At 32.6% G+C, this 104,294-nt stretch overlaps 3 protein-coding genes across 6 annotated transcripts; 1 reads left to right on the top strand and 2 right to left on the bottom strand.

Annotated features, from left to right (window-relative positions):
- Window positions 1-12,161: 12,161 nt before the first annotated feature.
- On the top strand, window positions 12,162-48,047 carry LOC148276249 (high affinity cationic amino acid transporter 1). Of its 4 annotated transcripts, XM_088234532.1 has the most exons (15): window positions 12,162-12,409; window positions 17,409-17,673; window positions 21,501-21,629; window positions 21,856-22,011; window positions 24,094-24,198; window positions 26,980-27,260; window positions 28,129-28,226; window positions 30,000-30,139; window positions 31,428-31,530; window positions 33,245-33,409; window positions 34,791-34,969; window positions 36,471-36,637; window positions 38,760-38,868; window positions 40,329-45,073; window positions 46,100-48,047. In XM_088234532.1, the coding sequence occupies exons 2-14, from the start codon at window positions 17,439-17,441 to the stop codon at window positions 42,023-42,025; spliced, it is 3,564 nt and encodes a 1,187-aa protein (XP_088090658.1). In that variant the 5' UTR covers window positions 12,162-12,409; window positions 17,409-17,438; the 3' UTR covers window positions 42,026-45,073; window positions 46,100-48,047. The 4 variants fall into 4 exon arrangements, with proteins under 4 accessions (XP_088090658.1, XP_088090659.1, XP_088090661.1 ...); XM_088234533.1 differs by lacking the exon at window positions 33,245-33,409; XM_088234535.1 differs by lacking the exons at window positions 12,162-12,409; window positions 40,329-45,073 and having other exon boundaries at window positions 17,201-17,673.
- Window positions 48,048-49,006: 959 nt separating this feature from the next.
- Window positions 49,007-55,028, bottom strand: LOC148276248 (uncharacterized). Its single transcript, XM_088234537.1, has 5 exons — window positions 54,807-55,028; window positions 54,511-54,634; window positions 53,429-53,528; window positions 50,758-50,953; window positions 49,007-49,485 (listed from the first exon to the last, which is right to left on the bottom strand). Exons 1-5 carry the CDS (start codon window positions 54,852-54,854, stop codon window positions 49,441-49,443), a joined length of 513 nt encoding a protein of 170 aa, XP_088090663.1. The 5' UTR covers window positions 54,855-55,028; the 3' UTR covers window positions 49,007-49,440.
- Window positions 55,029-56,242: 1,214 nt separating this feature from the next.
- On the bottom strand, window positions 56,243-59,697 carry LOC148276247 (uncharacterized; the record flags this gene model as incomplete). The annotated part of the gene is made up of 2 exons (XM_088234531.1): window positions 56,243-58,469; window positions 59,284-59,697. Coding segments are annotated over 2 exons (538 nt in total), but the record flags the coding sequence as incomplete, so codon positions are not given.
- Between the last annotated feature and the right edge of the window lie 44,597 nt (window positions 59,698-104,294).

Raw genomic sequence — 104,294 nt, 5'->3', positions numbered from 1 at the left:
CTCTATGCATCATAACGTGTGGAAATGGATATATGATGATACTTCGGAATTTTTATTGTGTTTTAATTTGGCATGTGCGCATTTAAATTCCTAAAATTTTAATTATGAGGTCTATTTTCGAAGAGGTAATTAAATACTTCACTCATGCACGGAAGTTTGCGGGTTCGATTCCAGGCGAGAACACAAAAAAATAACGTGATTTTTCTCAAGCCTGGTTGTTCTGTGCTGTAATTCACCCCTGTAATTGGCCCCCCTGGGCTGTTGTGGTGCAAAAAAATAAGAAAATCCACCTCGTGGCCAAGCAGTTAGCGCTTTTGCCTGCGATGTAAGTGGTTTCGAGTTCGATTGCCGACATGGTTGACACGAAACATAAATTTAAAAATGTGTTTTTACTCTAATATTTCAAAGTCACTGGACTGGCACTTGAAGCGTCAGTCTGATCATTTTACCTTTACGTAACAAAAATGATTAGATACGCTGCAGTTAGTGTGCTTATACATTGCCCTATGCACCATTAGTGCGGAAGGGGAACGATGATGGTCATTAATGATATTTTTGGGTAACATTTATTTTTTACTTGTATGTTACAGAAACAAATATTTTTTTTGAAATGTAGTTTGTCAATTTGTTTGTACCTAATAAATCATATTTCTTACCCTTGAGGTAATTTTCACAAAAACGTATAAATTATCCAAATATATATATATATATATATATATATATATATATATATATATATATATGTATATATCCATACTAATATTACACTCGTAAATGCGAAACTGTGTTGGTCTGTTTGTTTGTGTTTATTTTCACGTCGCAACAGAGCGACCGATCAAGGGGATGGGGATAGCTGAAGAGCTGACAAGTTTAGTGTCGTATGCTACTGTTCATCCCGAAGAAACTTCTCACTCCTTCGGGGGAATTCTTGGTGGAAAAATGAATGAACGGATCGTCGTATTCGTTTTTTTTGTGTTTGCGCAGCATTATTTTGTGTGACAGATTATTCTTTATTACATTTCGATTTTTCCGAACAACCAAAATTAAATTGTGAGGCCTTAAGGGCCGATAATTCTAGGTATCCGAGAACTAAATCAACTGATGCCCGTAGGGCCGATGAATCGAGGACAGGAGGGCCGATTTAAAAATATTTTAAAAATGTAAATCGGAAAACTTTTAATTACTTTGGATAGTTTAAAAAAATGTAGGCTCTTACTTTGGGACGAAAGTAGGTAGGTACCTATCCAATAATAGATTATTTTTGTCATCCACTCACAAACTTATTTTTAAAATGTCACAAATCACATCACATTTATTTACACACACGTCACATGAATTAAAATACAAATAACCAACTATAATTTCACGTAAATTTATCTCTAGTCACAAAACGAAGGCCGCACCATCTCACGTTCAGTTATGTTTTTAAAAAGAAATTTCGAGATGACGGGTGCAGACAACATGGCGGCGTTCCCGCGCGTTCGGAAGCAAGTCTCGTACTAACTAAATTTGAATTCTGTGTAAATTGATGGCGCTCTTCGCTTTCGTTGCTAACTAACCGCGTTACAAAAATACTGCGAACACACAGCGATTCATTGACTCGGAATATTAATAACTTATTTACGATTTACGTATGTTTACTTCATTATTCTTATCACACACAACTGCAGTGTTCAGTCGCGTGTTTCGCCGATTACTTTTTTGTCACCCCGATGATATTGTAAGAATTTCTTTGACTTGTAAACAAAGCCGCTGGCAAACTGAATCCGACACTAACGAAAATAACTAATCTGGCTAACGTAGGACTTGTTGGCCTATTACAAATACCTCGTGCATAAATCTACTACTAGTTACGCACTTACAAAAAAAGGTTTTCAACTGGGATTAATTAACCGATGTTTAAAGATGAATAATAGATAGTATTTTTCTTCATGTTCCTAATAACTACCTTAGACATAGACAGCTTAATCTGTTTTATCTTCCTGATTGCAGAACCAACCTGCCGATGGTAATGCCAGTAGGAAGAGCATATCGGATATCGACATCTTTCGTGTTACCAAAAGAAAGTCCAGAGAGGACAGCTTCCTTTTACTATAATTACTTAGGTAAATTAAGTAATTGTATCGCTGTTTTTTTTCCTCATTATGTACGCCTGATATATATTTTTGTAATGTACATAAACGTATTAAATAAATAAATAAGTTGAAAAATTCAAATCGAATTTTCTTTTCCCATAACTCGAATATTTATGTTTTTTTATGTTTTCTTCGTGGGTGACATTAGCAATAATCGTAATAATCTGATAATACATTAAATTGTACAATTTTCTCGCGTAAAATCCAAATTCAAATTCAATTTCTTTATTACATTTTTTTTCTTCTGTAGATATGAATTGAAATTTTCGATTTATTTTGTTTTGATTACATTTCTGAGCACACACTATTTATAGGCGTGTTTATATTTTTTTCCTATATTTAAAATATATTTAAGTATATATTTATTTACTAACTATTTGGCTTTTTTAAAATTTTAACTGTATTATTTTACTATATTTTCTTACTTAAAAAAAAAATATTTCTTTAAACTATTCTTATTTGGTTTTTTTGAGTTTTTTCTTAATAATATTTTTCCAATAATTAAAAATAAAATAATGCATGTTCATTATTTTATACGTATACAGTATCATGTATGTACTCTTTTATTTGATTATTAATTAAAACTAATGTCTGAGCACCCGATGACAAACTATTATAGAATATTTAAATTTATTTCAACAGAGTGGGAAAACATTTTTCAGAAGGGAATATGTAAGTCTAGGCATTTACAGGGCTTATGACCTATCATTGGCTGGTTTGAGTGGCCACTTTACACACTTATAAACCAGCCAATCCAGCCAGTCTGCAAGCATTTGGACATACTCAAACATTGTTGAATTACTACCTGGTAAAAGAAGAAGTATAAAAATTGGAAAATTGTTTTCAGGCCTTGCTTAGTAGGTGATTTGGTTCAGCCGGATAAATCTCACCCACGTGATAAAGGTTTCAGCTCTTTTACTTCTCGAAAGTTAACAAATGGAAGAGTTGGGGAACTGTGGATGTTCAAACATGGGCGGAATGGTGAATGTTACACAGTGTGTAAAGTGGCCACTTAAACCAGCCAATGACAGGTAATAAGCCCTGTAAATGCCTAGATTTACATATTCCCTTCTGAAAAATGTTTTCCCTCTCTGTTGAAATAAATTTAAATATGAATAACTCCCTAGGAAGGAAATCCAGCCAGTCTGCAAGCATTTGGATATACTCAAATATTATTGTTTTAATGCTTTGTTTGTGTGTATATTTGATTGAATAAAGACTATAAAAAAATTAAACATCATTCTTCTTTTTCTTTGCGTCTTTCCAGTTCACTTAGAGTCGGCCCATCTGGTTTGCATTCTCCGAGTCTTCCTGTCCCGTGTCATCTCATTGGTCAGCTGCTCCTTTCTCAGGACCCTCTCAATATTTGTCCACCAGGTGGCTTATGGACGACCTCGCTAGTGGGGGGCAAATCCATCTAGTACAAAGGCCTGAAGGCGTGATCATCATTTCGCCTATTAACGTGTTGTTAATCAGTCAATTGTATTAAAAATATCAATAATCTTTTGTTCTGATAAATAACGAAACTATAAAGTACTGTCTCTCTGTGGCCAGGCGGATAAATAATACCGTTCTGGGTATGATATAGAACCAGAACCCTGGATGAGTATTTTCGACTCGATGGGTACTCTCAAGTAAAAATCCCGAATAAGGAAATCGAGTGCAGATAAGTCTGCCTCGTTGTGTAGTATTTGATGCGTTCGTCTACCATTCATTATTAAAGTCCTGGGTTCGACTCCTGGTATAAACTGCAATATTTAATTGTTCTTGGTCTAGTTACCCTACCTTCACGAAACAGATCATCGCAAGACGCTGCATTTTTTTATTTTTCTATTTATTATTTTCTTTTTTTTAAATATATATTATAAAGTAATGCCTTGTAGGAGATTACCCGTGCTAAGGCAGCTAACAAATATGTTTGTTTATATATATTCATATACACACACACACACACGTGTGCACCCTTAAAACATTCATACACATACACACATACACGTACATACACACATATACATGCATATATACGTACACCTACACATACCCACATGATTATTCATACATATATACACACACATATACATAAACACCCTGACATACACATACATCATATATATATGTTTAAATATATTTATACATTTTATCCTTCTTGTTATCGTATTGTTTAGTGTTTAAATTGTCGTGGATAATATTAATATAACTTACCTTGCAATGAAGTTTAATAATCTTTCAGTTTCTTTTCTTCCTAACTCAATAAGCCACTTGGTTATTTTATTTTTTTGCATAGTAGTTACATCGTGTTGGGCGAAAAAAATATATTTAACCTTATTATAAATTCTAGGATTTCTAATTTGGTTTACTAATGCAGTGCCCTTTGCACCACCGGGTGCGGAAAGAGGAATAACAATGATAAATTACCGTATAAAACAAGCTGTTTTAATTCTGTATTTTTTTATTTATTTACGCCGCATGGGCATTTTTTCCAACACATATTTAAAGATTTTTTTAAAAGTATCCATTATACCATATATTCATTGAGATAATATCATCTTTTTAGTATTTTGGCACGAAAAATTAGAATTAACTATTCGTTTTTGTAGTATGTAGTGCTGGAAACCATGTTGAGTTTAATTTGAGCCCATCGTCTTTGTTTATGTTATTTGGGTGTCTGTGTATTTTAATTGCCTCTTTTATTATTCGTGCACTGTAATTACTGGGTTTATGTAAAAAAAAATGTTGTACAACTGGCAACCATAAATCAAAAATTTCAATAACCCATTTTTCAATTTTTAAGTTTCCACAGAGAATGTAAAAAACTATTTTTGTTTATTTTTTTTATAAGTGAGCAGCGTTACAGCATTGAGAGAAATACATAATAAAATAGATGCTGAGTTGCTGCGACTTTCACTAGGCCTCTTCCGTAAACCGATCTCAATGTGAATAACATTACGTACTTGTAAATGAGAGTGGAGTCCAATCAATGTCATGTAGGTATAGACAATATCATACCACACGATTTTTAAAAAGAGGGGCGAAAGAGCTAAAAAGGAAAATGAAAAATGATATGCAAAAGCATTGTTGATTCAACAATGTTTGAGTGTGTCCAAATGCTTGCAGACTGGCTGAATTTCCTTTCTAGGGAGTTATTCATATTTGAATTTATTTCAACAGAGAGGGAAAACATTTCTGAGAACGGAATATGGACGTCGATGCATTTACAGGGCTTATGACCTGTCATTGGCTGGTAAGTTTATAAATGGGGTCTAGAATTCCAATCGTCTATTCGCTTAGTAGCTGCAAGACGTGTTGTAATCTTACTCCTTTTTATTATTCATATTATTTTTATATTTTTTAGTATCATTAATACACTAAATTTATTTGTCAATTTTTAAAATGTGTAAATGGGGGCTAAATTTCTAACTGTCTATGCGCTCTGTAGCTGCAAGACGTCCTGTAATCTAGCTCCTATCTGTTATAATTTTTTATTGATCTTAATTGAAAACGAGGAACTAGAATCCCAACCGTCCATGCGCTCTGTAGCTGCAAGACGTACTGGGATATTTATTAATTGTACAGCGCCCTTGAGGTGATTTTCACAAAAATGGCGCTACATAAATTATCCAACTATATATATATATTAAGTGGCCACTTACACACGGTGTAACATTCACCATTGTGCCCATGTTTGAACATCCACATTTCCTCAACCAATGAACCAGTGACGTCATTTAAGGTAGTGCGCTTTTACCAAAAAAAAAATTTTTTTTCGTACATTTTTAAGAAATTTTACCTTACAATTTAATGCTCTGATTTTTACCGCGCGCAAGAAAACATTTTTTGTATCCAATTTCCCGTAGGGCTGAAGTTCCTTATTGTGATTTACCGATTTTACTCAAAATAAAATCACAAAGTTAGGGCTTCAAATATTACTGTCCATAAACATGTTTACTACATTACTTTCTTTACATTTTTTAAATTTTACATCACTAGTAAGTAAGTATATTTATTTTTGTATTGCTGTGTACAATAAAAGGCGGTAAGCCGTGTAAAATTAAAAATTGTGTATCCATTTTCACACTACTAACATGAATTACATACATCGATAAATTGTATTTTTTTCCTCACAGTGTCATGACTAGTCGAGTTCGATACAAAGCAACCGATAAAAGAGAAATTTAATGAACCAGTCAGAAAAAGAAAGATAAAAACAATTAATGATATTAATGTTCGGAGCGGTATTACCTCCAGTAACACTTCAAAAGTGCATGTAAGGAAAAATGCCATATAAAATATAACAAAAAAAAATGTGATTAGGAAATATCGCTTTTTTTTATTTACATTTTAAAAGAAATAAAGGTATATGAAATACTGTCCATTAAAAAAATGCTCATTTTTAATAACATAAAATACATTTTAAAATTTGTAATTTTGAATTCCCGCAAAAACGGGTCATTCCTTCGGCCACGCTCCTAATACGTCACGGTTCATGTTTATTTGTTCCTTTCATCGAATTTTGGTCAGAACGTCATTGCGAATCTTAACGTCACAACAACCAAGGCCAAACACGTCCCGTTTTTCTACGAACGTATTTTTATTGAATTTCTTCAAATATGAAATCTATTTTATTCTTTGGTTGGAAAAAAATGCCATTTGGATTGCTTATTGAAGCCTGCAAATGTAGGTACAAATAAGTAATTCCTACTTCTTACTGTGAGATTCAGAGAGATCTTTTAATTAACATTTGATTATTTGAATTATGTGGGTATTGAATTATGTCTAGATTTCCAGATTAACCTCAGCAGTAAAAAGTATGAGAACACAGTCAACCCAGACTCACTTTGTGTCTCGCACAAACAATGCGATTTCTACTAACAGTATCACATTATCAGGACAATAAAAAATTATGGAAGAAGAGTGTTGCGTACTTTATTTTATCGACGGAAAGGCGAAAAGGCCATAAGATACGCCAGAAAGTAAATTATTATTCAGGAAAATGAGAAATGAGCGTAAATTCTTTTCATTTGCATCAATTCCAAAACAAAGCAAGTAAGACATGTATTATGAATTTTTTTAAGGGGTATATAGGATAAATAGGTACCGAAAACGGATTTTTATGTAAACCTAAACGACAATTCGTAAAAACATGTCCAATTTTGTGTGACATTTGTACATCAGTGTTATTCAACCTTTTGGAATACGCGACCCCTTTACGAGTAAAATATCTGGTGGCCCCCTCGGACCGTTATTTTATCATATTACTAATATCGTATGCCAGTGATGTCATCGACATATGAATTTTCTTTCTTTTGAGACCATCTTATAATTAATCGAGAGATTAAGTAAAGAGGAGGAGTGGGCGCAGCGGCCGTCAAGATACGTTTGACATTTCCTGGGTGGAAAAAATAGTAAAAAACATCCCAAACTGGAAAGGAAAGCTTCGTAAATTATAAGAACCATTCGCTACCTATGCGGAGTAACGTTTTTTTCAATGATGGACATAAATAACTAGAAAAAGAAATATATTCCAGAAATATATTCCTGAAATTATTGTAATTTTACTGTAGAGTAAGGCATAAAACCGTTGATTTTTATCTTAGCCTCGATTTTCGCCGCGACTTCCCTTTGGCGTAAGGCTTTGCGACCCCCTGGGGGTCGCGACCCACATGTTGAAAAACACTGATATACATAAATTCGAACGTCGCGCGTCGTACGAGAGGGATTTTGATGGAAATGGAAATTTCAAACTCTATTTGTAAGCATTTAAATTTAAATAGAACGTCGTCACGAATCTTGACGTCACAATTATCAAGGCCAAACATGTGACGTTTTTGTACGAACTACTTTTTTTATAATTTCTTTTTCGAATTTATATATTTTATTTATATTTTATTTTTTATTTGGGAAATCAACAGTTCTACATACATATTTTTAGTAAACAAACAGATATAGTGTATAAACTCAGAGCTAATTACAGATTTCCACATAGTATACAAAGTTAGTAAAGAAAATATATTACATATCAAATAAATACATACAATTTATACATATAAAAATGTTATTTTCATGTACTCAATAATCAAAGATTTTTAAATATTTATTTTAAGAACATTAAATTACTGTAAATTGGGCGGGATAAGGACAAGAATGCTTGAAGAGAGGATAAGGAGGGGAGGGGAGATGTACATATTTATTATTATAATGTCTACTAAGTTACATAATACATTTTTAGTGTAAATTTTAAATCTGACAATCTGAAATTTGTAATGTATATTTTTAAATTTTGTATTATACATTGAAAAAGTCCTACGAAAAAAAGCATTTTTATCATACGATGTTTTACTTATTGGTACATGAAACGGGTGGTACCGTCTACAAATCCTGGCTGGCACATGTATTGTTATTAAACCAAGCAGCTCAGTACAGTCAACCATTCCTGTCATAATTTTGTAAAGCAGTAGTTGGTCCGCACACACTCTGCGGTATTGTAGAGAAATGATTCCATGGAAGGTGGAGGCAGTGAGAGTAGATACATAAGAAATACCGGTTTTGTATTTAAGGTACTTTATAAAACAAAAGCATTTCTCCACAATATCCATATTGATTTCAAAAACACAATTAATTTTTCTAAATCCGTTTTTATTTATTTTTATCACTATTCGTATTACGTGATATTTCCCTATTGCGTCACAGAGCACTAAGACTCGAGGAAATTCACATTTAATTTTTGTGCTCTCACCGGGAATCGAACCCGGAACCTTCCGTGTGTGATGTCGGGATGTGCGATATATATACAGACGATCATTAGCAAATTACCAACTTGTATTTTTGTTGTATAATGAATGGAATAACATAATGTTTCAATAAAAATTATTGAGTTCTCAACACGAGGAAATCTGTTAATTTATGCATTTTGCAACACGCGATGATACTTCAAAATTATTAATAAAAAATCAAATTTATTAAATAGGTATCTAATTTGCAATGGCAACTTTCACTATGCAATTAATAATTGCATGTCACGTCACAATTACCGATGTATGATTTAATAAACGAATAAAATAAACAAATGCTTTGTGAATGTCAGAAATCAAACTCGTCTTGTACCACCTACTAACGTAATATATTTATTTAAAAATGAATAATGAAAGAGCAAATAAATAATATTGTAAATAGAATGAGAAAACTTAAATATACATTTATTAGATCAAGAAACATACTCGTATTAACAATAGATAAATTGAATTTGGTAACGTATCTAAAATAAAAGACGTTTATTGGATTTTAATTCTAATTTATTTTTTTAAATATACAAAAGCGTATATTGTGACGCATTTTGTCTTGTTGGAACATTTTCAAATTAATTGTAATTCATATTAGTACTGTTATATAAGTAAATACGTGCAAGCCTTATCTCCTCATTAAAAAACAGCTATTAATTTGAATAAATTATGTGTTTTTAATGTATGTATCTTTTGATATACATTTTTGTTTTAAAGTATAAATTTTTGACTAACTCTTCTTTTGACTAGTCTGTTTATTAGTTAACTGGTAAATGGTATTGATTTAAGATAATTTATACACAAATACATTTATTCCTATTTTTACATATCTTCAGTTTTTTTATTTATTTTCTATTCAATATGTTTTGTAACTTCAAAAAATGCCTCTTAGTCCAAGAGATTTTCTCTGAGAAAAAAATCCTTAGTCCTAGTCCTGACTTTAGGCTTAAGTCCATTTTTTTACGAGCAATAATTTTGTAACTAAACATGTAATTTTTTTTTATCTTTACATTTTTAAGAAGAAGAAAAACTTTACAATACGTATTTTTAATTTTCCGAAGTTCTGTCATTTATAATTTCAGGAACAAAATAAACACTCAAACTTAAAATATCTCAAAACTAGAAAAAAAGACATAGGCATTTTTTGAAATTGGGCATCCAATTATAAAAACAAAACTTAAAAAAACTCGATAAGCCCGTAAATTTAAAATTAACATTATGTACAAAAGTTAAATAAATAAATAAGATAGTCCACCAAAGTACTTATTATTTGTATTTGTAGATTTAAATAAATAAATATTTTTATGCCACTACACTACCACTATGTTTAAGGTGGAAAGTTGGATTGGTTTGTTAGTGTATTTGTGTCTTGACGAAGAGACGGGCACGTTTATAAACCGATGGATGTAGAAAAGTAGGTAAGCGGCTCTAAAGTTATTTTAATCTAAAAAAATATATAAAACCAAAATATGACAATATTCAACAATCCAATCAATGACAGGTCATAAGCCCTGTAAATTCCTAAACTTCCATATTCCCTTCTTAAAAATGGATCCCCTTTCTGTTGCAACAAATTTAGATTTAAAAAAAAAACTTCTTTACACTTTTTTGTTTATAGATTAATTAATTTATTTGAAATATTAATTAATCTTAAATAAAAAGAATATGTCTACATTTCAAAAATAATGTTGTTTCAATCACGATTATTAATTATTTACAGTTATTTTAGATTAATTGGAGAAAATACGTACGGGAAAACATTTTGAGTAAGGAATATATAAGTCTAGGCATTTACAGTGCTTATGACCTGTCATTCGCTGGTTTAAATGGCCACTTTACACACTGTGTAACATTCACCATTCTGCCTATGTTTTCCTCGCCTCGCTTTATCGGCCCTGCGGTCTAAATTATTTTAATTTAATTAATTAATTGAAATCTCGGACACTATGAAATTTCACCCTTTTGAGCGTCACATTTTTTTGCTGTTAGGAGCAATCTAAATAATATAATAATAAACCGGGGTGTGGTCCCGTGGCTAGTGTCGCAGACTCAGGGATTAGAGCTTCGCACCCGCTCTACCACAACTTGGTTCTCATTTTCTAATCAATAAATAGTTTGGGCAAATCATAAGAACTCAATTTTTTTTTCTTCAGCCCTACGGGAAATTGGATACAAAAAATGTTTTCTTGCGCGCGGTAAAAATTAGAGCATTAAATCGTAACGGAAAGTTTCTTGAAAATGTACGAAAAAAATAATAAAAACTATTTTAATAAAAACACACTACTTTGATTGACGTCACTGGTTCATATTATCCAACCAATGATGTGACAGCTGTGAAGGATATCCGGCTTGCTTACCGTAAACGGACCGATGGGAAGAACTAACAGTGAACAACCTCTGACGTCACACGCGGAGTTATTTTAGAAATACAAGACTTTAAAAAATCATAGCGCAGATAATGTGATATGATTTTTTTAATATTTTTTTTGGCTTAGTTTAATAGTCTATTGACAAATGAAAAAAATTAAAATAAGACACTGAACTTCCTCATTGAAAAATAACTGTTTTACCAGAATTTATATAAAAATTTTATCTGCCATTTGAAACATAAAAACATTTTTTTAAATTTAGAGGTGGGAGGATCCGATTGGCCCGCGTTTAATATACAATATTTTTGTCGCCCTTGTCGAGTGGAAGCGTGGCAGTATTATATCTTTAGTCTGTGAATCGTGGAGCCTTCTGTGATCCGGCTACTCGGTAATCAGGTGAGATGGGAGTGGTCTGAGGTCGGGGGTCTTGCCTACGCTGACCAATTGTCCAACGGGCAAAATGTTAATCATTTCTAAAGTAATAATATACAGATTATAATATTACGATTATTATGACATAATATTTCGTTTCAATGTCAACGTCAAACGTCATCGTTATAAACGTTAGTTATATTTTATTTTAAAATCTCATATTTTACTTTTGCAATCAAACAAAATTTATCAAAAACTGTCTATTGGATTTTTATAATCACTCTTTAATAGCATAATAAATTATAAATATTATCTGCTCAAAAAAATTTACGCCTGTATAATCATTTTTTTTAAATTATTGAGCGTTTTTTAGATTTACTTCTAATTATTTTAGAAATTAGTTTTCCCGCTCAAACCGTTAATTTAAAAAATCTATGGTCAGTAGGTGGAGTGGTAGCCATAAAAATGACTAAAATATTGTTTATGGTTTAGTCACAGATAAATCAAACAACGTAAACAAAATATTAAGAACTGTCATCTCGTCATCTGACATTTGACATTTCTTGAAACTGTCACTAAAACAAGTAATTATTTTGTTGTTATTTTATTTAACTGAATGTAAATACCTCGATTTGTTAAAAAAACAAAGTCAAATTTATGATTAGTGTTATAAAAGTTGCGCTGTTATTGGGGTGGTGTTATATTTTAAGTTTAAAATAAATTATTTATAAAACATAGCAGTTTTAAGCATATGGAGGTGAGTCTTTTACACGTGTAATTAGTGTTTTCATAGTTAATATTGTACAGTATTCACTTGTTTTTAAAGTATGTTTTATGTGAATCCATCTGCTAACTGCTGTACCTATTCACGTTTGACCTAAAACTATTTATACCACAATACTTCATTATTATGAATTAATATTTTAGAAAGCTGATTTTAATTACATGTACTTATATCTAAATCACGTTTTAATGACTTAAGATAAGAAATTGACTGTTGTATTTTAACACAAAATAGCCAAAGAGCGTCATGTTTATTCCTATAATTGATTTATTATTTTGACCAATATTCAATTACAATTAATTTTAATTCCCTTCTCCCGAAACACGGTTTCAGTCTTCCAAATAGTACATTAGTTACACATTCCAATGATTTGCTTTGTCAGTCAAATATTTGCTGTTTTTAGTTCAGTTTCAGAAAAAAATTACAAATCTTATAATCTTTATACTAACCGTGATTTACCTTTTTGATGTTAAACTATCTTTATTACGTTTATTGACTGTGTTTTCCTTTACTATATTCTACTATATCTTTTAACTATGTTATACTTTCTGTAAAAATTGGGTAAGTTAGCCGTTAATAATAAATAAATAATAAATGTGCAAACAGTTTAGTTTTATTGTGTATGCCATATTATTGCATATTTCCTATTGAAAACTTAAAATACTAATATAATATTATTTTATAAATATGTTCCTAAATTATTTATAAATCTTCTAACAATCACATCGTTCAAAGTGTTTTTTAAATTACTAATGTAAAGACTTGTTAATTTTACTATTACAGTCTTATTTTATCTTTTAAAAAATAAATTAAAATTGATTTGTTTATAAAAATTACGGATTACATTAACAAAATAATTTTTCTTTTTCATAATTCATGTTCTATTGTTAATGCTTGTATTTTGAACATCTTTTGAAAAGGTTGTCTTAGTCTTTTGTTTAGTTTTGTCTGGTAGTTTATTGTATAATTTCAGTCCCTGGTTTATTAGTCTCAACTGTCCTTGTCTCGTTTTAGAATTTTGGATATGATATTGTTCTGATATTCTTGTATTGTGTCCATGTTTACTGCAATTTTTTTAAGTCTATTTATTACTATCGTTAAGTACTTTGATATTTTTTTAAATTTCAATATCTTACCTATGTGTAATAAAAATGATCAAGATAAGCTGCAGTTGATGTACCGATGCAGTGCCCTATGCACCATTAGGTGCGGAAAGAAAATGATGATGAATAAATGGATAGAATGTCCCAACTTCATAGGACTTTTTATTGTTAGGATTTAAACATTTATAAAAAATTAAAACCCTACATAAAATGTCATTTATCAACATCTACAGCTAAACCAAACATTCGTGGAAAAAAACTCTAGTTGTGTATTTGGTGGGATCAGCTTGGTGTCGTGTATTGTGAGTTGCTCAAACCGAACGAAACCATTACTGGAGCTGCCTACCGAACACAATTTATGAGATTGAGTCGAGCACTCGAGGAAAAGCCCGCCCACTACTACTACAGACACAACGAAGTTATTCTCCTGCATGATAATGCTTGTCTGCATGTTAAGGCGCCGGTCAAAACCTTTTTGGAAACACTCAGTTGGGAAGTTTTACTCCACTCGCCGTATTCACCAGACATTGCCCCTTCGGACTATTACTTGTTCTAATTGATGGCACATGGTCTGGCTGAGCAGCACTTCACATCATACAATGATATCAAAAATTGGGTCGATTCATGGATAACCTGAAGAAATATGAAATATTCTTCCGACGCGGTATCCGTATGTTGCCAGAAAGATGAGAAACAGTAGTGCAAGCGATGGACAATATTTTGAATAAAACATAAGGTTCCATTCTTTCACAATAAATAAAAAAAAAAAAACGGTGGAAACTTTTATACATTTTTCTATTATTTTTTTGTTGTTGTATAATTGAAATTAATAAACGAATAGGACACGAATAGGACTATAAACATCTACTTAATTTAAGAAAAGCATTAAAAAGGTAAATTTGTAAAATATGTATAGATACTGCCATCTGTTTTTTTTTTGTTACAACAAAGCCAGACAACAGATAACATTGCATACATTTGAGTCAAATACATATCAAACCGATAGCTTTGGTAGGTACTGAGAGAGAAGATTAACCCAAATATTTATTGTTTTCATTTCTATGTACATTTTCAATTTGTATTATAAATAAAAACCAACTTTATTTGATTTAAGAATTAAACATTGACTGAAGGAAAATTTAGCTTCACATAGATTTGATAATGATATATCAAACTGCACATCATATTCAAATGAATTAAAACATAATTTTGTAAAATTAATAGACATGAAAAATTTACATGTCAAACATGAAGTTCCAAAGTTAGATAGATTAGAAATTTTAGAAATAAATTGGGCCAAAAATAATAGTGATAGAATTTTAATCAGCATCAATTAAAATTAATCAGCAGATATAATTTAAAAACTCACCCTTTTTAGCCCCCTTAGTTTGACCCTCTACGTTACAATAAAACAATAAATATTTTATAGAATAGAATCCTCCCTTACAATGAAATTATTAACAGTTTTTTATCAATAGGTATTGTTAATGAATTTGGATATTGTTGTTGATATAACTGTTCTGACATCACTGACTAATAATGTTTATTATGCATTGACTTAAGAACATAAAAAAACTGAGAAACATTGTAAAAACCCCCGAAACAAGGATGTCAATTGTAATATGGTGCCGAGCCGAGCTGGTTCTTACTGAGTTCACACAATTTCAACCATAGTGTGATATTTTTTCACTGTTGTCGGCAGAAAAACAAATTAGGTACATATACACCACTTGCATAGTGTAATAAACTGAATCCGATTTCGACGCCCAGCGGCATCGGTCTTAAGTTAGCCGCCCGTTTGGGTTTTATTGCTTTGGTTCTTATTGCGAAAATTATGTTTTTAAACAACTTTGCTGATGACAATATTTTTGTTCGGTATGTCAGAAATAACTCATTGTAAAAGAGAATAAATATATGGAGAAAACCACTAACTAAAATGTCAACGAATGTTTCCTCATTACATCCGAGATTTCCGTATTTCTGTGATTGTTACAACCAAGTTCGAACGTAGATTCTTTTTTTTTTCCTTCTTTATTTGGGAAACTCATAACCTACCGTAGGTTCAGTTTGCCCAAAGAACCAGTCATTAGCTTACAAGGGAGGGGAGAATAATATCATCATCATCATTATCAAACCCCTGTCCGCACCAGATGGTGCATAGAGCACTGCATTGGCACACGAAATGCAGCATATATTAAACATCTGTTACATGAAGGTAAGGTGATCAATCTCATGCTTCAGGTGCCAGTCCAGAAACATGAAACATTGCCGTGTAGAACCACCTTTTGTTTTTTTATAATTTCATGAACTATTAAAAATAATCCACATTACCTAGAATATGCAAGAAATATAAACATAGATTTACCGAGGCTGATATTTTTCATAACAATGTAAACAAATTTTAATCAGAGGTCATAGAAATATTGAGAGAAGCAGATATTCAACTAACTTTATTATTATATACATCTTTTTCATTTCTTATTTATTTATATATATGCCCAATGGGCATTTTTAAGGACATATTTATGCAAAGAAAATTATTATAAAGGAAAGTAGGAAGACACAATGGTATTTAGTAGACTTAGTGGGAGTGGAAGCGGGAGAAAGGTGTTTATAATTGAATTAGATTCAGTGATCGTATGAAAGAAGACAACTTGTTATCAAAGAAATCAAGACTGGTATGTTTGTTGGCAGACCTAAGAATCCTGGGCATAGGGGAATGGAAACCATAGTTAGTTCTATGGTTATCGGTATGAAAGAGTAAGTTTTGTCTGAGGTTTCTATTTGGGATATTTAATTTTATTGAGCTCAGTAGTTCAGGCGCAACAAAAAGTGAGTTGAGAATTTAAATTTTTCTTATCTTTTACATTTGTTATATTTAACATAATTTATATTATTGTCTTAAGTCAAAACATTTTTTTGGTATGTGCATAGGTGTCCTACACTAATATACAAAGAAATTTTGAATATGTGTTGGACGTACTGTTTTTTTACCCAATAAAATAAAATGAAATGTGCACCTTTAGGTGCCACAAGCGAAATATCTTGCGCATGGTACTCTGTACCAAACATTTACATGAAAATATCTAGAATACGTTTTACCGCCAATTTAACACATTATCTAAAATGAATATAGAGATTTTTCCACTTTTAATTCAACATGATATCCTTTAATAAAACTTATCCTCATTGACAGTATTTTTCTTATCCAAAATTCTGCTGAATTTGTCTGGCATTTAAATAGTTAATCTTAAAAAAATCTAATTATTTTTAATTTTTCCTCGCATTTAAATTTGATATGATTTCAACATGATTTTCACAAGCAGTCAATATTATTTCAATTACAAAATCAATTCGTTTGGTTTGCAATGACATGTAAATGAAATGAAACATGCAAATATATTTGCATGTATGAAATACCTAAATTCATGGTTGTATACAGCAATATGCGGCATTACAAATTATAATATATTTTCCAGTCATGGAAAGACTGATATGATTAACATTCTTGTTTCCCGTATCAACGTACAGCATTCATGTAAAATGGTGCAAAGTATGAATAATAGAGTATTCTATTAAAAGCAATCAACTTTATCTTATCTTTGTTTTACCTGCATGCGTACAATTTGTTGCTCCTATCTGCCGACTATCCATTGTACATACAGCGCGAGATGGTCCCCTATCTTTGTTTATATGACTCACAAGGCATTTGCTTTAAATTTTTTATGAGGCAAAGAGCAATAAAGAATTTTTCACCCATTCAGTAAACGTCCGTTAGTTTAGCTGTCAGTTGTATGAAATAGTTCCAGAATATAATAGAGATTTTTAACTAGTGAAAGTTATTTGTTGTGATTGTGTTTTTTCATTAGGTTTTATAGTAATTTCGACTCGGCGACGAGATGGGTGGAGTCTGGCACGTCCTTACTCGACGAAAGGTTTTGGACGAGTCCTCTGAGATCCTTAAACACAATCGGCTTTCGCGGCAGTTGGGAACTGGAGATCTGATCGCTCTCGGAGTCGGAAGTACCCTAGGACTCGGAGTATACGTTTTGGCAGGACACGTAGCCAGGGACTCTGCCGGACCTTCCGTTATTCTGTCTTTTCTGATAGCTGCGCTGGCTTCGCTCTTTGCAGGTTTGTATTATCTTACTTAAATAAACAGGGAGATTACATTATTTGTAGAATGTTACAAGCTACATTTGATCACTGTCATTTAAAAGAACAAACATTTTTTCAAACACAACAGAATGAAACTTTAATGTCGTGAAGTAACATTATTTCTTTATTTATTTTACAATTCTCATACATTGTTTATCAAATACATCATATCGTCGGTGATACTGCAATACTGCATAACTTGTTGTTTTTACCAAAATGTTTTATAATAAATTAGTTAAAGGGACTAAGAGCTGTTAGTTTTAAATTGTTGCCATTTTTTACTCTGAATAATGATAGTTTTTCTAATACTTAATGATATTTTTGGTTGATTAAAATCATAAGTAATATATTAAAATAATGTTTTTTCAGATCCCCTGCCAAAATAATCAATTGATAGTTGCGCGATATTGCAGCATCACTGACGATCCAACAATGAATATAAATAACATAATTTGAAAAATATTATGTTTTTTTACTTTGACTGCCTAACTAGGGTTGTTACCCTGTTCTAAGACAGTCTTCTTCTTCTTCCTCTTCTTATAGATCTGGCAGAAAGCTGCTACTCTTAGGACGTTAAGATGCAACTGTAAATAAATTTTAATTAATTTAATTTAAATGTCTTCTAGGCGGTCTTCCAGGAAGACGATGATCAGGTGGCATTTCATTAGCTGCAATGGATTCTGGAGATGTCTCTTCTGTTTATATGATCTCTCCAGAATCTTCATCTTGTTCTGGCCGCAGGCCCGTCTTATTTATTCATATATCAAATAAAAATATTTGTAGCCCATCCATCAGCTGTCTTCACCTTTTTAGACTTCCCACAACCGATAATATGAAGGAATATAGTCTTAGACATATTCTATGTTTCATATTGGTTTTCATCAAACTAGATGTAAATATTATTATGAATATCATCATATTAAGACTGAGTAAAAGACCTGTAACTTTGTGTGGTAAATTTTTGGACACTTGTGACCAGTAGGCAGGTAAAAGATACAGGCGAGATCTAACTCGGACAGCATTTGTAAATTATGCCACATCCATAGAATTAAGAATAGTCCAAAAGGAGCGTAGAATCATATTTGAATACATCGGACTGTGTCCACAAATCCCCCCACTAGGCCCCACTTTCGCCGCGCGCATTCGTGATGTCGCCGCGTGATATTGCACGATGGGAAAAAATATAATTATAACACAAATGTAAGGTTAAAAAAAAGCAATCTGTTAATTTCTCTAAAATTTTATTGCGCACGCGGAAATATTGATTGACATAACAGAGTAGATAAGTAAAGGGTCATTTAATAAGATTCATTGAATTAATGAACTTTAAACATATAAAACAAATTTTATTTTACATAAAACGGATATTTTTATATCATGTTAAATAATATTTGATGTTTTAGAGATAATGTCGGTCAAATGTCCACCACAGAGTTTTTTAATCCGATGTTCAATTTTCATTAGTTCTCTCATTAGATGAGCAAAGTAGGGTAAAAAAAATTAATACCCTGGCATCACTAACAAAATGTTCATTTTGTTTCTTCGCAATCTGACAGATGGAAAAACAATTCAATTTTTAAGTAATGCATTTGCTACATACACATTCATTTGCTAATTACACATAAAAAGTGATTCCATCCTGTTTTTTAAGATCCTAGGAGTATTTCTACCTTTTGAAAAGACACAACATGGCATAGTTGAATTCAAATCAGGAGTTGCGTACTGAGCAACGTCACAAAGAAACTAATGGGTCAAAACGTAAACCTACTCATTCATGAGTAGTTGAGTCGCCTTCTGTTTGATGTGCGTATGCAGTTTCTGGACTATTCTTAATTCTATGGACACATCAATTTTGTAACCGTATTTTTCACATCTGTTCTTTAAAAATGAACCTTTCAGTATTTGTAGTGTGCAGTATAAAATATATCTATGTGTTCAAAAAGTTAATCTAGCTACTCTACAATGTATATACGCCTTCTATTATCTGTTGTTCATTGGTTATAAATGTCAATTGTATGTCATTGTTAGACATAAAACACTTAAAATGTGACACAAATTAGATGAGTCAGGTGAATAATCACAACATAGTCTCCTATCACTTGATACTTTTATTTTTACACAATTTTCTTCTCCATTTAATGATGGGTGGCGATGCATTAAAATGTTTTGGTGTAATCATGAATGAATAGTTAGTTAATCTGATGTAAAAGCAATATTGTATTGCATTTATGATTGATGTAAACCAAAAGTCAAATCTAAAATATTAATTTGTTGGAATCTCCATAGCACAGAAGTTCCAAGTAGAAAAGCCTTAAAAAAAAAATTAAAACATTTTATTCCAGAAGGAAACAAGGGGAGGGCTATTATATGCTTTAAAAAATGTTGTAAACGATTCACCATTCTTTGAGGTGCCCGTTTAGGCGAAAACATTTGATAGTCAATAAATAATTAGTAAAACTGAGAAGTTTTTTTTTAAGTATGTGTCAGACTTCCATTTAGGAAAAAGGCAAAGTCACAAAATTCTATTTTATTTAAAGCAATTAAAAAGTATTACGAAATGGAAAAAATATTTATGAAGAAAAAAACATATCAAAATTTAAAATAATGGTCAAGACATATGTGATAAACAATTTATAAATTAAATATATTTGAAATGTTATTATGAGAACACACATAACAATATGTATGATATGTGTGCCCTACTTTAAGATTTAAATAAAAAAAATAAAAAAAAATAATGTGAAAGGACACCTGCTTTGACTAGATTCTTTTGAGGTGGGCGTTTAGTGTTGAATTCAAAAGTACGCCCATGCGCAAATTGAGATCTTTGGAAGCTCTGAAGAAGCAGTTCTAACAAACCAATCCATATGTATTTTTCATATTTTGTTACGTTTAGCAATGAAATCGGTTAACACAATTTTATTTTAATTTTAAACTTTGAAATATAACTCTTTTATGCTGAAATTCTGGCATAAAATCACTTGTTGGTTTATTTTAAAGTACTAAATCAGAATTATTGTGTTAGTAATACGTACATATTTGACCTGTGTGCATAGTATCAAGTTAATGTTTCCCTAATTGATAACTTCACCGCACCCTCCTGCTGGGCAGTCACAGTTATTTACTTGACCTGTGAGACTATTTACTATTAATGCCTACTATTTGTTTTAACCCTCCCTCCCTGGTTTAGGTGATGTGTAGCCTGTACACATTGCGTCTAATAACTATAATATCTTTATAAATATAATAAATATTGGATTGAGATTTTCAGTATTCCTCCATTGCACATTTACGTATCGACTGAAATAATTTGTTATTAAATAATAAGTTCTTATTAGGAACAAATAAAGCATTTTATCGGAAATCGGGAATAAATTACAAATATCCACAAAAGTATACTCACGGCATACCAATAACACCCGGCGTTGCACGTCCACTACATCTACATCTCCAGTCACGTAGTCCAGTACTAGCTCCTTAGTAGCCTCGGGAAGTTGGCGCGGGAGCACGTTTCGGCTGAGCCATCAGCGATACCCAATGGTTTTTTCATGTTTTCAGCAGTTAGATTTGAAATATTATCATCTTTGAATTAAATTATGGTTAATTAAAGCCATTCCCTATAAACATTCCATTTTTCCCTTTTTAAATCTCTTATTTTTTAAATGTGTATTGAGTACACAGCACCGTAACGCGCGGGTATTTTTAGAACAGTAAGGGAAAGGTTAATGTTATTATTAATATATTTAAATCTATAAGAAAGCATAAAAGTGCATGCATAAATATGTAATTTTATTGGTTTACAGGTGTATGCTATGCTGAATTTGGAGCTAGAGTTCCTCGAGCTGGCTCTGCCTATATTTACAGCTATGTTTGCGTTGGAGAGTTCATAGCATTTATAATTGGTTGGAATCTAATTCTCGAGTATGTCATTGGTAAGGTAGTTTCTAGAAAATATTTTTTGTTCAACTTGTTTCATCAACAATAATTTGTCCAAAATTATTTCATTCTCACTTCAATTCTTAGATTACATTGACTCGGTAATGAATACAAAGTTTAAATTTACACTCGTTTTATTTAAAATATTGCATTTAATAATGGCACTATTGAAAATAGACCTAATTAATTCACATGTAAGAATTTAATGAATTTTGTTTTCAGGGTCTGCCAGCGTTTCCCGTGGAATCAGTTTGTATTTAGACACATTACTAAATGATACTCTGAAAACAACCTTCAAAGAAATAGCTCCCATCAATGTGTTCTTCCTGTCAAGTTATTTTGATCTGTTAGCGTTTGGATTGGCAGTGTTTTTTGGAGGTAATTATCAATTATGCTTTTGATTTTATCTGAAGTAAGTGTATATTTATATGTAATTATCTATAATGACAACACAACACCTGACAAATGAACATCATTTCTTGATTAATTTAGTTTTTACATTTCAATACCATCTCTTGGCATCATACTGACTCTTGATCAAATATACTGGCAGTGAATTTTTAAACATTTTGTAAACGTTTACTATGCATAATAATATTAAAATATAATAAATAATTACTCTAGCATTGTTTTCTAAACGAGCGATATATGCAATAACAGCCCACACATCGTAACACAAAATCTGCCAGTCTGCCATTGCTTTTATTTAGGCACACGCACACTAACATTATGCGTAGCTAAATCACAGAAATTCCTACCAATATTCTGTCAATAGTTTGTTCAAAGTTAGGTTACAAACATTCTATCTGCGCATGTCCACTGCACGGTTTGTGTATAAGGTATTTTCCCTCTAACGCATGGTTTACTGCTATGGAGAGTAGTGTATCTTCTCAAGCTTCGTTTTCACCCTATTTGGTATTTTGTATTTTTCATTTTGAGTTAAAGCTCGTGCAAACAAAATATGCACAGTGATGATTGGCGCGTGCGTGAGCTGCAAGATCAGAAGGTCGTCCGCTAGAGATGACCTCGCTAGATTTTTTGGCACTGGTATTGAAAAAAGAGTATAATTATGAGTATAATGTTGCAGTAAATCCGTTTTTCTTTATATTCCATATTTTTACTATTGATTATTATTTATATTTTTACTTGGCAGTGCACTGCATCTATGCTTAAACTAAAAAACCACCTTTGCTTGAGATCTTCATTTATTCAGAGAGTTTTTATTTGTAATCATTTCATAATTTGTACCCAATAGTGCATAGAATACTCCATTAGTGCATCAATCACAGCCCAGATTATCACTCTTACTTTTGAGTGCCATTTTAAGGGCTAAGATGAACTACAATTTGTATCTAGGTAAAATCTTAATTTACCGTCCACAACATTATGCTGAAAAATTGTGAAATCAAATATTTGACAAGATCTTTATTTGTTTGTCAACTTCTGGGTTATCACTATAAAAATGAATCGGAGAACTCCCATCCATGATAGTGGCTATTGTAGATAATATTCTGTCGTCAATTTTACTATCATTTATCATGTTCTTTTAATAACAAAATTTAATGTAGTTCATAGTTTATGTTATCATTCATCAAATAGATTTGACTTTAAAAGTAGCTTCATTCAACGGAGGGAAAATAGTCACACCTGTCTCATCATTTTATGGCCCAGTGTTTCTAAAAAATGATTAATTTCATTATATAACTAAAATGCATGGTTTGTATGATGACATTTTTATTTCACTGAAGAATGTTTGTTGTTGAATTTCCATGAAATGTGCTGTCATTTTTGATATCTCTTATTCTAACTACTGAAGAGGTTCTCCCTAATGTAATTAAACTGGAACCAAGTGAGTAATTACTAGAGCTCTTTCTTACAGGGCACTGCAAATTGAACAAACTCCTTGAAATAACAAATCTCTCTGAAATTTGTAGATGTAGGTTTCGTAGTGCAGATGATGAAATACCTATACGCATTTTATGTCAGTGTTATGTTTTATATCGCAAAAGAAGCCACATCTTCGGGGGACCATTGGTTAAACCTGAGGATGTGAGAGCGATCGCTCCCTATCTAATAGACTGATACTTTAAGGACTTGGGCTTGGAGGTACTTGGGAAGAAATTTAGCGATATACATGTATATAAAAGCACTCGCACACCACTCAGTAGTCCGGCTCTTTAAAGATCTAGGCTTGGAGTGTAAGAATTTATTTACAGGGTCCCGTCACAATAGATCTATGCAGGTCGCAGTGACGTCATTGACTGTGAATCCCAAACATGTATAATTTTATAAATAACTTTTATGTGTGGTCTTAAAAAACCGATCATTAATTTTTTACCATATTTTTTTATTCCACAAAGTTGATGCTGAAATAAAAAACGGTACAGCAATAAATCATTTTTAAAAGCCTGCTGTTTCTATGGTAAATGTGTTTTTTAATAAGGTAAATTTTTATTTCAGTGATTCTGGCATTTGGAATGAAGGAGTCCGCCATTTCAAACAATATTTTTACCATTTTAAATATCTGCATTATACTGTTTGTAATTGTCGCTGGCTCAATAAATGGTAAGTTAATGTCGCAGGGTAATTACTACAACTCGGTAACTTCTAAATCAGCATTTGTGAGTTACCCGCTAAAATCACATTTTTTTAAGACATGCATTCAAATCATCGTAATATGATTGGAATGAATCACGACATGTCTGTTTGTAGAATTCGTGGAAGAAATACAAATATCTAATATATTAAAATAAAATCACTTTGTTTTTATGTACCACTTATATTTTTATAATTCGACAACCAACTAGTTTCGGCAACACTATGCCTTCTTCAGGGTTAATTACAAACTAACATAACATATATAATATTTTCACAGTGAGGGTAGAGTGGGCGTGGCTACGGGAGTAGAGGGGAGAGGGGGTTTGTGTGTGGATTTAGGGAGAGGAAACATATTTAAAATAGGACTATTACTAAGATTTATTTGATTATTAATAATATTAAAATTTTTATTCACACTGTTTCTAATCTCCAATATTTCAAAATAATCAAGTGCATATTCTTTTTTGTTTGTATGTAAAATTTCGATGCCATCTTCAAAGTTGAATGAGTGACTATTTGTTAGGATATGTTCAGCGAACTCAGACAAATTATTGTTTTTAAGACATCTCATATGTTCTTTAACTCTAGTTATAATTTAAATTAAGAGTTTTGTGTTGTTCCGTTTTATACATGTGTTTTTAATATCTTCTTTTAACAAAAATTTCTTAGCACTAATTATGGATTTATTATTATGCGTAAGAAGATTTTTATTAATAAATTGGCAATTAATATATTTTGGAATCACTCAATGTTTTAAACAGTTTTTTAGAAAGTATATATTAAATATATTAAGGGACTCTATTCTGTATTTCACTGTAAGTTTTTTTATACATCTTTGCTTTACTGGCCGTACTCGCCGATATAAAAAAAATTAAAAAAATAATACAAATATGTGTTTTTAGCGGGTAACCCCAAAATACTGATTTTGAAGTTAACTAGCTGTAGTAATTACCCCACAATATAATTTTTACATTATAAGGTAAAATAGCCAATATGCCATTTAAAAAGTAACTTTACCTAATGAAGAATTAAAACCCAATTCTAAGAATGTTTTCTTAATAATTTTGGAATTTCAACAGTTGTATTTTGCTTGTTGTTCAAGATATTTTAAGTTACGACAATCCTTAATTTTAAAAACCTGATATCTTTGCTTTATAACTGTAGACATAAATTATTATATATTTTTTAGTTTCAGTGCTGCAGAACAGCGTTTATTTGATATTTTAAAATACATAATAATAATTTGTTACCCACTAAGTCTAAAGACTTTTTGGTGGGACACATTTTTTTATGACAGGTTTATTTTACATTATTTTATTTACATTATACAAATTTATTTATTAACAGGCACTATAAAGTATTTAGAAGATATTTCTTCAGTTCTTTTTTTTCATTTGAAGATCTTTCATGTTAATGATGGTTTGTGGGAGAACATTGAACAATCTTGGAATAACGCAATTTAATTATTTTTTTAATTTTTTGTTTTTAATTTTTTTTATTTTTATATGGGAGTTGCTTTATTATTTACCTTGCTTATAATATACAAGGTTTATATTTCAAAAAGTGGATTTTTCTGCAATTAAATATCTTAAAATTTATCTAAACTATTGGGATCAGGAGGGATATATTAATGTGGGCTAATCAGGAACTTCTCAGCATTTGCTCACGTGGAGAGGAAACCACTTAAAACTCTTCAGGAGAAGCCGGCCTGTTGGCAGCAGTCAACAGGCCTTCCGTTCCACTAGAGGAGTGTTCGGCATTTTGTTCCCTACTTTGGTTTATTTGACCAATTTCCTGCGCTATATTTATCATGTATGATACTACCTCTCGTGTGAGTTCTTTATAACCTATCTTATCCCATCGGTGATAGGTAATAAAGAACGCACTTTAATTAAATGTTCGCTCTCCGAAGTAATTTGTAATTCGGGAAACGATCAGGGAGCCCTTAGTTTTTAATCTAGTGTTGTGAGTGTGGAAAACTCTTTTTTTATATTCCGGATCAACAAAGTGATCTACAATCAATTTTTAGTCACAAAGTTGTTTATAGTTGTTTTTTTTTTTTTTTTAAAACTACGCATTCTGAGTCCGGGCAGATAAAAAATACAGTTCTGAGCGTGAAAAAGAACTAGAACCCTGGATGAGCGTTTTTGACTCAATGGCTACTCGGGTGAAAATCTTGTTTAAAAAAATCGAGTGAAGATACGTCCACCATGTTGTGTAGTGGTTGGCGCATTCCCTTACCATTCTTAAGATCCTGAGTTAGATTTCTGACAGGGTGGATGTGAAATATTGGTTTTGCTCTGCACTCCAATATTTTGTAAATCTGATCACCTTCCATGCAATAAAAATTATCTAGTCAAGCAGCAGTTGGAGTACCATAGCAGTTCCCTATGCAGCACTTATATTGGCCTCATGGTGTAATGGTCAGCGTGCATGCCTACCGTGCAAGAAGTCTTGGGTTCGATTCCCGACGTGGTTGATTTGAAATATTTATTTAAAAGGGTATTTTCACACTAGAATATTTTATAGTCCCTGGACTGGTAACTGAAGCGTAAGACTGATCACCTTACTTTCATATAATAAAATTGATTGTGATATGCTTCGATTGGTGTACCAGTCCAGTGCCCTATGCACCATTAGGTGCGGATATAAAACTACATATATTTTTTAATTTGTTTACAAACACTAAAATAATAATTATAATACTATGGCAATTATTCTTTGTTAAGCCATTTATTTTGTTTCCAGCTGATGTAAATAATTGGTACCTATCTCCTGACAATGTGCCTTCAACTCTGAATGTTGGTTCTGGTGGATTTTTTCCATTCGGCTTTTCGGGGACGTTAAAGGGAGCTGCCACATGTTTCTTTGGGTTCGTTGGCTTCGACTGCATCGCCACTACAGGAGAGGAAGTTCACAATCCGAGAAGAGCCATTCCCATATCCATTTTGACTTCTCTAGCAATCATCTTCCTGGCATACTTTGGTATCTCCACAGTGCTGACACTCATGTGGCCTTATTATCTGCAGGTGCGTGAATTAATTTATTTTGTTGAGTTATGGTAGTGTTACAAATTCTGGATCACCTCGCTCTGGTACAACCCACTTGGTATCAATGTTACCGTTTGGGGCATATCACTATTTATCGAAACGATCTCTCATATTTTACAGTACTGAAATATCGCTTTATATCCTCATTTTGTGACAGTTCTAGGTTTTTTGTTGTTAAAATCATTCGTTTGGCTCAGTCGGTTGTCATTTGAGATGCGAAAGAAATGATTTGGTTGCATTTTTCTTGAATTAAATCTGCAAAAATATAATATTTCTTCTTAAAAACTCTAGTATGACTATTTTCTTTTAAAATTTCTTGAGTACATGCCTTTATCATATTAACAATAAAAATGTATGGAAAAAAACAATTAATTTTTTGAAAAAGTGTGCTATTATTGACTTCTGTTCTGAAATAAAAAATAATGTATTTTTCAAACTAAAACTGATGTGCTCAAGACGTAGAAAGTTTCTTAAAGTTTGGACGTTCATCATCATCATTCCCTTTCCTCACCTAGTGGTGCATAGGGTACTGCATTTGTACACCAATCGCAGTGTATCTTGATCATTTTTGTTACACGAAGGTAAAATGATCAGTTTTACGTTTCAGGTACCAGTCCAGAGCCTATGAAATATTCTGGTGTGAAAAAATCCTTTTAAATAAATAAATCATATCAACCATGTCCGGAATCGAACCCGAGACCTCTTGCATGGTAGGCAAGCGCGCTGACCATTGCACCACGAGACCGACTTGGATGTTACTTCTCATAAAACCTTAAAACAACATGAAATAAAATTGGGACTTGGGATTATTATTTATTTACTTAAATTGTCATTTTCTAAATTTCAGGATCCAGATGCTCCAATTCCATTTGCATTTGGAGAAATAGGCTGGGTATGGGCCAAGTGGATTGTGGCCATCGGAGGAATATTCGGCTTACTCTCCAGGTATTGCAATTCAAAACATAAATATGGATATAGATTGCGCACATATATCTCAAGTTAGATGGTAATTTTTTATAAAGGATATAAGGTCATTTATTTACAGGTCTTATGACCTATCACTAGCTCGTTTAAGCAATGCACGCTAGAATATTAAATCCACCTTTTTTTTAATAACTCATTACCTAGTGATTATTTTACAAATCCTATTGGTTAAGTAAGAGGTAGGGTATGTTTAATATAAACCTGCATTTACCGATATTATTCCTGGCCGATTACCTTTCTTTCCCATCCTTCCCTTGACCCATCATTTTAGTACCTACCTTACATCAAGATAGAGGAAATAGAAAAATGGAACATTGTTAACAAAATTTAAACATTGCATAAGAACTCTTGGAATCCACACTCGTCATTGTGGAAGTTATTATAATAAATCGTTTAATATCATAATTCATAGTGAACTTTCATCATCCAGTGCCCAAAATAGAATAACATCCTCATCGCATCAATGGTAGGTCCATTTCTGTGCTCCTTTCCTTTACTTAAATATTCAAACCTTACACACAATAGAAGGATATTCATTTTTAAATTATACAGTCCGCTTTTCATTAACAGGGTATTCCGTGAATGGAAACACGATTGTTAATTACTTACATTAATTTATTTACAGAATCACAGTTCAAGTTTGTAGGTGAAAATGCTTGGTGAAAGTTCATTTTAGTTTATTATGTAAATAAAAGACAAGTGACGCTTTTGTAATACTGATACCAGTCCTGAAGATGTCACGAAAGGGATGAAACCTTGTATAATAAAATTCAATTATAGTTTATCTAGTAATTTACTTTTGCACATTGAATTGAACCCGGGGAGCTTAAGGAGAAAATAAATAAAAACAGATTGCTCAGCAGCAATTAGTTTTATTGTTTGGCTGATTTTTTTCTATTCTTGGCTCCTGGCTAACTTCACGAGTAACTGATGTTAGTAAATATTAGTACGTAATCACTTACTGACTTTTGAAGTCTACCGGTTTCTTTAGGGCACTTTAGGACACTCACTACACCAACACGCAAATACTAAAATACACTTTAACCTTTACCATCACCGTAGTATACATTTTATTTACGAAAAAAATTATAAATTACATGCAGAGTTAATGGGTTGAAAACACCACCGTGTCCGAACATGCACAAAAAAATAGTTAATAATATTTAGTGGTATGTTGGTGAAAGTGCTGGGGTTTGGGAAGGAGAAGGGTTAGGAGGTTGAAAGTTACACGATTGGTTAATTTTTAAATAAAAAAGTGGGCTATATTCAAACGATATATGATTATTTATTAGGGGAATATTATTTTTCAAAGCTTTTTTAATGTGACACACCTCCGTGTTATTTCATTTAAGTCCTTTTTTAGTATTTTAATGTAAAAATTTACCTCCTGTATCCTTAGTTATGATTTTAATTTACGAGATGATTGGCAAACTCTGAAAAATTATTACTATATTATTAATGTAATTTTTAGTGCGTGTTCGGACACGGTGGTGTTTGCATCCCCTTAACCCTGCATGTAATTTATTAATTTTTTCGTAAATAGTACATCTCGAAACCGGCAGACATAAAAGGTCGGTAAGTGGTTATTTACCAATATTTACCTACTAATATTAGTTCAAATGTTTGACACAAAGTTAATGCTTTGAACATAAATAATACCTTCATGAGTATTCATTTGTGGGTTGTATAGATCCATATTCTATAATGTGATACATATTGGGTTCTTGTTTTCAGTTTGTTTGGTTCGATGTTTCCATTGCCTCGTATTCTATACGCCATGGCTTCCGATGGTTTGGTATTCAAGTTCTTTGGTACCATCAGTCCCAGATTCAAGAGTCCAGTCATGGGAACAATATTGGCTTCCCTATTAACAGGTATCAGCACAGTAATAATTATAACATGCCTAATATACACTTTTTCTGACACATTGTTTAATATGCTTCCATCTGAATTAAGTTGACTGATAACAAACAATATTTCAAAAGAGAAATCAAAATCTGGCTGAAGAAAACTAGGATGGAAGAAATAAAAAAATAAATTTGAATGGCATGTGAAACATACAAAAAAAGGTCATTTAATACAAATGTTTCATATCAATCTTGTTAGAAATCGAACACCAACATTTATACACATTTATAAACATATAGTTCATAAAAACTGTAAAAAACAGACTCAACTAAATCATCAATACACATTACGATACATTGTAAGAGATGAAAAGTCTAAAACTGGTAATCCTAACTTGGGAAAGATCCATTTCTCTCGGTAGGCTGTTTAACAGACCAATCATCCTCCCCACAGGCGTCATCAATGGTAAATTAGAACCTCAGAGTAATAATGAGTGGTAGAGATGCCATTTCGCTGTATTGCATAGAACAAAAGCATTGCCAATTTTTGGTTTGGTCTTAATTTTTTAAATTCATTTTGCATAAACAAACAGTCAAAAAAGATATAATAACAAGAAAAGATACGGTTTAAAGACAGACGAAGACAGGCGAGCAAAGTTTCTAAATAAAAATCATGCATATTAAATTGTGGTATAACAAAAGGGTGTGTTTGTGTGTATTTGTATGAGAGTAAGTGTTCAGGTGTGAGTAAGCGTGAGCATCATTAAATAGCAAGTGGAAGCGTATCGCAGCCAGAAAGAACGAGTCTTCATTATTTTTAAATAAATTAAGGGGCATGTTAAATATTTCAATAGATGAAAAAAAAAGTTTTATCATTTGAGAAAGAACGATAGAGGAAAGAGTGTAAAGAGTTGATAGTTGGTGCTTACAGACTGGCAGATGGAATAGATACTTATTTCTTGTCACGCGAAAGGGGACATTAAGGTTAATTTTTGAGAGTAGTAATAGTAGTAATAGCATAATTAAATAATAATTTGGTTTAACAACGGACATGTAACGGACGAGTCGCTGTGGTTGAAATTCTCAACTCGAGTACCTACGGCTCATTGTTTTGCTGCAAACTGTAGCTAACTTCGTGATTGACAATACTCTAATATTTTTGTCTGTATGAGCGGCTCTATAAGCGGTAGAGCGCTATTCTTCTGAGATTAGAACACATGCATACAAGATGATTTTTTAAAACTATTTTAGGATTCTAAGTAAATAAATACACCGTAAGAACATTTTATAATGAGTTTTTGTTTACTTTTGCCAGGAACTATGGCAGGGCTGTTTGAACTATCCCACCTGGTAAATATGATGTCCATAGGAACACTAATGGCCTATACAATAGTTGCCGCGTGTGTCTTACTTCTTAGGTGATTTATCTAATTTTATTATTTTGACTGTGGTCGATTTGTGTATCGCTTAATTTCAACTTTTATTGACTGGTTTAAGTGATCCGCCATTTCGATTTAATTTTTTTACATGTGATATGTTTTTTTAAAAAAATTATTCAATTACATTCTCATTTTTCATGTTTCATCATAAAAAGTACCTACTCAAAATTGTTATTTATTCTGCAATTGAATCCTTCCCACCATTAATGATCTATGCTACATTTGGGCTGTATTCAGTTGTGAATGCATCTATATCGTATCATCTATATTTCCAGTTAAAAAATAATATTTAGCAGTCCTGAATAATAATAATTGATATCTTATTTTTATTGTATTTTAAATCTAAATTTCATAATGTATATTAAGCCTAAAATAATGCTGTATTTGATTATCTCAAAACACCAAATTATAACATAGATTACCAATGGCTTCAATTACAGAGTGATCTTGTTATTTTTGTAAAATAATATTAGTCTAAAGCTGTAACATGATAGTTTTCTGTTTTCATGTTGAGTTAAGTCTTGTTTGTCTCATAAGGGAAGTTTTGTTTTTTACTTTACTTAATTATTTCATTATTTACATGTTGATTTTATTAAAATTTTTACAGTTTGTCGTCTCACTGTGAATATTTGAAAGCACATTATCACTCTCCATTATAAAAATTCTGTCTTCGAACATGGTCACGAATCACGGAAATAACCAAACAATTATTATTGATAGCTATTTTGACAGAGATAAAGACATTTTAAGATGTTTATAGTCCTGTGGGTAGGGTGCAGCCTCTGGATCAGGAAGTCTGAGGTTCGAACCCCATTCTACGACAACTTGTTTTCCATTTGCCGACACGGTAGATGACGACTATTTACGACTAGAATAATATTGCCCTAAAATGAAAATATTTGGGTAAATCATAAAAACACAAAAATTCGTTCATTAAAAAAGAAGTGAAAACATTGAAAATTTGTCTATAAAAGTTTACACGTATAACAATAACCTAAGATTAAAGTTAAGCGTCAAGTCTATCCCCTCAATTCTCCCCTTTTTAATGTGTTTCTCTATTCATCTTTACTTTATTACCCTTTTCTTTTTTCTAGAATGAATTACATGTTAGGTGTAAAAGTTATGATTTTACTTTTGTTATTTTCTATAATACTTAATGTACTTTTAACTGTTTATTGTAAGAGCCCTCTGGGCGTTTATTTAAATAAATAAATAATAACAAATCGTTGAATAATTCAATCAGTTGAATCTCACCCGCAACAATAAAGGTTTCAGCTCTTCAATTTCACAAACATTAAAATATGGAAAAATCGAAGGAATATAGATGTTCAAATAAAGGCAAAATGGTGAATGTCACACAGTGTGTAAAGTGGCCACTTCACTTAAACCAGCCAATAAACCCTGTGGATGCCTAGACTTCAATATTCCCTTCTCCAAAACGTTCTTCATCTCTGTTGTAATATGTTAATATTAACAGCTCCCAAAGGGGTTGAATCCAGTCCTCGTCTACAAAAATTTGGACCAACTCGAAACATTGTTGACGTACATTAGTCCTAGTTGCATCAGGTTTATTTCCATTACCCATCGCTTTGCTATCGATTTCATTATTATTTTTGTATTTTCATTGCAAATCTTCCATTTGTTACGTCCTCCATTTCGTTTTGTTTATTTGTTGTGTGGTCCGTGTTTGAAGGTTCAATCATGAACTAGAACAGATCGGAAGAAGCGCACTCAGCGGGACATTCACCGACACGGAAGAGTCCTACGCCTTACTCCACGCCGAGTGTCCGGATGATGAAGAGGATCAGCTCATTCATAGTAGTAATGTTTTGTCCGCCCAATCCACTTACGATGATAAGTATGTTTGAGAATATCGTCATCTTGGTGATGCAAAGACCCGAGAATAATGATCTTTAAGTTGACCGGTTAACAAAAAACACATCTTTCTTTCATCCGACATCCATTCAGATAGGTTAATAAAACATTTAGGAAATTTTACAAATCTTGAAAGAAAACATTATGAAGAAGTTTGTTATTTAGTATTTTGAACTTGGCGCTTTTCACCATTAAGACGACGATATATTCATGGTTGACTGGGTTTTGGTGGTGGAATTTTTTTCTAATACACATATATTTTTTCGCGGTCAATTGTTTGTGTATAGGCAAATAAAGAATACAATTCCGTGTGTATAATACAATGGATTCCCCAAGATCTAGGAATGGGCCTTTATGTAGCATAATTTAAAAAATAAAATAATTCTGGCTATCCCCCCAAGATGCCAAACAGATATTCCAAATTTTTAACAACAACAAACCATTTAGCCGTTTCCCCGTAGGGGCAGGCAGAGAGGATAGAACGCCATATGACTCTGTCTTTGAATACAGACATTGCTTCCTCTACATTCATACATCTTCTCATGCACGCACACAGATTATTCCTACTTTTGACAGGTCCATCTTCAAGTATTTGATGGACTCGACTGTGCCATGTCTTTCTCGGTCTTCCTCGTTTTCTGCATCCATCAACATTCCCATCGTAGATCCTTTTAGCCTTTCTTTCGCTGACCATTCGCTCTACATGTCCAAACCAACGCAGCACCCCTTCTTGATTCTGTCGATAATGCATGTCTCAGCCTTACACAGTTCACGGATCTCTACATTTGTGCACCTATCATACATCGTTTTACAACACATTTGCCTGAGGGGTCCCATTTCGACAGCATTTAACCTACTTTCATCATTTTTTTTCCAATTCCATTCTTCACTCCCACACATTAGAGTTGGCACTAGAACTCCACTGTGAACTGCTTTTGCCTCCTGCGATAAACATTTGTTTTTCAGTGCACCATTCACCCTGTTCCCGGCACTTACCTTCAAATTTTCAAGTAATAAATTAATTTGTTCATTCATTCATTCATTAATTTTAAATTTATTCATTCATTCATTCATACTTCTTACTTGATTATTTTATTCAGTCATTTGTAATCAAATGCATTAGATTATTTTCATTTAAATGAACCATCTCTAATCATGATATTTGGGAATGTTTTCAAAATGACCCAAGCAATACATTTCTTTCCGTGGAATTTTTACAATGTTGTATTTTTTGGTTGGCATTTTGAAAATTTATGAGCAACGATTCACATAGACAACAAAATTTCACATAAAACGTTTTGTAATCTTTTCGGAGGATTAATATATCTACAAGTTAATTTATGTTGGGATTGATTGTCTTATAGGTTTGAGAGAGATTCACCAACTCTCAAGGCAGAAGTGTTGCACCACGAGTCCTCGTACCTGATGAACACTGAGAAATTCTCCATCAGTAGAACTATCAAGCAGCTTTTTAACTGCAGTCTCAATGCTGATCCATCTCGACTGTCCTGCATCATTGTTGGAAGCTTGATTATGCTCTATTGTAAGTAACATACTCGTAATATAATAATTATAATCAAACAGAAAATAATGCATTTACATTAAATATCCTAAGCTAAAAAAAATAGTTCTTATGTTTAATAATTCTTCATGACTGTATCATAAAAAAAAAAATTAACCAAAAAATTTAAGTACTCGCAGTTTAAGTACGTACTCGCAGTTTAAGTGTGTACTCGCAGTTTAAGTACTCGAGCTGGAGTTTTGATCCGGCTCGCAGATCAGCCCAAATTATTTTACTGTCGTGAGTCGCAACTGTCGCGAGTCGCTCAGTTGCGAGCTCAGGTTCAAAACGGCTATATTAGTGAGTTGAATGATGCAGGTCGCACTGTTTGGCTCAAATAAATGTATGGTTCACCGAATCACCGCTAACGCGCTGATTCAGCTGACCTGAAGTGTTGTGTTGAAACACTCACAGTGAGCTGTGAGCCACCTATTAAAAGTTTGAGCTGCAGCTCAACGTCTTTTTGAACCGGTTCAAATTGAGTTACCCATGCCTAACACAAGCGTCAGAAATGACAAAACATTTTGGGCAACACACATAACTAGAACTTTTACTCACAATATTTCCCTCAAAGCACTTTTGAGAGAGCTTATTCTCGCCATTAAATAATAAAACAAAAGGAACCGACTGACTTATGAAGTTTTTGACGCTTTTAAAACATACAAAATACCAACATTCAACTGATATTTAGCAAACGCAATAAGGTATTTTCACAAGTCAAGAGTAAAGTTAGTAATATATAATATATATTTAGAGTGGATTTTTACGATTCTAATGATATAACTATCAATGTATTCAAAACAAGTTTTCATTTATAATTTATGGTTTAAAAATGAGCACATACAAAACGGCTTGCAGTTGGCATTGCGACATTTTGACGTCACATTATGACCGCCGACTGCACTTCTAATAAACATTGCGTACAAGTTTGCCACCAAAGCGTCGTCGAAACGTCTCATTTTCGGGCGATTCAAAAAATATATATTTTAAACCTTTGTAGAAAATTTATCCGACGTTGCACGAAAAAAATATTAATACCGTTACCATCGTAACTTTTTTCTTATTTAAAAAAAATATATGAAAAGACCCTAAATAATTATTTGTTTTCGTAAATAGTTAGTTAACCAAACTCTTTCATTTACTAGGGCTGCAAAAATATTAATATTTCTATATGTGATACGGCACCCTGGTCAAGGTCATCATCACTGATCTAGAGCAGCGATTGTTCAGCAAAACCGTTCTCTTAAAAACGTATAATCGAGCTCGTGTTGTCTAATGATTTCTTGGTTACTTTGTGCAGCTTGTTATATTGTCTTTACATGCAAGATAGAAGATTATTATATCCTGTATTGCAGGAGAAATGATCAATTCTGAATTATCCGGATTACGTAGTCGTAGGTTAGGTCACGATTCTCCTTGGATAACAATGTGCGATAGCCTTATGTGATTTTACATGCATAATTGACGTGTTTTTTATCTTTAGGCGGGTTTAGTATCGCCTTGAGCCTTTGCCTGATATACGCCATAGATGATCTGATGCTGGGAAGCCTGTGGGCCGTGGTGCTGACTTCAATATTTGGGGCATTCATGGTGATCTGCGTGTTGCTGATCTCTCTGCAGCCCAAGTCCAAAACAGAACTCTCCTTTCAGGTATTATTTCGATTGGTTAAATATTTGTGTTTTCTAGCCAATTTTAAATTAATCAATTTAATTAACATATTACAGCAGAGATAAAGAACATTTAAGAGAAGGTAATATAGACGTCTAGGCATCTACAGGGCTTATGACTTGTCAATGGCTGGTTTAAGTGGCCACTTTACACACTGTGTAACATTCACCATTCTGCCCATATTCCTTCAATTCTTTCATCCGTTGATGTTTGTGAAGTTAAAGAGCTGAAACCTTTATTTATGGTGAGATTCATCTAATTGAATTATTTCACCCACATACTATACAACACCTGAAAATCTTTTTTTTTTATTAAGTGGCCACTTAAACCAGCCATTGACAGGTCATAAGCCCTGTAAATGCCTAGACTTCTATATTACCTTATCTTAAATGTTCTTCATCTCTGTTGTAATATGTTAATATAAACAGCTCCCCTGGGAGTTGAATCCAGTCCTTGTCTGAAAAAATTTGGACAAACTCAAAATATTGTTGATAATCCATTGAATATAAATAGTCCAGAGCAGAATTACGATAATCATATCGACGGTGGAAAGTGGAAAGGAAAAAGTTACTCAGCGACATGTAGAAACTTGGAAGAGCCAATTAATGTTTTTATTTCATGTTGACATCAGTTAAGGCCTGTGTTTTGCAATCACAATAATAATGTTGCATGCTTTCTTCTTTTTCCATCCGTCAAGTCCGTCCCTCAGTGCTGAGGTCATGGCATGACAATCTGAGGCAATCGTGGTCACGATGCGTGACCACGATTGTATGCCTAAATCCTGACATGAGAAGAATCAAAATCAGAATTTGGTGACATTACTACATTGAAAGCCCCCACCGCTCACCCAGATTCATTTAAAGGTCTTGTGGCAATGAACATTTAATTATTATTATTAAAACTTTAGAACTAAATTTGTTGCAACAGAGAGGGAAAACATTTTGAGTTTTTCCTCTCTGTTGCAAAAAAATAGTTCTAAATAACTCCCTAAGGAGGAAACCTAGCCTTTCTGCTAACATTTAAACATATTCAAAACACTGTTTAAAAAAAAACTTTGTTTATAAAATATTTGTATTATTAAGAATTTACATTGACTACTTTTAATGCCCCTATCACCATCAGTGCACCTCAGTATATATAGTCTATTAGTCTCTCACCCTCAATCTAATTTTCTCAATTCTGACGAGCGTAGCGTTGTTAGTAAACCTGGAGAAACAAGTCCGATCGCGAAAACCAGACCCGTTGCCACCCCTCCACCGGCCATTTTGTAACAGTTCATGTAGAGCAACCTCTTAACGTTATTTGCCTGTTTTAAAGACAGCCTGATTCAGACATCTATCAAAAAATTCAAGCCTGTCAGAAAAGCACAAAAGGATGTCATAGTTCATTATCATAAGCTCCACAGCCCTGGGTGGGCCTTGGCTGAATCCAGGAGTCTCCTTCACTCTTACCCGTCTGCTGCCCTTTCTCTCCAGTTCCTCACATCCAACATTCTCCTATCTGTACTGATGCAGTCCATCCATCGGATTTTGAGCCTTCCTGGTCTTCATTGTCCTTGTGGCACAGAGAGAGTTACGCGTTTTATGGGGTTTTCGTCGTTCATTCTAATTATATGGCCAGGCCACCTCGAGCACCCCATCTTGATGGAGTCTATTACACCAGGCGCTTCGTAGATTTCGTATAGCTCCCTGTTGTAGCCACGATGCCAATGGTTGTTTTCTCTCACAGGGCCATAGACAACTCTGAGGATTCTTTGTTCGATAGCTGCAATGGTTCCCTCAGTATTCTTTGTCATAACCCAGGTTTCAGAGGCATATGTCAGGATTGGTTTAATCAGAGTTTTGTGCAGTTTATTATTATTATTATAGTTTTTTTTTCTACTAGTTTGGACCGTAAGTGTTTTTGAAATGCGTAGTAGAAATGGTTGTCAGCCATTTTCTCCTGCTGATTTTTTCCTGTGTATTGTTGTCATAGTTCATACATAAATTATATTTCCATCATCACCATATTCAAGGCGAGAACTTCTACAGGATCACAATCCGACTTTATCTATGAAGAAAGTAAGTTATTTAAAATATTCAAATGTCATTTGATATTTTTTAGGTACCCCTGGTGCCATTAGTTCCCTGCATCAGTATTTTCGTAAACATTCACCTCATGTTAATGTTGGATGTCTACACCTGGATACGATTTGGAGTTTGGATGGCCATTGGTGAGCATCACACAGTTTAATGTTATGTAATTACGTACTGAGTACATACAGTTTAATAATAGTATTGCATGTTTTAGTAATATTTCTATCACAGTATGAATGATTAGAATTTTTGCCTGCACAAATTTACCATACTAGATTTATGCATATTCTGTATTTACAATGAATACAACTCAATTTCAAATAACAATAAATGCTACTAAAATGCTGATTTATTCCTTTGTTATTTTTTAAAAACTATGGCAACTGTGCAACTGTCTTTTTTTTTTTAAAAGAAGGTAAACAGAGTTCACAAATTACAACAGGGATGGAGAATACCTTAAATAAGGGAATATGGAAGTCTAGGCATTTACAGGGCTTATGACCTGTCATTGGCTGGTTTAAGTGGCCTGTGTAACATTCACCATTTCGCCTATGTTTGAACATCCATATTTCTTCAATTCTTCCATTTGTTGATTTTAGTGAAGTTAAAGAGCTAAAATCAACAAATGGAAGAATTGAAGAAACATGGATGTTCAAACATAGGCAAAATGGTGAATGTTACGCAGTGTGTAAAGTGGCCACTTAAACCAGTCAATGACAGGTCATAAGCCCTGTAAATGCCTAGACTTCCATATTTCCTTATTTAAGGTTCATCCCTGTTGTAATTTGTTAATCTTAATGACTACCGAGGGGGTGAAATCCAGTCTTTTGTCTACGAAGATTTGGACAAACTCAAATATTTTAAGTAAACAGAGTTATCTACAACTATAAAATATTATTTTTTTGTACCAGAATGTGTATATTTGTATAAAAGATTTAAGTATCTCCATGGCAACTTGTAAATGAACATGTTTAAAAAAAAAAAAATGCATTTAAAACAAGGATAGAGAACATTTTTGGGAAGGAATATGGACGTCTAGGCATTTACAGGGCTTATGATCTGTCATTGGCTGGTTTAAGTGGCCACTTTACACACTGTTTAATATTCACCATTTTGCCTATGTTTGAACATCCATATTTCTTCAATTCTTTCATGTGTTGATTTTAGTAAATTTAAAGAGCTGAAACCTTTATTGTTGTGAAGAGATTCATCTGATCGAAGTATTTCAAACAATTTTCCAATTTTTAAACTTCTTAATATCAATGACTTCCTAGGGGGTGGAATCCAGTCTTTTGTCTACAAACATTTGGACAAACTCAAATTATCGCAATACACATTTACGTTCAGAAAATTCAATTTTACTTTCTAGACAATTGAAGATTAATCCTCAATCTGTTTACTTCCCATTGTAATCGGGGCCCAGGCTATTCAACTATTTTGTGATTTCTCTTTGAAAAATGCAAGATAAGATATTATTTAATACTAAACATACGTGTATAAATAGTTGTTCCTTATATGTATCTATATTATATAGTTAATGCCTAACAGAAATCATTCGTAACATTTATGCATGCTAATGTATTAACTTTTCCACTAGGAATTCCAATTTACCTAACAAGTCTGTGTATATATGAGCGGGGCGGTAATTACCTAATGTACGCTCAAAAGTCTTCCATCAAAAGCAAAACCTCGGGGAATTTGAACTACGCCTTTGAGAATTTGGGGGAATGTCAGGAGAGGGCTGTCTCCTTATTTCCATCGGGAGTCACAATCACCGTCCAGTCTCCCACTCCTCCCGATACCGCCACTCACCCGACTGACAGTGTGCCCCTCCGACCTGCGGCGACGGAGGAGAAAAAACAGAACGACGTTAACCAGAATGGTTTTTATGTCAATGTACCATTTCATCAGCCTCCGATAGAAAATGGAGAGTTGCAAAAACAGGAAGAAGATATTGCGAAATACGACGATATTGACGAAGTGTCAGATGACAGAAACCTGTTGCGGGAATCATTCATAGAGATTGAAAAACTGGACCGTGTTCTCAAAGAAGAGGAAGATGCTTCGGAGTTATCTGCGTTAGAAAACGAGGATCCTTTGATACAGATTATTCCCCTAGAACTGGAATATTTGAGCCGCAGTAGTCCTCCTTCCCCTCCCACTCCCCCAGCCAGTCCGCATGTGCAGCGCAAGTCGTCCGATGGTGGTGGAGAGGAAACGCTTAATGTGTCGTCCCAGCAAAATGTTGTTGTTTTAGTTCACAGGGAAAATGATCGTCGAACAACGGCTTTGCGCACCGATTCCGTAATTTCTGGATTCGTTCCGAACGAAATCGAAGATGATGACAACGTCAGTACCATAAACGATGTTTTTGTAGGAGAAAATGATTTACAGGAAAAGAGTAAAGCTGTTGAGGAAGTTGTCTTTACTCCTCCCCCACCTCCTCCGATGGATGAGTCTTATTTCGCTTCTCGCACTTTGCCAATAGTGAGAAGAAATTTCCCGAAACCGGCTAAAGAACCGGAACCAGATTATGATGACGATTCATCAGACAACCAGAGCGAAGTGGACGCAGAAGAATTAAAATCTGGAACCGATCGCCGGAAAACTTTCATGAACAAATTAAACACCTTACTTAAAAAACAGACAGGAACCAAGCTATCGAAAAACAAAAAACTCAAACGGAGCTCTTCTAGTAACGCCCTCGAAGAATTAGAAGCTGCAATGTCGAAGGAAAAACATCGTAGCGAACCGAGTTTAATGGCGGCTTTGAAAAAAGAAATAGTCCAGCATAAATTTCCAGATTCTGCGCACACGGTGGTACCTTCTCCCGCTGCCAACAAAAACGATCGATCTTCTCCTTCTCCGAATCATATTTCCACATCTAATATTCGTAAAAATAGTTTACATGATAAAACTGCCGACGAGCACGGTCGCCACTCTGAATCTCCGGAAAGAGAAGAAATAAAAACATTGAGTAAGGTCGAACTGAAGCGTAGACTAGAATCAATTTTGGCTTTCGGACCAAAGACGTCCCGTCCTGCCCAGAGGCAAACGGATGAGGAATGTGATACTCAAATAGTTGAAACAGATACAAAATTGAATGAAGATGATCACACAGAAGAAGTTATAAAACCAAAAGGTAAAGAGAATTACACAAATACCATGAAATTGCAGAGAGCTCGTTTCAGTAATGTTCTAAAATCGTTTCAAGAGAATACTCGGAGAGATTCAAATTCAGATTTAGATGCGCAATCAAATAGTTTAAAAAATGAAGAAGTAAACGCTTCATAGTTAGTATAAATATAATACGAAGTAGACTGAGGATGTGTACAAAAAGCCAAAAAGTATTCTTATCAAGCTTTCTAGAATGAATCATATCGCGATTCGGAGATGAAAGAATATTTATCACATTAATGCAATTTACTACAGTTACTCTACTTAAAATGTAAGCTGCTGATTTAGTTTATTGTCAACTTTATCTCTCTTGTCCTATACATGAAATTAAGATTCTGTTATAAGTGAGGATGCTCATTTGATAAGGTATTGAATGAAATATTAGTTTTAAACATATTATACCAATAGAATCTCAAACTTTCAAAACTGTAATTAAAATCAGATAATATGTGACATATTTTGGCTGAAAATTTGCAGTGGATTATGGATTTCAGATTCTTTGGTGTCTATCGTAACATGATTCCTTTTTTCAAACACAAGACGCAATAGCGACCATTACACGTACGATAAACCGCGCGCAGAACTGTACATAAGGCGAGGTGGCACACCTTTAGGCAAAACTTTTTAAATTTACAACAGACCACGTGCTGTTCTAAACTGCAGTAAAATCTCTTAAAATGTCTTTTCACACAATGTTCGATGCCTGGGACGCGCGAGAATGTGCATCGATCTGAACGGTTCGAGTCCGGCGCGCGGCTATGCCAGCAGTTTAGAAGGCCGTTCCAGATGTTCGGTTAAAATGTTACGTGTGAAGGCTGCTTGTCTTTCTTAAGATAGTACAACCAAAAATTAAATTATTGTAAGTGAAATAATTGGTACTGATTCAGTAATCATGAGATTTGGTGAGATTTTACGAGCTCAAATTATAAGCAATAAAAACTATGCAATATTATTTATAAGTTTTAAATATTTGGATTGATTATTCATAATAGGCAATCTGTAATCAGTTTACGTACTGCAATATAGTTTGTGTCCATTTTTACTATTAAGTAGTTTTTTTTAAATTCCGTAAAACAACAATCTGACCGTCTAAAATCTAGTTTTTAATATACATTATTAATTGATACCCCAATATCCTTATAACAAATTTGGATATGCATATTTTAAAATTTTGATTTAAAATCTATTTAAAAGTTATCATCATCAAAATGTTGAGCATAATAATACATAATAATATTTTGCTCATTTATATAGCGCTATTTTTGTAAAAAAATACCTCAAGGGAGCTTTACAATTTTACACGTAAACTAACATTCTAACTAAGCTAATGTTACAAATTATATTTTCTGATTTTAAAATTGAGGGTATGATAAACCAAAAAAATGAGATTTCAACTGAGATCTGAACTGACTGGGACTCTCAACTGGTAGAGGAGCCGGCAACGGCAAAAGCTCGATCTCCGAACCTATTTAGGAAGTTATCAAGAATGGTGATGATGGAGAATATTTTTGAGAAGGAAATATGGAAGTCTAACAGGGCTTATGACCTGTCATCGGCTGGTTCAAGTGACCATTCTACACACTGTGTAATATTCACTATTCTGGCTATGTTAGAACATACCATGCAAAGGGACTATTGAAGGAGTACTCGCAAAGGTTCGCTTCCGACCTAGTGAAACTAAGCTGAAATCAAGTGGTCACTAGAACCCTTATAGGGCACTGCAGATTAAATAAACACCTTGCTAGAATAAATATCTTTGAAACTTCTAGATGTAGGTTCAGCAGTTCAGACGATGAAAAACCTTTATACATGTTATGTGAATTTCATAATAGTTTATATCATAAAAGAAGCTGCATCTTCGGTGGACCGTTGGTTGAACCTGAGGATTTTAGAGCGCTCGCCCCGTATCTAATAGCCCGATACTTTAACCTTTCCCGTACTGTCTTAAAAACTTCCGCGCATTACTGTGCTGTATAGCCACTACGCATGCAAAAAATTAGTGATTTTAAATCGTAGAAGTGTAATATTCATCGACATTTGCTTAAATTATTTATAGTTGATGTCAAAAGTGATGGTATTTTTAATCTAATTGCCAAAAACACGAAAACAAGAAAACCGCCCCCAACGACAGCCGAGCAGCTACTAATACTAATGCAGCTAACGGGCGTCTGGGAGAAGTACAAGAAACTTTGCTGTCCGCGCGTGTGACGCATAAAAATTATCTCTCTCGCTCCCAAATATACCCGTATTATCGAGAGTGAGACGTAGTGTGCGAGACAATTATATATTAGGATTACTCTTTTACTACGAACGCAACATGCGACACATTGGTAAACATTCGATAAACGATTTTTGATAAAACGCTTTTTTTTTTCCCAATAAGCATTAATTATTTAATGAAGAAAACGCTTTTACCGATACGTAAATGTATAACGAAGGAATACGGAAAATCTCAACCCATCATTTATTATATTAATGGAGATATTAAAGTTATTAGATGCAATGTGTACTAGCTACACATCACCGGGAAGGGAGAGTTAAGGACTTGGGTTTGGAGAAGGAGATTTAGCAATAGATATGAAAGCACCCGTCCTCTATTCGGTAACCCGGCTCTTCAAAGACGGGAATCTGTCGCAGTGGATCTACACAGGTCACAGTGACCCCAGAAACTTGTTTGGTACCGACTCCCATCTACAAGAACAATATTGAATGTTAGAACACCTGTATTTTTTCGATTTTTCTTCGCATTGACTGCTATAAATTTATGTTCAAAATAAAGTAAGGATTGAGAAAGTAATTTTTATATCTATATTATCAATTTGTAAACGAAAATATCATTACAAAATGTTTTTTTTTAAGTGTATTTTTTTGTCTAACGTGCGGTTTCTCAAATTATTTTACATTAATATTTACAGTTTGGAACAATGATATATTAATTCATCATATGGGTCACGAGTATTTATGACTAATTGATCTAACATTATGCAGTTTGTGAACATGTTTTGTTTTCTGTGGCTCTGTATAAATGCTATTGTGTTGTCTGGTGAGCTTTCTTTTGTTTTCCTGGGTTCGTTATGCTTCATGCATCATACAAGCTTTGTATTCCCAGTTACCTGAATTCCTTCCATTCTTATACAAATTTGGAGTCTCGATCCAAAATTTTAGGTAAGAGTCTTTAACATTGCAATACATTAGTCACCTTTGTGGCATACAATCTTATTTGTATAATTATGCTACCTAAAAGTGATATTACACTGCCTGAGATTCATTGTTTAAAATTTAAAAGTAGGTACCCTTTCTCGAGAAAATAAAATGTCTGTTGTTTACCAGTTGAAATTCAAACATTGCAATAATGCTACTTTCAATATGTTGATTGTTAATATTGATGTTTTTTGTAGATATTCCCTAATAAAACTAATGATTTTAATAAAAAATATAAGTCAAATTCCTTGCTTAAGTTTTACTTAGTTTTATTTGACTAACAAGCCCTTTCGCCTAAGTAGGCATCTATGGGACTGGTAAATGAGGAAGTTGTGTTTTAAAAAAAAATAAAAAATTAGTAGACTATTAAACTAAGCCAAAAAATATATTGAAAAATTTTTGTATATTATATTATCGGCGCTATGATTTTTTAAAGTTTTGTATTTCTGAAATTACTCCGCCTGTGACATCAGAGGTTCTCTTCTGGGATATATTTCACAGATTTCTTATCATTGGTTGATTCATATGAACTAGCGACGTCATTCAAAGTAGTTAATTTTTATTAAAATATTTATTATTGTTTTTTTCGTATATGTTCAAGAAACTTTGAAAAACCGTTTTTGTATCCAATTTCCCGTAGGGCTGAAGTTCCTCATTGTTTACTACACTTTCAACTTTGGACTGTTTTTAAAAAAAAATTCTGTCTCTAAATAAAACACTTAACTCATGTTTTTAACTCCCAAAAACCTTGTAAAATAATAGTATAAAAGTTGAAAATGTAAACAATTTACTAGTCCCAAAGATGCCTTGTCGAAAGCGCTCGTTGGTCAAATAAATCAAAGTAAAACTTAACCGGGAATTTTATTTATATTTTTTAGATAATTCTTACACTCGTTTTCACTAATACATTGTTTTGAAAAATGATGGTGTTTAAAAGAACTCTTATAATTTACGTGAATAAAAAATTAATCAGCATTTGGTATTTTTCAGGATTAGCCATGTACTTTCTCTATGGTTTACCAAACAGTTTAAAGAGCCAAGGACCACAATATTGGAGACTGTAAATCTGAAGCCCAGCACTAACATATCTTGTACTTAAACCATAATATTGTTGTTATTCGGTTTTAGCATTTAGAGTTCTATGTCTGAATACTTATGTGCGATTTACAATAATAAGATTTTACTACATAACCAATGCGAATAACATATACATACTTTGTTAAAAAAATACATGCAGTTTGTGTTTATTAAAAAAATACTTAAATATTAATATTATATGATAAGCATATGCACCATCGCATATGATAAGCTTATGCCAGCATTTTTTCCCATTCCTCGCACTCTTTGGTGTGACTTTCAGTTCTGTCAGTGATTTGGTTTCTATCTTCTCTATAGACACGAAACGTCTTTTCAAAGTCCTCTTCATTTTTGAGAACAGGAAAAAGTCGCAGCAGTCCAAGTCCGGTGAATACAATGGCTGGTTTTTTGTCAAAAAGACATGAGCAAGCCGTGAGGCGTCAGCGGGCGTCGTTCATTTTTGCTCTGGAATGAAAATTCGCCGATCACTACAAAACGCGTCTAAGAGTTTGTCTCTTAAAAACCAACTGTGCGTCCTTATAAACATGTGTACAAATATGGGAACAAAAATAGGCGTTTATAATTACGTATTTAAATTAAAAATTCAAATATTCCATGAATTTTTTAACAAACCTAAAATATTATTTGTACCCAGTAATTAACAAAAATAATTTATACATTACCCCTCTTTGTAGAACCAAAATAATTAGGCCTAGATATTATAAATCAAGTGATAATTTACTTACAGTAAAAATAAATTACTGTGATGCGGTTGGACCAATGTTAAAATATTTTTTTTAAGCTTGAATAAAAAATCTTTCTTTTTTGTTACCAACAGAAAAGTATTTTTGTAACAATTAACTCCTTGATTATAACAATTAACTTATAATATTATGTTTGGGAAATATAATGATACAACAGCCTTTTTATGCATAAAATGCACTGTACTTTAAAATTAACATTACAGCTTCTTTATATAATTGTATAGTTGCATACATAATATAATTTGGGTTTCTGGTACAAGTTTTTAACTACAAATTTTAAATAAATTAGATGTCTTCATAAATGGCATCAAGTAATATTTATTTAAAAAGTAAATAATATTTTATAAATACAAAACTACATATTTTATAATATTCAGCTTGCAGTTTTATTTTAATTGTTGATTTGGGATGAGCTTTTAACTTTAAAATTGAAATATCTCACTACTAGTAAAATGTAGTTACCAACTTGTGCCAAAAACCCGACGATAAACAGGCTGTCCCAAAAACTAATATGCCAGACACACCTGAATATGTAAATATGGCCTCATTATTTTTTTACTGTGATCAACAGCAGGGTGATTTAGGATTGCGTAACATAAATTGAAAAATGTATTAAAATTTGTAGTTGTGGCATTCAAGAAACTAATACAACTAGAAATATAACTAATATAACTGAAACTAATATATACAGAGACAACATTTCGATTCTTGTCCATAGTGGTCTAAATTAGCTTCCATTCTCCTTATATTGTCAACACTGGGATGACATCATCTATATGCTCTGTGATTGGTCGTTTGTTTTGTCACCGGCAGTTGGCGTCATGCACAATTTTTTGTCAATTCCAATCTCACCTAGCAGTAATTAAATATGTTCTGGATGACGAAGGCAACATAATAAGAGTTTTAATGGTAGGTAAAACTTTAGTATTATGTAGTGCCGTTCGTCATCCAGAACATATTTTATATATGATTTGAGTAAAATTCATAAAAGTGCCAATATCTTAAAAACATTTTTTTACATATTCTGGTGAGTCATAAGCTAGCATATCAGCCCTCCAAAGGATACATTGGTTTGTGGGACATTCTTATATTTAGATTTTTAAAAAATATCACCTGTGGATATAAAAATAATCAAAAATAGTTGTGTCAATCTTCAATGCCGAGATTTTATTATTACTCAGTAACTTTTCTATTATTTATGTTATGTGAGAATGTACTTATGTATTATTTAATCATTAATTATTATTTGGAATGTTTATGTATATTTATTATGGCGCTGGTAGCCCTTGTATTAAGTTCTTGAATATTCTTAAAAATTGTTTTAATTATTATTTTGTCTGCTGCTGAACTCACAGCTAATTATGACTTATGAGTTCATAAAAATAACATATTTTGTACAAAACATATCTACCAATAACTGTTAATGCATAGCTAAATTCGATGTATTACTGAATTCACTTCAATTTTAGCTGATTTAATAAAGTCATGAAGTCATAATGATTCAACTTGGCAAAATATTACAAACTGTATAACAGATTTTTAGTAATGTTACATTTATTCTTAACCAATAGGATTTATAAAAATAATTACTCGGAGATCATAACTGTGAGTTTTGCCGGGATAAATCAATTGTGTGTTTTTACTCTACTTTAGTCCATAGAGTAAAATAAATAAAAAATGAGTTTTGATCAAATTTGTCACAAAATATTTCAACTAATGTTTTTTGTACATTTTTTACTAGAGTAACAGTTTTTTTATAGTTCATAGTTTTTAAATAGAAACTGAAGGAAATTCTTAAAATACACAAAATTGATAAAATCATATATATAAAATCAGCCTCTGTGTTGTAATGGCTAAGACACATGACATACGCACGGAAGGTTTGGGGTTTGATTCCTGGGGAGAATACAAAAATAAAAAAGTGTTGTTCTCAAGTCTGGGTGTCCTGTGTTAACTAATTCATCACTGTAATTGGGCCTCCTGGCCTGTTGTGGTGCGAGAAAAAGCCCTTTGGTCATATATAAGTAATGCATAATCTTCGAGTAGGTACAGAAAATAGATTTTAAATTATTTTATTTAAAACAGAGACAAAATATATTTTTCAATTATTTATTGGTGTTCTTCAATAATAATAAAAACAATAAAGTTTCATGGTGAGGATCAACGATGCCGTTTTACATTAATTTTTTTCTGGCTTAAAAATAATACGAAAATATTTTTTTTATATAAATTAATCTTGTATAATTTTTGTTATTGCATTAAAATATTGTCAGCTAGTACTAACAATTATTATTTATTTATATTTGATATCTTCAAATCAAATAAAAGAATAGAAGCATTCATTCTGTTTATACCGATAGATGAAATATTTTTATATAGTAAGTTAATGTGTTAAAATAACAATAATCACTTATCTGGACCAATAGCGTGTAGGAGATTTTCAAGCATCGCAAAAAAATTAGAACTTCTATAAAACATCAATAATGAAATCTAGTCAGTGTATCTAGCACTTCCAGTGACATTTATAGAGATTTTCTGAAACAATAATAGTTTATATAAATAATAACTGTTTTTTTAATAATGTTACAGAGTTTAATCAAATATATTTTTATTTACACCAAGATTGAATTACTCAAGTGTTTTATTTCATATTTTCATAGCCTTATCCGGAGCATTTCAGGAAGAAGTACAGACAAGTACAGGGGGACTATGTTGTAAAATAAGATTAAAAAACTTTTCTCATCCACTTCAAAATAGGTGTATCTCCTCATAGTAATAATTCGCAGCCCATTTACAGAGATGCCCATACTGACAAAAACCATTCTAGGATTATCAATCACGAAGTTAGCTACAGCTTTCAGCAAAACAACGGGCCGTATGTACCTCAGGTCGAGAATTGTAAGCGTAGCGACGAAGCGTCCGTTACACATTTGTTGTTAAACCAAAAATTTGTAATGCTTTTGTTCTTTGCAATATAGTGAAAAGGGTTCTCTCTAAGCGGGCCACGAATTATTAATCTGCGTCCATCTCATTGTACAAAAAATAGTTTGTACCTTAAGCATCACCAGAAAGCAGTGGTATATTCATAAGCAAGAATATTGTTTCTGGGAAGACAACAGTTGACTTTTGGTTACATGTTGGTGCAAGGCTATTATTGAAAAAGTAAGAATTTTTCGTAAACTAACTTCTAAATAGACAATAGCTGATTTTCAACCTCCATTTGTATAAGATGAGCAAGATAATTTAATTATTAATAGAGCAAGATAATTTATCTTAACAGCTATCGAGAATCTCGCATGCTAGGTGGATCAAAAAGTTTGGAATAATCCTAAAAAATGGTGTTGGTATACTTCTAATGTGAACCAATCATAAAAAACTTCATTCTTAAATTTGTTGCAACAGAGAAGGAAAATATTTTTGTGAAGGGAATATGGAAGTCTAGGCATTTACAGGGCTTATGACCTGTCACTGGCTGGTTTAAGTGGCCACTATATACACTGTGTTACATTCACCATTCTGCTTATGTTTAAACATCTATATTTTATCAACACTTCCATCTGTTGACTTTTGTGAAGTAAAAGAGCTAAAACCTTTATCAGCCACCTTGTAAATCTCTAAACTAATTTCTGGGCAGGCAATGGTTGACATTCAGTCACCGTTTGTATAAGTTTGAGCACGAGTAATACATATGTTATTAAAAAGCCTTGTAAATTAATTTTTGGGTCAGTTATGGTGGAATTTTTGGTAATTACCATCTGTACAAATTTGAGCAATATTAATATAAGCGAGTATCTCTCGTTAACTAACATCTGGGTAGGGAAACATCTGAACAAGGGTTTCAATATCATCTTCAGCTAACTGAGGTATGCGGATCTCCTCCAGAGCGGTGGCCATGATACTATTGTTAGCCCGAGCTCGTCTTCCTGCACGACTACTGGTCGGGGAAAGGTAGTACTTGGATGGAAGTTGCAAAGTCACGGCTGGTATTAACTTGAGATTCAAACTATAAATTAAAACACATTTCTTAATACTGATTCTGCAAATAATCCAAAATGCAAATGTTTTTTTAAACTTTTATCTGTCCCTAATGGGCAAAAGTCATGCATTAATACATCAATTGTGGGGTATCTTAACCATTATTTGTGTCATAAGGCAAAATAATCAATCTTACGGTACAGATGGTTCAAAGAAATTGAAATATTGTATTGACTATTATTTTATTTTTATGCTTAATATGAACCTTGGAAAAAACCTATCCAAACTTACACAAAATATTTTTACATTATCTAACATCTAACCCAATGACATATAATTAAATAAACACGCCACAAGCCTGTAAAAGATGTTATTTCAATAAGGAAGTTCAGTGGTTTATTTTTTCCTTGTATTATATAACAATTATTAAATTGACCATCAAAAACGGCTCAAAAAAAATTACGTTTTTATGTTATTATCAATTGTAATTTTTTAATTACTCTAGTTACTAGTTCTCTTCGGGGAGTTGTCCCGATTGGTGGGTTGGTTTTCCGTAAACCGGAAATCAATCACAACATGCTATCCATTGGTTGATTCAGAAGAACTTGTGACGTCATTTAAAGTTCTCACAAGTTCTCGTCGGTAAGTTCTGCTGACTTGTCAGTTGGCTTCCTGGAAACCGGAAATCGATCCCTATCATTGGTTGATTCGAAAGAACTTTAGACGTAGTTCAAAGTAGCTCGTTTTTTAATTTTTTTTTCATACATTTTAGAGAAACTTAGCTGTGCAATTAAATGCTCTAACGCGGACGCGTATGAAAACCTTTTTCATATACAATTTATCGTAGCACTGAACTTCCTCATTGGTGGGCAATTGCCTTCCTCGCCTTTATTCTCTAATGGGCTTTTGTTGTGATCAGATGTGTTGCTACGATGAATAATGTCGACGTGTGTAATGAAAAAATGCTTTACACTATATCTGTGAAAAACAGTAAAGATTTTTTTTTTTATTCGTAAATAGAATCCAATTAATTTAATTAGCTAGTAGGTAATTAGTTATATTTTTGAGCACGTTTTTCACAATTTTAGGTACATAAATAATAATGCTTGACAGCTGCCAGCTAGTGTCATAACTATGGCAATGAGAGACACAGAAACAAATATGAACTTGGCAAAATAAAATAAATATCTTACTCTTATGAAAATTTTGGGTCACTTACGACGATGTCAAGCGACAGAGATCGTGGTCGAAAACCAACGAAGCGGCCCAGGCCAAGACTGACGGCAAGGAAGGTGTTGCTGTGTGTTTGGTGGGATTGGCAGGGAATACTCTACTATGAGCTGTTCCTCTATGGCGAAACGCTAAATTCTGCCCTCTACTGTGAACAACTCGACCGTTTGAAGCTGGCGATCGAACAAAAGTGGCCAGCATTGGTGAATACGAGAAGAATCGTGTTTCATCCAGGCCGCATACATCTTTGATGACGCGCCAGAAGCCCCGGGAGTTCGGATGGGAAGTTCTTATGCATCCACCCTATAGTCCGGATCTGGCACCAAGTGACTACCACCTGTTCCTGTCTATGGTCAACGCGCTTGGGGGTACAAATTCGGCCTCAATGGAGGCCTGTGAAAATAGGTTGTCCGAGTTTTTTGCCAATAGGGACAAGGGTTTCTACAAGAGGAGCATTATGCAGTAGGATTCTCGCTGGCAACAAGTTATCGAACAGAACAGCGCATATTTGACTTAAATCGGATGATTGTGACACTTTTTATAAAGCATTGAAATAAAGCGGAAAATACGAAATTACTTTTTCCCCAACCTATTATAATGTCCTTACATACAGAAGAACGAATTTTGAAATCACATTAATGTAAGCTTTTAATCAACAAATAATGTTTTATTTCATCAAACAAACCATGACGCCGTTTCTCTATAAGGGTAGGCAGAGGGGATATAATGCCACATCACTGTCTTTACATACAGATCTCGCTTCCTCTACATTTTAACATCTTCTCATGCACGCGCGCCGATTATTCCGACTTTTGACATGTCCATCTTAAAATATTTGATGGATTTGGTCATGCCATGTCTTTCTCGGTCTTCCTCTATTTCTGCATCCATCAACATTCGCATCGCAAATCGTTTAAGCCGTTCTTTCGCTCTACATATTCGAACTAACGCAGAGCTCCTTTTTTGATTTTATCGATAACGTATATCTCAGCCTTACATAATGTACAGATCTCGACATTTGCGCATCTATCGTATACAGTTTTACCACACATTCGCCTGAGAGCGCATTTCGACAGCATTCAGCCTACTTTCATTCCTGTTTTTCCAAGTCCATACTTCGCTCCCATACAACAGGGTAGGAACCGTACGTGGGATATGCGAATTTTAGCGAAATTTAATATATTTTTTGCGAAATTTCTGTTTTTTATTTACGAAAACTCCGCATCTTTAATAACAATACCTCGATTTTATAATTTAAATGATATACTTATACCTCTTTCGCGATTTCCTTGATCTTTTTGGCTTCTTAGGAACTTTACGCGGGGAAAAGTCTCCGGAAGGTGAACCAAGTTTATACATTGACAATCTTTCTCCTTTGGAAATGAAAAGACAAAATGATTACTCCAACACATTAGTCCGTCAAAAAAAACAAGAGATAAAAGTAAAAATCAAAAATACAACTGATTTTTATATTGGCAAAAATGGCAACTCCAAATTATAAGTCGCTTTGGTTATGACAAATAAAAGGTAACATACATAGCATTATAATAGTTCAGAAACCGCGTACGCGCATCAAATTGAATCCGACTAAACTACTCATAAATTAGTAGTTTTACGTTTTGGCCATTCGTTACTCTGTAGACGTCGCTTAGTACGCGACTGCTGATTTAAACTCAATTATGCCGCGTTGTGTCATTAGTAAATGTCAAAATACTGCCGGGATTAAAAGAGAATACGGTGGGATCACATTTCATGTGTAAGTAGTGAATTCACAAATAATATATTTTTTTCCACGTAATAAACAATGATTAATAAAAAAAAATGTGACCTTACTGTTCCGAGGACACGGGTAACCCCAGTGAGTAATTTGAAAATTCGATTATTTTTCCGTCTGTCAGATTTTTAAGTAAAACAAGGTGGACATTTTGTTAGAACTACCCTGGAAGGCGAATTTTTTAACCGGCTTTCTATTAATAAGCCTTGGTATAGTATTAAACGGCATTAATTCCCTTAATTACTAAATGCTTATTAAATAATTTTTATTTAATTTGAGTACCCCTTTTTTGTATAGTCTTCAGTAAAATATAACATAACACAAAATCATCCTATATTTGTGTTACGATAATATATTGTTCGCGGTCTGGCAACGCAGCCACTTCACGCATGCGCGCAGGCCAGATGTCAGGTAGGGGGGTGGCGTATATGGCACATCTTTGGACACAGTACGATGCACTCAAACTTAGTTCTACGCGCCTTCTGGTACATTATAATTGTTTCTACTATTTTTTGGCAGACTGCATACATGACAAGTTTTTTTTGTTACAATAGTTTTCTGTTATAATAAAATATAATTACTCAGCGGTATTAAGTGTCCGTTCTTCAAAACTTTTTCGGATGGAGCAAAATCAGACTTCAACTTTTTGTCAACTGGAGGACTCATTTGCTTTAATTTAAGGTCTGACTTGGTCGTGGCTTTGAGCTGAAAAGAAACAAAATGGAGGACAGAAATTTTGAAGATGATAAATTATTGATTTTATAATTTGAAGATATTTATAATTTTTTTGGCACCAATTAGCCAAGAGGCCCGATAAATTATAACAATAGCGCCCAGTTGTGGTATTCTAAATGCGTCATCTGACGCTAAAATTTACCTGGAATGAAATCGTATTTCTTGAAAGATTTGTGGTTCTAACTGGCATTTTTTTCTTAATTAATTTATTTTGTTAACAAAGGCTTTATATTGAAAACACTGATTTTAAATAAATACGTTTTTACGTACACAAACAAAACTTAAATTGGTTATTATCAATACCATTTAGAAATAAAAATATATTGCGCAAAATGCAGACAATTAAAACTGAGAATTTTGAATAAAGACCACAATATTTTTCTGTTATTGCCAGAATCAAAAACGACCGTTTTAAAAATAATAACCAAGTACTTACAAATTAATTGTTTTACAACATACTATCACAAATCCCAGCAAAAAAAACTGCCTTTGCAGTTTGGCGGGATTTAAATGAATGTTCAAAAAATGCGTCAGTAAAAAAAATTCACAAAAAAAAAACATGTGTCTGAGCGGGTTTTGCATTGCACTCGAATATTTATATTAAAATTACGACCATAGAATTAAGAATAGTCCAGAAAGAGCGTAGAATCATATTTAAATACATCGGACTGTGTCCAATGATTCCTCCACTATGCCTTACTTTCACCACGCGCATTCGTGAGGTCGCAGTGTAATGTTGCTTGATGGCAAAAAAAAAAAACAGCACAAATGTAAGGTAAAAAAAAGAAATCTGTTAATTTCTCTAAAATTTTATTGCGTACGCGGAAATATTAATCGACACAACAGAGTAGATAAGTAAAGAGTAATTGAATTAATGAACTTTGAACTTAAAATATAAAACAAATTTTATTTTACATAAAACGAATATTTTTGTATCATGTTAAATAATATTTGATGTTTCAATGATAATATCAGTCAAATGTCCACCACAGAGTTGTTTGATTCGAGATCCAATTTTCATAAGTTCTCTTATTAGACGAGCAAAGTAGGGTAAAAAAAAATTACTACCGTTACAACACCAACGAAATGTTCATTTTGTTTCTTCGACAATCTGACTAATTTTTAAGTAATGCATTTGCCACATGCACATTAATTTGCTAATTACACATGAAATGTGATACCATACTGTTTCTTTAATATCCTAACAGTATTTCTACACTTTTAAATAACACAACTCGGTATAGTTGAATTCAAATCAGGAGTTGCGTACTGAGCGACGTCTACAAAGAAACTAATGGGTCAAAACGTAAACCTACTCATTTATGAGTAGTTTAATCGCCTTCTGTTTGATGTGAGTATGCGGTTTCTGGACTATTCTTAATTCTATGATTACGACACAGTAGAGCAGAATTTGTGATTTTTTTTGACAGATTTATATAAATACAGTAATTTATTTTTTTGTTTCATAATTTGTACAGAGCGGGCTTTGTTTCTACGACTCGTGATGCATATTTAAAAAAATACATATTTTAATAACAGGAAGAAAATAATAATTTAATAAAAACAAATCTTATTGCAAAATATTTTTATTAATTATGGATACATAAGGACAAATATACAAATATGAGATGAAAAAATACTTTGATGAGTTCGTTAGTTATTCTAAGTATGAGTAAGTGCGCTTGATGATCATAATAAAAGTTTAAAAAAAAATTCAAATGCCCTACCTAGACTTTCCCTCTCACAATCAGAGTGTTATAATCATCATTATCATTCCCTTTCCACACCCAGTGGTGCACAGGGCACTGCATTGGTATACAAATCGCAGCGTTTGATCATTTTTGCTACGTAAAGGTGAGATGGTCGGTCCCGGGACTATGAAATATTCTAGTGTAAAAACACCTTTGTAAATAAATATTTCATGTCAACCGTGTCAGGAATCGAACCCGAGACCTCTTGCATGGTAGGCAAATGCGTTGACCGTAAGGCCGACGAGAGTTATATTTGACCAATTTTATTATTGTGTTAATTAACGAGGAAAAAAAATCCCCTGATCATCCATTTTATGTGCCATCTAGGCTGATGAGGGCAATGAGACATGATCTCCTGTTTTCCACAGACAATGCGTCAGCAAAATTTGTAAAAAAAATCTGTAATACGAGTACCTAAAATATGCGAGCAACATAACTGGTAGATTAACTGAAATTCAAAATTTTTATGTCACACAAGTCATAGAAATATTGAGAGAAGCATGTTCAAGTTATAATTATATTTTTTATTAATATCCCTACAGAGATGAGGTAGAATTTTTTTCAAATTCAGGATTATGGATATTCGAGCGTTTACAGGGCTTATGACCTGTCATTGGCTGGGTTAAGTGGCCACTTTACGTTTTACAACATTCCCCATTCCGCTTATTAGCGAATATCGACACAGGTAACATTTTGATTTTTGTATATATCTTATTAAATGAGAAACCATTCACTAGCGTGTTGGAGCGCCATCTATGTATTGATATTGAAGTACATTCTACCTCATCTCTGTAGGGATATTAATAAAAAATATATACCTACTCCCCCTCGGGAGAAATCCAGATTTGTGTATGTACAAAAATACACATACCAAAAAATAATGTTGTGTTATAATTATATAATAATATATACTGCGGAAGTCCACTCATCCAGATTGCCAAATATCCGGATGGTTATCAGAAAATAAAAAATAAAGGATATGTTAAAATAACAAATAAAAAAGGGTAATTAACTTTACTGGACATTACAATATTTGAAGTACAGGTCATAAGTCCTGTAAATGCCTAGACTTCATATTTCTTCTCTAAAATTTTCTTCACGCCTGTAGTAATTTGTAAATTTGACTGGACATGTTTAAGTAACATGTTTTGAGTATGTCTAAATGTTTGCAGACTGGCTGGATTACCTCCCTTGCAACATCATCATCATCATCATTCCCTTTCCGCACCTAATGGTGCATAGGCCACTAGATTGGTTCACCAATCGCAGCGCTTCTTGATTATTTTTGTTACATGAATGTAAGGTGATCGGGCTTACGCTTCAGATACCAGTCTGGGGACTACGAAATATTCTTATGTGAAAACACCCTTTTGAATAAATATTTCAACATGTCGGGAATCGAACCCGAGACCTCTTGCATGGTAAGCAAACGCACTGAACATTACACACCACGAGGCCGACATTTGTTGCATCAGAGAGGGAAAACATTTTTAAGAGGGGAATATGGAAGTCTAGGCATTTACAGGGCTTATAACTTGTCATTGGCTGGTTTGGGAGGCAACTTTACACACTGTGTAACATTCACCAATTCTGATTATGTTTGAACATCTGTAAAACTGCACGTCTTTCATCTATTGACTTTTGTGAAGTAAAAGAGTTGAAACTTGTATTGATGCAGTCCACAAATTAGACTCTGGTAATAAATCCGCTTCGTGATCAAACGGTCGACAAAAAATGTGTTTTAAGACTATAATATCTCGAAATCCCTGGATGGACGCATGACGCGTAAGACTTCATGCAACAAAAAAATTTGTCAAGATACGCTACGGTTGGTGTAAATTGGCCAGTGCCTTATGCACCTTTAGGAGTGGAAAGGGAACAATGAATCAAAATGAATCAATAGGAAGCTTTTGTAGCTCTATGCCGCTGTTCATTTGGTCTGTTGTTTGGGCAAGTCGAGGAGTTCCACGTCGATCATTTGCTTGAGAAGAGCTTCCATCTCCAACTCCTCAGTAACTTGGTTGAGGGCATCTTCTATCAGCTCCTCCGATATTCTAAGGTAAACAAAAAAAATAATGAAATGAATAGACCTTTTTCTGTTAATACGTATCGGTGTTTTTCAACCATTTTTGAATAGATACGCGCCCCCTCACTAATACCTGGCGACCTGCCCGGGGCCAACTTTTGCCTCGCTCGGGAGGTTCACAGTCACGAAAATTAGGGTCCTGGGGAGAGGAGGGTGTGTTCAAATCAACGTCCACAGAAAAACCAAATTTACCGTACTGTATTTGCATATGGGTGTGAAGCGCTAACACTGACAGTGAAGATGGCTGAAATGCTGGACACTTTTGAATGAAAGGTACTCCGAAGAATCTGCGGACCAGTGAGAGAGAATAATATATTGTACAGTTCTTCGTTAAGACATAACGAAGAAGTGTACAATATATTGGGCCCAGGCCCCGAGCATCTCGGCATCTATGAAGTTGCTTAGATTAAGATGGGCCGGACATGTACAGCGAACGCCCGACTCACGTGTCCCTAAAAGATTAATGAGCCGACACTCGGGCGGAAGCAGATTAGTGGGATGGCCCAGGCTGAGATGGGAGGATAAAGTGAGAAAGGATGCAGCGCAGTTTCTCCAGATAGCAAATTGGAAGACGGTGGCTGAGGACAAAAAGTTGCAGGAGGCCAAAGTTCGATATGGGCTGTAGCGCCATCGAGGGGAGAGAAGAGGGTGGGGTGGTAGAGCTAGATATGCTCACCCCCCTGGGTGGTCGTGGTCACAATCCCCGTAACCGAGGGACCGACTGGGAATTTGGAGCAACTGTCCTGTCCAACAGGAGCCTTTAAAATTATAAAACTACTAACCTTGAAACAACTTCCCAAGGCTTCTTCACGGAAGATCTAGCATACATAGGACTTTTAGCTATATGTTTTATATAATCCATTCTGTATTTGAGGATAGTGTTCTCTAAACCCTTAGGAATCTCCGATTTGGTCGGTAATTTGGCTTTCAATACTTCTTCATTCCGCGTTCGTGTTGGAATCTGTGACGTTTTACAAACGATTCTCTTATTTTTCTCCAGTAAGACTTTGGGTCCTGCTTTGCCTGGTAATTCGGCCGATTTAGTTGTAGTTCGGAGATTCTCGTCTGTGGCGATATTTTCAGTGGGAGATTTCGAAGTCGAAGGTGGCGGAGATTCGTCATGAGAGATAATATGCAGTTGGACATTGCCCGATGTGATGACATCTTTGGAAGAAAATGGTTTTGGGTGTGGACGCCTGTAAAAAAAATAAAAAAATAAGTAAGCCGAAAGGGCAGTTATTTGTGTATAAAACTATTCTTTGGTCGTTTTAACCCGCAGTCATAAAGGAGAACTATTTTGTATTTAATTAATGAGGAAGTTCAATGCGACGGGAAATATATATTTTTTAAATTACACGCGGTAAAAATAAGAGCATTTAATGAGGAAGTTATTAGTAGTATTTTTTAATATCAAAATAACCCAAAAAAATAGATTTTTATTTTTAAGTATCGTATTATCAGAGTGATTGACCGAAGTTTCGGTTTTAGTTTCGGACAAAAATTGGGCCGAAACTTCGGCTCGGCCGAAACCTGCGGTCGGAATGTGTCGGATAACGTTCGGCTGTACTCGGGTGCATCTTATGGCTAGTGACTGAGTTCTAAAATCTTTCATATTTATACATATTTTTATAAGTAGGTAATTAATAGGCTTAAGTTCCTATAGCGTACATGGAAGAACTGCTACATATAGGTTATATGTATAGCATAACAACGAACCAAAAACCGCTAAAAAATAAACATATTTACTTATTATATTTATGCCTTTGATTTCATTGTGTACTGAACACTTATTTTAACGAACTCGTAAGGTTTAACAATAACAACTCATTTTTATTTTTGGGCGTTTTAATGTGCCTTTTAAATAATTTTAATATGTTTCGATTTCGGTCGAAACTAAAACAGAAGCTGAAATTCGGTTTCGACTGAAAATCTTGTTTCGGCGGTCACTATAGTCCTTAAAATATAGCTGGATTAAAATCACAGCTGCCAAACTAATGTCGCTAGTGATGGGAAATTACTGATCACTGATCATATACCGATCAAATCGATTTTATCAGTTTTTTCGTGCAAACATGAAACTCTGTTTCCAAAAATTGATATAAAAACGCAAAAAAAGCCTATTATAGTGTGTTTAAGACAATTATTTACTAAAGAACGAGACATAACATACTTTTTTTCATGAACAACAACAAATTAATAATTTTTTATTCGATCGATTTCCATTGATCAATTTGTCCCATTTCTAACATTTTTGCAAAATGACGTAACCTTGTAAGAACGTCGTTAATAATTAGGTTTGTTTTTGTTTTTTTTTGTTGTTTTAAAGCTGATTTCATAAAATTAAGTTGATTTATATGTCAAGCATTGTTTAAAAAAAAAATAACATGCCAGATACGAATGATTTTTCGTGTGTCAATATAAATCACTCTTTAGACGTCACTACAAAGTTATGTCGTCACTTTTGCTGACAACTGTCATTATAATCAGGCTGTATTTTAAGGACTAATAAGGATAATTATCAGCGCCATGCTATGATTGTTTTGAGTTTAGTAATTCTGAAATTGCTCCGCCCGGGACGTCACGTCACAAATTCTGATCGGTTAGTTCAGGTGATTAGTGAGTTGGCTTCCCGGGAACCATAAATCTTTCACAACACTGTCATTGGTTGATTCGGAAGAACTTGTGACGTAGTTCAAAGTAGTTAAATTTTATTATTTTTTTCATGCATTCATACTCCGATCATTTGATAATGGTTATAATGTTATTTATCTGATTTTAAAAGTTTCAGCGCCCTTGAGGTGATTTTCACAAAAATGGCGCTGTATGAATTATCCAAACATTATTATTATTTAAAAAGGCAAAGCATCAAATCCAAATCAGATTCTGAAACCGTAAGATTGTTTAACAGTTAAAACTACGTAATAAATAACGTAAAACTGTTTATAGATCAAAAAAGCCGCGAAATAAAAAGGTTTCATGTTTCGGTACCTGTCACGACTTACGACCGTTATTTACTATGGCTTGGCGTGACTAAGTGCCAATACTCCTACTAGGGAGCTTATTAAAGTTGGATAATACCCTTCCATTATATAATCTATCTTCATAGTTAAATGTACTTAACATAATATTCATTATATCAGGCTGTAATATTACTTAAACTTATGTAATTACCGAAATACAATGCCTACATAAATACATTAGTCAGAAAGCAGATTCTATCATTATTCGCTGGCATCTTGTTACCAAACAAACAAACTAACAAACCATCACACCCTTTCCCCATACAGACCCCGCTTCCTCTACATTCATACATTTACTTATGAATGCACGATGATTATTCCGACTTTTGTTTGTATCATACGTAGTTTTACCACTCATTTGCCTGAGAGATCCCATTTGGACAGGACTCACCCGATTTTCATCCTCGTTTTTCCAATTCCATACTTCGCTCCTTTGGGTCCGTTGTAAATAATATTGCGAAATATAAAACGATACTTTTCGCGAAATTTGTAATGCTAATGATAATATTATATGGTGTTTTGTATAAATATTTACTATCAGCTGTATTGATTTATTACTAGGTTATTTATTACCTGTTAGGTACACATCATTACAAAGCAGTTTTTAATTGATTCTGATCTTCGATCGCATATTAGTAATTTAAACGTACAATTTACGAAGGCAAATATTCTGTTATATGCGACATAAAATTGAAAAAAAAAACACTAGAAACTCTGCGAGGGATTTTTCCTTTGGAGAAAACATTTGAAATTCATACGAAAAAACCGAAGATTTCTCTTAAAATACACTAAAATTTAAAATTGACGAGTTTATCAACGCACTCAGAATTTAAATCGACAAGTTTACCAACACACTAGGACGACTGGGGATTCAAATTGACGAGTTTACCAATGCACTAGGGCGACTGGGGATTCAAATTGACGAGTTTACCAATGCACCAGGGCGACTAGGGATTCAAATCGACAAGTTTACTAACCCACTAGGGTGACTAGGAATTCAAATCGACGAGCTAACCAAAGCATTAGGACGACTGTGGATTCAAATCGACGAATTTACCAAAGCACTGAGGTGACAAGTGATACGAATCGACGAGTTTACCAACGCACTAGGGCGAGTAGGGATTCAAACCAATGGGTTTACTAACGCACTAGGCCAACTAGGAATTCAAATCGACGAGTTTACCAACGCACTGGGGCGACTAGAGATCCAAATCGACGAGTTTACTAACCCACTAGGGGCGACTAGGAATTCAAATCGACGAGTTTACCAACGCACTAGGGCGACTAGAGATCCAAATCGACGAGTTTACTAACCCACTAGGGGCGACTAGGAATTCAAATCGACGAGTTTACCAACGCACCAGGGCGATTAGCGATACGAATCGACGAGTTTACCAACGCACTAGGGCGAGTAAGGATTCAAATTGATGAGCTTATCTACCCATTAAACATTCAAATCGACGAGATTAACAAAGCACCAAAAAATCTAAGAATAGGCATGCGGAAAATTCACTCATAAACAAAAAAAAAAACATAAAAAAAATAGTTGAATTGTGCTCTTGTGGTAGGTTTACTCTCCGCTTTACCATATCATTTTCCTCTCCGTATATTATGGTGCACAGGGCACTGTTTTGTCACTACATTTTAATCGTATTTAGAACATTTGGTAAATGAAGCTAAAAATATCAATCTCACGCTTCAGATCCAGTCAAGAGACATGGAAAATTTAAATTCATAATAAAATACGCAAAAAAGAGTCACGCCATTCTTCATTCCGCCCGGACAGAGACAAAAACAAAACTTTGTGACAATATTTGTACAATGTTACAATGTCGCGATATAAATCTCGTAATATCTGGTTCGATCCGCCCAAGGCCGGGCGGTGCCGCCCAGAGGTGCGACGCCACCGCCCACCGTCAGGGCGCAATATCGCCGCTGTTTGGTCGATACGGCGCTACGGCGAGGAGATTATGTTACCAAATCGGTTGTCTAATAATACTTGGAACCTCAAAGTAATAATGCGCCAAGCTATAGAGGAGCCCAAACGTAGGAAAACCATTCTATGACTATTGGGTATTAAGTTAGCTACAGTTCGCAGCAAAACAATGGGCCGTACTCAGGTCGAGAATTGCCAAATGGATATTAATTTGCATTGTAAATACTTTTAAAAATGTAGCTGTGTTAAAATTTATTTCAACAGAGAGGGAATTTTTTTTGAGAAGGGAAAATGGAAGTCTATTTACAGGGCTTATGACCTGTCATTGGCTGGTTTAAGTGGCCACTTTACACACTGTGTAACATTCACCATTCTGCCCATGTTTGAACATCCACATTTCCTTGACTCTTCCATCTGTTGACTTTTGTGAAGTAAAAGAGCTGAAACCTTTATCACGTGGGTGAGATTCATCCGGCTGAACCAAATCACCTACTAGGCAACGCCTGAAAACAATTTTCCAATTTTTATATACTTCTTCTTTTACCGGGTAGTAATTCAAGGTAAAAGTTGCGAGCGGTAAAATTAGGCGATAATGCAAATCTGAGACAGGTATATACTAGAGATAATAATATATTTATTCATAATATAAAAAAAGTCACGGAAATTCGAGATCTTGGTGTCATATTTGACGAAAAACTTAAATTCAAAAGCGACATCTACCACATTACTTCTAAAAGTAAGAAAATTTTTGGTTTCATACTTAGAACCATAAAGAGTTTTGGATCAGTTAAAATAATGGAACTCTTGTATATATCCTAGGTTAGAAGTCAATTAGGGCGAAACTCTACTATGGTTCCCTTTTTACAAAATTCACATAAATAATGTTGAAAGAGTCCGACGAAATTTTTGAGATTCATTAATTTCATACGGCAAATATGCCTATAGAACAAGCATAGGAATACCTTTAGAACAAAGTAACTACATTCCTTTGTTAAATTCTTTGAATTTACCTACTCTGGGGGATCACAGGACAATAACTGATCTAATGTTTTTATATAAAATCATTAATTGTAAATTCAATTGTTGTGAACTCCTGGATTTAATAAATATTAATTTACCAACACGTAGAGCTAGACAAAATAGTCTATATTATTGTCACCCTTCTCAAACCAACAATCTTTGTCACTCGCCAATACCGCGTATACACAGACTAGGAAACGAATGTAACTCTCATATCGACATTTTTAACTCGAGTCTCGGTGAATTCAAATCATCTTTTTATAAATATTTTATGACGTTCCAGAGTAACGATTAACGATTAATTTGCAAAAGCTACTTATGCTAACGATCTGCTGTTAACTCATTTTATGTTCATAATATACCGACTTTTTTATACCTTTTGTATGCTGACATACATACGTGTAAATATATTTTTCTTGTTATTTTTCTTTTTATACCTAACTGAACTCATTATATTCTTATATTTTATATCGTTAAAGGCACTTGTGCCGTATAATAAATAAATTTATTTATTTTATTTATTTATTTAGTATTTCACAGTTTTAAAATGTACAGAGTTTATTTGTTTCGGGTCCCGACTAGCTAGGAAATTCCTGTGTTTAGGAAGGACCTTATTTTTTTTCATGTGTTTTTTTTTTTTTTTAATTTCATTAAATGATGCTTAATAAATTCAAAGAATAATAATAACATTAGAAAAAATCAATATAAATATAAATTAGAAAACATGCAAGTAATGATAATAAAAATTGAATCATAAAAATAGATTAGAAAATATGCCATTAATAGTAAATAAATGAGACACAATTATTATAAATTATAAAACATACCGATAATAATAAAAATTGAACCACAAATACACATTATAATATATAAAATGAGTAATAAGAAATTAAACAAAAATATAAATTGGAAAACATACCGATAACAATAAAAATTGAAGAACATAAATAAATTACAGAATATACCATTTATAATTTTTAAAAAAAAATAAGATACGGTTAAAATACTAGTATTAAAAAGAAAAAAAAAATATGTAAATGAATAAACATAAAAAGTAAAAATGAAATATACATAAAAACAATAAGAGATTTTTTTCAATTAAAAGCAACACAATTTTTAGTCATGAAAATAATTACTAAAAATAATAAATTAATTAAAAGCAACACAATTTTTAGTCATGAAAATAATTACAGGATATAAAATAAATAAATAAGATTAATAAAACAAACGAATGACGAAATAATGGTAACATTGATACGAGGAATGACTGATATCCTTTACCGTTAATCTGCTTCGAAGCGACCAGCCAAGCATTTCTCAAAATTTCACAAAAAAATATTTTTTCTTCTTTTAAATTAAAATCTGTTTGGCTTATATTTTCACGCACATGATTGATAATAGGGAAATACTACATACCGATAAAAATATACGAAATGGATTTAGAAAAAAATAATTGTGTTTTTGAAATCAATATGGATATTCTAGAGAAATGTTTTCATCATAACTTTACAAAATAAATTATTAAAAAAATATGTCCCTACAAAAACGCGACATTTTTGGCCTTGAAAATTGTGCAGAGAAGAACAATATATATTTTTTAATGACCACATATCCTTACACACGGATAAACATTATTACAATAAATGTACAAGTCGCAAAGCCAATACAATCACCCAATTGAAGGGCATCTATGAATGTGGAAGAAGCTAGGAATGTCTCTTAGTATTCAGTCGATTGCCGTGTATTTTGCCTTACTTCTAGGCGCAATTCTTATACAATATTTGAGTTGGTCCAAATGTTCATAGACAAAAGACTGGATTTCACCCCCTCGGGGGTCATTAAGATTAACAAATTACAACAGGGATGGAGAATACCTTAAATAAGGGAATACGGAAGTCAAGGCATTTACAGGGCTTACGACCTGTCATTGGCTGATTTAAGTGGCCACTTTACACACTGTGTAACATTCACCATTTTGCCTATGTTTGAACATCCATATTTCTTCAATTCTTTTACTTTAACTTCAATCATAATATTAATAACAGTCGGTGCATATACAATATACATACAACTGACGATCCTTACATAAGGAAAGAGTTATGCCTGGGAACGTAAAAGGTATCCTAATGCAATAAACAAGAACACATTGCTAAGAATTCCTCCGTGGGAATATTGCACATGATGATAGATTAAATGGAATGAAACCAGATGCTGTAGATATTATGTACATACTATGCAAATGGGTTGCAATAAGAATCAATATAATGATTTGATTGAAATGTGGGCTCGTATTACAATGGGGAGTTGACGTTGAAAATCTGCGCAGACAATACAAAAACAAAAGATTTTATATTCTCTCAGACAGCCAGGCTACTCTAAAATCACCAAACTCTATCGAGATCAATTCCGAATTCATCTTCGAGGCCTACAGACGCTTAATTGTGTCGGTGAGTGTAACAGTGTGATATAAATTTGGGTACCTGTAGCTTAATCACAAATAACTATCGACGTGCTAGTAAGCGACGTGATAACAATTTCTCACCATGGTTGTTTATCGTATTCGCGATCACAATGGAACATACGTGACCACCTAATGTTTACTGTCAAAATATTTACGTTTCGCGACGTATAATCCTGCTGCGAAATCACACATTTGAATTTCACCGGTGCAAATATGGAAAATATTTAAAAACTGCTATTTTTATTTATTTATTTATTACTTATCGTGCTATGCATTGCATTTAGCCGGCGTTTGGCAAGCCAAATGTCAAGAAAAGCAGTCGCCATAGCGATTGTAATTTTATTTTCATTTTTTGTATTACATACTCCCCACTATTTTGCAGATGCAATATATTGTATTATTTTTTAAAGTAAATGTTGATTTTTCGCCAATGGACTGTATTTATTTACGAGGAAAACAAAAGACAAACCGACACGAAGGTTGACTGCTGATTACACACGCGTTGACTTATGACTACGATAACTTGAGCAAGTTCATTGTGATCACTCAAATGGTTAGCATGTTTTTAAGCACGTCGATAGTTATTTGTGATCGAGCTACTGGACACTCAAACATCGACGGTAACAAGGCGGCTGATGAATTGGTAAGGCTGGGAGCTGAAACAGCCCCGATAGGCCTTGTGTTCCTCGTAATGAGCTCAGGTCGTGGGCCAGGAAGCGGAGTGTAATGCTCTAGCAAAGGGTACTTGGTCAGCACAATGCGAAGGAACTGATAACAGGGTACTCGCAAAGTTTTAATTTTGAGCTAATAAAGCACAGCCGAAATCAAGTGAGGGTTATCACTAGAGCCCGCCCAGGGCTCTGCAGTTGAACAAACACCTCGCTAGAATGAACCTTTCCGAAACTTCTAGATGTAAGTTCTGCAGTGCAAATGAGGAAACACCTATACACATTCTATGTGAATGTAATGCTTTACATAATAAAAGGAGCCTCATTCTCGGAGGACCACTGGTTAAACCTGAGGATGTTAAAGAGCTCGCCCCCTACCTAATAGCCCGATACTTTACAGATCTGGGCATGGGGGGGGGGAAAGATTTAGCAAAATGTAAACTCTCGCCTTCCACACAGTAGCCAGGCTCTTCATATAGACCTGGGCTTGGAGGCCGAGAACTATTCACGGGGACCCGTCACAATAGATCTTCACAGGTCGCAGTGACGTCAGGAGCTTACATAGCACTGACCCCCATCACTAAGAATAAGAATAACTTTTATCCTAAATTTTATCTACAAAGTAAAATAAAGTTTTCTGTATGCAAAAATAGATTATGTATCCATTTTGATTTTGTATACGTGTTGAATAGGGAAATATTACTTTTCTTTCACAATTACGAATTAATCTATGAAATACTGTACGGCAAAAATATATTTTCTGTACTTTTTAGTAGCATAAAAAATATTTTTTTATTTATAATTTTGAATTCACGCGGAAACGCTTCTTTGCATTGGCCGCGCCTCTTATACGTCACGATTCGCATTGAAGTTTGACGTTTTGTCCAGTGGCGTCATTGATACCAAATTTCTAGTGAAGCTCATATTTTAATTATAAGTATAATATGCGTAAATAAGTAGGTACATTTAGTAAATAACACAATACGGACCATGTTTGTAGGCATATTTGATTATTTTTATATTAGTTACTAGTTTTTTATATTCATAATGTGTTGATATAATGCGAATTAAAATACATATTAGGTACTGGTGAATAGCAATGATTTCCTAGTGAGGCTCAGCCTCACTTGCTTCATATGCTCCTTCGTCCCTGGTTTTGCCATTCCAGTACGTATTGTGTATAAAGAGACAGTCGTACATTATTTCATCCACGTTTATTTACATATATTAGTGATTTTACAACTTTTTTTTGTGCATCATGTCTGGAAGAAAAGCTACAATTTTTCATACAGACAATTGGATTTTACTTTTTTTATTATTTATTTTATTTAGTTCTATGATTAACATAGTCTAATATACATTTACAACACAATATTTACATCTATACTTATTCTAACATTATTAATCACTATTATACACTTAATATCCTAATTTATAATATTCACTGTTTCATATGTACATTTTCATTAATATTATAATAATATTTTTCTTAATATTTTTCACATATATACTTTTTACATTTAATTTTAAATATATTTACATTTATTTATGCTTTCTGCTTTCTGGCATTTCCTCAAATAATTGTATTCCCTTGTACATAAGGCAGTTCTGGGACATTGCTTTTGATTTTTTTTACAGTCTTATATTTTTAGATCCTCTTGTTGCATAGTTACTTTGAGACAATAATTGAAGATAACTCTTCCTGTAATACGGGAGATTTTTTATTTTTTTATTTTATTTTATTTAGAAAACATACAGTCATACAAAATAAGTACTAAAAACAACAATTTTTTAACATAAAAAGACCAATTAAGTTTTCATAAATTAAAAAGATATAAACATTAAATGTGACAAAAAATAAAAAATAAATAAGAATTTTAAGTGAGAAAAGAATAATTGTTGACATTTGCGTTTTCCATGGAGGTTATAAATTAAAATAAATAAAAATACCGAATGTACACTCCGAGCCATCCACGCACACACATGAACGCACATATAAAACATACACAAACATATACATTACATGTGGCACATATACATAGCATAAACCACTCAAGATGTACATTCAGCAACTATCCCAAATAATCGACCCCATGAAGAAATTTTCTGTACAAATGCAACGTGCAGTTAAAAATGTCTACATCAATACTGAGTCCGTTATAATGTCTACGGGTACGTCTAATGAATGAATTCGAGGTATAATTGTTTTTACAAGTTGGTACATAAAAAAGGGAATTTAATCTAGTATAGCGAAGAGGACAACGGAAACCAATATTTTGTAAAAGATACGGCGAATCAACTATGTTATTGAGAATTGTGAAAAGAAAAATTAAATCATATCTAAGGCGCCTTTTTTGTAGTGATTCTATATTAAAATTGATCAAAGATGCGCCGTAATCATTTTCAATGTTACCAAAACGATATTCCAGGCTCCTTATAAATTTCTTTTGAATGTTTGGTGATGATAAAAGATTTTGATTAATGTGACCGTAAAAGCCTTTATGGACGTATGTATATTAATATTTGTAATTACATCATAGCGTAAAGTTCACCCTAACGCAAAAACTGATAAAATTATAATTGCTGAAAAATTAAGCCGAATTAAATCGATAAGATTCAACAGTTTAAAAAAATATATAGCCACGACGGCTATCTGAAATCATAGATTAGTTTATTAGTTATCACAGATAGTTATTACATGGCAGTTTCTAAAGGAATTTATTCCCGTTTATTATTATTTTATGTAGGTATAATCAATCGTTATAAATACATTTAATACCGTCAAAGTGGCGCCGGCCAAGGACTCATAATACATGCCCTATAGAGTAAAATAATTTCAAAAATAGTGACACGAAAACGTAGAGATGGTTACTAAGTATTGTTTTTTATACCTGGAGCTCAATCACAAATAACTATTGACGTGTTATTAAGCGACGTGATAACTATTTCTCACCATGGTTGATTATCGTATTCGCGATCACAATGAAACATCCGTGAACACCTAATATTAAATGTCAAAATATTTCCGTTTCGCGACTTATAAATTGAACACATCTAATGCATGCAGCGCTGCTGAGAATCAGTCTATACAGGGTGTTCTTTAAAGCCTGTCACATCCGAAACCACGATGATCAGTATGAGCAAGAAGACATATTGGCACATTAAAATACATTTTTAGAACGAATAAAATTTACAAAAGCAAGGGTGAAGCGAGGAGAGGGGAGGGGGGAGTTTGACAGATTTGACAACCATAACCACACGCCCTCTCGCTTCTCCCCTGTGGAAGTAAGCAACAATTTGTTTTTTTTAATATTCTATTTTTAAAAAGATTCTGCGTTCTAAATATTTTTTTAATATGCTAATATGTATTCTTGCCCACACTGAACATCGTGGTTTCGGATGTGACAGGGTTTAAAGAACACCCTGTATGACTTGTTTAGCAGTGCCGATCTACTAAATATATTGTTTATAAATATGTTTACAATTCACTTTTTGAAATTATATTTTTGATAAATGTATATCTTATAAGTCAGCTTAGATTGTAAGTATAAGATTGCATAAGTATATTGTTCGTAAAAATGTGTTTTAAATAAATAAATAAAAACAAAAAAATAAAAAAATAAAAATAAATATTTAAAAAATACCGTCAGTTTCGAGAGGGTCCTGGTCCTTGGCAGATTAAAAAAAAATAGCCGCAATGTGATCCGAAACCTCGGTAAATAGTACTAACGACACACGGCATAACCCAGAAAAACGTATAGTGCATGATTCAATTGGTTTAGTTACTTTATGCGCTAAATTTATTGCGTGCCTGGCCGCAGTTTGCGGGGATTGACACACAAGTATTTTTGCATACTATTTTTACGTACGGGGTTGTACCTATAGGGCAGTTAAGTAGTTCAACGAGGGCAGGTAAATAGTTTACATGTGGGGCCTTACTTTTAATCCAGGTATAAAACTACGCCTAGGCATAGTGGTAAAATGAGAATGGGAATATCATCCTTGTTCTACCACTATAATAAGGATGATATTCCCATTCGTATTCTACCACCATGCCTAGGCGTAACTTTATACCAAGTTTACGAGTAAGGCCCGTTGAGAATTAAGATCGTACATTTATCAAATTTAAAACACACATTTGGTTATAATATTCATTATTACAATACGCGTTATTCAAGGAATCTTCATGTGTCTAAGTTTCGCTTAACAAAGTTTGGCAGTAGGGGCTTGGAAAATATTGTCCATTCCGAATATAATAAACTGCCTGATTAGCTAAGACATGAAAAACTTAATAAAAAATCCAGAAGTGTCGCAATTAAAAAATATTTCTTAAATCTTTTTGATATTCATAATAACGTAGTTTATATAAGATGGTGTTTTATGTTTCTTATACAATAATGTTTTCTTTTTATTTTGGATGTATTAATTTGTATGATATTATGTATTGTCAAAAAATGTTTTTTCTTATGTACGGCCCCAAATGAGTTTCTAATAACTCCTGGGAGTATAATATGTAATTTTTGTATTTTATGTTTTATTAATAATATTTTTTTATTTTTTTTAAATCAGGGCCCCGATTACAATGCAAACGTTAACAGAGTTATCTTCGACTGTCTATAAAAAAAACCTATATTTGTGTACAAAAATGATTCAAATCGGGAGCTGCATACTGGGCGATGTCTATAAAGAAACTAATTGGTCAAAACGTAAAACTACTCCTTTAAAAGTAGTTTAGTCGCCTTCTGTTTGATGCGCGTATGGGGTTTCTGGACTATTCTTAATTCTATGTATTCGTGTTATTGTTTTGACGTTTTACATATTATATTCTGAAACTAGCGTAATAATCTAAGGTTAGACCTCTAGAACATGAATATAAACTGGCGTCGGAATAAATACTTACATATGTGAAATGCAACGTCGCGGCGCCAGGAAAATTGTGCAAGAAATGTTCACAAAAATAACTCCTGTAAATTCATGTTGAATAGTCAACGATAAGAATGTGGGTGTTCCTAATAATCCAAACTAATATTATAAATGCGAAAGAGTGTTTGTTCGTTTGTTTGTGTTTCCTTCACGTCTCAACGGAGCGACCGATCGACATATTTTTTTGCACAAGGAAAGCCGGAGGTGAGAAGTAAAATAAGATACTTATTTTTCATCCCGAAACAAAAAAAATATGCTGAGCAACCATAGAATTAAGAATAGTTCAGAAACCGCATACGCACATAAAACAGAAGGCGACTAAACTACTTATAAATAAGTAGGTTTACGTTTTGACCCATTAGTTTCTTCGTAGACGTCGCTCAGTACGCAACTCCTGATTTGAATTCAACTATGCCGTGTTGTGTCCTTTCAAAGTGTAGAAATACGGCTAGGATCTTAAAGAAACAGAATGGTATCACATTTCACGTGTAATTAGCAAACGAATGTTTAAGTAGCAAATGCATTACTTAAATTTTTAAGTTTTCTTTTAAATTTGAATTATTTTTCCATCTGTCAGATTGCGAAGAAACAAAATGGAAATTTCGTTAGTGTTGCCAGGGTAGTAAATTTATTTACCCTACTTTGCTCATCTAATGCAAGAACTAATGAAAATTAGACCTCAGATTAAACAACGCCGTGGGGGACATTTGAACGACAGTATCTTTAAAACATCAAATATTATTTAACATGATATAAAAATATCCGTTTTATGTGAAATAAAGTTTGTTTTATATTTTAAGTTTAAAGTTCATACATTTAATTACTTTTATTAAATGACCCTTTACTTATCTACTCTGTTGTGTCAATCAATATTTCCGCGTGCACAATAAAATTTTAGAGAAATTAACAGATTGCTTTTTTTTTACCTTACATTTGTGTTATGATTATTTTTTTCTCATCAAGCAACATTACGCGGCGACATCACGAATGCGCGCGGCAAAAGTGGGGCATAGTAGGGGGATTATTGGACACAGTCCGATGTATTCAAATATGATTCTACGCTCCTTCTGGACTATTCTTAATTCTATGTGATCAACATTATTTGAAAATGATTAGGCGGTAAGGTGGGTTGTAAAAAAGAGTAAATTTGAAATCGACTATTTAAATATTAAAAAAATACAATATGAATTGTATTCTTAATAGGTACTTAGTACAAATCCATACTAATATTATTGATATATTTTATAAATTCGAAAGTGTGTTCGTTTGTGTTTCCTTCACATCTCAACGGAGCGATCGATTGACATAATTTTTTGCATAGGGGTAGCCGAAAAGGTGTGAAGTAAAATAGGATACTTAATTTTCATTCAGAATTTAAAAAAAAATACAATTTAAAAATATACAATATTTCAAAAATAAGCAACGTTTTCGATGCGACATCGCCATGGACTAACGGATAGTCGTATTTTTTTCATAGCAATAGTTGGTGGACCGGCAATCGATACAAGCTACTGTCTGTACCGAAAAAATACATAATTTCATTTGGATTTTTTAAATTGCTTAATGAATTACTTAAGTGATTTCTCCCTAGTATCACGTCAGCGTAGCCGCGGGTAAAAGCTAGTAAAATTATAAAAGTCTTTACACTTATCATTTCCAAATTATCAATTTATTTATGTACATCTTATGTGGATACAAGTCTCAACTCAATGGGACTAAAGTGTTGAATTGGGATGAACAGATTACTGTTACAACAAACATCATTAAAAAATAATTATTAAATGAGCGCACAAAGCGCGATAAGTCTTTTTTGATGCGAAGACAACCATGAGGAAGTTCAGTGCTACGGGAAATTGGATATTAAAAATGGTTTCTTATACGCGGTAAAAATTAGAGCGTTCAATTGTACGGCCAAGTTTTTCTAAAATGCATAAAAAATGAACTACTCGTACTTTAAATGACGTCACAAGTTCTTATGAATTAACCAGTGATTTGAGTGTTGTGATAGATTGCCGGTTTTTTCCTTCCATATCCTTTCTTTCTCACCTGCCAAGCCTCTAGAATAAAGTTAAAAAGTTTTTTAAAAAATACAAATTTGTAAATAACATAAACATATATTTTCATATTTTGATCTGTTATTTTTTATTTTTTTAATTTTTTTATTAAATTGAAAACATATTATACATAATTTTATATAATATTCCCCAGGAGTTTTTTTTAAAAAAAAAACTCATTTAGGCACATACAGATAACTATATTTATTTAAAGACGTTTTTATATTTTAAACTATAACATTATTTACAAAAGCAGAATAAAAATAACGATACACTACAAATTAAAAGGGTATGAAAAATATTTAAAAATAACAAAATAAACGTAATACTAGGTATAGAAATAAATTCAAAATGATGTATACATTATACAATCTGGGAAAGAAAAATTAAAAAATAGAAAAAGTTTAAAAATTACATGTATGTATATTGTATATATACAAACCGAACTAGTACGAGAGTGCAAATGTTAAAAATTACCAGAATAAAAAAAGATTTTTTTTAATTACAAAATATGCGCACCCAATACAGGTTAAAAAAATATCAAACATTTCAATAGTATTAAAAATTATATATACAAGCAAAAACGGTAAAATATTCAAAGTTATATGTTCAAGATGCGCATTCTCTGGATAAACTAACATTATTTATTAATTAAATATATTTGCAATGTTATTATTAGAACACACATAACAATATGTATGATATGTGTGCCCTACTTTAAGATTGAATTTTTTTTTTTAAATCCTCGAAACCTATGTATTGTAAAGATCTAGTACCAAACTTCGTAGACTTCACAGATCCAATATAAATATTATTTTTTGACCGAGTACTGTACCGATGGATGTCTCTAATGAAAGCGGGCTTTATGTTACTGTGCATTGAGTCGAGAGTTGTAGTCATGTCATTATGATAGTGGCTGTTGTAAGTGATCGCTTTACATATTGTGTACCACTATTCTGCTTACGTTTGAACATCCATAAGAGGTTCTCTCAATTTCTGCTTAAATAGCTATCTCAATAAACTACATACAAGGTAAATCCAGTACCTGTTGGGAAATATTTTCCATTAAAAATATTCACTATTTGCAAGTAATGTTACCCGACCTAACCTGACCCACATTCGACAAAGCACCCGAAGTGAGTGTTCGCGTATATCATCAATCTGACCCAATTTTGCAGGCATTGTTTATAGAAATTCACGTGTTGTGTGCAGGTTTTGTAACTTCCACCATACTAAAACGTAGATAGTTAATCTTTATTGGAATGTATTGCGTTCGTTATGTAAATATGTACATATTATTAATATACAATACCAACGTTACCCCATTAAAGACCATCAGATAAACCCCGTATTAATGAGAATTTGGGCTAAACAAATACTACTATCAGAACATAATTAATTAACTGCTTTTGTTACTTATAAATACATATATATTATATCCACTAGGTGTAGGTGTGAGGTGGGACCGAATGAATCACTTTGCGTAAAATCGCAATATGGATGATCTCTTCGCTCTAGTGACAAGAGAACGCTTTTAATACCCATTCACCGCTCTATTTTTTTTTGCCTCTTCTTTAGTAGTAGCTGCTCGACTGTGGAATAATCTACCCGCTAATGTTAGAGACGCCCCTTTTTTTACGGCAGGCGCCGTGGCGCAGTTGGTTAGACGGCCAACTGTGAAACTGAAATCGCGTCGTTCGATTCCCGCCAGTTGCAAGGAAAAATCCAGCAAAGATTTTTTCCCAATTGGTTTGAGCGTTGTGGTGTATTATTCATAGCTTCCTTCCATATCCCTTCTTTCCTACCTGCTGACAAGCCTCTTAAATAGAGGCTTACAGGTTATTCCTTTAAAAAAAAAATTACATCAAGATTGAAAAATCACTGTCTAAATAATTTAGATTTTTATTTTTTCTTAATTCCTTCCCACCCCCTCTCCTCTCTTCATAGTAAATTGTAGATTTTCAGCTAATTTCTGTTTCAAATTTTGTACAAAAATATAAGATTCCGTTTTAATACCTAGAATATGTCCATGTACTTGTAATTTTCTCAAACTGAACGGTTTGGGTAGGTAGGAAGAAATTGCCTTCAGGCAATATGCCCGCCCTTATATATGTACAGGGTGTTCCTTAAACCCTCTCACATCCGAAACCACGATGATCAGTATGGGCAAGAAGACATATTGGCATATTAAAAAAAAATAATTTAAAACGAAGAAAATTTGTAAAAATTAAATATTAAAAAGAACAAATGGTTGCTAACTTCTGCAGGGGAGAAGCGAGGGGGGCGCAGACGGTTTACGGTATGTCAAACTCCCCCCTCCTCCCTCCTCGTTTCACTCCTGCAGAAATTAGCAACCATTTGTTTTTTTTAATATTTTTTTTTTAAACTTTATTCGTTCTAAAAACTTATTTTAATGTGCCAATATGTCTTCTTGCTCATACTGATCATCGTGGTTTCGGATGTGACAGGGTTTAAAGAACACGCTGTATATAAAACGTATATCAAGTGTTAATAAAATAAAATTACCGACATGATAATATTATTGGCATCTTTCAAATTACAAAAAAAATAGATACAGAAGATATTTCACCGCAAAAGGGAAATATCACATACTACGAACTACGAATACCGATAAAAATATACGAAATGGATTTAGAATAATTAATCGTATATTCAAAATCAATATGGATATTGTGGAGAAATGTTTTCATATTTAAATGTTTAAAAAATCAATAAAAATACGTTCGTAGAAAAACGCGACGTGTTTGGCCTTGATTTTTGTCAAGATTCATGATATTGTTCAACACAAATTTCAATGGCAGGAACAAATAAACATGAATCGAGACGTATTGGGGGCGTGGTCAATGGAATTACCGTTTTTGCGGGAATTTAATATTACAAATTTAAAAGTATCTTTTATAGGAATAATAGTTAGCAAAAAAAATTTTTTTACTGGAAATTATTCCTTGCCCTTGTTACATTCTACTCATGGCCCTGGGCAAAAAGGTGATGACGTATTTCTCCAAATCTGTCAAGCAGAATATTTTTAGCATAAGATTTATCTCGGGCACATCAAAGGCTTTTAAAAAAAATATTTATATTACTGCGCAACATGTTTTTTATGATAAATTTATTTATAAGCCCTCGCGGATTACATTAATTTAAAAAATCTTTTTCCTTTTTTTAATTCATATTCTATTGTTAATGATAATATTTTAATATTTGTGAAGGTTGTAATCTTTTATAAAGGTTGTCTGAGTCTTTTGTTTGGTTTTGTCTGGGCTGGTATTTCAAACGCTCTTGCGGCCGTCGAAAAAGCTTTTATACCCCGCATTTTGTGTAAATACGCGGTGTGATTTGAAAAAAGTGTTTTCCGCGAGAGCGAGAGCGTTCGGAATAGCAGCGCTGGTAGTTTATTGCATTACTTCAGTCCTCGAGCCCCGATCACAATGGGAAGTTAATAGAGTTATCTTCGACTGTCTATAAAGTAAAATTAAAATTAATTCTTTAAAAATGTATATATTTGTACAAAAAATTTTAATATCTTCATCGGTAACATGTAGTTTAACATATTTAGAAAAAAAATATTGAACATTCTATTTTTCACAAAGCAAACTTAATTTTACTTTGTAGATAAAATTAAAGATAACTGTTAACTTCCCATTGTCATCGGAGCCCGGTTTGTTCTCGACCTCGACTGCCAGCCCTTGTCTTGTTCAATAATGATTTATTTATTCATTTATTTCATTTATTTCATTTATTTCATTTATTTCATTTATTTCATTTATTTCATTTATTTCATTTATTTCATTTATTTCATTTATTTCATTTATTTCATTTATTTCATTTATTTCATTTATTTCATTTATTTCATTTATTTCATTTATTTAATTTATTTCATTTATTTCATTTATTTCATTTATTTCATTTATTTCATTTATTTCATTTATTTCATTTATTTCATTTATTTCATTTATTTCATTTATTTCATTTTCATTTATTTCATTTATTTCATTTATTTCATTTATTTCATTTATTTCATTTATTTCATTTATTTCATTTATTTCATTTATTTCATTTATTTCATTTATTTCATTTATTTCATTTATTTCATTTATTTCATTTATTTCATTTATTTCATTTATTTCATTTATTTCATTTATTTCATTTATTTCATTTATTTCATTTATTTCATTTATTTCATTTATTTCATTTTCATTTATTTCATTTATTTCATTTATTTCATTTATTTCATTTATTTCATTTATTTCATTTATTTCATTTATTTCATTTATTTCATTTATTTCATTTATTTCATTTATTTCATTTATTTCATTTATTTCATTTATTTCATTTATTTCATTTATTTCATTTATTTCATTTATTTCATTTATTTCATTTATTTCATTTATTTCATTTATTTCATTTATTTCATTTATTTCATTTATTTCATTTATTTCATTTATTTCATTTATTTCATTTATTTCATTTATTTCATTTATTTCATTTATTTCATTTATTTCATTTATTTCATTTATTTCATTTATTTCATTTATTTCATTTATTTCATTTATTTCATTTATTTCATTTATTTCATTTATTTCATTTATTTTATTTATTTCATTTATTTCATTTATTTTATTTATTTTATTTTATATGATATTGTTCCGATATTCTCGTATTGCGTCCATATTTACTACAATTTTTTCAAGTTTTAGTTCTTTACCAATAATTACATCAGTGGCTAATTTATGAATACATTTTAAGGATTCTAGTTGAAAGAAATCAGTACCATATAATTGTTTAATTTGTTTAAAGAGTTCTTTAGATGCCGTTAGATAAGGGAGGTCGTATACTAACGTTAATATTTTATTTTGCTGTCTTTGTAGTCCGCTTATGTCAATTTGATTCCGATTTGGAACAAATTTTTGATTTAAAAAAAGACTCGACAATGTCGCCACATTTTGCAAGTTGGGCTGTTACGATTTTCCAAACTAATAATAATTTTCCATGTTACTCAGCGTCCTTTACTGTCACAGCCGACTTCGGGTACAATCCATCATAGTTCATACAGCTGGTGACTGGTGACGCGTACTAAAACTAGTCTCATAGTAAGTGATGCGGTGCTTACTCGGTCCAATTAACAAATGTATGTTATAAGATATAATACATTTGTATTATTATGGAATGAGGTACCGAGGACCAAGGTAAGGGTGACTTACGGTGGCCGCAGATTGGCACTGAGATCGGGTGTCGCGCAATAAAAGGAACATTATGTTAGAACTCGATTAATTTTATTGCCGTCGTAATTATGGGAAAGAAACCACAAATATGTTTAATTTAACGCCGAGTTTGGGACAAGGTTTTTTGTAGAACTATTTACTTTTTTATATATTTTTAAAAAGGAATAACCCGCTAAGTCTCTATTTTGAGGCTTGTCAGCAGGTGGGATATGAAAGCATCCACCCCTTTCCCGAAACTGTTCATAAAGACTCGAGTCTTTCTTCAGTTTCGCATATCAATATAATTTTTTTATAACAAATAAGCGAAAATTTAATATTTCTTTACAATCAAACCGCTGAAATAACAAAACAAAGAAACTTTAAAAGCTTTCATTGTACCCTTCACTGCAGTATTGTCAATTTGTGATCAATCAAATACACATGATCAGTACAATCACCTTTTTCTAATTTCCCAGTATGACTGATACAGTCTTAGTTCCAAATTGAGACCGCGGCCGCACGCTCCAGATCCCACCTCGGAAAGGAAGAAGAACGTAGTAAACAAACAAATCAAACAACGACACAAAACCCAAATACATATGGGAAACATTATAATAATTTGCCCTATAATTTGCTTTAGCTGCGACTTATTTAAATTTTAAATAATGTTGAAGTGGCTACTTTTTGTCACAGAAGCCCATTTAAAATACGAAAGAGACATACTTTAATTTTAATTTAGCATTGAACGCGGAGTAAGGTTTCAGTGCCATGTATTTGGTGGATTTGAAAAATGTAGATACTAACGGTGCATGTGGGCAATGGAAACATTTTAGAAGAAATATTTCTAATATGAAAAATGAATATATATATTTTTTATCGATATTTATCTTCCTGAAAACACGTATCGACATATCGGTATATCAAAATTCGTCATATCGAGGTAGATAGAGATAGTAAAGGGGTTACGTATGCTGTCTCGATATGTATCTGTGGATAGTTAGTTTAAGGCTTGGTTGCTTGATAATTAGTAATGCATGAAATGAATACTTTTCAAAACTCTATTACTTTTGATCAGAAACTATTACTACTGATCAAACAACCCGGCCTAAGTTGTTTATTTTCTGCAAAAATGCTGTGCAATAAAAATATTTCAACACGTCTTGGAGCTACAGAGAGCATGGACGAATTGTATTCTTATAATGTTTATATGTAATGCACTAATACGTACCATTAACCACAATTTACTCGCAGAGAATGTCACAAAAGTGGGTCATTTGTAAACAATATTGATTGCGTTTAACGTTATCAAGTTCAGTGTTACATCTTATTAAAACTGACCACAAGCAGACCGATGAATCATTGGTATTTATCATTTATATTTGGGTATATCGCTGTATACTGAGAATATATTATAAACACACATAGGAGCGATTTCATAATAAGCAATTCGAATTCATAATTCGCAATAGCAACAAAAGTGCTTGCTAATATAAATATATTAATTGAAATATTTTAGTCCTTGCAATGGAACAATAATGCAATGCGTATCTCGATTGTAAATTTACACAAAATCAAAGAAAATACGTGTTTGAATTATGTAGATTCAAAGAAGAAGATGGCGATAATCAAATCCAAAACTACCCCCCCCGTGGAATTTTAATGAAATTTAACCATGGCAAATAGTTTTTTTTCTATCAAAACCATATACTGAAAATATTTAAAGATCCTGAAAATTAGAACTCTCTAAAAATCACAGGCAGCAAAATTTATGCTACAAGTGCCGTATGGATTCGCCGGCGAAAGGATTTTTATGACCGAGTAAACTAAAAAAAATTTTCTTTTAATTATTTTTTTATTTTATTTTTATTGTAAAATTATATTTTTTTAGGAGTGGAATGATACGGAGTGGTTTTTTAAATGTTTTTTTTTTTCTTATTTTTTGGCATTGTATTTGGTAATATATAGAAAGCTGTCATTAGCCTATATTTTTGTTTATTTGTTAATACAATTAGACGTCGTTTTGCGCCGGCTCGATTTACGCCGATTTACAATCACGCCGGTTGGTGCCGGCGTGGGATTCCCCGGTTCGGCAGACACCAGACGACGCGATAGTAGGCGCCACGATTCAAAAGCGGACACACTTTTACACGTTGTTTTATTATATTACCGTGCACGTGAGCAGCCTATTGTGTGTGTGAAATTGTTTCCGAATTAGTTTTCGTTTTTTTTGTTTAAGAAAAATAAAAAGGTATGATTGTATATATTTTTATTTATTATTGTTTAAATTAAAAGAATACTTAAATATTTGTAGTTAATGACATGATTCTGCAAAAAAAGAAGCAACAATCAAAGCAAATGAAATTAGATGCTTTTTTAAAAAAGGGTGAAAATTTAATTTGTAATTTATACTGACGAACTGGTGAGTTAGTATTTATTGTAAAAAAAATAATATTTATATCCAGAGATTATTATTTATTTTGTAAACGAATTTCAACTGTAGTTATAAAATACATTTATACTTATTTTAATTTAAACTAATGTCTGAACACCCGATGACAAACTATTATTTAATAACACTGTTTGAGTATGTCCAAATGCTTGCAGACTGGCTGGATTTCCTCCCTAGGAAGTTGTTCATATTTAAATTGATTTAATAGTTTATCGGGACAAAATATGTTTTAATACTTTCGAGTTTTTCTTTTTATAATGTATTAATATTGTAATAATATGTATACAAAAGATAATTAATTTTTCATGCTGATGAAATGAAATTTATATTATCAATAATTTTCTTCACTAGTTATTTCTTCCATATGTTCCTATGGTTTAAAACGCATTCGTTTTTCACAGTCCACACAAGTTGACGTGATTAATGAAACATGTCAATCAAAGAATCATTTCAGAATTCGCGATATAAGGTTTTAATGGACCAAGGATAAAGCGATTAGTCTAATGCGCTTTATATCAGAAAAGATATCTGACAATGTATGAATTCACCGGCGTCCATTTTAATTTACTCTCAAGTAATTCGACTCCCGAATAATGGTCCCTGTTTGTATTGTCATTAATTTGGCTTTTCAGTGACGTCACAATACCTGCCAAGGTTTATTTGATCGATCGATGGATTATCTGAATAATTCATATGTAGTTATAAGTGGGGATTATGATTGATAAAAATAACTATTACGACAATCGCAATAAAATTAACGGAGATATTGGAATAGTAAGCTATGGTAATAATAACGTACGCTTTTATTCGGTGTATAAAATAATATTATGCTATATTTATTTAAAATCTCAAGTTCAAAAAATAAGTGCTTGGCGAACTTTTATCTTAAAGCAATATCTTTCAGCCAACCAAAAAACAGACTGGTCAAAAGAAGAGTTAGTCAAAATTTTCTACTAAAAAACGAAACAATATCCATAAAAAACCTAATTAATTAATTATTTACCTTCTTTTAAAAATAACTATTTTTTTGTATGATATATTTTGTTGTCTTTTAATTATAAGGAATATTTTTATTTAAATTTATTTCAACATAGAGGTAAAACATTTTTGAGAAGGGAATATGGAAGTCTAGGCATTTACATGGCTTATGACATGTCATTGGCTGCTGGTTTAATACTCAAACATTGTTGAATATTTTTTATGTTTTTTTTTTTACATTTTCTATTTCCTTTTTTAATTACTATAAAATAAAAAAAGTACCTTCTAATCTTTTACAGACAATTTTCATTTCTCTTTCTTATATTTTACAAAAATATTATACCTGTCTATTTATTATAGGAGAAAAAAAATCATAAACATTTCTTGTATACCCACGAACAGGCCTAAATAACAAAATATGGTCTAAATTCTCCAATGACCCGCCTTTGTCGTATTGTTAACTCAAGACAAGATCTGGACTTTTTTGGTTTAAGTTTACAACGATTTAAACGAGCACTAAATAAATAGTCCAGATCTTGTCTCGATGTCCCTTATGTTTGTCAATGCTTCTTTCTTTTTTTAAAAATGTTTTAAACTATTATTTTATTGTAATATTTAAACCTTATAAATTGTATACATGGACAATGTCCGTTAATAAATACATAAATAAATAAATAAATAAACAGGCCATGGCTTTGTCGGATTTTTTTGTTTACTTTTTTTACTGTTAATATGTATTTAATTGCTATTTAATTATCGTATTTTTTTCTTTAAACGCTGTTTTACCTCTTATGTATATTGTAAAAAAAAAAATATATATAAAGACAATTTTTTTTTTTTAAATAACAGCTGGGTTTAATTGGGAGATAAGGCTTGCACATACATATTAACTTAAAAAAGTACATTATGTTACTAAAGGATGAGGAATGTGCAATCAGATAAAGATGATGGAAGGAGAGAGAAACAGGAACCAAGGAAAGAAAAGGGATAAAAATATATATTTAAAAAAATACATTAAAATACAGGGAGTTCGGGATAATGAGGAATCAACCAATGATAAGAGAGTTATGGAAGATTTTCGGTTTGCTTGCCGTCAATGAACCGATGGCAGAACTGATCGAGAATGAGCGGATCTGAGACAGGGCGGAAGAGAACCTCTGACGTCACACGCGGAGTTATTTCAGAAACTAAAAAACAAGACTTACAAAGTCATAGCGCTGATAATACGATGCATAAAAATTGGAATAAAAAAATGATTTAGGCTTAGTTTTAGTCTATTAACAAATAATGAAATTTGAAAAAATCATGTCCCGTCAGGATTTTTGAAAGTTCGTATCCTGTAAGAAGGAATTGTCTCATATATGTGATAATGATTTATTTTTAGTTACTATATGTATGCTACAATGAACCTTTCCGAAACATCTCGATATAATGTGAGGAGTGCAGATGAGGAAACACCTATACACATAATATTCAAAAAGGGTGATCGGACTGATGTTACTAATTATCGGCCTATTTGTATGCAATCAGCTATCTCTAAACTTTTTGAAAAAATTATTTTATATAAAATATCACATAATGTAAATAATATCATAAGTTCTGCCCAACATAGCTTCATGTCGTCAAAATCGACTCTCTCTAACTTAATTTTATATGAAGACTATATTTCTAATTCGTTTTTATTGCAGAAGCAAGTTGATTCTGTATATACAGATTTCAGTAAGGCATTTGATAATGTGGATCATAAGATTCTCATACAAAAATTATCAATGTTTGGTGTAAGTGGTCCAATGCTGTGTTGGTTTAAAAATTATTTGACTGAGAGAACACTTATAGTGAAAATTTGTGATACTTTATCAAATCCTTTTCTTGCTACTAGCGGGGTTTCACAGGGATCGCACCTGGGCCCATTGTTGTTTTTAATATTTATAAATAATATAGTTGACATATTTGAAGGAGTCGAAGTATTATTGTTTGCAGATGACATGAAGATTTTTAGGACTATTAACGATGTTGATGATTGTGCTATATTGCAAAATAATTTAGATAAGTTATCTGTATGGTGTTCTATTAACAACCTTCAATTGCATATAAAAAAAATGCCATATCATGAGATTTTTCAGGATAAAAAAATCCTATTTTATTTGACTACTCAATCGGTAACACTGCATTGGATTTAGTTACTGAGATGCGGGATTTGGGTGTGATTTTTGATCAAAAATTGTCTTTTATCAGTCCCATTAATGATATTAGTAGTAGATCTTTGAAGACGCTTGGGTTTATTTTGCGCATCACTAAGGACTTTAAAAATATAAACACTTAAAAAAATGTATACACCTCCTTGGTGAGAAGCATCTTGAAGTATAATTCTACAATATGGAGCCCTTATTATGCCTCTCACCAAATTACCATAAAAAGAGTTCAGAATAAGTTTTTGAGATATGTTTATTTTAAATTAGGAATACGTAATGAATTTCGTAACTATGATTATTTATTAAATTTGATTAAATTAAGGGACAGGAGAACGATTAATGATTTATTAGTTCTATTTAAAATCGTTAATTCAGTATTGGACAGCCCTGAAATTTTGGCCCTCATTGGTTTTAAAGTACCAGTTAGAGTGACTAGGCTAGTTCAACTTTATCACTGCAACAATCATATCTCAATATATTCTAGCAATTCAGTACTGAATCGTCTACATGCGCAGGGTAATAAACATTCGGATTTAGGTGACATATTTTTATTGAAATTTACAGCTTATAAACTTGTAAAACATTTTAGTGTGGAATCAATATTTTAATTATGTTCTTTCTAAGTAAGCATTGAAAAAGTTGTTACTGTATATACTTCACTGTAAATACTTATGTATGTATGTAATGTAAAAGGTACTTGTACCGTTAATTCTTGAAAAAAAAAAAAGTAAATATGATGCTTTACATCATAAAATGAGTCTTATCCTCGGGGGACCACTAGTTAAACCTGAAGATGTTAAAGAGCTCGCCCCATACCCAATAGCCCGATACTTTACGGGTCTGGGCTTGGAGGGGGAGGTTTATCAAAATGTAAACTCTCGCTTTCCACGCAGTAGCCAGGCTCTTTATAGACCTGGGCTTGGAGGGCGAGAACTATTCACGGGGGCCCGTCATAATAGATTTTCACAGGTCGCAGTGACGTCAGAAGCTAGCATAGCACTGACCCCCACCACTAAGAATAAGAACAAGAAAACTATATGTATTTTTTATTGTTAATTACTAATATAGCTTAAGACGGGCAGAGCCTAAAAAGCCATAAATGCGATAAAACAGAAAGGTCGTTTTAAAATTTCGGCTTTAGTTTTAGGAATCCGGAAACTTCGGCTTTTATAATTATCACCTGTATGGCGAGATTACCTTGTGTAGCACGCCCGCGCTTATCTAGCACCAGAACGCCGGTTATGATTCACTCCAATACGATAAATTACACGGGCCTTTATGGTTATTCACTATTCACGTATATTCTTGTTACTGCCGGAGCCTTTTTTGGGCAAACAGTTTACCCACGCTTTTGTCCTAATCCCAGACGCAGACGACCCCACGCTCGCACGTGAGAAATGTATGAGAATAACCGATATGGCCGTCAGACATTATTTGGGCGAGAGACAGTTGGTATTATAGAAGAAGCACTCTTTCCATGTACACGAAAACCGTTTTCAGGACTGTGGATCTTCCTATCGGTTTCCTAAATACGATTTTTTTCTCAATAAACGAGTTAATCAACAAAAAAAAAACTATTTTATGAACCGCGATTTTAATTTTACACATTCCACTGCTTTCATTGTCTCTTTCACCGCGATTTGGCAAATTATATGGTATGGTGGTAATTTGGCACATGGCATTTTCTCATTTTTTAAAATGGGAGTTGCTTTTTTTTCGCCTTGCTTATTATGTAAATCTACTACGGTACTTTAAAAAAAAATACTAACATCCGTCTTCGTGCAAGTCACCAAAACATTAATTTCAAAATCATTTGATTAAAATGGCTTTTTTAAGGTTATTAACCACTTTAATCAAGTCGCAGTGAAAAGATTGTATTAAGTTTGACAATTGCATTTCCAAGGGTTAGAAGACAACACTATTTACCTTTGACGGGAGAGGAAAGCCCAACATATTTGTTCAGTTCATACCCAGAGACATGGGACTCCTTTGATAATATATAAAATTACTAATCATAATTTTCCGTAGGGCTAAAATTCCTCAATGACACACTTCATAATAACCTAGATAAACGTTATTACCATCTGAAATCTCGTCGACTCGTTTATCGGGTTGTGGTCCTGTGGCTAGTGTCTCGGACTGGTTCGAAACCCACTCTACCCCAACTCGATTCCCATTTTCTAATAGTGAGTTATTTAAAACTCGTTGAAAATGACCCCCAAAATTAAATATTTGCGTAAATCATAAGAACGCAAATATTACTTAAAAAAAAAAAACACATTCTCTAAAAGGCGAGAATCCCGGAAATTTCAAATAGCATATTTTGTGGGGTACCCCTGAGAGTTTCCCATTTCTAAACCCAAGAGCTAACAAACTAAGTGCATAATCTGAAACTTCTACTGTTGGCAACATCTATCAGACCGTCGAACATCACCTCCCTTTCCTCATTCAAGAAGGGACAATGCCATAACACATGTTTGGTCTTTTGATTTAAGGCGTCGTAAGTACAACGTTGGACAGCTGGTATTGGTAACCAAAAATACTTAACTTCAATATCAATACATAGATGGCGCTCCAACACGCTTGTGAATGGTTTCTCATTTAATAACATATATACAAAAATTAAAAAAAATAAAAAAAAATGTTACCTGTGTCGATATTCGCTAATAAGCGGAATGGGGAATGTTGTAAATACGTAAAGTGGCCACTTAACCCAGCCAATGACAGGTCATAAGCCCTGTAAACGCTCGAATATCCATAATCCTGAATTTGAAAAAAAATCTACCTCATCTCTGTAGGGATATTAATAAAAAACAATAATTTTGGCTACTGGACATTTTTGACCAACAAACAGTTGGTTGCCGGACATTTGGATGTAGATAATGTAGCCGTCAGACATTTGGTCGTCAGATATTGGCCATCGACAGTTGACCGAGACACAGTTGGCTGTCAAACAGTCGGGAGACCAACAGATAGTTTCCGGCACTGCCGTAATAAATAGACACGTTATTGTAGTAATAGCTACATTTTATATACATTTTATTTTATATGCACCACAACAGGCCAGGAGGCCCAATTACCGTGATGAATTACAGTAAAAGTAGACTTAAAGTAAAAATCACATTTAATTTAGTACGTTCTCACCGGGAATCGAACTCGAACCCTCCGTGCGTGACTCAAGAGTCTTAACCACTAAACCACGGAGTAAATATTGCATTGCCTTCAACATTTTAAATAAAAAATAAAGCAAATAATGAAACACATTCATATGGGCATATACATATATATTAACGTAACCTCCGTGTTTATTTTATTTTATTTTTATTTTATTTTATTTTTGCACCACAACAGGCCAGGAGGCCCAATTACAGTGGTGAATTACATCACAGAACGCCCAGGCTTGAGAAAAATCACATTTAATTTTTGTGTTCTCACCGGGAATCGAACCCGGAACCTTCCGTCTGTGAGTCAAGCGTCTTGACCACTACACCACGGAGGCCGCCAATATATATTTTACATTGAAAAGAAAACACCGTCAAAATTTAATTGTATGTGTTTAATAAAAAAATATAATTCAAGTAGGTTTTGAGACACCTTTATACGCTGGTGCCAAGAACATGAATTATATTTATTTAACGGCAGTTTATATAAAGAGATATCAAGAAAACATCAGAATGCGTTGAATCTAAGATAATTCAATATATTAATATGAACATATAGTAGAGTATAAACTTGGCATCGGATAATGTTTAAGTTTTTTTTTTCACGGTTACCCTCCTAAAAATACTTTCGAGATTTGTAGTTCTTGGACATAAATATAACCAAAAACGGTTATTTATTTGGAACTGATACAACGGCGGAGCGGATTGAAAAAATATCAAACATTGCAAAAAAACTAATTGTGTCACAAAAAACACTACAAGTAAACTCTTATTCCATAATCGTCTACAATATCTATCAAAATTTCTTTATATTTATGCTGACACGGAGATTTAAAAAAAAAACAAACAGTTTTTGGTTCAAACACCAAAACTGAATACTAATCAAAGTTATATAGTTAATATTACAGGTTACTAATATTGTTGATCGTTGAAAAAATTGATTTAAATGGACTTTATTTATTATATTTACAAGAAAAAACATATTTTGTAAGAGTCCTACTTAACACGATTTTTTCTAGCAAGTCGGGACATTCATAATTTTGGCGTAGTACAATGAGAAAGTTCAGCGCTACGGGAAATTGGATAGAAAAATGTTTTCTCACACGCAAGAAAAACTAGAGCATTTAATTATAAGGCGAAGTTTCTCGAAAAATGTGTGAAAAAATGAACTACTTTGAAGTGCGTAACAATTTCTTGCTAATCAACTAATAATTACAGCGTTGGATAGATTTTCGGGAAGCCAACTCACCAGTTAGGACCGAGGACAACTAGTGACGTCACGGGCGGAATAATTTCAAAATTACAAAATTTTAAAAAATCATAGCGATGATAATACGATACATAAAAATAATATTTTTTGCTTAGTTTGATAGTCTTATAACTAAGATTTTTCTTAAATTACTGAATTTCACCATTTTTACATGCATAATTATTCTGTACGTGTGATGTCAATGAACTCCTCCTAAACGGCTTAACCGATTTACGTGCGGTTTTCAGCGAAATGTAGATCTATGTACTGCGCGTGTTCGTAGATATCAAAATCTTCAATCTAATCTGTAAGAAAAAGTTAGGAGCACAAATGTTTTAATCATCGATCTACCAGAGGTATTTGACGAGAATGCATATACAAAAAAATGGAAGGCTGTTGTTTTTTGTGAGTAAAAAAAGTTTGTTAATGAATATTCACAAACAGCATTCGCTTTTTATGGATCCCATCAGATTCATTTCTTACACTCAGTAAAAGAGCTGAAAACTTCACAAAAGTCAACAGATGGAAGAGTTGAGGAAATGTGGATGTGAAAATAGGCAGAATAGTGAATGTTACACAGTGTGGGGAGGCACTTATAAATCAATAATAAAACCTCTCGAATCTGCTCAAAAATCAATAATTAAAATAATTTTTAAAAAGCCCTTCAGGTACTCCAGCGTCAAGTTATTTGAGGAATTTGAGATCTTAGATATAAGGCAATTATATATTTTTAGAATAATAATGTTAGTGAAAGCAAATTATTCTACCAAATACCAAAAGGAACACTCCCACACTACCAGAAGTCAAACTAGAGGATGGGTCATGGGGTCCACCACAAACTCTGAATTCGGGCAAAGAAATTTCAGGTTTCTGGGCCCCAAAATATTCTATATGTTATTCAAACATTGCAAAACCATGACCCGGATACAATAAAATAAATTTGTAAAAAACTGTTTACTGGGTTAAGATCGAGAAAAATCGGAAAATTTACTCAAAAACATTCTTAAATAATAAATATTATAAATTAATATTGTATAACTGTATAATAAATTAATAAGTAGGTAGTAATGCTACTGTTTATTTTGAATAAAAATGTCTGCCTTAATACAGGTTGTACCTAGTTAGGCAGACTAAACATGGTCCAGAGAAATCTATTACCTAAGTGTGTATAGATAAAATAACTTATATTTACATATTTATTTATTATATATATATACGGCCTAAACCAATTACAACAGTTACATGAAGAAACATAAATGCAAGAAACTGAACAAAAAAAACATAAAACTATTTAGCAAAGACAAACAAGGACAAAACAATAATAGTATACAATTTATTCATAAAAACGAAAGACCTATTTCGCTGAAAACCGCACGTAAATCGGTTAAGCCGTTTAGGAGGAGTTCGGTGACATCACACGTACAGAAGAATTAATATAAGTTATTACATCATTATTATTATTTATTTACAAGTAATTCAAATATATCAAGTCAAAGAAGGAATAGTGTGTTAGAAATACCGCATTGTAAAACGAGGCTCGCACAGAGACACGCATATTTTATAGGCCCAAAAATTTTTAATTCTTTTTTTACTGATAAAATTTTATTGATTCCAAACTTTCAAAATTTTCCTTCTTTAAAAATCATGCACTTTCCTGGATTCAAACTAAAGATATAAACTCTTTTTTTCTATGATTTATTTTGTTGCCCTTTAATAATAAGGAATATTTTTGTGTTTTTTTAAATATTTTTTATTTCCTTTTTTAATTACTATAAAAAAAATACTATATTATCTTTAACAGAATATTTTATTTTCTCTTTCTTATGTAATACAAAAATAGTATAACTGTCCATTATTTACTGTAGGAGCAAAAATTCATTAACATTTTCTTGTATACCCACGAACAGGCCATGCCTTTGTGGGATTTTTTTGTTTACTATTTTTCTATTTATAAGAATTTAATTGATATATAATTATGCTTTATTTTTTTAATACTCTGTTTTATTATTATGTTTATTGTAAAAAAAAAAAACAAAAAAATTACAATGGAATTCCATCAAGAATTGTCAATAAATAATTTAATTCAACTGAGTGTGTATGTGGTAGATAAAGTATTTGTTATTTTTGTTAATAAACCATGATTATTATTATGCATCGTTATTTACATTTTATATAGAAGAGGAGAGCGATTGGATGGCTATTATAGTCGTTTAAGCTGCTACTTGTAGAGATGTAATATTCTAGTTTACATTGGGAACGGTTCCAATCCCCTCCGCAGCCGCGTATTTACTTAGTGTGGATAATATAATTTAGTTTCGAGTATTTTAGTACCAATATCAGAGGAAAGTTTGGGATCGCGTCATCGCCGCGCCGCGTGAAAACTGGAAAACTGTACTAAAACTGTACTATCGGAACGCCGACTGAGCGACAAAACACCTGGCAACAAATATGCCAACCGCTATACCGTAAACTTCATAGCTTTTATTTTATTTATAATCACGTTTTTATGTAAGAAAATAATGTGCAATAATATTCCACTGCAGGGGCGAATCGTCCAAATAAGCGATTATACTTCTTCCACTCCTTGACTACGCGGATGTACATATGTTATCCAGATGCTAACTCTGAATTGCTTGATAAGTTAGAACGATTGCAGAATATTTGTATTAGTTATATCTTTAATCATCGCAAATTAATATTGTTATCTGTATCTCAGGGAGTATGGATTTTACCTGTGGCTTTTCCCGACTGACTTCTTACTAGGAATGCTGGGCTACTAGTTGGGGAGAAGGAATATTTATTTGGGTGTTCACTTTTTTCAACTCATTGGTGGTCGCATACATAATTCAGATATTCTGAACGAATTCGGTATATTTCTGTCTGATTCTTCGACAAAGACAACACAGGTTGTTCTACCTACCACGATGCAGAACCAACCTGCCAAAGGTTATGCCGGTAGGTAGAGCAGTCGTGTTATTCAATCGTATCGCCTCGGATGTCGATATATTTCATGAGGGCAATACCAAAATTGTAACATGTATGTCAATTTTACATGACTTTTTTCCTCTTTTCCATTTAATAAATCTGATATGTATATTTTGTAATGTGTTGAGAATAATGTGTAATGTTCTCAATGTAACTAAAAATAAATTGATGAAATAAAATAAATAATAAAAATGCAAAAAATTATGGCAACCGTCGCTCCATTAAGACGCGAAGGAAACTCAAACAAACGACTAACACATTTTTGCAGATTAGCTTAGACAGAGGTAGATTGCCAATATTTGATTATGCCTGTAACTAAATTTGTATAATTAACATTTGATTATTTAAGTTTTTTTTGTATTGTTATTCTTTGTTGTTTAATTCTTATTATCTATTATTAATAACTTATTTTTCTAGATTGCTATTCTATAATATCACATGTTTTCATATCACTTAATTTATTTAACTATGTATTTTTTCTTCTTGTTAATACGGCTCAACGCGGACACAACCTAAAAGGCCATAATTATTTCATAAATTTGTAAACAAATATAATTTTAAATATATATAAATTAATCAATCACACCTAAAGATACATCTCCTTTTTCTTCCTTTATCTCTCCTCACTTCTTTTTTCTTTATCCCCCTTTTCCATTGAAGACTGACATTGATATGAATGAATTTATCTACAAATATTGCTTTTTCTATTTTAATATAATTTTATTATTTCATTTTCTCTTGAATACATTTTGAATATTATATTATATAAAAAATACCTTATATTTTATTAGTTAAACCCACCTACGTATAAATATATTTTACAAACAAGAAGTTAAATAAATAAATAATATGGAAACCGAAGTATTTATATGGCCTATGCACCTGTCATTGCCTGGTTTTAGTGGCCACTTTGCGCTGTGTATACCTATGTTTGAACGTCCATATTTCTCCAATTCATCCAACTGCTAGTTTTTGTGAAGTTAAAGAGTTTAAAACTTTATATTTGCGTTTTTATGATTTACCCAAATATTTAATTTTGAGGGCCGTTTTCAACGAGTTGAAAATAACTCACTATTAGAAAATAGGATCAAGTTGGGGTAGAGTGGAATCCGAACCACGGACCTTTGAGCTGTGAGTCCGAGACACTAGCCACGGGACCACAACCTGATTTAAAGTTATTGATTCGGATAAGATTCCTCTGGCTGAATTATTTCACCTACATACTAGGCAACGAATCGTGAAAAACACACGAAATGTATTTCGAATATTCGATTTAAAACATAGGCGGAACAGTGAATGTTACGTAGTGTTTAAATTGGCCACTCAAACCAGCCAATGACGGGTCGTAAGCCCGGGCGTAAATGCCTAGACTTCCATAATCCCTTCTGTAAAATGTTTTCAATTTCTGTTGCAACATGTTATATGTAATATTAATAACTGTTTGAGTGGTAAAATTCAGTCTATGTTTACAAACATTCAGACAAACTCAAAATATTGTTTAAAAAATACTTTGTTTTTCAGGTAAATATTTTAATTCTGGGTTTATTTCCTTAGTCATAAATAACAATGGTATAAAAAAAGGAATCAAGTTGTTGTAGAGCGGGGTCACAGGTTGTCATAAACCTTGGAACTCTGAACCCAGAATTGCCAACTTTATTATTCATAAAATGTGGCAGACACGTGTCTCCCAATATCTTTTTTTTTTTGTTTATTTATTTACTTATAAACTGCCTATTACACATTTTTTGAGGCTTGTGTACCAACTCCATTTGACTAAAATTCCTGTGTTGAGTTGTGACGAGACATTAGTTAACACAGACATACGAGTATCACATATCACATCAATATGGTAAACAGCCAACTCAAACATTCGGAAAATCATCACTCAAATCCCTCCCACTAAGGAAAATCCAGTCCTTAACTCTTAAGTTCCAAGTCAATTATTATATGATGCAGATAAGAGTACCAACTACTGCTAATTCAAATTTCTCATAGGTTTAGTTAAAAGAATCGTGAAACCGAAATAGATAATGTCATAAAATAGGGAGAGAGGTAGGAATAGATGAGAGATAATATTATTGGTGGCTGGAACAGTAACAGATGAAAGTAGCATCTGCCCACTCCACTACTGTTTGCGATGCAGATCAAAAAGTTTCAACAACACAAAACAGGGTTACCTAAACTTGAGATGGCTCAAAATTTAAAATGTATATTTTGTTACTAAATGCAATTAAATATTTGTATTTAACCACTTACCGACTTTTCTATGTCTACCGGTTTCGAGACGCACCTATCTCTTCATAAGGACATCAATTAAACATACAATTTACATGTGTGTTTATGTTTTTTTCCTATATTTAAAATAAACTTAAGTATTTACTAGCCATTTGGCTATTCTTTAATTTTAATTGTATTATTTTACTCTATTTTCTTACTTTTAAAAGAATATTTCTTAAAACCATTTTTATCTGGGTTTGTTCAGTTTTTTCTTCTTAATAATATTTTTCAAAGCATCAAAGACAAAATAATATATGTTCATTATTTTATGCGTATACAGTATTATGTCTGTACTCTTTTATTTGTTTATTGATTAAAACTAATGTCTGAGCACCCGATGACAAACTATTATTGAATAGTTTATCGGGACAAAATATGTTTTAAACTGAGTTTTCTTTGTAATATATTAATATTGTATTAATGTTTATATTTTATTGAATAAAGACTGAGAAGAAAAAAACAACATGCAAAACCCACTATACACCTTCACCACAGTTGCACAAAAATATAAAATCAACACAACAACAACAAACCATCACGCCATTTTCCCGCAGAGCAGTCAGAGGATAGAACGCCATATCACTCTGTCTTCGCATACAGACCTTGCTTTCTCTACATTCATACATCTTCTCATGCCCGCACACCGATTATTCCTACTATTGACATGTCCATCTTCAAGTATTTATTTCTTTATTCATATTTTTGCTTACAAACTATAATTAATAATAAAAATAGTGTGACCTCACTGGGGTTTTCCGTGCTGAGGACACTTAACAATATACTTTTTTTAATTTACATTTGAGAATAAACAAAGAAGACGAACTTAAAAAAAAACGAAGATTATTAACAAATATTTAGACAGTTTTAAAAACACGGTATTTATGTAAATCTATACTATTTATATTACAAAACACACAATGAAAATAACAAAAACCTAACATAAGCTATACACTTGTGGAGCAGTTGATTCAATATTGGTATGGGCGAATGAGACAATCCATTTTACTTCTACCTAGCTCCACTATCCATTTTTTTACAGCCTTTTAAAACATTTTCTTGTTACTAATTGTTTTAATAGATAGTGGAATTTGATGGACTTGATCGTGCCATATCTTTCTCGGCCTTCTTCGTTTTATGCATCTATCAACATTCGCATCGTAGATCCATTTAGCCGTTCTTTCGCTGTCCATTCGCTCTACATGTCCAAACCAACGCAGCACCCCTGATTCTGTCGATAATGCATGTCTCAGCCTTACACAGTTCACGGATCTCGACATTTTTGCACATATAATACATCGTTTTACTACACATTTGCCTGAGGGATCGCATTTCGACGGCATTAAACCTACTTATAATAATTATTTTTCCAACTCCATACTTTGCTCCCATACATTAGAGTTGGCACTAGAACACGACATACATTTTAATAAACGCATGCACTGATTAGGACAAACATGCACTGATTAGGTTATGAAAGTATTTTATCCTGTGGGAGAAATAGTTGAAAAAAAGAGTAAGGGGATGAAGAGAGGGGCGTGAGTTTAATAGGTGATTATTATAATGGAACATCGTACATACAAAAAAATTGCATTTTAAAAATTATTTACTTGGTGTTCTAATAGTTAGCGTAGTCTTGATTGGGTATATCTTGCTGAAAGGTATACTTCTACAAAGTGTCACGGACCTGGTTGTGGTCCCGTGGCTAGTGTCGCGGACTCACGGATCAGAGGTCCGAGGTTCACAGTGCTCGCACCCCGCTCTACCACAACTTGGTTCCCATTTTCTAATAGTGAGTTATTTAAAACTCGTTGAAAATGACCTCAAAATTAAAATATTTGAGTAAATCATAAGAACACAAATATTTCTTTGAAAAAAAAGGGCAAATTGCGTAACATTAAGAGCAATACCAATAAGCCCTTCTCATTAGCGTCCACGAGTAGTATTTAGGCCCCTTTAAAATTGTAATATTTGGGTAAATGAACGCAAATATAACTTTTACTAAAAGAAGACATTACAGCAATACACCAGATCAAATAATGAACGCTGCAACGTTGTCAGAAACATTGGCAATAGGATAAACAATGAGCAGCGTAACAACACAGAAATACATAATCAGTATCCGAAAGACCATGAAAATCTAAGACCATTAACAAGAAACACAGTATAATAATTTACGTCATGCGTAGAGATGAAAACTATTCACTAAGAAGAGCGCTTAACATCCCAGCTAAAACTAGGGCGTAGAGTCAGACCCCCAGCAACATAGTAGTCTACTATTTAGAAGGAGTTGAGAGGAGCACAGAATGTTTCCATTGTGACAACTCAGGACAAAAGGTCCTGGCGCTTGCGTACAAGGAAGCCCAACCCCGGGAGAACCGGAAAATAAGGGCAGGGAAATAAAGACAGTATAATAATTTGCGTACTAGCAGTCAACTTTATGCAAACTTTAGCGAGCTATATCGTCCTTCTACCTTCTATAATCAAAATTCGTTATTCGGTTCGACTTTGCTATCAATAAGATCGATATCCCCAGTGTTAAAACTCGGGTATCAATAGATAAATAGCACTAATGTCTTATTCCGCAATACCACATCTATAACTAATTGCGTTTAAAATTAAACCATGTTTATATTGCAAAACAGGTTCCATTTCTGTCCGATCGTTAAACCACCTTGTAGGGAAATTAATACGTAAACAGCTTTAAATTACGTCAATAAGGTCGAAATTGATTTCGGTACAGACACAATAATTGTATTTACTGAGCACAAAATAGTCAACGAGAAACACACGATTATTTTTTGTCGCAGCCCTGTTTATGGATTCGTCTCGCACGGAGTTACGGTAGTGTGTGTAAAAAATTCTACCCACAAGATCTTGCACAGTATTAGGTATTGGTCCAGCCGCGTCTCGGTCTCAGTTCGCATTTTGGTTCAGTCTTTAGTCAGCTGTCAGTTTCCTCCGCGGTCTGTTGTGGTGTTGAAAGGGTTAAGTCGCTAATCTGTGTGCGGACGTGTGCAGTGCGCAACTAGCCTAATCTACTGCCAAAAGGTCAGTTCATTATTTACACTTATTTTTTTTTTTTATTTGGAGATGACTACGAGACAATAGGTCAAATTTAATGTATGGCCACAAAGTTAATGCTTTAAATATTAATAATAAATTTAATGTAATCAATTTGCCTACATTCAATAATATGCTAATTTTAGTACAGAAAATGCCGATAATTTAATAGAATTTAATTTTATTTAGGATTACTCAGCATACATCAATATTTTTACGTAAACAATAAAATAATTATATTTATAAAAAAAACAGTTATTTGAATCCGAAGACATAATTTGAATGAGTTGATAACATTTACATACATGGATAAAATTTCTTCATTTCAGTATTTTTGCTTAAGAATCCCAATTTTATTCAATTATTTTAAATGCAAACGAATAAGTTTTAGCAATTCTATATATATTACAATTTAATTTTAAAAACATAACAAATATGCATAATAAGTACAGGCTAGAAAATAAATGACACTACACGAGACTTTAATTAATTTAATTTATGCTAAAAATATTTATTTATAAACCGCCTGTGCGCATTTGAAAACTTAATTTTCAATTATTTTTTCAATTACAATATTTTGAGCGAATTTCTTTGTATTCTAGTTAGCTAATTAAAACTAATAAGTTAATTTTACGTATCACTTTGACATGTATATTTTGATTTTATTATATAAATAAAAGACGAGTTTAATCCACAAATTTGGAATATCCAGTGACCGGTTGCATCGCTTTCGCGACATCTTCGAGACTGGTATCTTTATTAAGGAGTTCAATGTATTTATACAAAACAGAGATAAGGATAAAGAATTCAAAATTATATGAAAGTAAATTAAATAAAGTGATTTTAGTCTTAAGGATCATTATCTTTTTTTTCCGGGTTAACTAATGAGTTGATATAAAGCCATTTTAACGAGTTTAAGTATTTTATTTTTAGTGTTCCATCCTTCGTGTTTTTGATAATGATCCTTAAGATAAAAATAACTTATTTAATTTACTTTCATATAATTTTGAATTATCTATCCTTACCTCTGTTTTGTATAAAAACATTGAACTCCTTAATAAAGATACCAGTCTCGAAGATGTCGCGAAAGCGATAAAACCAGTCACTGGATATTCCGAATTTGTGGGTTAAAAAACCACTCGTCTTTTATTTATATAATAAATTACAAACTTAAATGTTTTATGTACATATTTGAGGGTATTAGAAGCAAACTTATAAATCTCCACCAAAAATGAAAAACTAGTTATTGATGCCAAAATAAACTATACATAAAAATCTCCCTACCTAAATAATAGCGTAGTTCAAAATTCTCTCTTAATCTTGCAAAAACGGATTTCAATAATACTTGACACTGCAAACTTAGTATTCTCCATTGAGTTGGTGAAGCATAATTAGAAATCTCACAATTCTTTTTTCAAAGCTTTTCGCAAATATCTCAGTAACTCCCTTCAATGAATATTTCTAAGTGTGCTTTAGATAATTCCCTCATTTATTATTAACAACACATTTGAGTTTGTATATGCAAGTACATGTATTGAATAATCCCAAACCAAGCACAATAAATGGCATTTTTTATTATGTTACCACGAAAAAATTAAACTAATTAAATAACACATTAAATGCATATTATATTAAAAAATAACAATGCTTACAAACACATACCAAATGTGGAAAAGGAAAACGCAAGAAATGTGAAACATATGTACACTGTACACGATGATATTAATCTCAATTGATGACGGGTTGTTATCAACAAAAATATATATACAAATAAATTAATTACATATCTATTGAACTAAAAAAAAAATGTTACGATTGTTAAGTATTTTTATTGAATTGTGAATATTATTTTAGAATGAAATAAAGTGCATTAAATGAGTGTTAAATAACCAATAACATCTCGCGTATGTATCAGATCGTTTATAGCAATCGAGAATCTGATCTAGACACGTTTTTTTGCATTTTGCATTAGATAATCGTGATAAATGGCTTAGGCGTGACACAGATCATTCTACCTAACTGTAACATATCATGACGTTCAATTTGTAATTTATTTAGAAATGAATCAACGTTTAATAATCATGATAATTTGTTCGGTAATAATTTAATGACGTTAATGGCTTCTTATGAAATTAGGATCTTTATTTTCAGTGTTTTCTTTCTCAATATTTTGCTGAAGTACAATAAATGATGTTCCAAATGCTCATGAAAATATATGTTTATGTAATATTTTCTTATTTTTTGTATTCTTCAATACTTATATTTATTAATTTTTATTTAATCCAATATGTATTACAAATACATAGATTACAAAAAAAAATGTTTATAAAATAGGGACATTTAATAACATTTCCTTTTTATTTATGGATGTAGCCACTCCACAGCCCACAGTCACGTTCCGGAGTGTCAGTGAATTATTTATTTCATAGATAATGGTACAAACTTTTAGGTGAAAAATTAAAAAAAGTATATAAAAAAAAGATTTTAAAACATGAATAAAATGAGAAAGGACTTTCATGAAATTAAAATGATATTCTGATATACGAAACACATTCCTCAGCTTCCTGTCTAGTCTTTTTAGCGATCCATTTATGGACTAGAGTTTTAAAAACATTGTTTTTCATTTTGCTTACCGATATGTTCACACCTAAAAAGTTGTAAAGCTTAGGAGCCAGAAAATTATAGTGTCTTTGTCCGTAATTTGTTTTTTTCTTTGGTAGTAAAAGTATTGTTTTTTGTCTTTGCCTAGTGTCATAAATTTGTTGTGCGACATTATGTCTGTCAGGCTTTTGATGGAAGTGCCTTAAAATTGTCTTTAAGTATATTTGCCTTATGTTTAGTACTGGAAATTCTGTAAAAAGTCTGTCTGTTGTGTGTTGGTAGGGCTTTTTGTTGGCTACTCTTTGTTTAAATTTATGATGAAAGTAGGTTGAATGCTGTCGAAATGCGATCCCTCAGGGTGGTAAAAGGATGTATGATAGGTGCACAAGGGTCGAGATCCGTGAAGTGTGTAAGGCTGAGACATGCATTATCGATAGAATCAAGAAAGGGGTGCTGCGTTGGTTTGGACATGTAGAGCGAATGGACAGCGAAAGAACGGCTAAAGGGATCTATGATGCAAATATTGACGGATGCAGAACACGAGGAAGACCGAGAAAGACATGGCACGATCGAGTCCATCAAATACTTGAAGATGGATATGTCAAAAGTAGGAATAATCGGCGTGCGTGCGTGAGAAGATGTATGAATGTAGAGGAAGCGAGGTATGTATGCCAAGATAGAGTGTTATGGCGTTCTATCCTCTCGTGATGGTTTGTTTGTTTGTTTGTTTATTCTTAAAATTATTTTATACAATTCAATAATACTTTTTTTCTATGAACATCATGCTTGTAGTATACACTACACTATGCTATTTCATGATTTGCAATGAAATGAAATTGATATTTATTTTTTATTTACCATAATTATGTTATTAAATAATGATCTAAGGCACATAAAAGTTTCAATACATATTGAAATTTAAAATTATGTTTTTTAATTTAATGCAGTTCCTCCCTCTCCAAACAAGAGACAATCTCTTAAAGCTTGGAGAGGGATTTACACCAGTAGCTAGCGGTGATTTTTTATACACGTAATCTACAAAAAATGTTCATTAATTTGTACCTAAATATAAGTAAATAATATAAAAGTAAAGTAATTATAAATGGCTATTTTTTTCTGTAGTTCTGTAAAAATCAACTCAAATGACAATTGAGGGCATTGGAAGCAAAGATAGCAAACTCCCGTTTTGGTGATTTCGAGAAAAATAACGAAAACTGCTTCACTAAAGCTCGGGTTTCCTAGGACAGCGGTGCCCGTATTTTAACGGCCGTAGTGTACATTAATGCGATTGCCAGCCGTCGTAACGGTGACTAGAGAATGGTTTCCTATAAAAATGGTGTTGATAACACCGTTAAAAAATAAAACCACTCTCTAGTCACCACTACGACGGCTGTCCACCGCATCACCGTTCACTACGGCCGTTAAGATACGGGCACCGCTGTCCTAGGAAACCCTAGCTTTATGGCAAAGAGAGTCTTCATGTTAGAAATGTTATATTCACTGGACTTAAACTTTAAGATACTAATAAATTAGCTTTAATAGGAACACAATTTCAAAAAACTTTCTTAATATTTGTATGGCACGGCCATGTTGAAAATTTAAATCTCTAGCTAGTCATTGGTTGAATAAAATGGCTGATCGATATTGCTATGCTTCCAAACACTATTTTTAAACCATCAGAAGTATGATTTTCAATGCCCTTAATTATTATTAACTTCGCGGAATACGTAAATTTACTCCCAACTTTACTCCACAATGACATTCAGCAGATATTTCCTTTATGATTGAAATGTTAACACTGAGCACTGGCCGATTCCTTTTAAAATGAATAATGACAAAAACGGCCACTTCGAACGTCGCATGTCCTATGTGATGCATAATATGTCAACGGTATCCTATTTAAAAAAAATAGTCCTTCGGAAATAATTTTCTAAATAAGTACTAGTTTCCAGATAGAGAATCTTCAAATAATACTTGTAATCTGCAGGCTTGTTTTAGTGCCAAAAAACTACGACTGGATTAAAGAGATTAAATATACTGTTCTTGTTTGTAGGGAGGAAAAAACTGAAGTAATCTGCTAATTTCATCATTAACTAAGAACGGGTACATTTAAATTTTTTTTGTAGGAAGATATAGAAACGGTGGTGGAGGTTTATAATAAATAACAATTGTTTTATTTATTTTTCTATAAAGTAACAATAGTTAGTTAAAATAAAACATTATTATCGAAAGTCAAATATAATGGTAAGTTGTGCATAATCGCTTATTCGGACGATTCGCCACTGATTTACAAATTAATTATCATTCGAGTAATTTTTTTTCTATTGTAATTTGATTTTAAATTTATTTACCTATCTTATGTGTTCTGGTACCAACCCTAATGTATGGAAGCGAAGCATGGAGTTGGAAAAAAAGGGACGAAAGTAGACTGAATGCTGTTGAAATGCGATCCCTCAGGCAAATGTGCGGAAAAACAATGTATGATAGGTGCCCTAATGTCGAAATTAGAGCAGAATGCAAGGCTGAGTTAAGCATTATCGACAAAATTAAGAAAGGTCTTTTGCGATGGTTCGGTCATGTGGAGCGAATGAATGATGAAAGAACGGCTAAAAAGATTTACGATGCGAATGTGTCTGGTTGTAGAAGTCGAGGAAGGCCGAGAAAGACATGGCATGATCAAGTACAACAAATTCTTGAAAGTGGTCATGTGAAAAGTCGGAATAATCGACGTGCGTGCATGAGAAGATGTATGAATGTGAAGGAAGCAAAGGAAGTGTGCCAGGACAGAGTGGTGTGGCGTTCTATCCTCTCTGCCTACCCTTCTGGGAAATGGCGTGATGGTTAGTTAGTTAGTTAGTTAGTTATGTATTAATTTTAGTAGGGAGGTTAAAAAAGTTTCATATACCTAAAACAAATCTGTACCTCAGAGGCAGACAGATGCAAATCCAGAATTTGATGAAATGACATTTTGATTTTCGTATCCAGTCTATGACCATGTCCATTGACTTTGGAGAAATGCAAGTCTAAAGAAAAAACCAATGTATTGACATACTAAAAATACAAATTAATGTTATAAATTATTGGAAATCACTTAAGAGAAAGTAGATTCTTTAGGCATGTGTTGAATATTTCACGTTTGGATTTGCATCTGTCTGCCTCTAAGGTACAGATACACATTTGCTGTTTTTAAAACAAGCTTTTTAATTAGGTATATTCTTACTGATTTTTTTTTCTTTAAAGTCAAATATATTTTAAAGTAATTTAATGACTGAGATTATATTTAATTTTCTGTAACTAATTGCCTCCGTTGTGTTTCTGTCAACTTGCCAAACGCTTGCGTCAGTGTGACATGCATAGTAGACAGTAGAGATAATATCATATTTATGAAGGTAGGTGCGCTAAAGACCGAGTTTAATGGCATCAAAAAATAAACAAACTTTAAGTCAAATAAAAATTTGTTGTGAAATGTGAGATTGACAAAAATATATCAAATTTCAATAAAAAAGGTTATAATGATAATTAAAAAGTTGAATTAAA

This window comes from Micrasema longulum, unplaced genomic scaffold (assembly GCF_059751315.1).
Source record: "Micrasema longulum isolate JH-2025_06_02 unplaced genomic scaffold, ASM5975131v1 h1tg001254l, whole genome shotgun sequence".
NCBI lineage: Eukaryota > Metazoa > Arthropoda > Insecta > Trichoptera > Brachycentridae > Micrasema > Micrasema longulum.
The sequence above is the reverse complement of the archived record's forward strand: the minus strand, read 5'-3'. Positions and strand labels throughout refer to the sequence as shown.

What these genes read in the sequence shown, in the direction of transcription:
- LOC148276249 (XM_088234532.1), top strand. Translation starts at nt 17,439, where the DNA reads ATGGGTGGAGTCTGGCACGTCCTTACTCGACGAAAGGTTTTGGACGAG. An exon ending in GCTGGCTTCGCTCTTTGCAG is followed by an intron (nt 17,674 to 21,500) that starts GTTTGTATTATC and finishes ATTGGTTTACAG; the next exon opens with GTGTATGCTATGCTGAATTT. An exon ending in AATTCTCGAGTATGTCATTG is followed by an intron (nt 21,630 to 21,855) that starts GTAAGGTAGTTT and finishes TTTTGTTTTCAG; the next exon opens with GGTCTGCCAGCGTTTCCCGT.
- LOC148276248 (XM_088234537.1), bottom strand. Translation starts at nt 54,854, where the DNA reads ATGCCAGTTAGAACCACAAATCTTTCAAGAAATACGATTTCATTCCAG. An exon ending in GAAATACGATTTCATTCCAG is followed by an intron (nt 54,635 to 54,806) that starts GTAAATTTTAGC and finishes GTTTCTTTTCAG; the next exon opens with CTCAAAGCCACGACCAAGTC. An exon ending in CGGACACTTAATACCGCTGA is followed by an intron (nt 53,529 to 54,510) that starts GTAATTATATTT and finishes TCATTTCCAAAG; the next exon opens with GAGAAAGATTGTCAATGTAT.